The sequence below is a fragment of the Perca flavescens genome, chromosome 15 (genome assembly GCF_004354835.1).
Source record: "Perca flavescens isolate YP-PL-M2 chromosome 15, PFLA_1.0, whole genome shotgun sequence".
Classification (NCBI taxonomy): Eukaryota; Metazoa; Chordata; class Actinopteri; order Perciformes; family Percidae; genus Perca; species Perca flavescens.
The window spans coordinates 32,015,519-32,159,697 of record NC_041345.1 but is presented as its reverse complement, the minus strand read 5'-3'; the positions used below and the strand labels follow the sequence as shown (position 1 = coordinate 32,159,697).

The 144,179-nt window shown below is 40.8% G+C and overlaps 3 protein-coding genes and 1 long non-coding RNA gene across 6 annotated transcripts in view; 2 read left to right on the top strand and 2 right to left on the bottom strand.

The window, feature by feature from the left end:
- Positions 1-61,985: 61,985 nt before the first annotated feature.
- Positions 61,986-73,687, bottom strand: LOC114569048 (keratin, type I cytoskeletal 13). Its single transcript, XM_028598834.1, has 8 exons — positions 73,469-73,687; positions 72,494-72,847; positions 69,823-69,905; positions 68,141-68,297; positions 66,677-66,838; positions 65,048-65,173; positions 62,884-63,125; positions 61,986-62,781 (listed from the first exon to the last, which is right to left on the bottom strand). Exons 1-8 carry the CDS (start codon positions 73,640-73,642, stop codon positions 62,706-62,708), a joined length of 1,374 nt encoding a protein of 457 aa, XP_028454635.1. The 5' UTR covers positions 73,643-73,687; the 3' UTR covers positions 61,986-62,705.
- A 13,422-nt stretch (positions 73,688-87,109) lies between these two features.
- LOC114570091 (uncharacterized) lies at positions 87,110-93,401 on the top strand. Of its 2 annotated transcripts, none has more exons than XR_003694466.1 (5): positions 87,110-87,362; positions 89,528-89,696; positions 91,936-92,032; positions 92,165-92,277; positions 92,353-93,401. It is a non-coding gene; the product is annotated as an uncharacterized LOC114570091 (long non-coding RNA). The 2 variants fall into 2 exon arrangements; XR_003694467.1 differs by having other exon boundaries at positions 89,525-89,696.
- Positions 93,402-98,559: 5,158 nt separating this feature from the next.
- Positions 98,560-135,515, bottom strand: LOC114569307 (keratin, type I cytoskeletal 13). Of its 2 annotated transcripts, none has more exons than XM_028599132.1 (9): positions 135,312-135,515; positions 104,586-105,173; positions 104,131-104,213; positions 102,517-102,673; positions 101,852-102,013; positions 100,225-100,350; positions 100,066-100,140; positions 99,831-99,976; positions 98,560-98,780 (listed from the first exon to the last, which is right to left on the bottom strand). In XM_028599132.1, exons 2-9 carry the CDS (start codon positions 105,018-105,020, stop codon positions 98,657-98,659), a joined length of 1,308 nt encoding a protein of 435 aa, XP_028454933.1. In that variant the 5' UTR covers positions 105,021-105,173; positions 135,312-135,515; the 3' UTR covers positions 98,560-98,656. The 2 variants fall into 2 exon arrangements, with proteins under 2 accessions (XP_028454933.1, XP_028454934.1); XM_028599133.1 differs by having other exon boundaries at positions 104,586-104,988.
- Positions 135,516-143,829: 8,314 nt separating this feature from the next.
- LOC114570348 (uncharacterized) overlaps positions 143,830-144,179 on the top strand; it is a 1,616-nt gene continuing 1,266 nt past the window's right edge. The window contains exon 1 of the mRNA XM_028600636.1: positions 143,830-144,179. This exon is cut by the window's right edge and continues 191 nt beyond it. Coding sequence (XP_028456437.1) covers positions 143,901-144,179 — 279 coding nt within the window. The 5' untranslated portion in view covers positions 143,830-143,900.

The following is a 144,179-nucleotide window of genomic DNA, read 5'->3' as shown; positions in this document are numbered from 1 at the left end:
TGTTTTTTTTCTTTTTGTGACTTCAAATTCAGATCACGTGTGAATATTTTTTCAGTGCAAATTTTAATTTTACAAGTGCAAATTTTAACATACAAGTTCAGATTTTTTGTTCTGCAAGTTCTCACATTGTATTCTTCAAGCTCTCACGTTTTGCACCATATTTACCTTCATAGTTTTTATGGAGTTAGTATTATTCTGATTGCAATAGTAGATCACCTACTGCTGTTTTTATTTTATCCTTTTATTTATGTAATTCCATATAACCTTTGGTTTATATTTAGATTTCTTGGCTTATTCCTCTTCATATTTTCTCTTTAAATTTCACGTTCTCGTCCTCACAACGTTTCTTTCCAATAAACCTGCTTTATTTCTGTATTTATGGTTTTTTACTTCGTAAAGCTTTCCTTCCAAGATTATTTTTTTCTTAGATTTTTGTTTTTTGTTGTGCTGTCTAATGGAAAGGAGTATTTTTTATTATGGGACCTCATTTTACCAATAGGTACAAATTTCTCCTCTATTTCCTTCAACCTTATTAATACCCATTTTTTATTAACATCATAATTAGACAGATGTGATATCCAATTGAAATTCTCTAATTCCCTATGTGCTTCATCAAAATTGGCCTTATTGTAGTTTCTTCATATGGGTACTTTTTAACATTTGTGTATAACAAATTACCTTAAACAACAAGACACAATGATCACTTTTGCCTAAAGGGCTTAGATATTGAATGTCATCTATCATATGGTCCTCATTTGTTACAATAAGATCCAATACATGAGGTGTGTCACCACCTTGCCACCTTGTTGGCTCTAAAACAGGTTGGAACAACCATATATTTTGAATACAATCCAAAAACCTGTTATCTAATGATATGGGGTTATTTCCCCTCAGTTCTAATAATCTCCAATCTATATTTGGCAAATTAAAATCCCCCATAATTAATTTGTGTGAATGTTTTATAGAGACTTCTTCTAGTTCCACTTTCTGACCTGTAAATTAATCCAATAATCAAAGTCTTGTTGTTGCTACATTTAATCTCAACAAAAATACTTTCTTGGAATTCTGAAACAGTTACCATTTCTTTAGCTTTTAATGTTTTGTGGACATAAAGCAGTAAGTCTCTACCTATGTCATCCTCTATATTCCTAGAAAACATATTATAACCCTCTATATCATCCAAATTGAATTCCGTTGGGTTCTGAGTACTCTCAAACAAACAGCAAATTCAGGCACTTTGGTATGAAGTTGATCTGCATTGGTGTATAAACATGAGATGTTGGGCTCACCCTCCTATGGATGCATGTGCATATATATATATATGTATATATATATATATATATATATGAATGAATGATAAATGCTGAGATGAAGTAGAGAGTCAATGTACAGTTAGTGCAAGTGTGGACTAGATAGTGATGTTGATCAATCGTAGCACAACATACATGAATAGACAGAGCTATCTAAATGCGAAATGTAGTAAAGAGTCAATATACCGTTAGTGCAGGTTGTGGTCTAAATAGTCAAGTAGGTGTAGATATGAGTAGTAGATGTACACAAATTGTATGACAAGGTATTGCAACAATGGTGGGGGAAAGTACAATTTTGCATGCCAGGGCAGATGCAAAGTGCAAAAGTGCGTAAACAGATATGTGCAAATGTGCAATGGGGCATGATAGAGACAAAGGGCTAGGATGTATAAAAACAGTGCATGGGTGACTGAGAACAATCAGCACGTACAGTGATCAGACAGGAGCTCAGTCAGACATGCTTTAAAATAGTTAGTGGGATAAGGGTTTTGAGTTTCAGGGCTTTTTGTAGTTCATTCCAGTCATTTGCAGCTGAGAACTGGAAGGAGTCGCGGCCAAAGGAAGTGTGCTTTTGGGACACTCTGTAAAGTGTCCTGACATAACTAATGATTTAACATTATAAATCAAATTGAATGGACTTCAGACTTCAGCTCTGAATCTTGATTTAAACCAAAGTGTAAGAACAACACAATATATATTCTGAGTTAAACTCCACACACACACACACACACACACACAGACAGACAGACAGACAGACAGACATAGATACAAACATACACCACATAGACACACACAGAAGTGTTAAAGTCACAGATACACTGCTGAACATCAGCCTGGCAGACAGGAAACAGGAAACAGGGCAGAACCGGTTGCTATTTAGAGAAACACAAACTGTTAACCCTCCACTCAGAGTCGTTGTAGTGCTCTTCAGTAAACTGTAAGTACTCAGTTACTTTTCACAAGTACAATATAATATATGTATATATGGAAAGTACACTACATTATGTATTTATGTGTGTGCAGTACTTCTGGTTCAACTTAGAGTAAAAACATAACCTTGATAAAGGTGACCTATTATGTAGCATGTTCAGGTTCATACATAGTGTATTTTGTGATTAGACTAGAATATGTTTACATGCTTCCTGTTTCTCCTCCTGCCCACGGCTGCTGCTCCTGTATTCTCTCTGCTGGAGCGCCTGTCTCTTTAAGAAGAAGAAAAGCAACAAATAACTCAATTAAATGCAAAAAAAATAAATCAAAAATGTGACAAGAAGCATTAAAACATAAAAAGAAAAAGCTACAAAACCGCCGTCTGAAACTGTGCTCTGATTTGAACAGGACAACTGATGAGCTGCTGAAAATCCTGTGGGACATGGATGAAGAGGAATTCTACCTGTGGAACCTGCTGCTGAGCATCCTGGAGGACTTAATCGAGGAGGAATTCAACTCTTTCAAGTGGAACCTGACAAAAATGAAAAAAATTGCACGCTACAAGCTGGAGCGAGCAAAGAGGTGTAACACCGTGGACCTGATGATGTTGTATGACAGGCAGGAGGCCGTGAAGATGACCAGAGAATGTCTGATGGAGATCGCCAGGAACGACCTGGTGGAGCGTTTGCCTGCTACACAAGGTAGAAACACTCAGCACTTTATTTAACCCTTCAGACAGTTTCACAAACGCTTGAGTCACTTCTAATCACACTTCACAGCAAAGTACAGCTTTAAGATACTTGTTCTTTACTTGAGTGCAGCGCTGGAATGTAACTAAGTACATGTACTCCAGTACTGTACTTCAATCCAAATGTTGAGGTACTTGTACTTTACTTGAGTCTTTTCTTTTCATGCCACTTCTACTCTGCTACATTTCAGAGAGAAATATTGGACTTTTTACTCCACTACATTAATCTGTTCCAGCTTTAGTTACTAGTTACTTTAGTTACTCCACTACATTCATCTGTTCCAGCTTTAGTTACTAGTTACTTTAGTTACTCCACTACATTAATCTGTTCCAGCTTTAGTTACTAGTTACTTTAGTTACTCCACTACATTCATCTGTTACAGCTTTAGTTACTAGTTACTTTAGTTACTCCACTACATTCATCTGTTACAGCTTTAGTTACTAGTTACTTTAGTTACTCCACTACATTCATCTGTTCCAGCTTTAGTTACTAGTTACTTTAGTTACTCCACTACAGTCATCTGTTCCAGCTTTAGTTACTAGTTACTTTAGTTACTCCGCTACATTTATCTGTTACAGCTTTAGTTACTAGTTGCTTTAGTTACTTTGCTACATTCATCTGTTACAGCTTTAGTTACTAGTTACTTTAGTTACTCCGCTACATTCATCTGTTCCAGCTTTAGTTACTAGTTACTTTAGTTACTCCGCTACATTCATCTGTTACAGCTTTAGTTACTAGTTACTTTAGTACTCCACTACATTCATCTGTTACAGCTTTAGTTACTAGTTACTTTAGTTACTCCGCTACATTCATCTGTTACAGCTTTAGTTACTAGTTACTTTAGTTACTCCGCTACATTTATGTTACAGCTTTAGTTACTAGTTACTTTAGTTACTCCACTACATTCATCTGTTCCAGCTTTAGTTACTAGTTACTTTAGTTATTCCACTACATTCATCTGTTCCAGCTTTGGTTACTAGTTACTTTAGTTACTCCGCTACATTCATCTGTTCCAGCTTTAGTTACTATTTACTGTAGTTACTCGACTACATTCATCTGTTCCAGCTGTAGTTACTAGTTACTTTAGTTACTCCGCTACATTCATCTGTTCCAGCTTTAGTTAGTTACTTTAGTTACTCCGCTACATTCATCTGTTACAGCTTTAGTTACTAGTTACTTTACACATTCAGATTCCTGCACACAGAACCCATGTAGTTTATAAAATCTGATGTTTGATTTTAAAGTAAACTAGCCAACAATATAACGGCTACAAGTCACGCTGAGATGATGAGACCATTAAACACGCAATTGTCTGTGTGCGTGTGTCTGTAGAAGAAGAAAAGCCCAGGAAGAAACAGGAAGAAGAAAACAAGCTCAGGAAGAAACAGGAAGAAGAAAATCTCAGGAAGAAACAGGAAGAAGAAAAGCTCAGGAAGAAACAGGAAGAAGAAGAAGAAGAAAAGATCAGGAGGATATTAAAGAAACTGGTAGAAGAAGAAAAGCTCAGGAAGAAACAGGAAGAAGAAGAAGAAGAAAAGATCAGGAGGATATTAAAGAAACTGGTAGAAGAAGAAAAGCTCAGGAAGAAACAGGAAGAAGAAGAAAAGCTCAGAAGGATATTAAAGAAGCTGGTAGAAGAAGAAAAGCTCAAGAAGAAACAGGAAGAAGAAGAAGAAAAAGAAAAGCTCAGGAAGAAACAGGAAGAAGAAGAAAAGCTCAGGAGGAAACAGGAAGAAGTACAAGAAGAGCTCAGGAGGAAACAGGAAGAAGAAAAAGAAGAAGAAGAAGAGTTCAGGAGGAAAATGGAAGAAGAAGAAGAAGAGCTCAGGAGGAAACAGGAAGAAGTAGAAGAAGAGCTCAGGATGAAACAGGAAGAAGTAGAAGAAAAGCTCAGGAGGAAACAGGAAGAAGTAGAAGAAGAGCTCAGGAGGAGAAAGGAAGAAGTAGAAGAAGAGCTCAGGAAGAAACAGGAAGTAGAAGAAAAGCTCAGAAGGAAACAGGAAGAAGTAGAAGAAAAGCTCAGGAAGAAACAGGAAGAAGTAGAAGAAGAGCTCAGGAGGAAAAAGGAAGAAGTAGAAGAAGAGCTCAGGAAGAAACAGGAAGTAGAAGAAAAGCTCAGGAGGAAACAGGAAGAAGTAGAAGAAAAGCTCAGGAGGAAACAGGAAGAAGTAGACGAAAAGCTCAGGAAGAAACAGGAAGAAGTAGAAGAAAAGCTCAGGAGGAAAAAGGAAGAAGTAGAAGAAGAGCTCAGGAAGAAACAGGAAGTAGAAGAAAAGCTCAGGAGGAAACAGGAAGAAGTAGAAGAAAAGCTCAGGAGGAAACAGGAAGAAGTAGACGAAAAGCTCAGGAAGAAACAGGAAGAAGAAGAAAAGCTCAGGAGAAAACAGGAAGAAGGAGACGAAAAGCTCAGGAGGAAACCGGAAGAAGGAGACGAAAAGCTCAGGAGGAAACCGGAAGAAGTAGAAGAAGAGTTCAGGAGGAAACAGGAAGAATTAGAAGAAAAGCTCAGGAGGAAACAGGAACAAGTAGAAGAAGAGCTCAGGAAGAAACAGGAAGAAGTAGAAGAAGAGCCCAGGAAGAAACATGAAGAAGAAGAAGAAGAAGAGCCCAGGAAGAAACAGGAAGAAGAAGAAGAAGAGCCCAGGAAGAAACAGGAAGAAGAAGAAGAAAAGCTCAGGAGGAAACAGTAAGTACTCAGTTACTTTCCACATGTACAATATTTCCCTGAGAGATGTAATGGAGTACAAGTAGAAAGCAACAGAACATGAAACTACTCAAGGAAAGTACACTACATATGTATTAATGAGCAGTACTTCTGGTTCAACTTAAAAACATAACTGTGTTAAAGGTGACCTATTATGTTACATGTTCAGGTTCATACGTGTATTTTGTGATTGAACATGTTTGCATGCTTCATGTTTCTCATCCAACAAATAACTCAGTTAAATGCAAAAAAACAGCCGCAGTTCTGAGACGGAGGTAGTGCAGTTGCTTTTCAACAACTGCAAGAGCCTGGCGGAAGCAGGCGGACCCAGGGCATGCTGGGAAACGCCGGCCTCTCACCTCTCATCGAACAGCTGATTGGGTCAGAATCGACTCAACATGATGATGTTTTATATAAACTTTTTTATTTTTGCAACACACGGTTCCCATGCCCCCTCGGGCTTGGACCCCTAAAAACGTGACAAAAAGCATTAAAACTTCAAAAAAAAATAGCTGCAAAACTGCCATCTAAAGCTGTGCTCTGATTTGAACAGGAAAACAGCTAAAATGCTGCTGAGCATCCTGGACGACTTAATCGATGAGCAATTCCTCTCTTTCAAGTGGAACCTGACAAACATGACAAAAATTGCACGCTACAAGCTGGAGCGCGCAAAGAGGTGTAACACCGTGGACCTGATGATGTCGTATGACAGGCAGGAGGCCGTGAAGATGACCAGAGAATGTCTGATGGAGATCGGCAGGAACGACCTGGTGGAGCGTTTGCCTGCTACACAAGGTAGAAACACACAGCGCTTTATTTAACCCATCAGACAGTTTCACAAACACTTGAGTCACTTCTAATCACACTTCACAGCAAAGTACAGCTTTAAGATACTTGTTCTTTACTCGAGGGCAGCGCTGGATTGTAACTAAGTACATTAATAATGTTTATTTTTATATTTATATTTAATATGTATTTGCTCCTTTTCATAAACACTCAGTGTTTTACGTTATCAGAAGATGAAAGAGGAATGTATTAGATTCTGTCTGAACATCCCAGAATAATATCTAACACCTTCTCTCTCTGTGTGTGTTTCAGGGTCTGATACGCCCTGCAGTGCCCCACAACATCTTTCCATACATCATATTCCTCCTCAGGGAGGAGAGGGAGAAGAGGGGAGAGGAGAGGGAGAGGGAGGAGGGAGAGGAGAGGGGGGATGGAGAGGAGAGGGAGAAGAGGGGAGAGGAGAGGGAGAGGGAGGAGGGAGAGGAGAGGGGGGGATGGAGAGGAGAGGGAGAAGAGGGGAGAGGAGAGGGAGAGGGGGGATGGAGAAGAGAGGGAGGAGAGGGAGAAGAGGGGAGAGGAGAGGGAGGAGGGAGAGGAGAGGAAGGAGAGGGAGGAGAGGGTAGAGGAGAGGGAGGAGGAAGAGGAGAGGGAGGAGGGAGACAAGAGGGGAGAGGAGAGGAGAGGGGATAGGGAGGAGAGGGAGAAGAGGGGAGAGGAGAGGGAGGAGGTAGAGGAGAGGGAGGAGAGGGACTAGGGAGAGGGGAGGGAGGTGGGAGAGGAGAGGGGAGAGGAGAGAGGAGGGGAGAGGGAGGCCGAAGAGGCGAGGGAAGAGAGGGGAGAGGATACATTCTACTATATTTTAAATAGCAGTTGCCTGTGATTGTTTTGTGTATTGTGTTGTAATAATTGCTGGTTGAAACAGGTAGTGCTCAAATTCAACATTCCTTTTGTTCCTTTAGAATATAATATATAAATTAATGAAATTAATCCAGATCGGTATTTTTAAAGGGAACACAACAGAAATGAGACTGTTTCACTGTTTGATTATTGGTCCCTGATATTCCATGGTGGTGCCCCGTTTGTCGATTTGATAAAGTTATTAATAACCATATTCATAACTTTATTAATGTTGATAAAACATATTTGATAACTTGCCAATGATTGAATCTGTACCCTACGAATTCCCAACAACGGCACTGTTTTCTGTCATTTAATAATCATAAATGTAGCCTTCATCAGAGAAAGCCAAGACGAAAAATGGCCGTGATGAGAGGCATGTGTGGCGCGTGAGATGGTCAATTGCGTCCCCCTAAATATATGATGGCGACAGTCAATACCAATGGTCTAAAAAGACAGTATTAATTGAACTGCCATGTAGAAATCAACAGTTTCACAGGTAATGATAATGAACAGGTTGCATGTTTATTATGCTCCTGTCCAGATAGAAAGATAACAATAAATTATAATAGGGAATACAACCTTCTAGTTCTTTATTCAACCCCCAGCTGTAGACTACATATCTTTAAAGTTCTCTTTAGACACATTGACAATTGGATAATGGATAACAGCTCAGAACTTAGAAACAACAACAAAGCAATGACTGTGTTGACTCGAGCCCGAAAAAAATCAAATTTTTTTTCTCATACTAATGACACATGGATGTTTGTTTGTGTGGAAAGCTTTTATTAAGCAACTGTAGGAAGGCACTCGGAAATGCCAATAGATGAGCTCATCAGCTCACACGGGGCAACAAGCGCACGTTAACCGTTGGGTCCCAGCGGGCTCGGTTCAGGTATCCATCCTCTAGTTCTTAGTGCTGAATCTGGGAACTTTCTGCTGTGTTGTGGGAACAAGTCTCCTTGCAACAGAGTACTGACTGAGTACCGAAAACCAGTACCAATAGGGCACCGGTTCCGACGTAAACGGTAGTAATGAGATGGAATAAAAGTGAAAATTTTGGTGCCTAGTTTCGGTGCCTAACTCCTTTTTTTTCCAGAAGCATCGCTGCACAGGACGCTACGTTAGTGATAGCTAGTAGCTGGATTAAACTCAATGGTTAAAATGCTGACAGCTAACGTTAAACACTGTAAAGTGTGACTGTATTTCCCTGTAGAGTTCTCCAACTCCGGGACTTAATTGTCTGCAGCTGCCGACATCGGACACAGACGGTGTGTTCACTTGAAACTCACCAGCCTTGTGGTGCATTATTGTTATTACATTATTAATCAATCATTTAATTTTGACCATATGGCCTTAGCAATAAACAAGCCATTCTTTAATGTCGCCAACTGTCGTTTTGTGCTCCGTTTTTATATTTTATATTATATACATCATAAATATATTATATATATTTCGGTTCAGGCAGCGGATCAGGCACCATTTAGGCACCGGCACTGTTTTTAAAGTATGGTTTTAGCACCGGTATCGGAAAAAAACCAAACAATACCCAATCGTACTGATGAGATGCTTGGCATGGCTCATAATGGTATCACATACCTATGAAATGATACATAATGGTAGACAAGTAAACACAGAAAACATTGTTTTCACATTTCTCAGTTCAACGATACAATAAAAACAGTTACAATTTTGTTATGAGCAACTAAGGCTTACTGTAATCATTAAAAGCATAAATGTGAAAAAAATCATTTAATTTTTGCATTCTCCAGTAGATAGATAGATCTAATAATGACAATTCAGAATACAACAAAATGTGCAAACAAACACAAATACATACTGTATAGGCTAATAGAATACAGGAATTGTATTTCTGTTACTGCTTACCTCTACTGCCAGATGCTGTTGCATTTCTTCTCCCATTGCCCTCCGTTTCTTTACGGCATCAATGATCTTTGACAAAATATGCAGATTCCTGTCCACCTCCTCATTGTGCCTTCCTATGGCAATGCTGTGTCCCTCATCTAGCTTTGTGGCTATGCTAATTCACCCTAGCATGGCTAGCTGCACAGAGTTATCCATATGCACTCTTGCCTGCTTATGTTTCTTAAAGGGATACTTCACCGATTAGCATTAAACTTTGTATCAGTAGAAACACAGTAGTATTTTCTAATGACGTGCTTCCCTCCCTCATGTCCCCCTGAGACGAGAGATCTCTGTATTGTGGGTCTGGAAAAAAACGTCGGATGATGCAAAAATCGTCATATTGAATCATCAGAGGCTTTTTTGGCCAGAGGCTAGAGACTACAAAAAAAAAAAAAAAAAGTTAAGAACAATACAAAATAAAAAGCCTCTGATGATAGAAAATAACGATGTTTGCATCATCAGTTTTTTTTCTCTCTATCTCTATGGGTGAGGTGACGCTGCTCTGAACAACCTCTGAAAAACCTCTGAACAACGCCTGAACAACCTGTGAAAAATCTCTGTGAACTTTTGTTATAAATAAATGAAAATGTTGTTGACTGAGTTTCTGCTTCCTGTCATCTGAAATGTTTACACTTTATAAAACATGATAAACATTTAATGAAACTTTAGTCAAGCTTATTTTACTTTTAAACATGTGTATTACTCATTATTAATGCTTTAATAAGAGTTTTTTTCTTGCACACATTACAACATTTTACATATATATAATTTTAAGTATTTGTTAATGTTTTTATTAAAAGATCACCGATTTAATATGATATGAATATGTAAGAAGTCACATTTCACAGCTTTGTGTTGGTGTAAAGAGTTTATTTACATTTTGACACAAATATTCAGGAAGAAACAGGAGTTCATGTGATAGACACATTTAATACAATAACTGGAGAGGAGAGAGAGGGGAGGAGAAGAGTGAGAGTCCCAGCTCAGACTTCAGCTCTACTGGGCTGACAGCCGGTCAGCGGGCCAGCAGCACCCCCCTGCTGTCCCATGCTAACGTTGGCAGTGTTTCTTATGACAGTGATAGTCTCTACACAGCGGGCCCAAAGTCTGCCGTCTGACAGTCTGGCGATGTCGGTGACTCGAGTCTGTTCGGTGTGTTCTGTGCCATCGTGAGTCGGAGGGGCCGTTGGCCTTCATTTTGGCCGACTTTTCATGTATACTTGTCGGGGTGGGCTCTGCCAGCAGTCAGACTCAAATGACCCATCTGACTGGTGGAGTGCTAAACCAGAAACGAGGAGCAGAATGAGCGTGACTAGAGTCTCTCAAAATCTGAGGAAAATCCTTAAACTGACCTTTGTTGATCTGATATGAATACAGACTCAGGAACTGCATGTCTCTGGCTCGTTCTCTCCGACGCCTGAGTTCCCTGCTCCGAGTCCGAGCATGAACTACAACATATATATACATATGTATGTATGTATATATATATATATATATATATATATATATATATATATATATACATATATATATATATACATATATATATATACTAGGGGTGTGACGAGACGCTTACTCCACGAGACGAGACACATCACGAGATTGGGTTCACGAGAACAAGACGAGACGAGATTTTAAATTTTTTTTTTAAAGAAATCCTCAATGAATGGAAAATAGTTTTTTTATTCAACTGAAAAATCACAAAATGCAAAACAATTTAGGTGCCTTTTGAAATCAACTATTAATGATGAATGTTATTTAACTTTTTTTTTTACTATTTTAATGAATCATATGCAGTAAAGGACATGCAAACACTGCAAAATGTTTTGTATAAAATCTACCAACTGGCTTCTGCCCTGTGAAATGTAACTCCTTTCCACAAATCGAACATAAAAAAATAAACAGTATAAATAAAATAAATGTGTAAACAACAGAAAATGTTTAAATGCAAACAGTAAGTGTATCAATAACCAAAGTACTGCTCTCTCAAAACTACAAGTGCAAACAGAAACAATTTTTTTTCTATAAGATAAACTACACAGAACAGCCTAAGATATGGTCATGTTATTTTTCAAGAATATAAGCATGTCGACTATTTCTGGCAGCAGTTGAGACCTTTGGGCAGTAACTATGTCTCCTGCAGTAGAAAAAAAACACACTCACTTGGAACTGAGGTAGCAGGGATGGAAAGGTATGCTTTGGCAAGTGGAGACAGCAAAGGATATTTAGGAGTTGCCGAAATCCGACATTTTCCACCACAGAAAATGGCCTCATATCAGCTGCAATGAAAACGCCTATGTCCTCATTACATATTGTTTTGCCTATGTCCCTTTTAATGTTTTTATTGCTGTGGGCTCTTGCACGCGAGATCCGAGTGGCATACATACATATAGATGCAAAGGCATTTTAGAGTTGTTTGGCCTTTTAATGTTTTACAAAGAATGCAAAAATCTACAATTTTAAATGTACATTCTAACAGTGAAAGACAGAATCCCAAAGGGTGCTGTAAAAGTTGGTGAGGAAAAACAAGTATTTGTGGTGGTGCTGAAGTTGTTTTTGCATAGTGCAATCGAACCAATTATCTACATCAAATACACCTGCCTCACCTCGTTACCTGTATAAAAGACACCTGTCAACACCCAAACAACCAGCATCCAACATCACCACCATGGGCAAGATTTTTTCTCAGGGACAATATTTACAATATTGTCGGAAAGCAACTTGGAGAGAAAAGATCAACTTCGGTCAGTTATCAGGAAATGGAAGAAGCACCACACCACCGCCAACCTCCCTCGGTCTGGGCCTCCACACAAGATCTTGCTTTTATTATTTCCACGGGTGAGGAAAACCAAAATGATTTGCAGCTGGGACCAAATGATTTAACAAAAATGGATTGGCAGGGGATCTTCAATAGCCATTCACCACCTAATTTCAGATGAGACCAAAATAGCTTTTTGGCCCATCAACGCGTGTTTGACATAACAACCCAAAGAACGCCCCCACCGTCAAGCATGGTGGTGGCAACAACTTTTCACCTCGGACAACTCCATCGATTGAGGGGAGATCGGGGCCATGTATCGTTTTACATCTCCTTCCCTCGCTGAAGATCTGGGTGTTTCACGACAAGATCAACAAAAGAGTGGCTGAAGAAGAACACATAAAATAAAACTGTTTAATATATACACATACATATATATATAGGGGGTCAAATACATCAGATGGTTATATTTTAATAAATTCATATATATATTTTCTTTATACTGTTAGAATGCACATATATTAAAATTGTGATTTTTATATATATACAGGGGTCAAATACTTATTTCCCCCATATATATACATACATATATATATATATATATATATATATATATATATATATATATACATATATACTGTATATTTTAGATTCTTCAAAGTAGCCACCCTTTGCTTTTTTTTTTGATAAGTCTGCAAACCCTTGGTGTTCTCTCAATGAGCTTCATGAGGTAGTCACCTGAAATGGTTTTACCTTCACAGGTGTGCTTTGTCAGGGTTCATTAGTGGAATTTTTTCCCTTATTAATAAAAAAACAAAGGGTGGCTACTTTGAAGAATCTAAAATATAAGACATGTTTTCAGTTATTTCACACTTTTTTGTTAAGTACATAATTCCATATGTGTTCATTTATAGATGCCTTCATTGAGAATCTACAATGCAAATAGTCACGAAAATAAAAGGAAACGCATTGAATGAGAAAGCGTGTCCAAACTTTTGGCCTGTACCACACACACACACACACACACGCACGCACGCACGCACGCACGCACGCACGCACGCACGCACGCACGCACGCACGCACGCACGCACGCACGCACTAGGCTTAGCTCCTCCCCAAAACTGTTATGCTATGGTTCTGACCCAGCAAACGGAGAAACAAACACGGACTAGGAGTATGATTAACAAAAATTAAATTTAATGAATATTCAGTTCTTTGGGTGTCCAAGGAAAGCAAACGCAGGGTAGGTCGGCTCTGGGCTGGATAGAGGCTGAGGCAGGCAGGCAGAGGAATGTCCACAACTGTCATGCAGTGATCCAAACGAGATGGTTGGAGTGAAGGAGGGGATTGAGCTGGCAGCAAGGCACACCACGGCAGCAGGAACAAAAAAAAGGATGTTAGCAAAAAACACAAAGTAACAACTCAAAGACAAAAACTAGCTGATTGATTTTTTTTTTTTGGGAGCCTAGTTACCACACTGGTAGGTGCAACAATCTGGCGCCGAGGAGAGCCAAGCCCAGGAATATATACTGCGGAGCAGGACAGCCTGTGTGTTATCTCTCCATACAGTCCGCTTCAATCTTCGACGTTCCATGCCTTTGGTAGCATTCTCGGTAACAGATGCTGACATACTGTTCTGATATCTTTGTTAATTATTGTCAGAAAGTTTGATGTGCAATATGTATATTTTTGATGATGATTGATAGCTCATATTAGACTATCAGTACGCTTCATTAAGCTAGTTTGCCACCGTTATCTTGGGTTGTGCCCAAGTAAGTGTATTTTAGTTTATTTAGATAAACAATATAGGTTATTCTATGTACACTGTATAACAATAGAAGTTCCTTGATTTAATTCCTTTATTTCAGCTTACATGTTAGCTACTGTATATACTGCTTAGTTACAGTGTTGTGTAGTTATGTTGTTTTTACAATTATGATTGTTTAATGTTTGACTCATCAATACGTAAGCAATATCCCAGAGGATTTATGTCTCACTTCTTTTTTTTAAAGTAAGACAACACACAACGGAGTATTTTATCTTATTGCTTTTAACGTATAACTTTAAATGTTATCCTTACTGTTTATTTTCACCAATTAGAATTTGTGTTAAAATGTTGCAATTTTTAGCACGTTTTTTTTTTCAGAGGAGATATTGCTCCAGCACTTTGCACCATTTTAACTATGCAGATTTTCGGTTAAACAGGTCTCTTGCTCACCTTATGTTTCTCTTGGGCCCTTTTGTGCAAGTACTGGAGTATACCGCCATCTGTTCACATGTCGCAATCCTTTCTCTCAATCACATCGGGGGTAGTGTTGAGGAACTGACCGAAGAGCCGGTTAATTAACCCGACTCGTGTCACTGAGCCGGGAGAATCGAGTGCCATATGTCAATGAACCGACTCACTCCTGTTTTTTTCTTTTACTTCATTCGTGCCGTTGGCATTATATATATATATATGTCAATGGTTGGCCGTTGTGTAGCTGGTATTCTTCTGCTACTGTGTGTGTTGTAATCTAGCTCATTAGCGCCTCCACTGGACTGGAGTGGTGGTGGTAGAATCAATCAGGAAATGAGCTACCTAGACCCTATGCCGAATTAGACCGAATGTACCGTGCAACCGGCCGGCCGCTCAAGTCTAATGTAATCAAGCGGTGTCTTGGTTGTCGGCAAGTTTGAGTGATTAACCAAGCTATGTTTCTGGTGCATCTTAGAGGATTGTGTTCACGGCAATTCACACATTATCGATGGGGAAGTACACACTATAAAAAACAACCTATAGAATCTACTCAATAAATGTGAGGTAATAATTTGCACTCTGTTTGTGTAGGTAGATTTCACCACATGTTTAAAGTAAAACGTACCTATGTTTTCCAACTATGATACACTAAAAGAAATTAGGTAAAGTCTACCTAACATTTATCAACACTTTATACAACTCATTACTTACAAAAAGTAGGTAATATTAACTCTAGATTGTAAGCACTTAATACCTAATCATTGTTATTAATAATTGAACAATATGACTTATTAACCATTACTCATTCAGGGAAGGTAAGCTTTACTTAAAAAAATATTGTCAGACACAGGACATAATTGATCATGTCAATTTTTTGTTTTATTCAATCAAATGTTCAAAAAATAGACAGGAGGTACAAAATAGCCCTCTCCACTCTACATATTCAAGTAAAAAAAACAATGTCATGCACACTCTATATGTGCAATCCATATCTTTCCAAATAATAAACAATAATAAACATTGTCTTATGGTCATGCAACAGTTTCAACTAAACTGGAAAACTGAATCATAAAACATTTTAACACTTCAAATATGTGAGTGTTGTGCATTTAAGATTGCTCACTTTAAAAAATAAAATTGCAGTACATTAAGTACAGAAGCATCCTGCTTAAAGGCCTATTTTTAACTAAATGTACTCTAACTACAATGTACTCTAAGAACATGCTTTAACATAGGCAATGAGGTAAATTTCCAAGCCATTAAAGAGAAAAGAAAATCAAACGCAGCTTAGTCACAATCAATTTGGACGTTACATCTGATTCAATGGCCATGTTCCTGACCAGACACTTACGATGGCCACTTTAGTTTATCATGAACACCAACATAAAGAACACTTCCTTATTCTTCAGAGGAAGTCATTATTATCAAACATCATCCATCCCTTTTCTATTTTTTGATATGTTGAGGTTTTAAGCATAGATTAGCAAAGCCTTATGGAAAGGAAACCAATCTGTGCCAAAACGAAAAACAATATTTTCCATACTGTATCACAACAGTGTCCCTTTGGTTAAAGCAACTGAAAGCCCAGTACAGCATTAGGCCTCACTGATTCTTGTGAATTGGGATAAAACTGGGTTTTAATTTTGAAAATAAAAAGGTAGTTAAATTACAAAATCTGAAGGTATATCATTATAGACCAAAGTGTTGGCTGTTCAGCAATGTACTGGTGCAACCTCCTCATTTTGTGTTTTTTTTCATAAAATAGACGGTTTTCCAGTTATTACTTTGTTTTTGTTAACACCGTCAGACACAATAAAAAGCATATTATGTTTTATTTATTTAGTCTAATATGTATTTAGAGTTTTTAAATCATTATCTGACATTTGTACATAGATATGCTGTTAAATGTTGAATATTCACTTTTGTTGATTTTTTTTTATACGGTTTCACGTGTACTCCTTTAAAAGATCTAACATCATACAACGTTTACTTTAAGCCTAAATAGAAAAAAGTAATGTTTTTTATTTAACAAACATATATTTGTATTAAAAGAGACTTTTACTTTAATAACTCAACAGCACTGAAGAAACATATTGTAAGCATATTCATTTAAAACAAATAAAACTCCCTCTGACGGTGGTGACTTTAGAACTGATGGTGGTGACACTAATCTGGTGACAGGGGCCTCATAACAACATACAATTCCAAAATGTATACCACACAAGATGGCTTCTTGCTTAACAACTTCATTTAACTATTGGGTCCAAAAAAAATAACAATCCTGAGCATGCATATCATGTGAAAGAGTAGGTTTTTGTCACCACCGTAAGACGTCACCACCGTCAGGTTTTTTGTGACGTCCAGTCTGACAGTGGTGACAAAAACCTCCAAATAGTTGTTAAGGGAGGCTTGAATATAATTGTTGATCACAATAAATACGGGCTCACGGCTGTGGTTCGGCCGCAGCCTCGAGGTTGAATCACAGCCGTGAGGATATCCACCAAAACCTGACGGTGGTGACGTCTGACGGTGGTGACAAAAACCTACTCTTTCACATGATATGCATGAGTTGTTCACATTAGCCATCTTTTTCCCCTCTATTGCTAGCTACTTCAGACCTCTTCTTAAAAAGTATACATTTATGTCATAATCTAATCTAATATTTTTTATACAAAAGAGACGGTGTTGAAGAATCACTGGCCTACAAGCTGTACAGTACATAGAAGAAACATGACTAAATATGTTAACAAACCCAAATCAGTCATGTCAGTTTCATCATGTCATCGAGCCCTATCCTGAACAAAGAGTAAGGCAATTGTCCAATATTACCTATACTAAAATACAAAAACAAGAAAAAAATTCTTGAACCAGCCAGAAAAGTTCACACCATGCTCAACCTTTTTGCCTGCTCTGAATTACAGTGATCCAAGATAGTGCATTGTTTGAAAGTAGAGAACGTTATTGGAGATGAATCTGGCTGATCACATTTCACAGTGAGCGCTCTTTAGCAGACATGAAGCTTATTTTTGAGGCTCTGGACCTTTTTTGACCAGTTTTGCTCCATCAAGCTCCAAAAAAAGTTTCTGAAATACTTGAAAAGTATGCTTGAGCTTCTTGGGATACTCAAGGTTGAGGGCGTAGATGAAGCCCATCAACAGCACACATGCCTTGGTTTTGTATCCACACCTGTTGAGCACTTTGTTTCCCTCTATCACAATGGACACGTCTGCTGGATCCTCCTCGGCTGCTGGATTATGGATCACAACGACCTTCATGGTTTGGTCCATGTTGCCCTCATGTACGTCCTCCATCTTAAAAAAATTAACACAAATAATACACACTTTTATTTAAGTTAGGGAAAATAAACAGATACTGTCCCAATACAATTTGGTTTTCCTGGTCAAGCCAAGGGTTTGTTTTTATTAATCAGCACTTCAATACAATTCAGTGACAAATTTAACCCAAAAGGTTCAATTACATTTTTTCAATTACATTTTATTTATAGTATCAAATCATAAAAGAGTTATCTCAAGACACTTTACAGATAGAGTAGGTCTAGACCACACTCTATAATTTCCAGAGCCCCAACAATTACAGTAATTCCCTTAGGTTAATATATATATATATATATATATATATATATATATATATATATTTTTATAAATATATAACTTTTTTTTTTAAACTGAACTATCTAAATGATATTAAGGCATAAAGCGGCATACTGTTAATATCTACACAGATAAGGTATTTTGGTTAGGAAACCTGCATTATTAGTAAAACCAAGTATCATTTTGATTTTAATTGTGGATAGATAATTGTCAATACACACTTGCATTAGGAGGCGTGGCATGTCACTCACAAAATGGCTGCATTGCTCCAATAAACAGTGGCGGCCAATGATGCATCTACGCATGTATATCCATGTGTGATAGGTATCCAAAACTATACAATTTCATCAGGGCAAGCCTATGTGTAACCATGTGATACCTTAGTCGATCGATCATTTAATAACATACCTGGCAGTCTTGGAAGAGCTCCTCTTGATGTTCCCCTAAGGTAATCAATTAGGCAACAGCATCCCTCTTTTTCTCAACACATTGGGACTGTAAATAGATGCATTTCAGTGACTAAACTTATTTCTGAAAATTCTTTGCACTTTTTGTGAAACAACAACAACTATACCTCATTTACAGTGTTCAGGAGATGATGCATCCTGGTACCAGCAGCTCCTCTTTTGGCCCGCATCAACTGCAGAAGACGTGGTGTGTCCTCATCAAGCTTCAGCATGAACTTCTGTTCCAGGGAAATTGTTGTTATACGTCGGAACTCCTCTTTGATCTAGGAAAGGAGTAAAGGAAGATTCTCATTTCACAAAACTTTCTCAATGATAGTCACCAATTCTAAAAGACCTAAAACTAAGTTTATGTAGACAAATGACAAGAACTTGGTGAAAAAAAAACAACTAACAAAACATTCTTACTTGAGCCTCACTGAATAATCCAGGCCACCTCTCTGTGAACACACAGACAGCTGGGCTGAGGGTCACCACCTCCATTCTTCGCATTGAAAAGGTTTTGGACATTTTCTCTCCGACTATTTTTGCGCTGTTCTTTTTTTTCGTTTCTTCAACTAACTCAAGTCTCTCTTTCTCCAAAGTGTCCTCATTTTCTCCAACAGGTTGAGGAGGAAGATAATTCACCTCTGCTTTCTTTGGCCTTTTAACATTTTTGGCTGGAGCTGCATCGCTCATTTGCTTCCTCTTTAATGTGTTTACTTCTATTTCAGGATAGGCATATTTTCGTGACTTCAGCTTGGCACGGTAGTTGTGCATCTTGTACTTGAGGCGTTGCTGCCAACCATACATCCCTGCAAAGGACCCAGGCTCCTTAAGGCATGGAAACTTCTCAACAAGGGCTTCAGCCACTGAGCAAATTTGCTGACCTAAAGGGTAGGCGGAGTAAGAGAATATGGCTTTCGCAAGGTCTTGCATTATTGCCGATTGAACATGGAAGTGTGTTCCAGTGGCAAGATATGTCGTGTTTGCCTCTGCGAGGATAAGTTCAACATTGCGGGAAAACTTTGGGACTTGAAACGGCACTGGCCATGGAGCAGAGCGGCATGACGCAGGGAGAAGACTGGTGTCTTGTGAGCTGGATGATGCAGAGTCATCCACAGCGTTGGTGTCTACTTCACTATTATCTGCAGGGTAGCTGTCTGCTGAACTCAGTGTAGAGGACAGACCTGATTCATCTAGTGGACACAGGTCAAGGGTGACCAAAGGCTCTTTTCTTACAATTTTCACAGTGGCCTTGTCGTACAGGTCGGCCGTTGAGGTGACAGTGAAAAACTGGTTCCCAAAATCTTTGTCCTCGTATAATAATCCGATGTCCCCATGTAATTGGAATGTTTCAGCGATTATTGAAACAAGATCTTCCACCGTATTTGGAATTCCGGATGGAAGATTTATTTTTCGTATATCATGTTCTTCAATAATGACACGCAACACGACTGACATGTTTGGAGTATGTGTTGTCATCACCTGTAGCAAGAAAGAAAAAAGAGATTGTAGTATGTTAAAATTTGAAATGTTTACTTATGTTAGACACACACATGATTGTTATGGCATGATAACAGAATAACTCAATGAAATGTAAAACCTACTCTGTGCAAATTAAGTGTTTCAGGGACACCATTTGACCATCTGCTGTATTATTTGCAGCCAAGGGGTATGCATCTGTCATTTCTGCATGCTGAATGACTTCAATCTTGGCTGTGGGCTCTACTTTGAAGCTTCTCAAGTGCTCATGGTACCACCCACTCAGCAACTTAAGAACGAAGACAGGGCTTTCACGTGCAATGATTATTTGGAGTATTTCTCCAAAGTCAGACAATCCCTTGTTGATCCAAAAGGCAACAACATTCCAACACAATAGTCGGTGCTGAATATGGTAACCTTGTTTGTCATGTTAACAACCAATGCCCTGGGAAAATACCTTGCAATTGATTCTTTAATGCTGTCTGTTAGAACTTCCACGGACACCTGGGTCATTCTAGAAATCAATAATGTTGGCATTTGAACGTTGGCATCATGAGTGTGGTATGCAATCATTAATTGGTGTTTTCTTGCCATTGTCATTAGAATGTTTCTGAAAGACCCGGTCTGCCTCACAATCCTTTTAAAGAATCTAGGTTTGGCTTCAAAACGCATGGTCCAGAGAGCCACAAGCGGTCCAAAAGCAGTTGCAAGCCATGGATAATGTTCAAGGAAGTGATGTTTTGGTTTTAATTTCTCCTCTGGGAACACATCCAAATACCTGTAACGGTGTTCACTGATCTTGCTTTCCAGGTATCCTAGTGTCTCAACTGTGTGGTAAGGAGCCATGACAAGCTCAACAACATCTTTCAGGGTCATCAAAACTTGCCATGCTCTGTCATCTTCTGGTACTTTGTCACCAATCATAAAAGGTAGCATCCGCAACAAGCACCAGTTTTCATGTGCATTTCCTCCTACACTCTTGCGTGATGCAAAACTCAGGGGAATAGCTTGAGGACAGTTTGTTTTGTCATACCACTTGTATGGAAATTGATGGATGGAACTGTTAAGCTCCTCAAGAGAAAAGTATTTCTTCTTTATAAACACATTGAGACACAGTGCCAATTCCAAAGGCACAATTCCCTCAAGCAAATCATGCAAAGCGTCAGGGGGATAACCTGATGTGACATGAAAGTAACTCAATTTGTCAGAGATGGGACACTGTCTTTTTACTCCAAAATGATGATCCTTAGACGTGTCAGACAATGCTGCTTTGACATGCTCGGTATGGTTGGACTTAGTCCGTAGAGGAAACATTCCTTCTCTAACCTCATTCTCCTGGATGTGTGAACTATCTCCAATGCAAAAGCGACAAAAGTGTGAGGAAGAAAAGCTTTCAACAAATCCACCTATAGAATGTGCTCCCAGATTATCTGCAACTACGGAGAACACAGTACCCTTGACCACTTTGCCCAGACTTGGTACAAAAATACCATCATCTTCCAAGCATTTTAAATCTCTCAACAGTGGCTCCAACACTTTGGTGTATCCATATTTGTTGACATCATCTGCCTTACAAAGAATGGCTAGGTAAATGGATGTTAGAGTAGATCGCAAGGTAGCAGGGATGTTTGCAAACACCCAGTATACAGCTGTGACTTTATGCTTCTTACGGGACGTCATAAGAGGGTTACATACTTCAAAGTCATCTATGTAAAGATTGAGTGGGAGTTTAAGCTCATCTCCAGATAAAAAGCTGTTTTCTCTTAGGCAAGATCCATCATGCAATGATTTGTATCCAGAAGAAGCATCAGATTGCTTGCTATTCTGTAATATTGAGCCTTGAATGTGTCTGTTGTTTAGAAGTTGAGACAATAATTGGTACATACCAGAGGTGTCAAAAGTATTTACATTCATTACTCAAGTAGAAGTATAGATACTAGGGTTTGAAAAGACTTTTGTAGAAGTTGAAGTATCAACTCAAGCTTTTTACTTAAGTAAAAGTGTAAAAGTACTGCTTTCAAAACTACTTAAAGTATAAAAGTAAAAGTAATGTAAGGCAGAGATCTTCAACCAGCGGTCCTCAAAGTCATTGCAGGGGCCCTCCAAATTATTGTAAATTTTTGAGTCTTTTTATTATCTTTGAGTCTTTTAAAATTAAAATGCCTCAACATAATTCCAACATATTATTAGCAAACATAAATTCCCACTGATGATAGGCTTACTGGCCTATAGGTAAGGTAGTCCCTAAGATATCAGCCCACAGATACAATTAATCCTAGATTTACTGTGCCACATACAGTATGTCACATACAGTATGTAACATTAAAATATGATTTATAAAATCATGCCAACAATTAATATTTTAATAGCTTATGAAAAAAGGGTATGTAAGAACGCTTTAGGTTGCCCTAACTGTTATTGTAGGCCCAGTTTAATATGCAACTTAATTTCATACAATATGTAGTAGGGGGTCCCTGCTACATCTCACTTTAAGTTAAGGGGTCCTTGGCTTAAAAAATGTTGAAGACCCCTGATGTAAGGGGGAAACAATGCCATTAAGGACAACAGCTTAACCCCAAAACGTTAGGACAAAATAATATGACTATAATAATGTTATATTAAAATCATACCTGCAAACTCAGAAGGGCTGAAAAAAGTGACACATCTCTTCTTCTTTTTTTCAGACAACGGTAGCTACAGTCTGGTGTTACAATCCTCTCCAGTGAAATACAGACACACTTTTACACCGTTGCTGTCAGAATTTTAACTGTGTTTACTCCCGCTGCTAGCTAACCGTAGGCTAACGTTAGCTGCTGCCAACTGTAGTGTTAACTAGCGTCCCGTGCGGCGATGTTTCAGTTCCCTCTAACGTCCGTTTTCGGAGCATCAGAGAGAAGCGCAGGCATCTAAGTGGCTCCTAAATAAGGCACCGAAATCAGCGTTGCTATTCGGTCCGGTAGATAACGGTGGTTAAAGCACCGGTGGCGTATTAGCACCGGGTCTGTGCAGGTTTGATGGATCGCGTACAAACCAATAGGGTGTCGGGATGACTAGGTTTATACTTCTCAGCCAACCACAATCACATTCACTCTCTCCGGATGGAGCGATTTATCTGGATAGGGTTTTTTGTGTGTGTTTTTTTTTACGATGACGAGCCGGAATGAAAACAAGCCGAACTGAAATATGAGTAACAAGGCTATTTCTAAAATGTAAGGAGTAGAAAGTACAGATAATTCCGTGAAAATGTAAGGAGTAGAAGTAAAAAGTATGCTGTAAAATAATTACTCCAGTAAAGTATAGATACCCAAAATTTCTACTTAAGTAAGGTAACGAAGTATTTGTACTTCGTTACTTGACACCTCTGGTACATACTGAAAGTTTTTTTTTTCTCACCTACATCAAGTATGTACTCAACTGGCTCAGTCAGTGAGATATGTTCCTTTATAAATTGATCTCTCCTATAGTGTGAGCTTAAGGGCCCATCCACCCCTAAAGCAGCAGTGAAAGGGTTTAGCTCGCAAAGATCTTTTACCAGTTCTGAAATCACTGAATCTTCAAAAGTACAGCCATGCTTGCTCAAAGTGCTCAGTATAATTTCTTTAATAACTGGGCCAGATGCAGATGATGTAAGGAAGTTAAGTTCCTCTACTAGTTCATCTATGCATGTATTAGACACATTGAAAATGCATTCCAATTTAAGGAGGAGCAAACTCAGTCTCTTGATAATAGTTTTGTTCAAGTCTTTATCCTCCACAAGGATAGAGTCACAGTAGTTTTCACTTTCAACAAATTCACTTTCTTCATGTGTTTGACTTTGATTATGGAAAACAGAGGTCTTAAAGTCTTCCAGTGAATGGGGACTGTTTCCTGCTCTTATGACTGTGGAATGTATATATATTCGTCTTGTAATCACAACCTTTAAAAACGCAAGACACAGTTTCTAACTTTTTAAGGTGGACACCAAGGTTCTCAAAATAGTGTCTCTCTGTGTGGAAACTAAACATTTGAAGGAAAGGAGCTGGCCTGGCTCAGTTGTGTGTGAGTGATACCTGGACAAATGTGTCCGCACTGCACCCCATGTCCTGAAGTTGCAAGGGCAATCAGAATGGGCCATGCCCATGTTGTAATCTATAGTGTTTCAATAGGTCCAACCGTTTGGATGTTGTGAAGTGACATATTTTGCACAGCCAGTTCATTTGCAATGAGGCAGCACACCCATAATATTCCTCAGTTTAGGGTCTTTGGTCAGTGTTCAGTTATGTTCAAGTACCTAAAGTTCACGTATCGTTTGTGAAAATTGGCATACCTGAATGCCTCTTAAATGTTCTTCAATGGTTTCCGTTAGATCCACCTGTGGAAGAAAAAAAAAAATCAGAAACACAAGACATTGTTAATTGTTATTGTAATGCTAAAGCATCAGCTAAAGATTTAGGCAGGGCATGAAATCACAGCATTTTGGATTGACACATTTAAACTACACAGAGCTATTTATACATGATACATAATCACAGCAACAGCAGTTTACAAGTGGAGAGCAGTAGTTAAAGCTATGTACAGGACATGACAATAAGTTGGGTTACAGTTAACAGTAATAGTACAAAGATATTCTGCTTATTTCTCCTCTGCTCCAAGACAGGGCTCCTGTGTGCATTCACGTTCACTCTCTCTCTCCCTCGACCACACACACTCATAGCTACGCTACTTTTATAACAGTGGATCACAATTAATTGTTTATTTTGTTTGATTATTTTAATTGGAAAGTTAATATGAGAAAAGGTGATATGAGAAAAAGGCTAACGGCAGGTTAATTTCACCCTCTTAGGTCACGTTTTTGTGTCCCCTGGAAACCAATGTGCCACTTATAACTGGCTCAAAAAAGTATGCATGACGATGAACAGAGAGGGTCGATCAATCTATGGATGGTCGTGCCGCCACTAGTGTACACCGTCGATGCAAAAATATTAAATTAATAGAAAGGGCGTACTATTTTCAGTCTCTTGCTCCAGTAGTGTCTGGCAAATCTTTCCCTAGTGTCCATAATCCACTGAAATACAGCTCCGTGGAAAGTCAGTAGGGGTCTCTTTTGTTATTGCTGATGGCTGTTCAGCTCCGCAAACGTTATAGGTGGGTATCCCGTGACGTCACACATCAAAGACGGTGCCATCTTTAGGACCACCCAGGGACCGGAAGTAAACAGTAAATATGCCTTCTATCTGCTGTGCCGTGGGCTGTGATAACAGCAAGTCAAAAAAATTGGGACATACGTTTTATAATATTCCTAAAAATACTGAAAGGAGACATAAATGGTTAGCTGCCATTAAAAGGGATCAGTGGACTCCCACAGAACACTCCAGACTGTGCAATGAACACTTTATTTCGGGTAAGTTAACTCCTTAACCGACGTTAGCTAGCTAGCTATGTTAGCAACCCTACCATAAGATAAGTTGACATGTCACACAACAATGTTGATGATGACAGTGATTCACAAAGTAAGCTCAGTCACAATTATTGCATCTCTGCTCATCAATGTTGCATTATTTGATTTTCGGTCAAGTAACGTTACTTATTTCTAGAGCTAAAGTTACAGGGAGGCTACACCAGGCACGTAACTGAAGTAACTGAAGTGTTCGTTCACGTTGCGTCTGCTGTAACCTTCTGCTATGATCAGTGAACTGGCTACACCAGATGTGATGGCCGCGCTTACGTTAAAAAATAAATAAAATAAACTAGTTTTCTAAAACTATTATTTGCGCGTCGCGAACGGAGCGTTTCACTTACTGGTGTAGCCTTCCTGTTAGTGTCACACACTGTTCATTAATGTGTCACTATATCTCATTCTACCCCTGTAGGTCAGAAGAGCGAGAATCCATTAAACCCCGACTATGTGCCAAGTTTGTTTGCTTATCTCACACCTGAGCAACGCAAAAGAAAAATAAATGGTTACAGCAAATTTGAGCAAATGCAAGCTGTCAAAAGAAAGAGAAGGGCGCATGATGTTGGACCGGTGGCCCCCTGTGATACCACCAGCCATATGCGGATGGATGACTGTGGAGACACCTCAGCTCAGGAGGGTAGAGGTCAGACAGCTGATCACAGCTACTGTAATTCTGCAGTCTATGCTGAGAGCAGTGTACCATGCTCCAATGAAGCCTGCAAAGAAACTGTGAGGAGACTGACAGAAGAGTGTACTGCACTGAGGTCAGAGGTTTATCAACTCAGGGAAAAGGTTAGCAAGTTATCCTTCAGTCAGGAAACCTTCAAGGACAATGATGACATGGTGCAGGACTTAACTGGCCTTCCATCCTTTGCCAAGCTGATGGTTGTCTTCACTTTTGTGTCAGCATTCCTCAAGGTGGGACCTGGATTGAATCCCTTTCAAAGCTTTTTAATGACTCTAATAAGAATGAGACTGAATTTACCACTGCACTTCTTTTCATGTATATTTCATGTGTCAAAGCCTACTGCGGGCCGGATTTTTAACAGTACATTAAATGTCTTGCATGATAGGTTGTTTAGATTTATACTGTGGCCCAGTAAGGAACAAATTAAAATTAGTTTACCCATGTGTTTCAAAAATGGTAGTTACAGAAATTGTACATCCATAATAGACTGCTTTGAAATTTTCATTGAGAGACCTAAAAACTTGAGAGCCCGAGCACAAACATACTCACAATATAAGCACCACAATACTGCCAAGTACTTGATATCAATAACTCCACAGAGAGTCATATCGTTTGTGTCTCGTGGCTGGGGAGGGCGAGCAAGTGACAGGCACATTACAGAGAACTGTGGCTACCTGGGAAATCTGTTACCTGGTGATTTGGTCCTAGCAGATCGAGGGTTCACAGTAGGAGATGCTGTGGGATTGTACAGTGCTCATCTCAAAATACCTGCCTTTACTAGAGGGAAAAAGCAACTGCATCCAAGTGAACTTGAGTATTCAAGGGGGCTAGCAGCTGTTCGAATTCATGTTGAACGAGTGATTGGTCTTGTGAGGAATAAGTACACCATTTTACAAAGCACAATACCCATTTCTCTCTGCCTGACTGCAACTCCAGGAGAGCTTACATCTCTTGACAAAATTGTCAGAGTGTGCTGTGCTCTGTGCAACGTTTGCCAATCTGTTGTGCCCTCGCAATAGCATGGCATGGGGGTCAGTAACATTGTTTTCCTTAGTGTCACAATGTTAAACAATTGTGTACAAATGTAATATATTTTTGAATCACCATTGACGGGGCTCGATCAGAGGGGCGGGATAAATGGTTGTCTTTCAAATTCCCTTTCAAAATTTGGTTTTTCCAGCTCTCAAGTCAATGGAGAGTGCCTAGATCCCCCTGGCTGCAAAATAAATTAAAATAGGGTGGTCTAGATTTCTAGACTACTGTTATGAGTTTCATGTAAAATTGTTTTGTGTTTGTCTTGTTTCTAAAACAAGTAGACTATCACAAATGTGTGTGTATATTGATATTGGCTGAAATTACTTGGGAAATAAATTGTTATTCATTCAATTACAACACTGTGATGTTTATTTTATATGGTCACATTGCAGTAACAATTCATGTGCCATTTATGACATTTTTCATTAGGCAGTGTTGTAATGTAACAAAATACAAATACTTCACTACTGTACTTAAGTAGAATTTTCACACACTTTTCTTCTCTCTCATATACATATATATATATATATATATATATATATATATATATATATATATATATATATATATACACATATATATATACACATATATATACACATATATATATATATATATACATATATATATATATATATACACATATATATACACATATATACACATATATATATACACATACATATGTATACATATATATATACATATGTATACATATATATATATATATATATATATACATATATATATACATATGTATACATATATATATATATATATATATATATATATATATATATATATACACACATATATATACATATATATATATATATATATATATATATATATATATATATATATATATATATATATATATATACACACACACACACACACACACACACACACACACACACACACATTTAATATCAGAAAATTACTTTTGATACTTAAGTACAGTAAATAACAGACACTTTAAGACTTACTTTAAGTAATATTCTAAAAGGAAACTAACTTCTACCAAGTAATTTTCTGGTAAGATATATATTTTTTTTAATTTAACATTTATTTAACCATGTAGGCTGTTGAGAACAGGTTCTCATTTGCAACGGTGACCTGGCTAAGAAAGCGTGAGGGTGCGAGACAACATTCGGTTTCACATTTAATACAATACAATACAGGAGTACAAAATACAATAGGCTACATAAAAGCTACATAAAGTGCAGAATAAGGAGCCATTACAAGGCTGACACAAACGTGTGGTGAGTAAGCCGAAGGATATGTGAAAGTGATAAGCACATAACGCAGTATACATTTATAGACAGTCTGTATCAGTGCTTAAAAGGTCAAAATACAGATATTGCAAAATGTGGACTAGTTAGTGAATTAGAACTGTTACAATTATAACGCAATAAGCATACATAGACGGTCTGTAAGAAGCTAAAACGTAGTGAAGAGCCAAATACTTGTACTTTACTCAAGTATTGCTTTCAAGTATTTTATACAAGACAGTCAGCTCCCCTGTCACAGACTGATAATACTAAACTTGTTTTCTGCACTCCACACATTTCCATGTCTTAGGCACCCTGGTCAGCTTAAGGCAGGTCTTGTGAAAGTGCTTTCGCCTACAGTTTCCAGATGTGCAAATGATGACATCTGTGCCTGCAGGTTGACCACAGTAGCATCCCCCTTCAGGTGGCTGTTTTGTGGCTGTGTTGTATATGGGAGTAAAGCGTGGTGCTGTATACCATTTCCCCAGAAGCTCAGGTAGCACTCCAGTCTTGATGAAATTCACCACTTTGCCGTAAGCATCGTGGAAGAAGACAGGATCATATGGAATTCGCTGGGTGAAAACTTCCTGTGGTGTCCACACCATGAAATCACAGTAACTCACCTCTGCAATGTGCACTTGTGCCTGCACTTAATACATGTACTTGTGGATATGTCTCAGTGCCATGACCCCATCCTCTCCTATGCCAAGACAGAATGAGGAATCCTTGCAGCTTTCAGTGAGGGAGCAGTTCCTGGTTTTGAAGGGGCATTTTATCTCTAAAACACCATCTCCATGGCAAGTGCAGGCTACCACACCATCAGGTGATGCTCCAATCCAGGGGAGTTCTGGGTTGATGATGAACCCTGATGCCCTCACCTGGAAGTTTTCATGGTGGTCTTGCATCATAGCAACATAGCTTTCCCTTGCTCTGTCCTCATTTTGTTGACCCCATCTGACAAAGATTGAAATGTAAGCATGCAGGTAAATATGGTGCAAAATATGAGAGCTTGTAGAATACGATGTGAGAACTTGCAGAACAATAAATCTGTACTTCTAACTTCAAAATTTGCACTTGTAGAAATGTTTACACACCTGTCACAGAAAATTTTTTTTTAACAAATGAATATTTTTTACAAGTGCAAATTTTAACATACAAGTTCAGATTTTTGTTTTGCAAGTTCTCACATCGTATTCTACAAGCTCTCACATTAAAATGTGAACATGTCTATCATTTACCAGGTGTTGCATTATGACAATTTAAAAAAAAAACATTGATTTACTTATAAATACTTATAAACAGTGGCTTCACAAACTTGTAAGCACTATTGTATACAAGCTGTAAGCCTTAGAACAAACTAGACCAATTAATCTTGCTTTATGCATGGTTGTCTAGCACAGTAGGCCTATGAATAGCTCTCCTATGAAACTGTTCTGTTATCGATGTACCTTGTTGCCTCAGTGGAGAACCGAGAAGCACGGGGATAGCAAATTCTTTTCATCAAGGATGCAGGTGTGCCTGCTCTGGCTGCCTCACTGAAAACTGACACTGTGACTCTTCCTGCCCTCTGATCAAACCATACTCTAGATTTACTTTGCTCCCTGGTCTCCTCCTCAACTATCAAACACTGGGGAAAAAAATTAGTGACACATTACTATTTAGAGATTAACCTACCACTGAAGAGTATAGATTGACTAAAACTGATTACATTCAAGAAAACCATCCATAGGAATACTTTCAAAATGGAAAGGCTAAATTTATTTCACCTGAACTGATACACTGAAATATTAAGAGTTGTACCAAAACAGCTTGATCATATTGCACTCCAATACAATTGAAGTAGGCCTATGGCAAACTAAAAGGAGAATGTTTATAATGTTTACCTGTTGCTTTGTTAGATGTAGATCATCAAAGACCTTGGTACTCTCAACCAGCAACAAGGGAAAGTCCATCTCCAGCCAGGTGCTTGAGTACAATGTGGAAAGAGGAGCTGGCAAGTCCAGTTGCATCACCTTTGGGATGTACCTGTGAGAGAGAAACAGAAACAAGACATTTTAAGTGACAAATATATAGTGTATGGAATATTTAAAGTGACCAAAGAACATATGTGCAGTTAAATATTCTAGTCCTGTAGTAATTACTCATTATAATTAGCCCATGTTTTTGTTTCCCCCCTGTCATAACTGAGATGAGTTGTAAAGTATTATGTGCAAGCCACAAAAGAGCTCTTCAGTCTCTCTGTGGAGCAGAGTATCTTACCTGTGGGAGTGGCCCTCAATGACAGAGAAGATGGCACTCTTCTTTGGTTTGGACTCCTGCAATTCACTATTATGAAGCGCCTCAAAGAATGCTTGGCAGTCTTTATCTGATGGTCTGATATCAGGACAACCAGGACCTTGATCTTCACGGCTTGAACATGGCTCTTGTTTATGAGAGAAACTGATGTTGCAGATCTCTTCATATGGTACCCCTCTGACAGAGTTCATACTTGTCTGAGCCCAAGCACAGGGCTTCTCGGTGCAAGCCTGCCCGTTTTTAATATGAGCAGCAGCCAACACAGAGTACAGAAGAGCTGCTGCATGAGAGCAGACCTCTCCTAGGCCTGCCTTACAGGTGCAATGAGCCATAAGTACTGTCCCATCCTCTTGGACTGTGATCCAGGGATGTGTTGGGGTCACAGAAAGGTTTTGGGAATGCTTAACCTTAAGTTTGAAACACAAATTGAGAATTATAAATTTAGCAATACAGCCATATTAATCCATGATATTTAAATTCAACATATATACCATTATCTACGACTCCTAGGTATTTTCTACATTATGTTTTCGCTAACAAACGTAAGGTCAGTTTTAAAAAACGAAATTCCATTGGCAATTGTTAATTATTATCCTAGCTAGCTTTGCTACCAATCTAGCACCAGGTAGCAAGTTAGTAGCGTAGCTAGTAAAGTTAAGTAAACAAATATCTTACCTTTCCTGTAAATAAGAAAAGTTTCTTCATCTCCAGATGATAAACTCGAGGATCATTCACCCATCCTGATTTAAAATACATGTACGCTTCAGTGCTCTTGTATGCCTTAAGGGACTCCCCGGTGTAAGGAGAAGGATTGTGGACGAGGTAGATGTAAATGTCGCCAAAAGACATGTTTGGCAAGCTAACGACAGATTTCAGCGGGGTCAGTAGTTGATTCGGAAGTAAATACGGATCAAAACCCAAAATATCAATTTTATTGTAATAGCGTTGCTTTTCTTTATCAGAGAGATGAGCGATTTTCGTCTGAGTAACGTTAGCAGAACCCGTTTCTTTGGCGTTAACGTTTGCCATTTTCCCTGGAATCATAGACAGTAATATTAAGCCTGGAATCTATGCCTGGAATCGACAGTTGGTGGCGCTACGGTCCTAAAGATGGCGGCCACAACAAAAAGGTGACGTCATTGATACCCATGTATAGTCTGAGTGATGGCGTGACTTTACAACGTTATAATAACTACTGCTACGTGACGTGCATCTTGCAAGCAGTATTGAAAACTGATGAAGCCACCGTGTCTTAAGAAGTTTGCTGTTTAACTAGACATTTTTCAACTCACCTTATGTCGTCTTGTCTATATCTTTTTCCTCTCGCGTTTCCCTCACACAGCCGCACTCGTATCGGTCGCTCACTCAACGCATTCTGGCTCTAACGCTAACGTTAAACTCATAACTATCTGAAAAAAAGAATGCTTCAAATAGCTGCCTTTAAAAAAAATGAATTAACGTTAGAAGATAAATATAGCACATTGCAGATTGCCCGGTTGTTGCACTGCCCTCACGGTTGAGTTCCGCTTTTTTCACCCACCATTATCTAAATTTGATTGTAAAAATAACGTTATCTTATCTCATTAAATTAAAAACGTAGGTTGGTAAGATAAAAGCTGTATTAATAACCTTTATGAAACGTTGGCCTAAAATATATTTTCCCAAGAGCAGGTCGTTGGAGTGTATCAATACTTCAAACGTTAGCTAACTAGTTAGCTAGCTACTTTATTAATTTAGGCAAAGTGACCATCTGGCTAAAGCCTAATTTAGCTAACATTGACGTTAGGTTGCTAACATTACCTGTGACATTAGCTAGCTAGCAGTTAGCTTGAATTTGGAGCATAACAGGTTGGACAGCCGTGGCAGCAATACATGTGACACAGTTAAATACTACGACAGGTAACGTTAGCTAGTTTAAAGTAACGTAACTAACATATCTTTCATCATCTTCACTTTGCTAACCCACGTTTTAAGGTTAGTAGGATTAGCTAACCTTTCAACTCCAGTATTAGCTTGCATTCCGTTATTAGCTAGCCTAGCTTGCTGACAGACTGCCATTGAGTAGCTAGCTAACTTCTTACAGTTTTTCACGATCGCTATGACAGTTTTTTCAATACTTTTAACAACTGTCCTAAACTCTTATTGCACCAACACACCTACAACACATGATTGGCAAAACAGTTAATTTCATGCTCAAAATCACACATTGTAAACTAAACTCCAACACTGATTTTCAAAATACAATAATTCACTAACACAATACACTATGTTTACCAAAACAATGCAATCATGTCTCAAAATCAAATAATTCTTCCAAAACACTAACACATGTTCTCTCCCAACAGGAACATTTAGTCAATCACTGCACAATGTCATAAAAAACACTAACGTCAGATGGAATTACAGAAACTGCATTATTTTATATTGTATATGTGTCAGTCAGGTCTGCACTTATACAACAGACAATAGTATATTGTATTGGTCATAGACTGTGTTTTGGACTGCAGTTTCTCTTGAAGTCTCTCCACATTTTTGTATTGTTGGGTTTAGTAAATGCATGCATATTTTTTTTACTCCATCCATCCATCTTCGTCCGCTTATCCGGTGTCGGGTCGCGGGGGGAGTAGCTCCAGCAGGGGACCCCAAACTTCCCTTTCCCGAGCAACATTAACCAGCTCCGACTGGGGGATCCCGAGGCGTTCCCAGGCCAGGTTGGAGATATAATCCCTCCACCTAGTCCTGGGTCTTCCCCGAGGCCTCCTCCCAGCTGGACGTGCCTGGAACACCTCCCTAGGGAGGCGCCCAGGGGGCATCCTTACCAGATGCCCGAACCACCTCAACTGGCTCCTTTCGACGCAAAGGAGCAGCGGCTCTCTCAAGCTCCTCACGGATGACTGAGCTTCTCACCCCTATCTCTAAGGGAGACGCCAGCCACCCTCCTGAGGAAACCCATTTCGCCGCTTGTACCCTGGATCTCGTTCTTTCGGTCATGACCCAGCCTTCATGACCATAGGTGAGGGTATGAGCGAAAACTGACCCGGTAGATCGAGAGCTTTGCCTTCTGGCTAAGCTCTCTTTTCGTCACAACGGTGCGATAGATTGAATGCAATACCGCACCCGCTGCGCCGATTCTCCGACCAATCTCCCGCTCCGTTGTCCCCTCACTCGCGAACACAACCCCAAGGTACTTGAACTCCTTCACTTGGGGTAAGGACTCATTCCCTACCGGAGAAGGCATTCCATCGGTTTCCTGCTGAGAACCATGGCCTCAGATTTAGAGGTGCTGATCCTCATCCCAACCGCTTCACACTCGGTTGCGAACCGATCCAGTGAGTGCTGAAGGTCGCAGGCCGATGAGGCCATCAGGACCACATCATCTGCAAAGAGCAGCGATGAGATCCCCAGCCCATCAAACTGCAACCCCTCCCCACCCCGACTTCGCCTCGATATCCTGTCCATAAATATTACAAACAGGATTGGTGACAAAGCGCAGCCCTGGCGGAGGCCAACCCTCACCTGAAACGAGTCCGACTTACTACCGAGAACCCGGACACAGCTCTCACTTTGATCATACAGAGATTGGATGGCTCTGAGTAGAGACCCCCTCACCCCATACTCCCGCAGCACCTCCCACAGTATCTCCCGGGGGACCCGGTCATACGCCTTCTCCAAATCCACAAAACACATGTAGACCGGTTGGGCATACTCCCAGGCTCCCTCCAGGATCCTTGCGAGAGTGAAGAGCTGGTCCGTTGTTCCACGACCAGGACGGAATCCGCATTATTCCTCCTCAACCCGAGGTTCGACTATCGGCCGAACCCTCCTTTCCAGCACCTTGGAGTAGACTTTACCAGGGAGGCTGAGAAGTGTGATACCCCTATAATTGGCACACACCCTCTGGTCCCCCTTTTTAAAAAGGGGAACCACCACCCCAGTCTGCCACTCCTTTGGCACCGTCCCAGACTTCCACGCAATGTTGAAGAGGCGTGTCAACCAGGACAGCCCCTCCACACCCAGAGCCTTGAGCATTTCTGGACGGATCTCATCAATCCCCGGGGCTTTGCCACTGTGTAGTTGTTTGACTACATCAATGACTTCCACCTGGGAAATTGACGACAATCCCCCATCATCCTCCAGCTCTGCCTCTAACATAGAGGGCGTATTAGTCGGATTCAGGAGTTCCTCAAAGTACTCCTTCCACCACCCTATTACCTCCTCAGTTGAGGTCAACAGTGTCCCCTCCTTACTGTACACAGCTTGGATGGTTCCCCGCTTCCCCCTCCTGAGGTGGCGAACAGTTTTCCAGAAGCACTTTGGTGCCGACCGAAAGTCCTTCTCCATGTCTTCTCCAAACTTCTCCCACACCTGCTGCTTTGCCTCTTTCACGGCAGAGGCTGCAGCCCTTCGGCCTTCCGGTACCCTGCAACTGCCTCCCGGAGTCCTCCGGGATAACATATCCCGGAAAGACTCCTTCTTCAGTCGGACGGCTTCCCTGACCACCGGTGTCCACCACGGTGTTCATGGGTTACCGCCCCTTGAGGCACCTAAGACCCTAAGACCACAGCTCCTCGCCGCAGCTTCAGCAATGGAAACTTTGAATATTGTCCACTCGGGTTCAATGCCCCCAGCCTCCACAGGGATGCACGAAAGGCTCCGCCGGAGGTGTGAGTTGAAAGTCTGTTGAACAGGGGCCTCCTCCAGACGTTCCCAATTTACCCGCACTACACGTTTGGGCTTACCAGGTCTGTCCAGAGTCTTCCCCCACCCTCTGACCCAACTCATCACCAGATGGTGATCGGTTGACAGCTCTGCCCCTCTCTTCACCCGAGTGTCCAAAACATACGGCCTCAGATCAGATGAAACGATTATGAAATCGATCATTGACCTTCGGCCTAGGGTGCTCTGGTACCAGGTACACTTATGAGCATCCCTATGTTCGAACATGGTGTTCGTTATAGACAATCCATGACTAGCACAGAAGTCCAACAACAAACAACCACTCTGGTTTAGATCAGGGAGGCCGTTCCTCCCTATCACGCCTCCTCCCAGGTGTCTCCATCATTGCCCACGTGTGCGTTGAAGTCCCCCAGCAGAACAATGGAGTCCCCACTGGAGCCCCATGCAGGACTCCAGTCAAGGTCTCCAAGAAGGCCGAATACTCCGAACTCCTGTTTGATGCATATGCACAAACAACAGTCAGAGTTTTCCCCCACAACCCGCAGGCGAGGGAGGCGACCCTCTCGTCCACGGGGTAAACTCCAACACAGCGGCGCTCAGCCGGGGCTTGTGAGTATCCCCACACCCGCCCGGCGCCTCACACCCTGGGCAACTCCGGAGAAGAAAAGAGTCCAACCCCTATCCAGGAGTATGGTTCCAGAGCCAAGACTGTGCGTAGAGGTAAGCCCCACCAGATCTAACCGGTAGCTCTCCACCTCCCGCACCAGTTCCGGCTCCTTCCCCCACAGAGAGGTGACGTTCCACGTCCCCAGAGCCAGCGTCTGCCGCCCGGGTCTGGTCCGTCGAGGCCCCTGACCTTCACTTCCACCCATGTGGCATCGCACCCGACCCCAACGGTTCCTCCCACAGGTGGTGGGCCCATGGGATGAATATTTTTTTTACTGTAAAGATTTTTTTGGGCTTTTCCACCTTTATTTGACAGGACAGCTAGTTGAGGGGAGAGGAGAGAGCGAGAGAGAGGGGGGGGGAAGACATGCAGGAAACCATCACAAGTCGGATTTGAACCCTGGACCTCTGCGTCGAGGCATAAACCATTAAGTATATGTGTGCCTGCTCTACCCACTGCTCCAACCCCGCCACCATTTTGTTTCTTTTGCTGCAGAGATTCAATACAAAAGATGAATGACCCATCTCAGAGTAGCTTTATAGAATGTACGGTTTATGAAAAAAGGAGACAGAGACAGAATTGTCCTGGTTCTCCTCTTCCTCTCCCTCGTGAAGGCATTTTTCTTATTTTCTGTTCATCTACAGTATATTGTTCAAATAGGTCCTCTTTTACTGTACTACCATATGATCATGTGATTGGAAGAACCTCAACACCTGAGTATGTTTCCTAGAAGGGAATCAACTGTGATTGATCTATTTGCATAACTTCAATCAGCTGTTTCTCAATAAATGCAAGTATAAAATGCAGGGGATATATTTGTGTTTCAATTTACAATATGAACAGCTGTTCAATTTGACTTTAGCCTATAAGTTAGGTTTAGAACATGATGTTATCTGTTCTGACATATAGTGTGAATGTATTTGTAAATTTGGCAGTAAAGATCACAGCCTGTAACAGCCTAGAGAAGGCTACAAACAAATTGATTTAAAATTAAATATGTTCATGATACACGGCAACCTGGTAAAAAGGAATCTTACCTTAAACAGAACAGCTCGAAACTCCAGTAGTATCCCGCCAATGAAAGGATAGACCTTGGCCAGGAGCCAAGAACCAGCGTTGACTCATGCACACTGTACACTACAGATTAATAATCTTTGGGTAGATTTCATTATGGTTTTTTTAGACTGCAATTGTTACTGTTGAAAAATAGGTAGTGTAGGTGGAAGCTACCCATGAGTATATATTTGCTTGCTGACTAATACACTTCCGTCCATCCTATCCATCATAATACACTTCCAGTAAAATTTAAATGATTTGCACAATTGCATAGCAGAAGGCCATTTTGACTGCTTGGTGGTCATCCGCAACTACTGACTTGACACAAAAAAAAATAGTTGAGTTCAGTAGTTCATCTCTTGATCCCATTCTGGAAAGTCCCTACTTTACAGGCTCTGAAATTTCTCATTGGATTTCTTTCTGTGTTTAAAGGAACACGCCGACTTATTGGGACTTTAGCTTATTCACCGTAACCCCCAGAGTTAGACAAGTCCATACATATCCTTCTCATCTCTGTGCGTGCTGTAATGCTGTCTGACGGCTCCAGCAGCAGCAGGCCAGCACAGAACATGCAGGTGAATGGTTCCAGTAATCCTACTGCTCCGAATAAGTGACAAAATAACGCCAACATTTTCCTATTTACATGTTGTGATTTATAGAATCACAGCGTGTACAAAAAAACAACATAACATGAGACACAGCCGTCTTCTAACTGTAAACAAACCGGGAACTATATTCTCAGGCGGAAGAATATAGTACTTGGGCGGAATGATATGCTCGCAGCAAGCCTGTCTGAGAATATAGTTCCCGGTTTGTTTACGGTTAGAAGATGGCTGTGTCTCATGTTATGTTGTTTTTTTGTACATGCTGAGACTATACAAATCACAACATGTTAATAGGAACATGTTGGCGTTATTTTGTCACTTTTGTCACAATTAGGAGCAGTAGGCTAGTTGGAACCAGTTACCTGCAGTATCTGTGCTAGGCTAAGCTAATGCTGGAGCCGTCAGACAACGTTACAGCACGCACGGAGATGAGAAGGGTATGTATCGACTTGTCTTACTCTGGGGGTTACGGTGAATAAGCTAAAGTCCCAATAAGTCGGCGTGTTCCTTTAACTCTTTATCTGCACTATGAATACATTGAAGTCATGTTGAAACATTCCATTACATAGAAAGTGTTATGGTTAGCAGGAGATAGAGGACCCAAATGCAGGGAGAGGCAGGCAGGCAGGAGATGGTTTGAACCTCAGGGTTTAATATAACAAAAAACGGCAGTACAGAGACTGGAAAAACTCACAAAGTCACACAGGCAGAGATCCAAAAAACAACGGGATACAAAATGCTGAAACTGACAGGCAACACACAAGCAGGAACAAACACAAACTCAAAATGATCTGACATGAGACAAAGGGAACACAGAGGTTAAATACATGAGGTATTGAACAAATGAGGGACAGGTGATACAACAGGTGAAACACATCAGGAGAGACAGGGTAATCAACAAAGGTGGAAAAACACAGGAAGTAAAACTAGACATGACAAGACAGAGAAAAGACTATCACAATAAAACAGGAAACAGAAATACACAATACACAGAACACACAAAACAGGGTAAACAGAAACAACGAACCGGATGATAAATAAACAGAAATATACACAACAGGGGTCCGTTCCAGTTAGAAGGTTTACCAAACTCTGAGTGTAACCCAGGCCCGGATTTGGTAATCGGGAGCACCGGAACAATTCCCGGTGGGCCGGTCTGTTTTTTTGGCCGCGAGGGTCGTTGTTGTCATGGCACTGGGTTGAAATATGGATGCTGTCCCTAGGCTGCCTACACTCACAGCAGTCCCACTCTTTTTATTTATTATTTTACCGCAGTCCCACTCTTTTTATTTATTATTTTACCGCAGTCCCACTCTTTTTATTTATTATTTTACCGCAGTCCCACTCTTTTTTATTTAATTTTTTCTCGCAGAGTGCAGCCTGCAGGTTAATGATGACGTGATTATCTTTTGACTCCCTGGCCCTGCTCCCGACACCTTGCAAGCACTTGCAAGTTGCTCAAAATAAAAAAGTCAGATAAAAATGGATAACAGGAAGCGCAAAGGCCAGAATAAAAAGAAGAAAACTTTGGAAACTGACGCGGCCAAATGTTCAATGCTGAACACATTTTTCCTCAAAAAAACAAATGAAGCCGACAAGGCCGGTAAGTAAGCTAACGTTAACCGGCAATTTCCACTGGATGCGGAACGTCTCCGGAACGTGGACGGAGTCATTAGGTTTCCATTAAAGTCAGTGTGTGTATTTCCACTGACTGCAGAACGTCTGCGTCCTGACTCCGTCCCAGTTCCGTCAGTCCGCAGCCCTCCGGAGCAGATAGGCAGAGCTTCTATTTTTGACTGACGATGGAGAGCTCCACGGCAGATAGTGCGGGACAAGAAGTCGAGCACAGAAACAAAATAAATATCCGGTTAATTTTCAAAATAAAATACACCATGCTCACGGCGATCACATTTCCCTGCACTACACCTTGAAAACACAGCACAGAGCTGTTTCCCCTCTACTCCTCTGGATGGAAACTAACTGTTGGTGGTTTTGTGGTTCTATTCTACCTGAATTCGAGAGAACTTGTGGGTCCTCGTGACTACAGCCGTCAGTCACGGCCGCAGCCGTGCTGCAACAAATCCGGACCTGGTGGGTATTGACGGACGGCGGAGCACGCAGCAGACACGCAGCGGAGCCGGTCCGCAGCCGTTACGCATGCTGTGGAAATCCCCGGTAAGGTAGTTAGGAGCAGTGCAAGATGCTAGCAACCGTGCAAAACAACGTAGTCTACAAACCACCGTTCATGTATCAAACTTTTTATTTTAGCTCTTCAGCAGCAGCCGCCTCTGCTGCTAACAGTGAAGAGCAAGGCCCAGTAACGTTACCTAGCTCCAGTCATGAGCCCAGCACACCTGAATGGGCAGGTAGGATTGTCATTCAGAAGAACTAATAGTAATGAAGAGCCCTGCTCAATGAAAAATGCCCTGAGATAATTAATGATACCTGATGAAATGAAACTGACTTGACTTGATTTGAAAGCTTTGTAAAAAGGGGATATTTGTGGTGAGAAATAAATGTAAAAAAAATTTTTTAGTGTCAGAAACAGAGCCAGGAGCTGTTGTGAAGAGACTAATACTCTCACTGTGAAAGACACAGGTAAGCTGCTGTTGTACCATAGTGTGTGAATAAGCAAACATTATCACTGAAATAAATGCTTTTCTTACTTGTTTCCAGTTCAAATATCTAAATATTCTTAATTCAAGATACATTTACTAGACAAGTTAAATGGCATTAGAAATGATGTCTTGTTTTCTGAAGAAAAAAAACAACTAAAAATTAAGTAATTTTGTTTTTTTGTTGTTGCTTAAAACAAGCTAAATCTAAAACAATTATTTTTCTTACCCCATTGGCAGATAATGTAGCTTGTTTTAAGCAAAAAAATCACTTCATTTTGAGGTGTTTTTTCATACTTGTTTAGTAAATGCATCTTGATGTAAGATTTTTTTTTTTATATATAGTTGGACTGGAAATGAGACAAAAATACTAAGTAAGAAAAGCATTTTTTTTGCAGTGATCACATTAGTTACAATATAACAACTTTCTATGCCCAAGTGTTACTAGTGACCCATTATGTTTTTAATCAAACGATAATGAATATAATATAATATCATTAATAATATATTAATCATTGTATTTTTGAAAAATAACATCATTTCCAAGTTGGCGGAAATACTTATGCGCACAAACGGCGAGTTTGAACCTCCTGTCTATGGTTTGGACCTCGTGTCTATGGTTTGGACCTCGTGTCTATGGTTTGGACCTTGTGTCTATGGTTTGGACCTCGTGTCTATGGTTTGGACCTCCTGTCTATGGTTTGGACCTCCTGTCTATGGTTTGGACCTCCTGTCTATGGTTTGGACCTCCTGTCTATGGTTTGGACCTCCTGTCTATGGTTTGGACCTCCTGTCTATGGTTTGAACATGCATTTCATTATAAAAAATAAAGACAGCGGCTGCTGCTTCAACAGGGAGAGAATTGGTGTGGGAGAAAATTGCTGCTTGAGTCAATGCGTACGCATTAACAGTGTATTAATTTCATATTTAATCACAGTTAACTTATAATATTACTTGTGAAAACTGGAATTGTATTACACCTATAATTTCATTTAGGTGTAATCCTGCGGGCGAAAAAGTAAGCTATACTAATCCCATTCTGAGGCTGCAGCACCATGATCATTAACAGAACTATAATGTATAATCCTTTATTTCTTTTTAATGGCTCTCAATGGTTTGTGTCCAGGGAACACTACAAAAACGTTTAAAAAACGTTTCAGAGCGAGTCACACTTTTCTGACGGCTCTGCATACAGTGGCTTTACTATTACAGTGTGATCCACTACTGTTAGAAAGAAAACTGCCGTTTGCAAAAAATGTAATGCGACACAAAAAATCTGCTTGGATGTTAAAGCCTGTCCACGATGGTTGATGTTAGTGATATGAGGACGGATAAGGTATCTACATATCTAATGGACTGTGATGTCCACGATGGCTGATGTTAGTGATATGAGGACGGATAAGGTATCAACATATCTAATGGACCTGTCCACAATGGTTGATGTTAGGGATATGAGGAAAGATAAGGTATCTACTGTACATATCTAATGGACTGTGATCAAAAATACCTCTCAAATCGGTTATGTGGAAATGAAAATACATCTATAGTCAGGACTCAATACCGACGTAAACTCTCTGTGAATTAATACAGCTTTTTCATCAACGGGATCGTCGACAAAAGGACATGACATGTTTGAGAAAAAAACGTTTTATAGTCTGCTTAACATAAACCAATATGTTTTTTTATTCATGCAGATAAGAAACAGCTTTAAAATGCGCCTGATACAGACTGAATGAATGAATGAGGACATGAGTTTCTCGAAAAAACTCGAGTTTTGTCTCTGAGAGAAACTCAAGGTTAGGTGCTCCTGACCAGGTTAGGTTCACAGGCTCAGTTACCATAGTAACTGACTCTGAGGTGAAGTTACCTCTCTTTCTGAAACGGAAAACCCAGAGTTACCCTCATCTCAGGGTTAACAAACTCAGAGTTTTCACTAAACCTGCTTTCTGGAATGGACCCCAGAAATATAAAAAACAGGATAAATACAGAAATCTACAAACAAGACAACAGAAATAGAACAAAATACAAGGCAACACACCGAAACCATAACAGAAAGAAAGTTATTAAAATTCATCATATAATCCAGGAAGTCATTTTTACTAATTGTTTATGATATAGAAAGTCATTATAGTATGATATAGAAAGTCATTATAAATGATTGCATTTACTCAGGGCCTTGGTGACTCGTTTGTTGGACTTAGGCCCATGTTAACTTTCATTATTTCTTCACAGTTCCTAGAGTCTCTAAAAGTAAATGGGAGCCAGAGCCTTCAGCTATCAGGCTCCTCTCCTGTGGAAACAGCTTCTGGTCTGTGTTCGGGAGGGAGACACCGTCACCACATTTAAGAGTACACTTTAAACTCTCCTCTTTGATAAAGCTTATAGTTAGGGAGTGAGCTGTAGGTAGCACCATGCTGTAGGTAGCACCATGATACCTACAGCGCTGAGAGCACTGCTACTGACAGTGCTGTAGGTAGCTGTCCTCTCAGCGCTACCTATAATGGAAGTCAAAGAAGGTTGTTTGATGGAACCAACCTTGTTGAACTTTGAGCACAGAAACTTAAATATTTTATAGTTTTATAGTTTATGAAATAATTAAACCAGAATTGCTTTACATAATGTTTACACTTTAAAAAAAAAGGTTTGGTGTAAAAATTCATTCTTGACCTTAGAGGAGCTGCAGCATTTATTTGTGCTCAAACTGCAGACTCTAGCTGCTGTACAATCACTTGATATCTTCACCTGTAATCGTGAACTCTCCTCTGCTCCGATTGCTCTCTCTCGTCGGCTCACACTGCATCTCCCGTCACTTTCTCTCTTTCTTCAGCAGCGTCTCCAGAAAGATCTCAAACTGTCCCACCAACACGGTAGATGAGCTGGTGTCCAATATCACAAACCTTTATTAAAAACTTTCGCAAATTCACATTGCTTCCGGTGTGAATAGTGTAGATGCTATTCGCAGGCGATTATTTCACAATTATTTCACTCAACAAATGAGTTTAATCTGGTTGTCACAACAGCTCACACTAAATTCAGAGTCACTAACATTGATAATAGCTGGTCGAGCTTAAAGGTTAGCCACCTAACATTAGTGAGCCTGGAGCGCTTCAGTTTGTCGCTAACATTGGGGCTAATCCCATCACTTTAATCAGCAGGTAGAACTAAGCTTGGGTCTTTTGGAGTTGTTGCATTTATTCATTCGACACACTGCATTGCTACTTCATACTTACTGTCATACATGCTCTCTGTCTTGTTCTCTCTCTCTACCGCTGACTGGCTTACATTATATAAACAGCAATAAAGAAAAACATCCTTTTAAGAGACAGACATCTCGGGCAGGACCTGGCTGTAGGTGGGCGGCTATCTGACGTGACCAGTTGGGGGAGAGATAGAAAGAGAGAGGGATAGAGATAGAAATATGACTTTATTTATGTGAACTCATTTTATGGCAGCTAAACAGTAAGAAGACTGTTCAGAGAGATTGTATTGTGTCAATTAAACTCCAAAGGTTGTAAAAATGTCTGTGCAAAGGTGGCCTCTTGATAACAGTTCAGTTATAGCAATAAAAAAGTATGCAGAAGAAGTCACATGATTTACAGAAACCAAGCTGCTACAGATTATAAATTCCAGTGTAGATGAAACTCTGCTGCAGTCAGACAGAGCAATGAACACGGAGATGGTCATCTTTCTTTCTTTTCAAACTTTATTTAAAAACAACACAAAGTGTGTCCAAGCTGTTCTCCACTGAGACTTTCCGAAACAGGTGCTGTATATTTAAATTACTTTATATTTAATGCACTTGAGGAGTTGATGGTCTTTGGTTTAAAAGATCTTTAGTCTGTTTAAACAACCACAGAGAAAGTTTAACATGATATCGACTTCCCAGGTCTTCTCTTTATAAAACTGTAAATAATCTGCTCGACATGTGCCAAGAAAAATATTCTCTTTTTTAGTTATATTTTTAAATGTCCCTTTATCAGAAACATGAAGTACGAGATTATGTAAAGCGGTGGTCATCAGTGTGTACACACAGGACACACTGATAGTTATATTAAATGTGTTTTAATAATGTGATGTAATTTATAGTCAACATCGCTGCCTTGCAGTGACGACATACAGCAGTGGCCGTGTATGTTCGTATTTGTCCTTTGTATCTCGTTTGTCATGTTTGTCATGTAAGAGTTAAGAGTAACCCAATATCTTAGAATTAATAAGGATCTGTTCAACACGGTGCTTATGAGCATGCTTACGCTTGGGATTGTTGTGAACCACCGTCAAACCAATTCGCCTCACAGACTGCAGTACATTCAAGACTTTCTCATCCAATGCAACAGTTCCGCCCCGTGGACCCTTCGCGATGAAATTCCACCAGAAATTCGCAGGTGCTGGTCTGCTTGTCTCGATCAACAAATAATGCTGGGGGTGACGATCCGTGGCCGAGGCAGTGGAGCATGTGGAAGATGGCGTGGGCCTGCCGTCGGATTGCGGGAGAACGCCGCGGGTCGGGTGAGGAAGCGTGGCCGGAGGGGAAGAGTGAGACGGAGGCTACGCAGAGCTGGATTGCGCCGCCTGCCACTTCCATCTGTCATCCTTGGAAACGTGCAATCATTAAGGAATAAAGTGGATGAACTGCAACGTTAAATTCATACCGGAGTATAAGAATGCTTTGACTCAGCCTATTCGGCTAGACAGAGACACACAGCTGACTGGAAAAACACAAGGAGGGGGCGAGTGTCTACGTCAACTCACGCTAGTGCAAGACTATTGTAGTGAGGGAATCTATCTGCAGCCCACATGTCGAACTTTTATCTGTCTCACTGCGTCCATTTTATTTGTCATGAGAAATTCCCCAACTTTTCATCATTGGTATATATATCCACCCAAGAGCCAACTCGTTTACCGTTTACAAAGCATTTCCCCCGATGCTCCACATTTTATACTTGATGATTTTAATACGTGTAGTCTTAAGAAACACCTCGGGCACTTTTATCAATATGTAAGCTGTCCTACCAGACATGGCAAGATTTTAGATCTGTGCTACGGTACTATTAAAGATGCCTACAAATCTTACGCAATGTCACCCCTCGGGTTAAAAACTGTGCTCTGTTCTTGAGCAGTATTTTTACATTTATTTTCCAACTTTCCCTATCACAAAGGAAAGTCCCAGGGTTATGGAAAGAATCAGTTGTGGTTACAGTGGCAAAAGTCCCATCTCCAAAGGTGCTGAATGACTATCGCCCCGTGGCTCTGACCTCTCTGGTGATGAAGGGTTTTGAGCGTATTGTAAAGAGGAGTTTACTTTTCATGACATGATTGATCCACTCCAATTTGCATATCTGCCAAGCAAGGGGATTGAGGATGCCACTTTGTTACTGGACATTTAGAGGGCAAGAAGACACATGCACGTTTGTGTTTTGTTGACTTTTCATCAGCGTTCAACTGTATGCAGCCCCATATTCTTGCTCATAGATTATTGCAATTTCCTGATATTGACTTTGGTACCATATGCTGGCTGGTTGATTTCCTAACTATGAGGTCACAGAGAACCTGGGTAAATAATAATTTATCTAAGGCCTTTATGTGCTTAACAGGGTCACCTCAGGGGTGTGTTCTGTCACGACTTCTGTTTGTGCTCTACACCAATGACTGTCAGAGTATATTGGAATCAAGGCATATTTAGAATGCTGATGATTCTTTGATAATTAGTCTTCTGCAAGATCACGAGGTGGGACATGGTACAGTTTTGGACGATTTTATCTTACGGTGTAAGGACTCATATCTACAACTCAGTGTCTCTAAAACCAAAGAGATGTGTGTTGACTTTCGTCGCAATCCTCCCACCACTGCTTCAACTTTGATTAATGGCACAACGTTAGACGTGGTAAACCAATACAAGTACTTGGGCACCATTTTAGATGATAAATTGAACTTTGAGACCAATACAGACTATATATGTAAAAGCGCCAATCAGAAGAAGAACGCTGAAGGGGTTTAATGTTAACAGATCAATTCTGACAACTTTTTACTCCTCTTTTGTTGAGTCAATCTTAACCTTTGCCATGATCTGCTGGTTTGGCAATTTTGAGTGTAACCAACAAGAACAGACTGGGAAAAATTGTAAACATATCTTGGAAAATAATTGGCACTGACCTCAACAGCATTAGGTCTGTGTATGAGGCCAGAGGCACAAAGAGGGCAATGGCCATTTTGGCTAACACCACTCACCCACTACACTCTGAGTTTTGCCTCCTACCATCAGGAAGGAGATATACCTTCCGAAAACATGGCTGGTCTAACAGATACCTGAGATCATTTGTACCATCAGCCGTTGGGTTTCTCAATAAACTATAGGACATCTGTCATCCCTGCCCATTTCACAGCATATTTGTCATCTTTTTAAGTGTTGTGTACATGTATTTATGTTTTTATCTATTTACTATTTTAGGTTTTATGTGCTTTTTTTCTGCCAATATTTGTGTTGGCTACATGTTGTGAACCAAATTGCCCCTTGGGGACATTAAAGACATTTCAACTTTCAACATACTGTCTTACACATTTTGTGGGCCCTCTTTTAATGATCTGAGCGCACAGCGTGAAGCGCATGGCACAGGAGCTTTTAGAGCATTAATTCATAAGTGTGTTTTGGGCGTAACATGCAATAAACCAATCAGTGACATCTCCCATTCCCTTTAAAAGCCAGGCGCGTTTGGACCTTAGAACATTGCTATTATGATGGAGGATTTGCACCGTAATATTTTTATTTTTAATCTTCTGCATGTGTGTGAGCTGCTGTAAGTCTCTGTGTGTGTAACAAGCATAGTGTGCACACGCTGTGCACACGACAACAATGTAATGTTGGAATTTACGGTTAAACTGTAGGATATCAGGTGTAATCAATTCATAGGCATACATACATTGTTCACACTATCTGAAGATAGATTACAGGGAGAAATACCCTGATGTCTGTGACAATCATATATATATATATATATATATATATATATATATATATATATTCGGTAGGATATTACAGACATTTCAAAAGCATCGCACATATCCCAAAAACCGAACGGATGAGAGACACTTATACATCAATAGTTTATGGTGATATTGTGCACTACATCGTTGCTAATGAAAGAAACATTTCTTTGGCCGGTACACTTCTGTGTAATTTGGCCGCGCTACCTACAGCTCTAAGAGCACCACTACCTACAGCTCTAAGAGCACCACTACCTACAGCTCTAAGAGCACCACTACCTACAGCTCTGAGAGCACCACTACCTACAGCTCTGAGAGCACCGTGTTACCTACAGCTCTGAGAGCACCACTACCTACAGGTCTGAGAGCACCACTACCTACAGGTCTGAGAGCACCACTACCTACAGCTCTGAGAGCACCGTGTTACCTACAGCTCTGACAGCACCACTACCTACAGCTCTGAGAGCACTGCGCTACCTACACCTCTGAGAGCACCACTACCTACAGCTCTGAGAGCACCACTACCTACAGCTCTGAGAGCACTGCGCTACCTACAGCTCTGAGAGCACCGCGCTACCTACACCTCTGAGAGCACCGTACTACCTACAGCTCTGAGAGCACCACTACCTACACCTCTGAGAGCATCACTACCTACAGCTCTGAGAGCACCACTACCTACAGCTCTGAGAGCATCACTACCTACAGCTCTGAGAGCACCGCGCTACCTACAGCTCTGAGAGCACCACTACCTACAGCTCTGAGAGCACCACTACCTACAGCTCTGAGAGCACCGTGCTACCTACAGTTCTGAGAGCACCACTACCTACAGCTCTGAGAGCACCGTGCTACCTACAGCTCTGAGAGCACCACTACCTACAGCTCTGAGAGCACCGTGCTACCTACAGATCTGAGAGCACCACTACCTACAGCTCTGAGAGCACCACTACCTACAGCTCTGAGAGCACCGTGCTACCTACAGTTCTGAGAGCACCACTACCTACAGCTCTGAGAGCACTGTGCTACCTACAGCTCTGAGAGCACCACTACCTACAGCTCTGGCAGGAGCTGCAAGTGTGCTCAGGGCCAGTGTGGCCACTGTGTCCACTGCTGGAGCAGCTGCTCCACTTTTAACTGCTGAACTTTTAACTTCTTATCCAGCCACACCCTGAAAGAGGAGCAGAACATAGAACAGAAGAGCAACGAAATTTCAGAAAGAATCCAGAAACTGTTCCAGCAACTGAAAGAGAAGAACGAGTATAACATCTCTGGCCCATATAAACTGGACAGAGTTTAATCCAGGTGCAGATCGATTTCCACAATGCAACTGCATATCACCATAGTCCAGCACAGATAAAAAAGTGGATGCCACTAACCGTCTTTTAACATTAAAAGAAAAGCACAGCTTATTTCGAAAGTAAAAACCCAATTTTAGGCTCAACTTTCTCACTAGACAGTGAACATGAGGCTTAAATGATAGGCAATCATCAATTACAATAAGTTGTCTGCGGCGGGTACACCTTAAAAAATGCTGGGTTATTTCATCTACCCAACCACTGGGTTATGAAATGTTTTACCCATTATGGGTTATTTATATAGAAGTTGGGTTATTTTGTGCAACTCATGCGTTGAGTCAAAATCCATCAACCCAACATACATCGGTTGACCCAGCACTTGGGTTGTTTGTGCTTCGAACGTCATCAGATCATCACCAGAGTCCACACACCGAGCGCCTGTCACAGCAGAGAACCAGTCTGGTCATCCAACGAGGCAAATAAATAATAAAAGGTTTGTGTATACTAGCTACATGTCTAATTCACATTGTCTGTGTTCAATATCTCCAGCTTGTCATGAACTACTACAGATTCTTTCATAATAAAAGAAGGAACATTAGTACTATCTTTGTTTAGAGAAAGTAATTTTATAGCCTTCCAAAATTTTCTGGGATCATTTAAGGTGTTAGTAGTGGCTGACAAATAAAAGTCAGATTTTGCTTTCTTAATAAAAGAAGAACATTTATTTCTTAACTGCTTAAAAACAAGCCAATCAGACAAAGAGCCCGTTTTTCTTGCTTTGGCCCAAGATAAATTGCGGTCACGAAGAATATCTCCAAGCTCAGAGGAAAACCACGGATTGTCCCGCCCCTTAACTCTGAATCTCTTTAGTGGGGCGTGTCTATTTATAATTTGCAAAAAGCTATCCCGGAAAAAGATCCAGGCTGACAAATCATGGCAAAAGCCCTGTTCATTAAATGTTTTGAGATTCCTCTTACATATTACGCAAGGTTTATATTTAGGCATCTTAGTATTCCTTACAGCAGCAACAACACAATGGTCACTTAGGTCATTGCAAAAAACACCAACAGCAGAAAATTTGTGCGGGACATTAGTCAAAATCAAGTCAATTAAGGTGGATTTCTCATGACACTTAAGATTTAAACGAGTGGGAGAATTGATTAACTGTGTAAAATTAACAGAATCACAAAATGACTTAAATTCATCTGAACAAGGTTTCAGCCAGTCCCAGTTTAGATCACCTGCTAAAATAATTTCAGAGTAGTCCAATCTGGATAAGAGTTGAATAAGAGTTTGCAATGCAGTACTCAGGGCAGAAGGAGGCCTATAACACCCAACAACAGTAACATAAAGGCCCTTGGCCAACTCCACTTTCACTGCCAAAAATTCTAGCTGCTTACCGATTGATTCTGAATATACTAACTTCACATTAAATTTAGATTTAACATAAATAGCAAACCCACCACCCTTCCTTGGTCTATCAGCACGAAACACGTTATAACCACCCATTCCAATATCCATATCAGTGATTGATTTTGTCAGCCAGGTTTCAGATAGCACAACAATATCTGCATCTGTTAAATTCACCCAAATTCTAAGCAGATCCATTTTGGGCAACAAACTGCAAACATTAAGGTGAACTACACTCAAACCAGACATAGATTTCACAACAGATGGCAATGGAACACACTGCAACTCAGGGCCTGGATTTGGCTGCACATTGCCAGATAAAAGCAGCAATAAAAATATTAACCATCTCTGTTTACCATCAGCACACAAAGAATCTGTAGAGTTTTTAAAATAAGAGTCCCAGTGATGTCCGCCATCAAATGCAAAATAGTCATTTAGAATTAAAATACTTCGAAGCTGAAGAATATCTCTGGGTAGCAACCAGGCTAGATTTAAGTCCTCTGCCAACTCTTTTGGCATTTGAGGGGAATGCACAAAGGCTGAACAGTTAAATCCATGTCCAATGTCTGCTATGTCCAAAGAGCCACAAATGTTGTAAGATGTACTCACCCAGTATAAATCCCTTGATATTGGATTCTGCACAAACAATGAACAAAGCAGCATTAAGAGAAGAGCCATGTTAGCAGAAGATGTTAGCAAAACCAGGAGGAGCTGACAGGGCCTCAGGATCCACGTAGCTGAGCTGCTAGGGCCTGGAGCCTAGAGATGGTAGCTGTGCTACTAAGGCCTGGAGAGGCTAACAAAGCCTCTGGATCCAAATAAAGCCTGAAGATGGAAACTGTGCTACTAGGGCCTGGAGTCTAGAGATGATAGCTGGTCTGGAGCTGGGTTAGAGAAGGAAGATGGTAACTAGGCTGCTAAGGCCTGGAGCCTAGAGATGGCCGCTGGGCTGCTAAGGCCTGGAGAGGCTAGCAGGGCCTCAATATCCAAGTAGAGCCTGGAGATGGAAGCTGAGCTGCTAGGGTCTGGAGAGGCTAGGAAGGCCTCAGTACTCAAACAGAACTTGGAGACGGTAGCTGGGCTGCTAGGGCCTGGAGCCTGGAGATGGCAGCTGGACCGCTAGGGCCTGGAGCCTAGAGATGGAAGCTGGGCTGCCAGGGCCTGGAGCCTAGAGACGGTAGCTGGGCTGCTAGGGCCTGGAGCCTGGAGATGGCAGCTGGACCGCTAGGGCCTGGAGCCTAGAGATGGAAGCTGGGCTGCCAGGGCCTGGAGCCTAGAGATGGTAGCTGAGCTGCTAGGGCCTGGAGCCTAGAGATGGTAGCTGAGCTGCTAGGGCCTATAGGCTAACAGGGCCTCAGGATCCAAGTAAAGCCTGGAAATGGAAGATTTTCTGCAGCAAAATAGTCCATAATCCAAAAAAATCATTTCATCTAAAAACCAAAGAGCTCAATCATAGAATCTGCTAAAATGTTTACTCCATATATGAGCATAAAGGCAATCAAAAGATAAGTATAGATAAGAGGACAAACACACATCAGACCATACATGCCGCCATCTTGGATCCCTACATACATACATTTGTCTTATTTCATCTCTTTGATTATCAACATTTTAACGGTTTAGAATCACTTCATGATTTCTGTCATCAGCTGACTGAGCTGAGTAAATGTAACATTTGACCAATTCCAACGTATTTGACGTATCTGTGACACAGACCAAGAGTTTGTAAGACTGATAGAGGTTATGAAACAACAACCATCCAGGATGCTTACAAAAAGGCTCAGGTTATCGCAAGAACTAAGCTCTTTAAAATATACTTATAAATGTGTCCTTTGCAACCATTGTGGAGTAAGGGAGTGCAAGCAGTTCAGTGACGTTAAAACTCATAAGGCATGTATGACATTAAAACATTTATTACTATAACATTGTTTGTTGTGTACCGTTTATCTTTTACACGTGGTTACTTTTACATAGGCTGGACAAACACGCGCCTGAAAGACAGAGTCTCAACTCAAGTATGCCATTATAAAAGCTCATTTGGATTACCAATGGCTAAACACTTTTTAAAGTACAGTTGAAGGCCTTGAAGTCATAAATAATTATATATATAATATTCGGGGTGATTGACAAACTAGCCTACTATTGCAGAGAGAAACCTTCTATATATGCTATATACAATATGCCATCCACACTTGATCCAGGACTCAATGAAAGGATTGATTACAATCCTTTTTTGTAGTTTTTCAATTATATGCTATAATGCTTTAGCAAAAAATCCTGTAAATGTATAATTAGTCCTATATAGTTTTTTTGTTTGCACACCCATGTTTTTTCCTTTTTTCTTCATTTTATTTTTCTCCTATATATTTTGTACAGCCATCTGGTGGGAATACTTTGTGTTGAGGCTAAACCCAAGCTTTAAGCCCCTGAGGTGCTCGTCTACGGGTAGAGTAATTGACGCACTTTTTACCTTTTTGATCAATGAAAGTCCAAGTCATATTTGCAGTTAACGCCATTGGTTCAATTTATTTCCATGAGAAATTCGTTGGTTTTCCAGACAAATTACTGCTTGTGTGGCGTTGGTGGGTGTGTGTATGCTTGTGCGTGGTCAAAAACTGTATGTGCTTCCCGGTTACACCTGAGGAACCAAAGATTGGTTCCTATTTATACCAAGAGCACTAATTGGCTCTTACACACCGGCCCCTAATTGTAAATGGCAGACAGACATTACAATTCAAACATATAATAGAAGAGCCACATGTGAAAAACATCAAAACCCATACATGTAAATCACCATTAATCAATCTACCCTTCTTTGATTAAGCACAGTTTAGTTATAGGTCTCTCAATAATGTTGTTTTTTGTCTGTAGCTTGACAGAACGTACCAGACCTCTTTTGTCAGGATGAACTTCAAGCACTTTGCCAAGAAGCCAAGATCCACGTGGAGCTGTGGAGTCCATGATGACTACGACATCTCCAAAAACTAGGCTCCTCTTCCTTTGGTTCCACTTCTGTCGTTCCTGGAGTAACGGCAAATACTCCCTGATCCATCTCCTCCAAAACAAATCCGTGAAATATTGAACCTGTTTCCATCGCCGCTTCATGTACATGTCGGAAGGTTCAAAAAGACCAGGTGCCAATGCTGGTTTTCCCTTTAGTAACAGAAGATGATAGTGTGGAGTCCATCATCATCCAAGGTCTGCTGGTGCAAGATTGATCTCAGAATACGGCGTACCATTTGTATCATGCGCTCCCAAACACCACCATGATGAGATCCCGCCGGTGGATTGAAACTCCTTTCAACTCCAGCTGGAATGAGAGCTCTTTGAATTTGCTCCTGATTTAATGCAGCCAGAGCCTCTCTCAACTCTCTCTCCGCTCCAACAAAGTTGGTTCCATTGTCACACTTGATATGGACAACTTGACCTCTCCTGTTGATGAACCGTCGTAATGCATTTATGCAGGCATCAGTCTCAAGTGTGTTTGCCACCTCTAGATGAACTGCTCTACAAGCCATGCATGTAAATATTACTCCATATCGTTTGCAAGTTGTTCTTCCTTTCTTTATTTCAACAGGACCAAAATAGTCCACTCCCAAATTGGTAAATGGAGGTAGATCTGGGACTATTCTCTCCTTTGGAAGGTCTGCCATCTTTTGCTCCATAGCTCTCCCATTGTAGCGTCTGCAAACTGTGCATTCAGAAATGACTTTCCTCACTGCAGAATTTGCTTTAGTTATCCAATATTTCCTTCTCGATGCAGACAGTGAATGATTTCGACCACTGTGACCCAATAGATGGTGAATGTCCTTAAGAATAACCATGGAAATATGCTGCTGCTTGGCAAGAATTAGTGGATGTTTTATTCCCAACGGCATTGCGCCCTTGCTTAATCTCCCTCCAACCCGTAGGAGTCCATCCTCCAAGATCGGATCCAGTTTATAGATGGAACTTTGTCTGCTTACTGTTCCATATCCGGACAACAGTGAGGTGATTTCGTCCTGAAACCTTTGCTGTTGACAATAGCGAATGATAGCTAACTCCGCTTCCTCCAGAACCTTTGGTGTCAGGATGTCAAGACTCCTTGAAATGTTTATGGGCTTTACCTTTTCCATTTGAGTAGCCTGTACACTTCCAGCAGCCTCCAAAGCTTTTCTCTTTTGACTAAGCTTCAACAGAACTGCTTTCAGCTTGAGAAACCAAGCCACTGCAACTTTGAGCCTCCTCCAGTCCGAAAAATAGCTCATGAGATGATCTGTAGCTTTAAGGGAATCATCCACCACAAAGTTCACCAATGTCTCTCTTTTGACATCCGGATCATCAGAGTCCACTCTGATATCACCATCATACATTTCTGGCCAATCTGTCTCCAACTTCCAAAGAAACCTTGGACCCTCCAGCCAACTGCTGTTCTTTAGGAAGTCAGCCACCTTCATTCCTCTGGATGCAGCATCAGCAGGGTTTTCTTTAGAGCTAATGTGCCTCCATTGGGAAGGATTTGAAATCTCTCTTATGGCAGAAATCCTGTTTGCCACAAAGGTTTGGAATCGCTTGTCCTCGTTATTAATATACTTTAGTACTGAAGTACTGTCCGTCCAAAACACAGAGTCCTCCAACTGAAGTTGCAGCTCCATTTTTAGCATCACATCCACTCTAGCAGCCAAGACAGCAGCTGTCAATTCCAATCGTGGAATAGTTATGGACTTTATCGGCGTTACTCTGGCCTTACCCAACAGGAAAGCAACATGAACCTTGTTTCTAGAGTTCTGCAGCCTGACGTAAGATACAGTTCCGTAGCCACCATTACTGGCATCAGCAAAGTGATGTAACTGCCTTTGTATGAGTACTCCAAAGTCCTTCGGCTTTATACATCTGTCCACTTTAAATGCAGTCAACGACTCAATATCCACCAACCACTGTTTCCACTCAACCAAGATATCTGTTGGTACAGTATCATCCCATCCACACTTTCTCCTGCAAAGCTCCTGTTGCATCATCTTTGCAGACAAAGTGACTAGTGCCAAGATACCCAAAGGATCATACACAGAGCTTGTGATGGATAGCATGCCCCGTCTGGTTAGCGATTGCGGTTTTACTTCCAACTTGAATTTAAAGGAGTCCGATTCGACACACCAAAGCAGACCTAAAGCTCTTTCTATTGGAAGATCATCTCGGTCCAGATTCAGCTCCTTTAGCTCCTTGGCCCGCTGGTCTTCTGGAATAGTCTGTAAAACTGTCCGGCTATTACTGATCAATTTTCCAGTATGAATCCACCTCTTTTACAGAGTATTGAGCTCTTTAACCATCTGAATGGCCTCAATTTCTGAGCTCAAGCTCATTAAACAGTCATCCACATAAAAGTTTTGGTGTACAGCTTTTACAGTCTCATCAGAAAAGTCGGTTCTGTTGTCATTAGCAGTTTTCCTAAGTGCATAGCTCGCACAACTAGGTGACGAAACTGCTGTAGTCCTGGAGTTCCTTACTCAAGTCCCCTTCTGGCCACCAGAGAAAACGAAGAAGATTTCTATCTTGCTCCACCACCTTCACTTGATGAAACATAGCCTGTATGTCTCCCATAACTGCTACAGGCTCCTGCCTGAATCGAGTGAGAACTCCTAAGAGTGAGCTGGTGAGATTCGGTCCTTGCAATAACTGGCTGTTTAATGATGTTCCTTTATAGGTAGCTCCACAATCAAACACAACTCGCAAGAGCCCTTTCTGGGATGGTAGACACTGTGGTGTGGGATGTACCACAATTTACCACCTCCACATTGCAACTGCTCCGAAGGTACTTGCTCTGCATAACCTTTGTCAACTTTATTGAGATAGCTGGAATATTCTTTGTGCAAAGTTGGACTCTTCACAAACTTTCTCCGTAACCCAAGTATTCGTTGTTTGGCTACCGCAAAGTTATTTGGTAGAAAGATCTCTGTTTTCTTATGAGGTAACTTCAACCAGTACCTCTCTTCCTGTAATGTTGCAGAAGAGTCCATGATTTCCATGAATCTGCAGTCTTCCCTAGACATCTCTTTGTTTTCTGAAGTCTTTTCGTTAAAATCATGATTGTACTGATTGTTCAGCATGAGCTCCAAGTTAGATACCGAAATCCTATTTACCAGTACAGAAGGAAGCTCCATGTCGACACTGTTGCCATTTCCATTTAAAGGACCATTGATGACCCATCCCAACACCGTTCTTATAGCGTATGGGCCACCTCCACAGCTGTTGACAGTTTCCCATGGTTCCATGGAGCGTTGGTTCCTATCAACATGTCAACATTGGCCTTTAAGCTGGGAATATAAACCTTTGACAAATGAGGCCACCTTTTAACATCTGCAGCAGTTGCAGTGTTGTCTGTAGTGACTGGCATTTTCTTCTGTGTAAGGACTTCTTTTGTCTCTTTGCTTCTTACCTTTAAATTGTTGGCATTTATCTAAAGGATGAGCACGTGTACAGTAATGACAAGACAAGCCCCCTTTCTTAAGGCAATTTGCTTGATTTTTGCTCTCAATTGGAGTAACTGTAGTAGCAAAACTGCTTCCTTTCATTCTGCTCATTGACTGTGGTTTAAACTTGTTGGAAGTGTTTAAGCTAACAGGCTTCTGTGGTAGGCTTACACCCTCAATATCTCCAAAAATTGGATCTGACAAGATTCTTACATGTCTCTCAAGGAATGCAACCATGTTCGTGAAATGAGCTCTGTCATTTGAAGCTTCCCAAATATCATGAGCTTTGCTTCTCCAACGTTCCCTAAGCTTGAATGGCAACTTGAAAATAACAACCTTCATGTTAGTTGGTATATCTAACTCTTGCATAAACTGAAGTTCTTCCATCACATTACAACATCCCTGCAGGAATAATGCATAAGCTTGGAGGGCTTTGACATCCTCCGACTTAATTGTTGGCCAAAGTAAAGCTTTTTCTATGTATGCAGTAGCAATCTTGTACTCGTTTCCAAAATGCTCTTTAAGAAGACCCTTTGCCACAATGTAGCCACGTTCAGGAGCCATGTGTTGACAGCTACGAACCAATTCCTTTGGCTGTCCTCTTGTGAATTGTTCCAAGTAGTACAAGCAGTCAGCTCCACTAGCTTTATCCTCCACTCCTTGCTCAAATGCCCTTATGAAAGCCTTATATTGAAATGGATCTCCTTCAAATATGGGAATGTCTCTTGTTGGCAAAGACAGCAAGCACTGCTGGTGAACAAGTGCCGCTGTTATCTCATTCTGCTTCTGCATAATAGCAACAACATCTCCTGATGCTATTTGTCCATTGTATTGATGCATTAGATGCATTTGCCCATTTTCCTGCTTTTCCAAAGTAATTCTTGCATCAGTTTGCAAAACTTGCGCTTTTTCCTTATCCTGATGATCCTTTGCCGCCAATTTTGATAAAACCTGCACTTCCCTTTGCATTGTTTTACAATCATTTTCAAGCGGTTTGTTTTGTGACAACAGCCACTCCTTTTGCTGTGTTTTTTTATACTTATATTCCTTTGCCATAGGGTTAAGTGTGTTTAATTGTTCCAGTTTCCCTTTTTCCTTTTCAAAATAAGAGTTCATTCCATTTGATGATGCATGAGAGGAACGTTGACCGTCCGTTGCCTGCAAAACGGCCAGCTTAGCAGTAGATGCGGCTAACTCGGTTTCCAGCTCCAATTGCATTTTTCTCCTCTTTATTTGAAACTCCTTTTCTTCCAACACCTGTAGCTGATTCAAAGCTGCCATACGAGCCATTACTGCAGCCCTTTCAGCTGCAGCTTTAATTTGTGCAGAGGAGGTGGTACTTGATTTTCTACTGATGTTACTTTTGGATTTACCCACATTGGAAACACTGTCATTTGGGTTTATATCCTGATCACCATCATCAATATTAGCATTTTCACTACCAGCATTTTTACAAACATGTTTTTCAACCCACCTTTGCATGTTGGCAATAAACTCATCATTGAACATCATTTTGGCTTTAAACCATGTTTCATGTTTCTCTTTCTCCTCCTGTGGTAATAAACCCAAAATAGAGTCATGCATATATCTTATTTCCTCACACAGTTCAATATAACCATCACAAGCATTTTGCACACCTGAATGTTTACAAATTGCCATTAAACCTTGTATCGTCTTTCTTAACCCATGAGCTTTATTTAGCTTTGATTTTCTGCCAGCTTGTAACCTGTCCAACCTATCAGCGAGTGCTTTAACAGATAGTTTGACTGCACGCGTGCTTCTTTGTCTTTCACTGCTGCTGACCATTATGTCCGCTTTGTCAGCTAGCACGCTCGCAGCTGGGGTTTTGTCCGTGTCCGCATTGCACTCCGACATATTTAATAGTCTGACAGTCAACAGGTTGCAACAAACCGACCAACGCAAAGTTTATTGTTTATCCACTTCAGCAACCAATGCATTGGAATTACGCGGCATAACTTACGTGTGCACAAACTTTAGATGGCCATCTAATCCGGTGGTAGCGCTACCTTACCTCATCTCTGATGAACAGCTGATGTGATTCAATCTAGTACAGCCCCCACGTCCCTCGTAGCGTTGATCATCTCTGGCGCCCAGTGCAGCTAATGAGCGGTGTCTGTAGCCCAGCGGTCCCCTTTCCTCCGTATTGATCAGCCAATTAACAGATGAGCCACAGCAGTGGCGAAGCACTCCACACCTTACACCGCCGTCTGCTCCACGCCGTGTGCTCCTGTCTTTACCAAACGTGCGGAAACACGTTTCCAAACCACGTCCTCCAACACGTCTCCAAACTCCACTAAGCAAAAAGTTTTTGACTTGAATGTTGAGGCTAAACCCAAGCTTTAAGCCCCTGAGGTGCTCGTCTACGGGTAGAGTAATTGACGCACTTTTTACCTTTTTGATCAATGAAAGTCCAAGTCATATTTGCAGTTAACGCCATTGGTTCAATTTATTTCCATGAGAAATTCGTTGGTTTTCAAGACAAATTACTGCTTGTGTGGCGTTGGTGGGTGTGTGTATGCGTGTGCGTGGTCAAAAACTGTATGTGCTTCCCGGTTACACCTGAGGAACCAAAGATTGGTTCCTATTTATACCAAGAGCACTAATTGGCTCTTACACTTTGCATTCGTCACCTTTGAGATCCCTGGTTGTGTGCTGAGGTGTTTACAATTATCAGATGTTTGTAATCACGATGTCAACAAAGTGACCATTTTGTGCTGCTACCCAGTTCTATTTTTAATGTAAGATTTCAATATGAAATAGCCATTACAATAAAGGCTTTTTATTTTTTTCACGAGAAAAGTGCATTGGACCTAGCCTGGAAATCCAGACCCAAATCCGAAAGATTAAGGGTCTGGCAATAAGTAATGATAATGGCCCAACTCAAGTATGCATTCGAAAATCTCAGTGCACACAATTGGATAACACTACGACCAATCACAACAATACACGGGATGACGTATACGCTTAGCTACCAGCGGAGCTAACTGGTAGATTAAACTCTTGCCGTATCTGGTCGGCAAAACAGCAAAAACTTCCTTCTTGCAAAGGAATGATTTGAGCGTCTTCTGTTCCTCTTTCAGATAAAAAGCCAAGTCTAAATTGTTCATTGTAGCGGCCAAAGCCGTTTCAAACAACTGGTGTCCATCCGTAGCCATCTTGCAGTGTTAATAATGACTTTGACATTGCAGCGCTGTCGTTATCTGTTTAGCTCGCCTCTGGCCCGCCTATATCAGATACACTGATGTGATTGGTGCAGCAACAACGCCATAGTTAATGAGCATCATTACTCAATGCCAGAATGACTCGCTGAGCAAATTACACAAGAACTCTGGATTTTCAAGGTACCTTGGACCTTTTCTCTCTTTCAAATGTAACTTTAAGTTTTTCGTAAATCTGAGTCGAGCTGTACCAAGAGCTTCTCTGAGAACTGATTTGTGTTATAATAAACTTATATATTCAAGTTGTCCTTACTTGAATGAGGCCCGTCTAGTTATTCTTTTATTGATCTAAGTAAAGATTGACCTAAAGTATTTCTTAAAGTTTTCTTAACATTTTTTTACTAATGAGTAAAAAAATTCTTAAAGTCATTTCTCAATACAAATTACCCTAAAAATGAATGTCAGGTCGTGACCGGCTGAAAATGCTTCCTGTTTCCATATATAGCAGTGATGCTGTCTTTATGTGTCTTTGTCAGCAGGCATAAATGTCTCAGTTTGTTCCTCAGACTTTAAACTGGATAGTCCGTGTGTTCACATCAGCAGATCTTCAGGGTGAGTAGATATGAACACATAAATCCTGTAACAGGGTTAGGGTTGTGTAATTCACTCACAGGCATTTCAACATTATTTTATCAGTAAATATTATTATTTTGGCCTCACTAAATTTAGCATGTCAATGTTTCCATAACTCAACTGCCCAGATGCACAAATTGATTTGAGTGCCTTGAAAGCATAGAGAGCCAGACAAGAACAGCCCTGCAGCAATTGCAGAGACTCTTGTTATGGACCATTATCTAAGAGCTTTAGCTTTATGAGGCCAAATAGATCAGTCACCAGAAGTTAACAATGCCCTGTGTAGATGTAGAAGCCTTGCTCTCAATCTTGGTCCATGAATCTGTGTTGGGGGCAACGTCCCGGGTTCAAGGTGATCCAGTACCCATTATTGGTGTACATGGAGACACCTATGAGTACCCAACAACCGTGGTAAAGCTAACAACCACTAAGGGCTTTTTTAATGTTGAGAGTAATCAAGACCCATTCGATCCAGTCCCGATTGGTCGGGAGTTACCAGCCTTCCCAAAACTGTGGAAAAAAAGGCTCAGTCAGGAACCTAACCAGCCATAAAACTATAAAATTGACAAATCCTGGGTTAATCGTGCCAAACTCTTCCTTTTCTCACCAGTGTTAGCCTTTAACAAAGACTGTGGCATGAAATAAGCCCTGGGAGACCCAAAGCAACACCCTGGGAACAGTGAAGATTATGCTGTCGGCTCTGGAAAAATACCTGCACTTTAAGGGCAGTATGCAACAGACCCTGTTTCCGCTTTTAGCTGCATCAATCTTTAAAATAATTCAAACAAATAAATATAAATGTGCCCCTGCAATATCAGAATTCTTCTTATCTTTCCCTGGGACAGACGGGTGTTTTCAGGACACTTGGAAGGACAAAATGCCGCATTAAAAAGCCTTACACTTGTCCCATATCCTTAGGGAAGGCTAAAAATTAAAAATGACAAAATTCTTCCCAAATGTCCTTCCCCAACTAGGAATACCAGCGTGGTGGTTGGGATGTATGTATGGGCCTCAGATTGCTCGTTTCCAGGGTAAGTCAATGTGCACATCTCCCCTGGAAACCAGGGACAATTGGGTCAACACGATATTTGCCATGGTAAGACTTTTGCCATTTGAGTCAGCCTGTATACCAAATGTCAGTAAAAATTTGCGTTTAGGAGCTTTTAAAATGGACCTAGAGACTTTTTTTTCTTGGTTAAAAGATGGTATTCTGTTAATGTTGAATATATGACCCAATTCTGTTGGTCCTGGGTGCCTGCGTTCTACTAAAATCCAAGATGAATGTCACTCAATGTAATTTAGAAAAAATAATGTCCAAAATTTCCCTCGGACATATTGTTGAGTGTTGATGCCGCCAATAAATAAACCTCATCGTGAATATACATCTGCCTATTTAGACGATTTTGTGATTTAGAGAAACTGAAAACAAAATGCGATATCCCTCGAACGTCTGGAAGGAATTTCTTCAAACTTGGCGTAATTGTCCACTTGGACTCAAGGATGAACTGATTAGATTGTTTATCCAAAAAGTCAAATGTCAAGAATTCCTAAGTTAACTATGAAACCATTTTACAAATATGTCTAATAGGATGAAAACAAAAATTCTAATTTGTGTTAGGTGTCTATTTTTGTCTTAATTTTTTCAAAGGGTGGTTCTTTACCTCATTATCAAACTTTTCTGTTATGTTACCCTGAATATTCACCCAGTGGCATCTTTATAAGGTACATCTGTACAGGTTAATTTTATAGGTCCGTCTTCCAAACACATCCTGACATGAGAAGCTATGGAAACATGGAAGTTGTTACTTCACTTGATATTTCTTTTGTCAAACTGCTGTTTCAGAAACATTCAGACACGTCTGGTTGAGTTTAGTTGAGTTTTATTCCTTGAGGAAGACAGAAGCTTTGTTGGGATTAAAGTTGTCCCTGACCCAAAGTATCACACAATGATTGATATCATTGATATGTATTACATGCACACTAATTACACAAATTTGATACAGGTCATGTAAACAGCATATTCCATGTGATATGCCGGCATCATTCAGGTTTTACAAGCATTCTTTTGGACATGTACACAGCACATTCAGAATTTGCATCCCAATTAGGGTTTTTACCGCAGTTTGTGACAGTTTACGGCCTCTCGCTAGTTTACAGCCTCTCGCTAGTTTACGCCGTATGGTCAGCTCAGTGCGTTGCTATGGTTGTTGAACACAAACCAACCAGCCGACCAATTGCAGGGCTTTGGTAGAGATGCATGGCCAAAAGTAAGGAGAAACACAGCTACTTGACCATTATGGTAGCTGTTAGTTTATTATCCTGTTTTGTACGGCGGCATGTATGCATTAGTGGAATATTGACTTGCTATAGCCGTGGAAACAGCTAGGTAGGGACATTGTCTTTTTCAGAATGAGGACAAAAAACAGAATATTATATGTGCATGTAAATGATCAACTGATGTAAATGCATCAATGTTTAGATTAAGAATAGACCCCAAATCAGATACCAAATGTGTGTTTAAGTGACGTAAGATGTATGATTGGTCTCAGATGGTGGCTAAGATTAATTTTTCTCCTCTATGACTTATTTGACGACTGTGGTGGTGCTGCTGCTGATGACGGTGGAGGAGGAGGAGGAGGAAGAGGACAAACCTGTCGATCTAAGAGAGAGAGAGAGAGAGACAGGAAGTTAGACATATCTAGTGTTTGGTATCTTGGATGAATGAAACCCGAGTTGGATTGAATCTCTGATCTCTTCTCACCCGCCGCTGCCGCCGCCGCTGCCACCAGCCTCTCCGTCCAGCAGCCTCCTGTACTCGGCGATCTCCATCTCCAGTCTGGTCTTGATGTCCAGCAGCATCTGGTACTCCTGTCCCTGTCGCTCCAGGTCGGCCCTCAGCTGCACCAGCTGCTCTTCCATACCGCTCACCATCATCTGGTATCCGTTCAGCTGCATGGCGTAGCGGCCCTGGATGTCGGCCAGTGTGGCTTCAAGAGACGCTTTCTACAGGGAGACAGACAGTGAAGCCCTTAACTGTAAAGACGCTATAACTTAGCCACTCTTTTCATCTCCTAATTTCAAACGATATCATACGAATTGGAAGGAGCACTTTGAGGAACTCCTGAATCCGACTAATACGCCCTCTATGTTAGAGGCAGAGCTGGAGGATAATGGGGGATTGTCGTCGATTTCCCAGGCGGAAGTCACTGATGTAGTCAAAAAACTACACAGTGGCAAAGCCCCGGGGATTGATGAGATCCGTCCAGAAATGCTCAAGGCTCTGGGTGTGGAGGGGCTGTCCTGGTTGACACGCCTTTTCAACATTGCGTGGAAGTCTGGGACGGTGCCAAAGGAGTGGCAGACTGGGGTGGTGGTTCCCCTTTTTAAAAAGGGGGACCAGAGGGTGTGTGCCAATTATAGGGGTATCACACTTCTCAGCCTCCCTGGTAAAGTCTACTCCAAGGTGCTGGAAAGGAGGGTTCGCCAATAGTCGAACCTCGGGTTGAGGGATGAACAATGCGGATTCCGTCCTGGTCGTGGAACAACGGACCAGCTCTTCACTCGCAAGGATCCTGGAGGGAGCCTGGGAGTATGCCCAACCGGTCTACATGTGTTTTGTGGATTTGGAGAAGGCGTATGACCGGGTCCCCGGGAGATACTGTGGGAGGTGCTGCGGGAGTATGGGGTGAGGGGTCTCTTCTCAGGGCCATCCAATCTCTGTACAACCAAAGCGAGAGCTGTGTCCGGGTTCTCGGTAGTAAGTCGGACTCGTTTCAGGTGAGGGTTGGCCTCCGCCAGGGCTGCGCTTTGTCACCAATCCTGTTTGTAGTATTTATGGACAGGATATCGAGGCGTAGTCGGGGTGGGGAGGGGTTGCAGTTTGGTGGGCTGGGGATCTCATCGCTGCTCTTTGCAGATGATGTGGTCCTGATGGCATCATCGGCCTGCGACCTTCAGCACTCACTGGATCGGTTCGCAACCGAGTGTGAAGCGGTTGGGATGAGGATCAGCACCTCTAAATCTGAGGCCATGGTTCTCAGCAGGAAACCGATGGAATGCCTTCTCCAGGTAGGGAATGAGTCCTTACCCCAAGTGAAGGAGTTCAAGTACCTTGGGGTTGTGTTCGCGAGTGAGGGGACAATGGAGCAGGAGATTGGTCGGAGAATCGGGCGAGCGGGTGCGGTATTGCATTCAATCTATCGCACCGTCGTGGATTTAAAAGAGAGCTTAGCCAGAAGGCAAAGCTCTCGATCTACCGGTCAGTTTTCGTTCCTACCCTCACCTATGGTCATGAAGGCTGGGTCATGACCGAAAGAACGAGATCCAGGGTACAAGCGGTTGAAATGGGTTTCCTCAGGAGGGTGGCTGGCGTCTCCCTTAGAGATAGGGTGAGAAGCTCAGTCATCCGTGAGGAGCTCGGAGTAGAGCCGCTGCTCCTTTGCGTCGAAAGGAGCCAGTTGAGGTGGTTCGGGCATCTGGTAAGGATGCCCCCTGGGCGCCTCCCTAGGGAGGTGTTCCAGGCACGTCCAGCTGGGAGGAGGCCTCGGGGAAGACCCAGGACTAGGTGGAGGGATTATATCTCCAACCTGGCCTGGGAACGCCTCGGGATCCCCCAGTCGGAGCTGGTTAATGTTGCTCGGGAAAGGGAACTTTGGGGTCCCCTGCTGGAGCTGCTCCCCCCGCGACCCGACACCGGATAAGCGGACGAAGACGGATGGATGGATGGATGGATGGATGGATGGATGGATCATACGAATTGTTGCGCATACGTTTTCATACAACATCATACAAAACCTGTTAAAAAAAATGCGTTGACCTGAAACCATAAATAATAATGAAAATATACTACTTATTAAAAAGCGGGCTTGATCGAGAGTCAGTGCATGCTAACTAAGCATTAGTAACAGTTAGCGCTGTGCTCTCACCATGCTGTGCTGTGATTGGAGTTCGATCTCCAGAGCCTGAAGTTGACTCTTCACCTCCTTCACCTCCGAGACCGTCGATTTGATCGTCATCTCTGTGGTCGCCACCTCCTTACTGAGCATCTCCGACTGGGAGGAGGAGGAGGAGAGAGAGGAAGTCATCAAAAGACAGAAAACAAAAACATCTTCGTTGACTTACATCTTCACGATATGATACAATTTTATTATCATTTGACACTGAAATTCATTTTGCATTCCCGAGCAGCTTGTGAGTACACACAAAGTTAGACAACAATTACACACATAGTTAAAAAGATGAAAACAAATCAACAGTCATGACAGAGAAATACGTTTCATGAAATCCTCAGATACAGATCTTAATTGGCAGCACACTTTGATTTTGGTTTAGCATAAGGATAGACTGATGTGCTGTATAAAAGACTTCTTTAGCCTGTTGAGTCTAAATGAAGGGACTCTAAATCGCCTGTCAGAAGAGATGCGGTTAGCAAGCCTGAGCATGCTCTTCAATACTCAGAGTCAGGGAGGATTCTGGGATCACAGCTTTAGGGGTGCCTGGCACCCTTTTTAAAATATTTCTTTTTTAAATACTGCTAACTGTGCATTTTAACATTATTTTGGACCGTCATGGTATAGGAACTAGAAAGACACATTACTTGAAAATGTTAATGCTGAGCCATTAAAAGGCGAGGTAGTATTACAACGTGTGTGTGTGTGTGTGTGTATATCAATAATTTTAGAAAATTAGAGATTTGTGGGATTTTGACAAATGTTCGGCTGGATGTGTGGATGTGCATTTTGAGCTGAAACTGCAATGTCCTAGGTGGCTCAACAACTGATCTCGTGAGAGCTTGTCAAACACAGACTTTCTTTTTTTAACAATTATTTTTTAGGGGTGCCGGGATCAAATTTAGGTATCCTAAAGCACCCCTAAAAAAGGGCTAAAATCGCCCCTGCTCAGACTCTTAGCAGAATCTTATGGCGCTGACACACCAACCCGATAATCGGCCGTCGGATAATCTGGCGAGGTCAGTGACTCAAGTCTGTTTGGTTTGTTCCGTGCCGTTGTCCGTCGGAGGAGCTGGCGGCTTTAATTTTGGCCAACCTGACTTGCTTGGTTGGAGGGCGGGCAGTCGGACTCAATGACCAATCTGATTGGTGGAGTGCTAACCTGGAAATGACAAGCGGGATGAGCGCGTAAGCCTCTCAAAATCTGACGAAAATCTTTTAAATTGACCTTTGTCAATCTGAAATGAAGACAGATTCAGCAGCTGTATGGCCTATTTCTCTCTTAAAATGTTTTCAGAAACAGATTTCTGCCATTAAGCCCGGTTGAAAAATCCGAGAGCAGCCAGACCCACGTGACACATTCGTCCAATCAGCTGCCGGTTTTCATGTTTTGGGCGACAATACAGATTAGCGCCGCCTGCTGTTATAGAGATGTATTACGTCTCGTGCACACGCAGAACGTGCGCTCAAGTCGCCGTCGCTTCGGTGTATTCCGGGGTAGGCTACTTTTTGGACAAACTTGGGGAGCCGACTGATCAGTCCGACTGCCTTTTCTGCCAACGGTCGGCTGTCGGGTTGGTGTGCCAGGGGCTTTAGCCTTCCCACCTTGGACTGGAACCAGGACTCCAGCTCTTTGTTGGTCTTGGCGGCGAGCATCTCGTAGTGTTCTCTCATCTCTTCCATGACCTTGGTGAGGTCGGTTTGCGGACCGGCGTCCACCTCCACGTTCACCTGACCGCTCATTTGAGTGCGCATGGACATCAGGTCCTGCAGGAGGAGGGAGGATGTAATGTTACAATTAAGGAGACACACTACAGGCAAAAACACTTCATGTGTTCTTTCAGATTGGTGGGGAGACTGTCACCATATTGGGTTTCTGTTGTAGTTTTTCCTGTTTTATTCTCTTATTCTCTAAGTCTCTCTCTCTCTCGCTCTCTCTCTCTCTCTCTCTGCCCCCTGTAATGTCTTGTTTTACTTCCTGCCTTGTGTTTTCCCACCTTTTTGATTGTCTGCCCCGCCCTTATGTGTTTCACCTGTCCCTGAGCCCTCGTGTCACCTGTCCCTTGTTTCACCCTCATTACCCTGTGTATTTCGTCTCTGTGCTGTCTTTGTCTTGTGTCGGTTCATTGTCGCTCCTTCCTGGTTGTTTTTCCCCTGTCATGTCTTCTGGTTTATCTTCGTTTGTGCCTACCTTCCTCAGGACACCTTACTTTGTAAGTCTTTTCTTTAATAAATTACCTCAACTCTGCATTTTTGTGTCCAAGACTCACATTTCCTGACAGAGACAACCTTTATTTGACTACACTTTGTCTATTTGTGTCTGTAGATTTCTCCTAAATTCACCAAAAGTTAACTTAAGGTAATGGTAATGCCTCATTTGCACATTTAAACAAAACTAAATACAAAATACAAAAAAGAATTGCTTTAATGTCAGTGATTATCTGGGAAAGTTTCATGTTGATATATTGTATGTTATTTACGTTTTTAGTCTGGATGAACAGAAGTACATTTTGCAGGATAAAGCTGTGTATTCCCGTTCTCAAAACTACACGCTGAAAATATTGAGTTCTGAAGAAGAACAAGGCTTGGTTCTTTTGGGGAATGGTTGTAAAGCTTTACAGAGAATATGTTTAGGGCATTTCCTCTCTAACTGGGATGTTCTGAGACTGATTGGTGGGATTGCTGTGGACGAAGTACACACGGAGATACACTGGTAAGAGCCAATGAGGTTTAACCATGTATCAAGTAATTTAAAAAGCTCACGTTACTGTATTGTGTCAACAGTTAACTTCATTTAATATTGGATGTGGAGTTTTCTTTTGTGGGGTGCAAATGTTCCACCAGAACAAGTTCTTTCCTGAAATTATTTAGCTGCGTCCCATGCTTAGCGCCGCCCACGATGACTGGGATTGGTTTAAAGAAATGCAAACAAGCCGGAGCGTTTTTTTTCCCTCCTATCCCAGAATGCATCTGTTGTGTAGCCAGACCTTAGTGTAGCTGTAGAGACGGGGCTGGCAATGCGCGACTAGATTAGTTGTGATCAAAAACTTAAATGTGAAATGCTGGTACCTCTTCGTGGTTCTTCTTCATGGTCACCAGCTCGTCCTTCAGGCTTTCGATCTGCATGCTCAGGTCGGTCTTGGCGACGCCCAGCTCTCCCAGCACCATCTTCAGCCCGGCGATGTCCGCCTCCACCGACTGACGCATCGACAGCTCGTTCTCAAACCTGCACGGTTTATTATTGGATCAAATTACAGTCAAACAGACAGAGATATCCAGATTAAAACGCCGTTGGAAATGAACCTGTGAAAAAAACTTGTTTGTGAATGTAGAAAACATTTTGGTAACATTTTACTTGAAGGTATCTACATAAGAGTGACATGACACAGTCATGACACATGAACTCTAACCCTAACTCTAACCCTACCCCTAACCATAACTTGTCATGACAAAAAACGAATATCACTTACTAAAATAAGCATTATGTCATAAACGTTTATGACACATTCATGACAGTGTCATGTCACTCTTATGTAAATACCTTCAAATAAAGTGTAACCAACATTTTTAGTCTGAATTAAAATTGGACAGAAATTATATCAACGCTAAAGTTCTGTTGACAAATAAACAGGAAACCTTAAAAACAGCTCAGATAATTTAATCACATGAAGAATTTTCAAAGAATAACTCGACGAGTAAAACGAACAGGAGCATTCAAAAACTGTTGAACTTTAAAGAAAAGGTTTTCCGATTTAGTTTTTTTTTCAAAAGGTTGTATTAAAGCTGAGACACCACAAGTTACAAGTATGAAGTTCAGCCTGGTATGATTTCAATTTAGACATTCTCAAAACGTTTCATAAACTATGAAATCTTTGCAACTTATTCAGAAACTTTAAACCTTTTCACAAAAAAAAAAAAGGCTTTGAAATTGTTTTTCAAACTCAGAATCTTATCAATTTTATTTAACTTTGACTGATTGTTTTTACATGTTTGCATTGGATATTGTCAGTTGAATTGTCTGTATTTTGGCAGGAAATGGCATTCTACAAAAGAGCCAGCAGAGGGAGCGATGCTGCTGATAATAATAACCCTTGTGTTGTCCTCCCAAGTCAAAATGAACACTGCTTTTTTTTATGACGTTTTGCTTGCTTCTTTCAACGTTTTTTGGTGGTTTTGTTTTTCAACTTTTTTTGGCACTTTTTTCAATGTTTGACACTTTTTTTCCCCCATTACCACCAGTATATTTACCACTACAACACATTTATTAACACTAGTTTTAAACCTATTTTTTAATTTATGGTCAATAAATCTCATTTATATGAAATTATCTAATGTTTGTGTTAGAAAAAAGGCAGAAACTATGAATGATTTGCACTAATAGTTAAGATCAGATGAATGAATGGGCAGTCACAGATATGTCAAAGTTTAGTCAGGATAATGCTATAAAACACCCAGAATTCAATGGGAGTAGAGATCTCATCCTTAATTTCACTTGTGAAGAGCGTGGAACCATCCATGTTATTTTGGGAGAAATTGGTTGAAAGAAACCCAAACGTCTCATCTAGAAACTTTGATAAATTTGAATTGAAGTGAAAATTGGTTAAATGCAGAAAGTCCTGCTGCTATCTGCTCTTTCATTTAGCTTGGAAACATTGTGTGTCAGAATGATTCATTCACTCGTTCCTTTGCATTGATTGTGTGATGGCTGGCTGTGTTTTTGTGTGAGGAGAAAAAGACAAAGAGTTTCTGACTTGAGTCTGAAGTCGTCCTGAGCCAGTTGGGCGTTGTCGATGCTCAGCGAGACCGTCCCTCTGAGCAGGATGGCATCCTTAATCTGAAAACAGCGTGAAGACGTTTTCATCATCAGACAGGAAAACATTGGAAAACATCAAGCCTGCATCGGGTAAAGTGACAAGTGTCGAAAAAAAAACATTTACATTTTCATTTTAAATTTGAACCAAGAAAAAAGTTACGCGGTCGACGGAAAGACAACACAAGGGTTCACACGTTCTTTACAACTTCCAATATGTATATTTACACACCACAAAGAAAACACATTTTACCTTCCCGTATATAGTGACCATAAAAAATAAGTAATGTAAGTAAACATAAATAAATCTGTAATAGTCAAACCCTAGTCAAACTCTTCTTGTATTTCATGAAAACCCTATTTTTGTACTGTTTTTTTAAACTAGGTCTTACCGGGACATATCTTTAACGATAATAAATACCAGAAGTCTTTAACGTAGTACGAACACAAAGATGTTTTAAAAATAACTCTTCCCTTAAATTATATCCCCCATATATAATAAAAAATGATGTTTGAATATTTCCAGGGAGTATGTTGGCTTTATCCTATAAAGGCAATTTTTGTGGGGGCGGGGGGGGTGTGTGCTGTAAAAATGTTTCAGGTCTCTGTGTGTGCAGCAGCTTGAGTGTTTGAGGCGTGGCAGCTTCACCTGGATCCCTTCCAAACAGGTGTGGTCGTGCTATTTTTATCCAGCAACATCCATCCGATCACCGGGGGCTCTGAGTCACTTCTCACTGCCTTAAATTACACAGCTGGCTCCCTGATCGTTCCTTTATTTGGTGTGCTAATTCATGAGTGAATGATTGATGTTTTTGCTAAAATATTTCAAGATAAAGTCATTTATTGCATGGATTCATTGGCTGCTTTTTGACTTCCACTGTTATGTCTTTTCCTGATGTATTGCATTAATTTAGATGTCTGTAATACATTTTAGTTGTTCACTTTCTTTGCTTTTAATTCTTGTCATTATTTATGGAAGGTGAGAGCTGCCATGGTTAAGTTCAGTTGGCTAATTTTCTTGTTATCTTGAGAAAATCCTTACATTTACTTTACATTCTTCCAAAATACTTTGCCTTCAAGACAAAACCACTTTGTTATACTTGAGTTATTTCTTTTCATCTGTATTGCTTTAATGTGATGGTTAGGACTTTGTCTTCAGATGTATTTAACATATATTTAGTTATGTCTTTCTTTTTATTCCTTCTTTTTTAAACCAAGTTAACAACAAAATTAAAAAAATGTTGAAGTAATTTCCTGTCCCCCAATCAGTTCACGACTCCAGGCAATGCAAGACCATCATTTTAGAAATCTTTTTGATTTACAATAAACTGAAAATGCAAGAGCATCATTTTAGGAATGTTTTGATTGAGAGTTTCCTTTGGCCCTTACACCGCATGACCCCGTGTTTTGTTGACAAACTCACCAAAATTATGACTTTTCTTGATTAGCTCTATTTCTTTTTTGATTTATAGAAGTTGATAGCTGCCATGGTTAGGATCAGTTTGTTCATTTTCTTTACATTTTTCCAAGGACAAAACCTCTGTTAACTGACGGAGAGTCCCTGGACTGGAGCTCCAACTGCAGACACAACCCTGACAACCCATTCTCACTCCCATGGCATCAGAAAGTGATCTTTGATCTTTGGCGTCATATTTAGACACGCTTGGTCGGGACTCTTGGCAAACTTTTTGACGCTCTGTTCTCTCTACTGCTGTCTCTCTACATACTACTCTCTACTGCTGTCTCTCTACATACTACTCTCTACTGCTGTCTCTCTACATACTACTCTCTACTGCTGTCTCTCTACATACTACTCTCTACTGCTGTCTCTCTACATACTACTCTCTAATGTTGTCTCTCTACATACTACTCTCAACTGTAGTCTCTCTACATACTACTCTCAACTGTTGTCTCTCTACATACTACTCTCTACTGTTGTCTCTCTACATACTACTCTCTACTGTTGTCTCTCTACATACTACTCTCTACTGCTGTCTCTCTACATACTACTCTCTACTGTAGTCTCTCTACATACTACTCTCTACTGCTGTCTCTCTACATACTACTCTCTACTATTGTCTCTCTACATACTACTCTCTACTGCTGTCTCTCTACATACTACTCTCTACTGTTGTCTCTCTACATACTACTCTCTACTGCTGTCTCTCTACATACTACTCTCTACTATTGTCTCTCTACATACTACTCTCTACTGTTGTCTCTCTACATACTACTCTCTACTGCTGTCTCTCTACATACTACTCTCTACTGTAGTCTCTCTACATACTACTCTCTACTGTTGTCTCTCTACATACTACTCTCTACTGTTGTCTCTCTACATACTACTCTCTACTGCTGTCTCTCTAAATACTACTCTCTACTGTTGTCCCTCTACATACTACTCTCTACCGTTGTCTCTCTTAATACTACCTCATCTTACAGTGCTGCTGAGCTGCTGCTCTGCCCGGTGTGTTCCATACAGACGCTAAAGGAGGATTTTTGTGTCCGTATCTGACGCTGAGAGACACTGATCAAGCGTCAGTATTTTACGAGTTGGGAGTGAGAACGGGTTGATCCTGAACACCATTTCCCATGTTGCCCCTGTTCCTCACCTTCCCCTGCAGCTCTGCGATGGTGACGTGGAAGGCGCTGTAGTCTCTGGTTGATGGGCCGACCTTGCTCTCCACAAACTGTCTGATCTTCAGCTCCAGCTCGCCGTTGGCCTTCTCCAGCGCTGCCACCTTGGCCAGGTACGTGGCCAGGCGGTCGTTCAGGTTCTGCATGGTGAACTTCTCGTTGCCGATGAGGCTGTCGTCTGCACCCCCGCCGAAGCCTGCACCCCCGCCGAAGCCTGCACCACCGCCAAAGCCTGCACCCCCGCCGAAACCACTACCTGCTCCGCCACCGAAGCCGTAGCCGCCGCCGCCACCGGCAGAGAAACTCCTGCTGGCCTGGGAAACCCTAACCTGTGGAAGCAAGGCAGAGACAGAAATATGACAAATCCAAGGCATTCTTTTTTAGAAAAAAGGCAAAATGTGTTCATTACATCTGGCACATTCGGAGAAGGATCAGATTAAAAACATCACTTCAGCGCCTTTCAGCATCCAGTTTTCTTCAGGAAGTTACAGTAAAAGTTGTAGGTGCACTAAAGCAAATAAACAGGTGACAGTTACTGGAGTAATCAAGGTCAACCAATCTGAAACAGTGTTCAAGTAAGGTCCCTACACACTGAGCCTCAACTTTTCATCTGAAATTTTGATAAGTAAATACGTTGAGGTGCCTGTAATTCACTTAGAGTTTAGTTTTCTGCATTTTTCTCGCATCCGTAACAAACACTTTTTTGACACTTCAAACTGATTAATAGATTATCAAAGTAGTTGCCGATTGATTTAAAGTTGACACTGAATCGATCCATTTCTTTAGCTCTACATTTTTGCATCTGAAATTTGTGACCATTGAAGAAAATATATTCAAATTCAGCTTTTGAACTTGCATTCAAGGAGGTAAATTTAGAACAAATAAAACAAAAACAAAAAAAAGCAACAAAAGCTTAAAAAAGGGACAAAACATTAAAAGAAAGCACTGACCCCACTTCCTCCGGCTCCTCCTGCCATGCTGAACGCGCTCATGCCTCCGCCGAAGGATGCTCGGCTGCTGCCGCCACGGCCGAAGCCGCCACCCCCGAAGCTGCTGCCGCCGCCGAAGCCACCGCCGCCGAAGCCGCCGCCCATGGAGCTTCGGGAGGAGTACACCATGGTCATGATGATGGCGAGATTAAAGAGCTGTGTCTGTTCTCCGGTGCAGGGGGAAGAAGAGAAGAGGAGTGAGGAGAGACGGAGCAGTTTGTCTCTTTTAAAGACGCTCAGGTGGGCTGATCTGCAGGTGAGGGGCGGGGACGACACACCCCCCAGTTCCTTCTATTTTAGTCAAGTTATTGGAAATGTTAATCCCCTGGAGTCTGGGCGGGTCAGCTGCTCCAGTACTGTCCTTCAGTCCAGATGTTGAGGTACTTGTACTTTACTTGACTCTTTTCTTTTCATGCCACTTTCTACTTCTACTGTGCTACATTTCAGAGAGAAATATTGTACTTTTTACTCCACTACATTCATCTGTTACAGCTTTAGTTACTAGTTACTTTAGTTACTCCGCTACATTCATCTGTTACAGCTTTAGTTACTAGTTACTTTAGTTACTCTGCTACATTCATCTGTTACAGTTTTAGAAACTAGTTACTTTAGTTACTCCGCTACATTCATCTGTTACAGCTTTAGTTACTAGTTACTTTAGTTACTCCGCTACATTCATCTGTTCCAGCTTTAGTTACTAGTTACTTTAGTTACTCCGCTACATTCATCTGTTCCAGCTTTAGTTACTAGTTACTTTAGTTACTCCGCTACATTCATCTGTTCCAGCTTTAGTTACTAGTTACTTTAGTTACTCCGCTACATTCATCTGTTCCAGCTTTAGTTACTAGTTACTTTAGTTACTCCGCTACATTCATCTGTTCCAGCTTTAGTTACTAGTTACTTTATACATTCAGATTTCTGCACACAGAACACATGTAGTTTATAAAATCTGATGTTTGATTCTAAAGTAAACTAGCCAACAATATAACGGCTACAATTCCAGCTGAAATTATTAGACCAGTCCCTCCAGAAAAATCACATAATTCAATGCATAATCAGCCAAAATCCGCATATTTATGCGGGGGACGCATTTTTTCAAATACGCCGCACTGTCGGCACATAAATTGCCAATTTCCGTGCAAAATATGCAGGGCTTGCATGATTTCATAATCCCCGCATTTTCGTTGCAAAAAAGTCACATATATCTAAGCAGAAAGTTGAAAAATGTTGCGTTTACTTCACACAAGAGCAGCCATTTTCCCCTGTTGCCATGGGAACATAATGAAGTGACGTAATTACGCGCCGTGAACATCATCGAAAAGCAGGGTGTTGGGGGGAATCACATTTTTTTCTCTTTTTCATCAAACTGCAGTTTTTGCAAGTTCCCACAATTTTTGCAAGTTCCTGCATATTTCATTGCATAAAATTGCATAAATATCCCTCATATTTAATCGCATTTTTTAAGAAAACGTGCCGCATAATCAAGGATTTTTGTCCGCAACAATCACAAAAAAACTGGCTGAATCCATCGTAAACTCCAAACAGTCCGCTCACAAAGCTCCCAGTTCACCTGCAATCTTTATGTGATGAACAATAAATAAAATATACACTATTCTGAAATAAGCCAATCTGCTGAATGAGCACTGTAACTTTTGCTACTTTAATCATATGTTGATGCACTTTTGCACTTTTAAGTAAAATTAATGCCGGACTTTTACTTGTAACACTGTGGTATTACTACTTTTACTCAACAGAATGATCGGAGTACTTCTTCCACCTCTGAGTAACAAAAGGTTTGGCATCCAAAATGCATCAAAAAGCATTGAAAGCCTTTCGAAAGTAGCATTTGCCAACGCATTCTCATCAAATGGTTCGTATGATACAAAAACTTATGCACAACACGTGACAGTTACGTTAAGCGTCTTTACAGTTAAATTTGGCCGAGAAAAGGTGAGTGTGAGCCGGGTACAGAGCCCCGTGAAGTGACATTACCTTCAGAGGCCGATGCAGATGAGTTTATCCGACAAAAAGTGAGCATCATGCTTTTCTCCTTAACTTTTACTACTTCTTCTCAGGGACATGAGGATCTTCACACTCTTGTCCAGCTGCTGACAGTACTGTCAGCAGCTGACAGTAATGAATAGTGAAATACATACCAATTAATATGTATGGATGCTTCATAAGTACAGGCTGATGTAACATCATAATTTATGAGCTGATGATATTGAATACTATCCTGTAAAGTAACTGATGCTGTCAGATGGATGTGCAGTGAAAAGTACTTTGTAGAACAGAAATACTGGAGTACAGGTAACTTTAAACTACATTCAGTTAGATTACTCAATGCACTTTGTTTCCTTCCACCTTTGTTGTTACTTTAACTTCAGAATAAGGTAAAAGCACTTCTTCCTCTCGGTGAACACACTGAAACAGTGGATCCAGTTTCTGCAGCCTTGCTGTTTTCCTCTGTCAGCACATGGAGCTGAAACGCCTCCTGGCAGCGTCCTGCTCCAGGTGCAGGCTGTGGGAAAACGCCGTCGGCTGCCCACAGAGAGAGAGAGAGAGAGCGTCGGTTTGTTGTGTTGTCCTGGTAACCAGCAGCGTATATCATGCGTTATACCCAGAAAGATAAGGCTCAGCTGTGGTATGTGTTTGTGTTCTCGGTGGGAACCGTTTGAACCCGAGGCTCTTTGTCTCGGCTTTTAAAAGTCACTACTCATGAATACCGTCATTTGATTTGAATGTGCTATTGTTTCCTCTGTCAAAGCACTTTGCAAACTTTTTTTTTTTAAAGTGCTATACAAAGAAGCTTTAAGTCTTTGAGGTTCTTTTTATTCTAGAAACATACGCTCTTGACATAAAGGTCCAGAGAGACTGAAACATCAGATCAACAAAAGGAAAAGTTGGCAGTTTAGAAATATTACTAAAATCTACTTCCTCCCAGTTAAACACTACTGCATTTTTTCTTGCAGGCTGAATCCATCTTAAACTCTGCTAATAAACACCCAACAGTCCGCTCACAAGGCTCCCAGTTCAGCTGCAACTGTAATGTGATGAACACATGAATGCATGAGTAATTACACATTATTCCCATGAAGAAGAGCTGTGGAGGTTTGCCGAGACGGCTTAGGGTCGTCTGGCGGATGCACTGCCGAGACACAGAGCTGGATTAAAATCTGCAATTCATCACTTTAAGCAAAAATACAAAATCAAAAGATTTGGAGCTCAGTGTGCAAGGACCTTAACTTTGAGCGTTATTTAGTTTCAAATGATGCCAATACAATACAACTAGTTTATCTAAAAGATTCAGGGCTTTTGAGAAAACATTCGGGGCTGGAGCTGCAGGTTGGTAAAATACAATAAACTTTATTGAATTGAATCTTTAATTGATGACCTCTCTCAGATGTCATTAGTCTCTTTTTGACTCTGCAAAGAAAACAAACGTTGCATTGTTTTCACGTTTGAGTGATGAGAGGGAGTGTGATTTGAGAGGCGTGTGTTTGGAGTTAATCTGCTCATCTGGCAGCCGAGTGACATCTGATCCCAGGAATGAAAAGGTAGTGGGTCTGATTGATGTACAGCAATCTGCTGTCACACGTATATGAGCTTCAGGCCTGCAGCCAGTCAATCCAAACACTCATTTCTGAGTGATGCCATCATTTGTGGGCGCCTGTGTCTCTGCATGCATCAATAGTTCATGTATTAACTTTAATACCTGCAGGTAGAAACAAACTGCACACCTGATCTCTCTCTCTCTCGCTCTCGCTCTCTCTCTCTCTCACTCTCTCTCTTCAAACCCATGTTATGCATCTTGTCAAATCAGCAGGAAGGACTGATGTAATTGACTGAAAAAAGACACCCAGGAACTCTTACTATATTGCACATTTTCAATATCTTTAGTTTTCTATACTGTTGGGTTTTGCCTTTAATTTGCACTATTTTGAATGTATAACTATTCTATATATATATTACTTATCTTTTTTTGTATCTATATTTGTATATATTTCTTATCTTTTACATTATGCTTCTTGTATGTGTCATTTTTGCACCGTGGCTCACAAAGAAACGTATTTTTGATTGCTCTCTATGTCTGTCCCATGCTGCAGAACTGACAATAAAGATGACTTGACATAACTGAAGTCATCCTGAATCATCAGGACCCACGTGGTGACTGACAAGTTTCTCTGTGTATATTTATGTTCTTTGGTGTCACAAAGAGTTCCTTTATAATTAGGGTAGTCAGGGTAACCCTAGTCTATATCCACGATGCTCCACTTCAGGGACTGCTCCGGTGCCATCGGAAATTCTGCCAGATGTCGTTCTTTTTGGCCTCCTCTTTCTTTGTCTTGCCGTTCTAACCTCCGGTGGATTTGTGAGGACTATGGTTAACTGCTCCTCAGATCTCTGCAGGGTAAATCCAGACAGCTAGCTAGACTATCTGTCCAATCTGAGCTCACTGTTGCACGACTAAAACTACCTTTGCTGCTATTTTGCAGAGGCACCGTGGTTCTGTCCGCCGCTTAGCTCCGCCCAAGACGATTGGTTTAAAGAAATGCAAATAAACCAGAGCACGTTTTTCTCCTATCCAGGAATGCTGTGTGGACTCGCCAGACCTTCCTCCACAGCGCTGTGAAGGAAGGTCTGGACATGCGAGACTAGGTTAACGCTAACCTAGTCTGGAATTAATGAAATTATGTTTCCAGGATAAATTCTTCCTCTCTCTCTTGGTGTGTCTCAAATCGCGCACTTCTGTACTTATACTAACTATTTGAGTACACTCAAAATGTCACTCGTCGAAGTGTGGTAAATGCAGTGCACTACAAGTACCCGGATGGTGCACTCATAACGGTGAAAAAGTTGAGTGTGGATCGATGGACACTTTCCACACTCAACTGTCGCCATCTTGGCTACGTAGCGGACGGGGCGTAGCTAACAAAAGGTGAAAAACTTTCGATAATGGCGGCCGAATACGCGACAGCGAGACCCAAATGTAAGTTCAACATTAGTCTTTTTGCTATACTTGTTTAACATATTTACATCTTTATGTATGTGTGGTTAATTTTGCAGTCAGTGATGATTTTTTTACCGCGAATTATAACGTTTATTTGCATCGTAATTTGACGTGCTATTAAGCTAGCTTTAGCTAACCTTAGCTAGCTAACAGCGGCAAGTTACCGGTACTTCTAGCTATGCTCTTTGGTTTAACCACTGGCAAATCAGTTATAACCTAGCTAACGTTACATGTGTTGTTGCAGACGATTTTAGCGTTAGATGTGTGTGATCTGGTAAATACACATTAAGCTGCCAACGTTAGTAGTAATGTTACAGTACGTTAATGTATGCTATGTTATATCATATTAACAGTGCAGTTTCCATTTTTGGTTATTTATTTTTTTTACAATGAATTAAGAGCAAAAGCATGAATATCATCATACCTGGATGTTTACGGTTGCATAAAACAGAGGGCAACAATAAAAACAATCACATTCATTTTGATGAACAAGGCAGAAATGTATGGTGACAACAGGTGGTGAGAATGCTCTGCCCTGGGTATAATTCACAATTTCACAGAAGAAGAAGGAGGAGGACTGAGATGTTTTGATCGTCACTTCCGGTAAGTACATAAGGCAGTGCGCGATTTGAGACAATACTCCCCCTGTTACATTTTACGCACTATGCAAGTAAGTACATAGTGTACAAAGTGCACTTCCCTTAGCGCACTACGGGAAGTGCGCGATTTGAGACACACTATCTGTGTGTTGCTGTTCCCAAACTCCGTTCTCTTCATGAAACAACAACAAACTACGAGCTAGCGAGCTACACACTGAAAATGTCAAGTTTTCAAGAAAATTTAGATGTGTGGTGCAATAAGGCAGGCCTGCTTGGCTCTTTCGGGAAACGACTCTTTATGTTTATTAACTCCTCTGGACGTCAATCCCTGTTTTCCCTGCACAGATTAGAAATGAATACCCACTCCATGTTTTCAGAACAGTTAATGCAGAGATGCATGATGGTTAGTTTTCTCAGGTGACACAAAGAAACATAATTTTTTTGTTAAAAGTGTTGCCAAGCAGATGAAGCAGGCAGACAGATCTGTTCAGGGATTTATTAAAAAAAATAAAGGCTTACTGGCAGGGGCATGTAGGAAGGCAGGTCCACGTCCAGGGGGTCAGAGGTCACAAAATGTTGCTGAGAAGGACCACAAGGAGACACAAAGATATAAAGAGATGCAGAGCGAGTAAAAAGGACAAAACGACCACGAAGAGATGCTAAATGACCTTATGGCCGGGTATGGATGTTCTGGTCTTACAAGGAGGTGTGTTCAGGTGCATTCTGGGAGTATTGCTATCTTGAGGCAGCGGGAAGTGATCGCGCCATTGACCAACAAAAACCTGGTCTAAAGTCAATAACGCAGCATTTCATTGTTATTTTAATAGCAAATTAGTAAAATGCGCCTAGGCTCGTGCACAGCGCACGTTACACACACAGGGACGCGCAGCAGCACACACACATATTACGATGCAAATCCTCCATCATAACAGCAATGCTCCAAGGTCCAAACACGCCTGGCTTTTAAAGGGAATGGTAGATGATCTCTGATTGGTTGATTGCATGTTACGCCCAAAACACACCTCTGATTAATGAAGACACTAAGAACAACCCTTTAGAACCAGGCGCCCGGCGCACAGACCCTTTTTTGCCAGGTGCTTCACAGCATGCGCTTAGCTCGTTAAAATAGGGCCCTGTGTCTACAGTATATCAATGATGGTTTGTTTGCTGGACAGTTCCTGCTCCTACGGAAGTTCTGACGGATGTCCCTCACTTTCTGCTTACTTTAAGTTATCTTTAAACTCCGGTCGGATCGAGCAACTTTAACCTGAACCTCTAAACAATGCTACAAGCTGAAAATGTCAAGTTTTGAAGAAGATGTGGACGGTGCAACAAGTCAGGCCTGTTTGGTTCTTTTGGGGAATGATTGTAGAGATTTACAAAGCTATTTACAGTGATAGGAAAAGTTTCTGAAACACCTCAAGAGTGTAGCGCAGTGTTGAGGGGTATGCAAGGATGAGGGCATTCATGTTTAGGGCATTTCCTCTCTAACTGGGAGGTTTTGGAAGTGATTGGTAGGATTGCTGTGGACGAAGTACGCATGGAGATACACTGGTAAGAGCTCCCGTTACTGTATTGTGTCAACAGTTAACTTCATTTAATATTGTATTAGGTGTTTTCTTTTGAGGGATGCAAATGCTCCACCAAAACAAGTTCTTTCCTGAGACCGGAGCTTAACAACGCCAAAGATGATTGGTTTAAAGCAAGGCCACCCAATTTGGGGCCCGTGCACCAAGTTATGCCCGTGCTCCCTTTGTTTTGGCCCGCCATGGCATTTGACATGCTCATGCTTATCCTCTCATTTTGAAAGATTTGTAAACTCCTAACCATAATGACTACGAAACGTACATTGTTGTGCAGCTAAAAAGTACTTAATCTGAGTTTTATGGCAATGTAAAGCACAGTGTTGGTAAATTTTCCAATTAAATTACGGCTACCTAAGTTTTATCTATGAAAAACATTTATTTTCAGCCCATGGCCATTTTGGGACATCATATGACAGAATTTGGGCACCTTTGGTTTAAAAAAATTTAAACAACCCAGAGGTTTTTTTTTCTCCTATCCCAGAATGCATCTGTGGTGTAGCCAGACCCTACTGGAGCCGGCAGTGCAAGACTATCCTAACCCTTTTCCACATTTGAAAATATCTAAACCAATCAGTCATTAAGCATTGTTTTTAAGAAAAGTTGACTGAACATGCAGCTTCACATTCAATCAGTTCCAGTTCCAGTCTCTGGCTCATGTCCCCTTGGGGCATTCTGAGTTCACTGTCTTTGTAAAGGCCACTTTGAAACAGTAGATTGTGGTTGGATTACTTATTTGGCTTTGCGGCTTGGTTCCCACCCGCTGGCTTCAGCCTCCAAAATGTGGCCACACCTCAGCTCTGAATGAAGCTTAAGCTCTGTAAACCATCTGCCAATCAACCCCAACAATGAGGTTTAACTTGTCACTTTCTTTCCAAGTCACAGCGGGCGGCCAATCATCAACCTGAACAACACTCATGGGTTGACGGGTGACCTAGTTCTTCTTCGTCTTTCCCAGTTAAATTCCAGTAAAACTTCCCTTCGCTGTGGGATTGATCTGAACAGAGTCACCTTTGACCCCCTACAGGACCATTTTACAGTATGTATTAACACTTATTAACATACGTAGGCCTATACATAATAATATAAATATATCCAAGACACGTACAATGAACATGTTATGTAACTGCTGAATTAGGGCGCTGGCCATGAGTCCTCCAAACCCTCCGAGGATATGGGTGGTTTGTCTCCCCCCCACCTCTAATACGACCCACAGGAGCGTTTCATAAGTTAGCGCCCCCTAGTGGTGGCAGGAAATACGTCCTCATATCTAAAGCAGAGAAGGTCATGGCTTAACAACCCAGTCTCACGTCAGTTCGTGTTGGCATTACGAAATTTAATCTATTAGAACGTGATACCATTACGTTATTGTGAAGATTTACGTGTTGGGGTCACGTTTTTTATACTAATGTATTTCAATGAGAAGCATCTTACGTAATCCCAGCACGAAACTTTCTGCCACTCGGCTGCAGCAGAGAAGCTGGATACAGCTTTGATATTATTGGTATTTTTAGCCCAATAATCGCTGTTTTAATCAACATTTATTCACCAGATCTTATCACAGTTTATATGTATTTCTTTTAATGTTATTATTTCGGTCTATTTCGGCCAGGGAAGGTGGATTGCTTTGTTGTTTATTGATATTTTTAAAATTAGATATACATCTTTCAACATGTATTTAGCTGTTATCATGGTATGCATTTCTTTATTTTAATAATATTATTTCGGTCTTATTACCGGTGAAATATTACAGTAAATAAGACAGAACAGTAAGCTACGATATGAGCCGAGCTGGGCGCATTCAAAGCCGATGTCCCACGATGCAATGCGGGCATTCATTCACAGAATCAGACACCGATCAGCGGGGCTATAACGGCAGTATCGCTTCAATGTACGTAAGGGATCATGTAGAGCGTTGTTATAGCGACTACAACAACGACGGGGTGATCAGGACCCCGACGCCAATCTTCTTCTAGCGGATTTATTGATAGCTCTCCTCCAGAGGGAACAGAACTGCGTCCATGGCAACGCTCTGTTATGCATGGCAACGGTGTGTTATACTTAGCAACGGTCTGTTATCAAGAAAATAACAAATAACAGACCGCATTGTACATTAGAATATAAGCAAGCCATGTAATAAATATATATAATCAGTAGTTTTGTCAAAAGCAACAACACGTTGCTCAGTTTTGTTCCAGTAAGTTATGCATCGTAATAACGTTTAAAAAAAAACAGCTGAAGAATCCGGAAGTGACGTTACCGCTCAGCGGATATAAAAGATACAAATACATAATATTCGTAATATTGGTGTTTTTGTCTAACTTTGTATTTGAGGAGTTAAACAATAAAGATAGCATCAATAATAAAATACAGTTTCATGTATTTGTCTCATGTATTGTGTTCTCGGCCGGCCGGCGGGCGGCATCAATCTGAAACGGAATGAAGCCGAACACGTCCTCCCACCCACCCCGGAAGAACTACAAGTGCTCAAGCTTTGTAAGATTCTGGGCCGCGTCTATAGTGGGAGTTGTAGTTTTTAAATATATTGGTATATTTCTCATAAGTAGAAGTTGGTAGTGTAGAATTTTGGATACACCCTGAGGTTTTTTGGGATGGGGAACACACTGGTGTCATCAGATTTTAAAAATAGAATCGTTAAATAGGTGAAAATAGCTTATTACCATATTTGACAGTGCTTACAGTGGAAAAACTTTGGAGACCATATCTACATGATAGCTGAGGTCCAGGTTTTATGTGTGTAGCACCTTCTGTTGCTAAATGACAAGCCTTCATACATGTACTGGGTTCAAGGTTCAGAGGTCAATATTTCAAAGCAGGAGTAATGTATCCTCTTCAGACTGACATATGTTCCTCTCCAGGTTGAGACCTTTCCAACAATGTGTTTGCTATAGTCCTATGACAAGGTTTTAATTTTCACATAGGGACCATTTTGCAATACTTTATTGTCCCCAGAGGGATATTTGCCTTGAGTTCAAATGCTTCACAAATAACACTTGACATATTGTTTTATCATACAGATGACATACAATTAAAAAAAGTGATATGTAGTCAGATTGAAGCACACCATACAGCCACAATCTATTGCTCATCTTTCACAAACAGTGAGCAACACACAACCCTAATGCATCATATCATGAAGCTATTCCCTGCAGCCTCAAGCAACATTATTTAAAGTTTTAATTGAGGTAGGTCCCAATTAGGGCTATAGTTTAGAATTATTTAGTTTACATTAGGATACCCATTTCTTCTGCCAGAGGATAAGAGCTACTTGGCATGGAGAATAAAGATTGATCAGAGCATATTATCTGTTCTCCCCAGAATAGTAAGCTTTAAATGAGATGTTTTTAGATATTGCTGACATATTAAAATGCTCTGTAATGTATAACATAAACCCTCTGATTCACTGTGAGTGTCTGCTCTAAATGATAAGACACACTTTGAACACGGGCCTTCCAGCCAAAGGTGTTGTATATACACACCAAGCTGCCTATAGGAGCAGAGCCGATTGATTGGTTCATCATTTAGGATGTCTGATACCCTCTGACCCATGTCACCACCAACTCCACGAGCAACTATAATCTGTCCCAGCCACGCTCGCGTCTAAAGTCAAGAGGAGACCGTGCCTTCGCTGTTGTTGGTCCTAGGCTGTGGAATAGCCTCCCCGTCTCCTTGAGATCGCTGTCCTCTTTATATGAGTTTAAACTCAAACTAAAGTTTTATTTCTTGGAGCATGCATTTCTCTAAATTCTTATTTTTATTATGTTTTCTGCTGTCTGAAGGATGTTTTATTCTATTATCTTTCCTGACTCTTGTTATGTGAAGCACAGTGGTCAACTTCTGTTGTGTTTACTTGTGCTATACAAATAAATGAAATGAATGAATGAATGAATGAAACTCCTCATTTTGTGAAATGGTTGAATGAGATTGTTGGTATGGCACCACATTCTGGTCTCTATTTTAGCAGAATATGCAAAAGTACTTGTGTCTGTGTGCAGTAGGCTGAGGTAAGTGTGCCAAAAATGCCAAAACACATGTTGTGTACACATACCCATACAAAGCTATACATCTCTGTGAACAAAAACCTCAGCAAAAATCTGCTTAAAATCCTTCCTAAAACTAGCCCCTTCTTAATTTTGAAAAGGTAGTCTCAGTAAAGGCTACAAAGGTTATAGCTACAAGCTGTAACCATGCTGATTGATATGAGGATCATCTTCTGAATAATAATTAATATGAATAGGCCTACCATAAATTATTTTTAAAAAGTCAGTTATTTAAAACAACTAATAATGCAGTGTGATGTTAAATCAAATTAAGTCCCACACATAAATATCCTCATGGTTTTTTTTCCCCTTTAGTCTTTGCTATTAACATTCATCAACTGCAAAATTAGAAAATTGGGTTTTTAAATAACTATGCATGGAAAATAAAATGAAAAATGCTTCTCTTTGTTTATTTTAGTTTTTCACAACAGTAGCCTACAAGTCAAAACAAGCCATAGGCTGTAGTTCTAAACACTCAACTGTAGTTTGTTTATAGGCTATAGGCCTAGTAGTTTTCTGCAAAAAGGCAGATCAAAGTGCTTAGCATAAAACACAATTTTTTCATTATTGGTATTTTTATTGTATAAATTCTCACATACAACGTGCAGCAATTTGTTTTATTTTTTTACATGCAGCAATCTTTTCTATCCGCTGAGTGGTAATTACTACGTCACTTCCGGAGTCTTTAGCTGATGTCATTTAGCAACAGAAGGTGCTACACACATAAAACCAGCTGTTATAGAAAGCTCTGGACCTCAGCTGTCATGTAGATATGGTCTCCAAAGCTTTTCCAATGGTATCACGTTCTAATAGATTTAATTTCGTAATGCCGTCACAAACTGACGTGAGACTGGGTTGGGCTTAAACACCTCGTTAACATTGTGAAATGGTCCCAGTTTGGTTAGGTTTCTCTCTCTCTTCCTCTCCTCCTCTGCTCGCTCTTTTTCTCCTCTCTCGCAGTGCAACATGTTACTGGCCGATCCTGGGATGACGCACAGCTGCAGACAATCTCTAATCAACCACCTGTTTCTTGTGGCTCATCAGCGCAGCTTCTTAAGCTGTGGTTGCTCTCTGTTCGGCGCTGGATAGTTAGTCTGGTCACGTAGGTGAACGTCCAGCCAGTATCTGTCTCTGATCTTTTTGCATCCTGTTGTTTTTTCGCCTGCCAACCCTAATCCTGCTTCTCTCGTGTTCTGATGGAAAACCCCTCTGTCTGCTGCCACTGAACCTGCCTGCTGACGCCACTCTCCGCCTGCTATCACCAGCCCTGCATGCCTCCTCTTCCCTGCCTGTGTTCACTACCTGCTCACCTGAGAGGACTCCCCACCAGTCCATTCTGTTACATTCTCCGATTCAGAAATAAACTGTGTTAAAACTGTGTTTCTGTCTGCTTCTGGGTTCTAGCCACAAATCCTGACAGTTAATGATTAACAGACTATCTAGACCTACATTTGTTCATGCCTTAAATAAAATGTTATGATTTAGAAATAGGCCTAAATTAATAGCTGGGGTGTTAATACATCTACATACTTACCAGTAATGTAATCCATGACTAATTCAGGAGTTACTGCTGGTTAGTTAAGTATACTGTGTGAGCCCATCTAAAGTGGGCACTTTCTATGCTTTGCAAATCATTTATAAATGAGTTCCAAAGGCTAACAGAACCTGGACACACACATGTATTGTTCTATTTGGACATTCCTTGAGAAATATGCCTATGGATAGTGTCTTAATGCATCTTTAACAAGCACTTACCAACACATCAATTCATGATTAACTCATGAGCTACTACTGATTAGTTGACTACATGGTGTGAGCCCATCTAAAGTGAGGACTTTCTATGCTTTACAAAGCATTTATAAATGAGTTGCAAAGGCTAGCAGATACAACAGAAACACAAGTAAAAAAAAGTATTTGTAACCTTTATTACGATGTAGTAAGAATGTACATTTATGAATCAATTATGAATCCTAGTGGTGTTATGTAGTTGATATCAGTCTGAATTTGGGTTAACTGAAATATCACCTCATTCTATTTTCATCATAGAAATTGATTTTATTACTGAATTGTAATTGAAAGAAATGATTTCTGAAGGCATGTCCAAATAGAACAATACATGTGTGTGTCCATGTTCTGTTAGCCTTTGGAACTCATTTATAAATGCTTTGTAAAACAAAGAACGTGCTCACTTTAGATGGGCTCACACAATATACTTAAAGATGCAGTAGGTAAGTCTTACAAAACTAACTTTCTGTCACATTTGCTGAAACTGACCCTATGTTCCAGTAGAACTACATGAATTATGTAATATAAAAAAATTCCAGCTCCTCTGACACCACCTACAGCTTGTACTGCGATTGGCAAAATTCCACCGCTCCCGGTTGATTTTCTCCAATCAGGGCCACAGGGGTGGTCTATCTGCCTGTCAATCACTGCTCAGGCACGTACACACATATATAGTGTTCTTCCCTCCCAGCGCACGAGCTGCAGAAAAGTTTCCCAAAACTCCGGTGGTGAAGTGGCTTTTCAGAGGTGGTTTGAGCTCCGGGATTTTAAAGATCTGAAGAACGATGCAGACGTAGCCATGTTTCCTCTCAACAGGTAACATAATTACCATGAATGATTTATCTTTCACTTGGTTATTAGTAGTCAAAAGTCCACAAAGCTACGGTGGTGAGGATGATAGTAACGTTAGCACAGTGGTCGGTCTGATGTGATGCTGAAATGGCTAACGGTAGCCTGCTAGTTAGCATCGTTTTACTGTTAACATTGTGTTAGTGTTTAGTTATTGAAAATGTTGTCTGTCTGACATGCCGGCAGTTCTGTCAAACTCCCTTGTGTGGGAGGGGCTTAGGAGACGGTTTGGGCTGCAGCAGAAAGGGGGGAGGGACTGAGAAGTTGTCGATGTTCAAATTTGTTGGCAAAGTCCTGGATCTTCACAATCTTACCTACAGCAGCTTTAACTAACCAGCAGTAACTCCTGAATTAGTCATGAATTACATTATTGGTAAGTATTTGTAACAGCTGTATTAACACCCCAGCTTTTAGTTTAGGCCTATTTGTAAATAATAACATGTTATTTACGGTATGAACAAATGTAGGTCTAAATAGTCTGTTAATCATTAACTTCCTTGTTTTAACCGACCTTATACATTCCTAAGTAATTAGTTAATAATGGTAAAATGACTTAATTTACAAATGATTAATGCATCATTTATGAATTATTAAAAAATCAACTTATTTTTGTATTTAATTCATTTATTAGGGACCATGTACAATTTTAAACATAAATATTACCATTTATTTATTTATTTATCATATAGTTACCATTATAAACGTTTTACATGAGCTTACTTACTATGAACAAACCATTTATGAGTGTGTATACAAATGTTTTCTTTATGAGAATTAATATAGGAGCAAATGATGAACAAAGCATTTGGTAATAGTTTTCAACTGGTTTATAATGGGGAAATGATTTCATTTATATACAAATGCTTTACTGATGATGAATTATGTATGAACAATAAATTACTAATGATAAACAAACCATTATCGAATAGGTAACAAATGCTTAATAAATGATGAATTGTGTGTAGTTATTATAAAGTGTTACCAAAACCTAAATATAGGTCCGAATCATGCTGGAACAAACCACTTATGGGGGATTTTTTCGGGGAGGATAGTCTCATTTGGGACCAATTCAGGCTGAAAGAAACTTTACATTATATACTGTGCACGCTGAACACTATGATCAGAATTATATTTCTGATTTCCATCTCGTGACCGCAGTTTGCTCCTCCACTCGCTGCAGAAAGAAATTGAGCCCCCGGCACACTGTCAGATCATAAAACTCTCAGATTTAAGATCCGTTTGTGGGTTATATAACATATAACACGCAGCCTGAAGATTAATGGAGCTGTAACTGTCAGGCTGTGTTCAGGAACAGGTTTTAGTCTCCTAGAGACTGACACAACCAATCAGAGCGCAGTATCAGATCAAATAAACTAACATGATTGTCATTTGGACTCCTGCTGAACTACAGAAGATAAGTGGTGAGAAATGTAAACTCATCACACGACTTGCTTCACGATATTTGCATTGGAACTGATGTGTCAGTTTGCTCGTAAAACAATCGAGAAAACCGTTTTTTAATGCTATAAAAATTCCTCGTTGGACTTAAGCTACCAGCCGGTGTTTTAATGAGGGAACATGAACTACTTTGACACGTTTGCCTGGAGCTAACTAAAGCTGCTGCTACTGTGCACGATCAGAAACCGCTGCAGAAACACACTGTTTGTGATTGTGTGTGTGTGTGTGAGTGTGTGAGAGATTATATCTTTGAGTTTAGAAGGTGGAGGTATTTTTGTAAAGGGAATAAAATTCTGGAAAATGGGAAACTTTTTTTAAAAGTGAAGATGTTTTCTAAAAATGTTTGACATTTCTGTAAAGGGAGTGTATTTCTGCAACTGGAAAACTGTAGAAGTTTTTAGACAGTGAGTGCATTTAGTCCATCCTCACGTCTTAAGGGGTTTGAGGTTTGATTTTAGGGTTCAGGTCAGACATTAGAGCGGTTATTATGTTAAAGGCATACTATGCAACTTTTCCAGCTTCAGTCCCCCTACAGGTTGTTTCATTGGAACTACAACAAAAGTCAGAAATGTGGAGAAACATTTCAAAATCATTGGATTTTGCACACACAGTATAACCTTCTCTTATTTTTTTCCTCTGTTGCCCTTCACATTCATTCTCTGTCTGTCCAGCAGAGGGCCTCAGACTGTCCAAGCTGTCCCCCATCACCTTCCTGCCCCCCATTCACCAGCCCTTCACCTGTTCCCCTCATCAGCCTGCAGTCCCCTGACTCACCTGCATCTCATTCTCTCATCAGACTCTCATTCTCTGCCAGACCAGAGTTGCTGTGTTGCTTTCTTGCAGGTAGTTTTGTTAGTTTTCGTTGCTTTTGAGCTTCTGTTTAGCTGGAGCCTGGACTTTTTGCCATTCAGAATCAGAATCAGTTTTATTGGCCAAGTATACGTGCATACACAAGGAATTTGACTTTGGTTAACCCTCTATACATTCAACAAATAGTAGAAGTAAACATTCAGTAGACAACTAGTTATATAGCCACCCCTTGTCCTGCCAGTTTAAGTTACTTCCCTCAGGCCGTAGGTTCTCCATGCCCAGATGCAGGTCAAATAGACTCAGAAACTCTTTTATCCCGACTTCTATTTCCATTTTAAACAATTTGCCAGAACTGTTTTAAATGTATGTATTTGATTTACTATTGTGTTTTAGATACTGTGGGTATTTTATGTTTTGCTGTATTGTTGTTTGTCTTGTCTTTATATGTGTCTGCTGTACAGATAATTGCCCCTTGGGGACAGTAACATTACCCTGACCTTGATACTGTGCAATAGAGACAACAATATACATATAGGCACATATCGACATAATATACAAAAATACAAATAATACATAATATATGTGATATGACAAGTACACATGGAGTTGGATGTAAAGTGCAAGAAGTAATAGAGCAAAGTAGTGTGCAAGTACTGAAATGATAAGTGTGTAGAGAAGAGGATGAATGGCCAAAGTGGGGATGACCCCACTTGTCTGCGGTTCAGTAGAGTGATAGCAGTGGGGAAGAAGCTATTCTTACTGTATGTCTGGTGGTTTTTGTGCGCAGGGATCTGTATTTTACTTTTTTTTTTATAGTTACTTTCCATCGGTTTTTAAGCTTTGTTTACACGTGGCCGGCTATTTTCATAAACGGACATTTTAACCTTTCCGTTTTCAAAAATAGCATTGTGCACAGCTGTCAGTTTTCAGAAAAGTGTTCATTTACACCAACCTGTGTATATATGCCATCAATGCTGTCAAAAGGCATGCCAAACCTGTAGGTGGCAGTGTAACGACGTTGATTGGCCCACGTTAGCCAATCAGAATCCCGAAAATAGCAACAACAGCAACGAATCACTTCCTCTCTCTTCTCTTCCTCACTTCCTCGGCTGCCTAAACCTCCGTTTGTCTCAGTTTACATGCAAACGTGCAAACAAAGTTTTCCAAAATCTGCACTCTGGCCGGAGTTTTTAGAAAGAATCGTTTTCAGAGGAGAATTCTCCGTAGGGAAATGTCTCCGTTTTTCAAGATAACCATGCATGTGTTAACAGGGCCTTAGTCGATTTCTGTCTCTGTAACTTTGTGTCTCTGTGATCATTTTGTGTCTGTTTTTAGCAGCTTTACCTTCCTTTGTGTTTGTGTTACATCTGTTGCTCTGCGTCTCTGAAGTAACTTTGTTTTTGGTAGTTTTCTTTTTCTATGTGGCTGTAGTTTTGTGTACATTTGTGGTCATTTAGCACATTTTTGTCTATAGTTTTGTCTCTTTGTGGTTGTTTTGCCTCCATTTCTTTTTCTTTCACTTTCTGCCAGACCATCACATAACTGCTGCGTTGCTTTCTTGCAGGATGGGTTTTTAATTTTGATTTACTTTTGAGCTTCTTTTGCCCTGGACGTTTTGTGCATCTTTTGTAGTCGTTATACTGTACATCGAACTTTGTGTCTCTTTGTGTCATTTAACATCTCATGTTTAGTCTTTTTTGTGGTTGTATTATTAGTAACTGGGTAGAATGATCTGTGATTCACATTGGGTGGTCATGGTTAGGCTGTTGAAAGGAGTTGGCAAACATGTTATGCATGTGTCTGGGTAGTGTGTGCCTATGTGTGTGAGTAAAGTGGTAACTGCAGGGGCAAACAAACAAAAAAAGGAAACAAAAAAGGGGAAAATAAATAAAAAAATATAAATAATATAAAAGAAAAAGGGATGACGGGGTATAATAGAATGGAGGAGGGAGGTATACTGTATGTCTGGTAATGTACACGGCTTGTAGTTATGTTTTTGTTTAGTTAGAAATGGGGACCAGAGGTCTGTACTACGAAGCAAGATTTGGCGTTACCGAGGTAACTTCAGGTTCAACCCAGGGTTTTCTGTATTACGATGGTGGATCACTTGTTACCGGGTTAAATCGCCGTGGTAATTTACGCTGAACACCTAACCTGCTCAGGAGCAGGTTATGTAGGAGATTATCAACCGGTGTAAAAGCACCGCCCACTGACTCATTCATTCTTGACCATAATGGCATTGGTTGCATATGAAATTCATCATACTCCTTAGGCTTCCCGAGGGTGATCGGTGCCGTAGATTGCACCCATATCCCCCTTTGCTGCATCGATGGGGGAGACTGAAGTCCTTCCACAGCATCAACGTTCAGGTAAAGCATAAAGGACAGGCTACACATGTTTGGTCATACTGGTAAAGGAGGAGTCCTTCTAATGCACATTGATGTTTCCCTCACGTTAATGCTGTTATGTGGATGGATTTTTAACACAAGATGCTTTTCCAGATGACTTGTGACCAATCAATGGTTGGTTACCAGCATTGAGGCAAAGTGGCCTGGGTCAGTCCATGACTCCCGGATCTTTAGGGAGTCTGCACTGTGCCACAGATTCGAGCAAGGTATGGCAATTGTAAGTAACATTTTGTATTGCATTTTGTAATACTGATTATGCTAATATTAATTTTCATCTTCAGGGCTGTTCAGTGGATTGCCTGTAGGGGACCGAGGGTACGCCAGCCAGCCCTTTTTGATGACCCCCTATCCTGACCCAAACACAGGGCCACAGAATGCCTTTAATGTGGCCCTTAGCAGAACAAGGGTCAGAATATAGATGACTTTTGGCATCATTAAAACCCGCTGTACCTGCCTGCGTGGCCTCCGAGTGGCCCCAGACCTTTTGTCTTTGGCTTTTCAAATACTGACAGCCTCCACAATGTGGCCTCGATTAGGAAGGAGACCTGATTAATGGAGTGATAAAAAAGAAATATCCAAAGTGCCCTCTGTAAAATCTTTGGACTCTAATATGTTGACAAATGAAACAAGGATTTCCATTCAGTCTTATGCCAATGTTCTGATTTCCATCCTGGAAATGTAAATTAAATCATATTTTACTGCTTGCTTATTTAAACAGAAATTTACAAGAAACTAGTAATAAAAACAATATTTGACTTAATATTAGTTATCAACTGGGGAGGTTTCATGTTGATATGTTATCCCTATTCACTGGGGTGTCTCCCCTTAAGCCCTTTCTGTTGTTCTTGGGACCTGACCCATTGTCTAATAATTTCCAAATCAGAACTTTGGGTTTCAAATTTCAATTTTGATGTTGTTTTTTTTCACTTCTATAGCATTTTTAAAAAACAACAAATAGGAAATTGAAAAACAATTGTTGAAAAGATTCAAAGGCACAACAAAAAATCTTTGGGACAAGCCACAAAAATGTAGAAAAAGACCAAAACGTAGAAAAAAAGTTGACAAAATGTGTCCTCATGTGTTCTCCCTCTCCTAGGAACACAGAAAAAGAATGTCAGTGTAACTGTAAGTTTAGTATCATTCATTCATGTACTACCTACTTCTCATATTCCAGTTTTTCAATCTCCAGCCTTGTTTTTTTTTTATTAAAAGCGTCTTGTACTGTATATCGAGCTCCAGGGTTCTTTTGTATAGGGCCCTCACATTGTCTGCTCCAACCTGAAACAAATAAAGAACATTGTCCCTTTGAAAGGCACACTTGGAGAAAGTTGAAGGTGTCCATTTGACTACTGTGTTTCAAGGTTCACTGCTTACCTCGTGTTCAGGGGGAGGAATAAGTTCCTCTTCCTGCAGAGTTTAACACCGTAGCAATTTAATCATCAGTCATATTTGAAATGAGCACTTTAAGGACTTGTGTCTCATGTTCAGACCACCACCATTAGCAAGTCATTACAGACACTTCAATCACAGCCACACGTTCACACACTCTCATCATCTATGTAACAAGTGGTAAAAAAAACTCAAAAGTGTACCCCCAAAACGCTCTCTGAGCAGGCAGACGCAGTGTCCTGATCATCTAGGACCTCCACCTCAGAAAGTAAATGGCCTATTTAATTCATGTTCAGCAACCACATATGGCATACATACTGGTGTATTACTATTAGTTACCTCTGTATGGCACAGTGGGTGGTGGTTGCAACACCACTGTATCTCCTGTATCTCCTGTCACTGCAGGGAACAGTAATACATTTCACTCCTACAATATTCATAAATAATTGCTGAATGAACATGGTCACATAGATTACTTGAAACATACCCTGCCTGGGTTTCCGAGCTGCTGCCACCAGGGTCTGAAGAAATGCCCCCTTCCACTCCTTCCATCAGGGGGCGACGCTGATTGCTGGAGAGGAGTCCTGTGGAGGAGTCCAGTCTTCTTTGCCTCATTTTCTTCCTGTTGGCTGCTTTTGTTAGTGGTTGTTTTACATCGCTTTGTGTTTCTGTAACTTTATCTCTTGTGGTTGTTTTACGTCTTTAGTTTTACTTTCATTACATTACATTACATCACGTCATTTAGTTGACCCTTTCATCCAAAGTGACCTCCAATTAAATGCTTTCAACCCTGAAGGTGCAAACTCCAGACAACAAGTAGTAAGTGCAAGTACATTAGCTTTAAATAAGCAAAACTACAAAGAGCCATATGGAAGTGCAGCTGCACAATTAAAAAATTTTTTAACCAAGTTGCAGATGAAAGAGATGTGTTTTTAGCCTGTGGCAGAAGATGTGTAGGCTTTCGGCCGTTCTGATGTCAAGGGGGAGCTCATTCCACCATTTAGGAGCCAGGACAGCAAACATCTGGGACTTCGTTGAGTGATTAGTTGTCCCTCACTGTGAGGGGTCAGCAAGCAGGTTGGCTGATGCAGAGTGGAGAGGGTGGGCTGGGGTATAGGGTTTCACCATGTAAGCTGGGGCCGATCCGTTCGTACTGTATGCAAGTACTACGCTGCATCTCATGTTGCTTAAATTGCCTCCTCGCGTCCTCCACTTGTCTCCCTTCCTCGCGTCTTAGTCCCTCCCACTGAGGAGGCACGGGAGAGACGAGGAAATCATGGGAGGAGAGAGGAACTGAGAAAATGTGTTGTAGAGAGATGAGACGTCGTTTCCTCTGAAGTGTCACATGAACGTCAGCTGTTTGGGGGGAGTTAACAACTCCTTCAGCTGCACGGCATCCTGGAAGACTGCTCTCTGTATCCTCGATGCTCGCTCCTCGATGCTCCCTCCTCGATGAGCCCTCCTCGCTCCTCGATGCTCCCTCCTCGATGAGCCCTCCTCGCTCCTCGATGCTCCCTCCTCGATGCTCCCTCCTCGATGAGCCCTCCTCGCTCCTCGATGCTCCCTCCTCGATGCTCCCTCCTCGATGAGCCCTCCTCGCTCCTCGATGATCCCTCCTCGATGATCCCTCCTCGATGATCCCTCCTCGATGATCCCTCCTCGATGATCCCTCCTCGATGATCCCTCCTCGATGATCCCTCCTCGATGAGCCCTCCCCTCCTCGATGCTCCCTCCTCGCTCCTCGATGATCCCTCCTCGCTCCTCGATGATCCCTACTCGATGCTCCCTCCTTGATGATCCCTCCTCGATGCTCGATGATCCCTCCTTGATGATCCCTCCTGGATGCTCTGATGCTTTGAGACGGCCTTCACTGAAGAGCGACAGAGCAACTTCCGGTTCAGCCGAGGACCGAGGAGTCAAGGAGCTATCAGATAAGGGTTATGAGATGCACCACTATAGTGTCTTGAAGCGGATGCGGGCAGCAGCTGGTAACCAGTGAAGAGAGCGGAGGTTCGGTGTAGTGTGAGAGAACTTGGGGAGGGTGAAGACAAGTGGAGCTGCTGTGTTATGAATGAGCGGCAGGGGTTTCTTTCTTTCCTACAGTATGTATTCACTTAGTGTCATTTTTGTCTGTCTTTTTCAGCAACATCTTGTGACCCCTGACCCCCTGGATGAGCCATGTGCATGCGAGTAAGACTTTATTAGGGCACTTTTAGAAAGGATGTTTTGGAGTTGGAAACCAACAACATTATGCCCATCATGGATCTTGGCATAAACAGTCCTGACATCTGAGGAGTTGATATTAATTTCTAATCTGTGCAGACGAGACGAGGAGTGAAGCCCAGAGGGGTTAATAAACAGAATATCTCTCCCGTGTTGACGGAAGTAATGAAATCTCTCCGGATCTGAGACATGAAGCGACCTGCAGCGCTGCCAAAACACTGACACGGTTTAACACAAACAACTTTAGTTTACAAGTTCAAAAATAGAAATCATTTTGTCTTTCTTCACACTTTACTTTCTTTCGTGTGATTGTTCCTTTCCTCTGTCCCTTTTTCATTTCATAGACTTAAGACTTTCCTTTGCATGCTGTTGTTTTTTAACCAGTGCTAAATAAATCAAATAGAAAAAGAAGGAAATAAATAATGTTGGAGGAGCAGCAGGGGGCGGCATTGTTAAACTTATCTGGGGTTGTGTTAAAGGAGCCACCTCTCTCTTTTGTATCCCATCAAACCTGCAGAACTTTAAAATTCTTTTAGACATCACAGATTGGAGGAGAGATAACCTTCTTTCATTTCGTACCCTCAAATTAGTCCAAAGTTCCAGTTCTGGCCTCCTATAAAACAATACTGTACTCTTAAGGGAACATGTTAAAAAGTGTGCCTGTAAGTACAGAAATGTTCTAAATCTTTTAGTGTGTATGAGAGATTTTATCATCCTGAAGGAAATTTGACTTGGACAAACAAACAATAGCTGCTGTTTAACCCTCCTGTTGTTCTCGGGTCAAATTTGACCGTTCTCAAAACTTCTATATCAGAAATGTGTGTTTCTTTTTAACCAAATTACTCAAAGAATTAAGTACAATTGCAAGTACTCAATTATTACTTTCATTGAATAGTGGGTATTCAATTTTATAGCATTTGAAAAAATTGAATAGTTTCAAAACCTGACTAAACATTGACATCCACATGTCTGTGATTCTCCACCAACATACAGTACGTTCCTCTATTATTAATCAAAATCATTCATCATTTCAACATTAGGTATAATCTCCTTGAAATGAGATTTATTGACCCATGAAGTGAATGACTGAATGGAGAAGCTGCTACCCATTGTGGATAGAGTGTGGGATGCTGTCTGACTCCCGTGATTTTTCACATACAGTAGATGATGTGTAACTTTGTCTGTAACTGTGTAACAGGGTTTATATATTATGCCATTCCACTTGCAATTATTGTTATTTAATATCAATGTAGAATTATTGGCTCAAGGGCGAGTGAGTTGCCGAGTGCAGCACAGAGTACAAATATTGTGCATTTATGTCTTTATATTCATTGTATGAGCATAAACCAGCCAGTCATAGAAGTGCAACTGAGCGTGGTTACAACAAAGCAACACAATATTGCAGGGTGACACTGAAAGTTGCCCTCAACTTCTAATGGTTCACCTTTCAACGCAGGACTGCTAGAAAGAACGACTAGACCTGACATTTACTTAGACCGTTTTTATCCTATAGACCTTCAACAACTAATGGTAAAGGTATCTTCAGCAAAGCCATCTACCTGTCTCTTAGACCCCATCCCAACGAGATTACTCAAAGAAGCATTACCCGTGGTTAACACCTCTCTACTAGATATGATCAATATGTCTTTAGTAACAGGTTATGTACCACAGTCATTTAAAGTAGCTGTGATAAAACCTCTTCTGAAAAAACCCACCCTCGATCCTGAGGTCTTAGCAAACTATAGACCTATATCTAACCTTCCCTTAGATCCTTGAGAAAGTAGTTGCTAATCAGTTATGTGATTTTCTCCATAGCAACAGCTTATTTGAAGACTTTCAATCAGGATTTAGAAAGCATCATAGCACAGAGACGGCACTGGTCAAAATTACTAACGACGTTCTAACTGCTGCAGATAAAGGACTTGTCTCCATTCTTGTTTTATTAATGATAAATCCTCTAAGTACGCGAGGGTTATGAATGGCGTTCCACAAGACTCAGTGCTTGGACCAGTTTTATTCTCCTTGTATATGCTTCCTCTTGGTAATATCATTAGGAAACACTCAATTAACTATCACTGCTATGCGGACAACACCCAATTATACTTGTCAATCAAACCAGACGAAACAAGTCAGTTAGCTACACTTCAAGCATGCATTAAAGATATAAAATCCTGGATGACCTATAATTTTCTGATGTTAAACTGTAACAAAACTGAAGTTATTGTGCTGGGTCCTAAACACCTCTGAACTTCATTATCTACAGACATAGCTACTCTGGATTGTGTTGTCCTGGCCTCCAGCACTACTGTCAGAAATCTAGGAGTTGTTTTTGATCAGGATATATCCTTTAACGCCATCTAAAACAATCATCGAGAACAGCCTTTTTTCATCTTCGTAACATTGCCAAAATTAGGAATATCCTGTCTCAAAACGACACTGAAAAACTAGTCCATGCATTCGTTACTTCCAGGCTGGACTAATGTAACTCCCTACCCGTTTCATCCAGCAACGTCCTGCTGTGACATGAACTACAACGACTACCTTCAAAATCACTGTTCCACTATCTTTAATGCGACTATTATCGCCTTCACACCCCCAACCGGCCCCGTCAGACACCGCCTACCAAGAGTCTGGGTCTGCCGAGGTTTCTTCCCAAGAGGGAGTTTTTCCTCGCCACTGTCACAATAGCCATTTATAATGCTTGCTCTTGAGGGAATTACTGTAATTGTTGGGGCTTTATAAATTGTAAATTATAGAGTGTGGTCTAGACCTACTCTATCTGTAAAGTATCTCGAGATAACTCTGTTATGATTTGATACTATCAATAAAATTGAATTGAATTGAAAGGTCAAAGTAATAAGTACAGACAAAAAAGGTCATTTTGACTCTCGTTTTTTATTGTTTTCAACATCAGATTCTCCACACCAGTGACTGAGGATGATGATGATGATAATGATGATGATGATGATTGGCTCAGTAGGCCTTGACAGAGGTGGATGCGGAGCTTGAAGAGGTCACCACTTTGCCGTCGACCACCTCCTCCACCACCGTCACCACACGCTTGGTCGTGGTGCTCGTGGACGACTTGGTGCTGACGCTGTTGACCAATCAGAACACAGATCTCAATGCCTCTAGTAGGTGTTATCAAAGACACTCTATGGCTAGGTATTAGCATGCAGTACGACATTATACAAAGTGTTTCAGGTTTCTCAACGTGAAGTATTTCAAAGCGTCTCCACCCTGCAGGGAACCCATTATGTATTTATGACTTACACAACCAGTCCTCTAGACCAGTGGTCAATAATGTTCCCCCTTTTGACTGATGTTTTTAAGCTAAGTACCCCATGAGCAGCGCCAATCATTTTTGGTAGGAAATAAAGTCTCTATAAAGAGGAACAATACAGCGATGTCAGCGATAGATTTACTAAACAACAGCCTTGTAACTGAAAAACATTTAAATGCTGATGAAGAAAGGCGACAAAAATAGTTCAAATAGTGACAACCTTGGAAAAAAAAAGCAACAAAAACTTCACACAAAAAGACAGTAGAAAGAAGGAAGGAAGTCAGGCACACTAGATCAACAAAAGTGACAAAAAATGTCCAAAAAGTGACACACTTTGAAAAAAAGTGGAAAAAATACTATGAAAAAGCAACAAACTTGGAAAAAAAAAGACGGTTGAAAAAAGGAAGGAAGTAGGGCAAGAATAGGTCGAAAATAGTGACAAAAACATCAAAGCAACAAAAACTTTAAAGAAAAGTGACAAACGTTTGACAAAAATTTTACAAACTTCACTTCCTGAAGGTTACCACGTGACGCAGAATGTGAATGTTCTTTTCAAACAGGACATGAACCCCGGTCTCCTGGGTGAAATTCCTGTGTTTGTCTGACCCATCCCCCCCCCCCTCAACCTGCCTCCTTACCAGGACATTTGGCCCTTTTATACTTCCTCAAATTATTTCCTGCTTTGCTCCCATCAGAACTACTACGGCCACTAGAGGGCACCGCCACAAGAAACCTAGACATAGGTCAGACTCGTGCTGCTTTCACAAACGACTTATGTTGGCGTTTTTCAGGTCTCGACCTACTAATTACTTCTAACTACACAAAACTTCACTTATTTACTTGTTACTGGCTAGTTTAAAGTACCTGCTGCTCTCTCCGTCCAGCAGCCTCCTGTACTCTGCGATCTCCATCTCCAGTCTGGTCTTGATGTCCAGCAGCATCTTGTACTCCTGTCCCTGTCTCTCCAGGTCAGCCCTGAGGTGGGCCAGCTGCTCCTCCAGACTGCTCACCTGGAGCGCAACAACGACAGGATTTACAGCTGAAAGTCTTCACCAAACTGTAGAAATATGAAGTGAAACCGTTGAAACAGTTAGCGTACCTGCATCTGGTATCCAGAGAGCTGCATGGCGTAGCGGTTCTGTGTCTCGGCCAGAGTTCCCTCCAGCGACGCTTTCTGCAGAGACACACAGACTCAAGTTACTGTCAGATATGTCAAAACTTGACTTTCCTGCTAAAGTTCCTCCGCGGTGCCACTCACCATGCCCAGCGTGGACTGCAGCTCGATCTGCAGGGACTGCAGCGTCCGCTTGATCTCCGTGACCTCGGACCGGGTCGTGTTCAGCGTGGTCGTCGTCGTGGTCACCTCTTTGGTCAGTGTCTCCGACTGCAAAAACACAGAACAATCTGTTCATGAACACAACACACAGGCCCCCTCTGCGTCCACAGGAAACATGCATGAATGGTGACAGCTCCGACTGCTGGCTTTACTGTCACAATGCAGCGCAGAGCTAAGAGTGCTGAATTATGGGTAATCCACACTAGAACCTCTGATAAATGGTAAGTTGCTTCAGTATTTGTAGAACTCCAGTAAGGCTGGCAAAGCTGTTTTATTCAGTTTAAACTGCGAAAAAAAGTGATTCTTTTTCCCCCTCTCTAATAGAGATGATGCTGAGTCATAAATAAAGTAGTCATGACAAAAACATGGCTTGTGTTGTATCTTGTTGGATAGTTAGCTAGCTTATTTAATAGCTTGGTGGACAGTTAGTTAGCTAGCTAGCTTGTTAGATAGATAGTTAGCTGGCTTGTTTTAATAGCTTGGTGGACAGTTAGTTAGCTAGCTAGCTTGTTGGATAGATAGTTAGCTAGCTTGTTTAATAGCTTGGTGGATAGTTTGTTTGCTAGCTTGTTTAATATCTTGGTGGACAGTTAGTTAGAAAGCTACCTTGTTGGATATAGAGTTTGCTAGCTTGGCGGATAGTTTGTTTGCTAGCTTGTTTAATATATTGGTGGACAGTTAGTTAGCTAGCTAGCTTGTTGGATATATAGTTACCTAGCTCATTTAATAGCTTGCTGCACAGTTAATTAGCTAGCTAGCTTGTTGGATAGGTAGTTAGCTAGCTTGGTTTAATAGCTTGGTGGAAAGTTAGTTAGCCAGCTAGCTTGTTGGATAGATAGTTAGCTAGCTTGTTAAATAGCTTTGTGGACAGTTAGTTAGCTAGCAAGCTTGTTGGATAGATAGTTATCTAGCTTGTTTAAAAGTTTGGTGGATAGTTTGTTTGCTAGCTTGTTTAATATCTTGGTGGACAGTTAGTTAGCAAGCTAGCTTGTTGGATATAGAGTTAGCTAGCTTGTTGAATAGCTTGGTGGATAGTTTGTTTACTAGCTTGTTTAATATCTTGGTGGACAGTTAGTTAGCAAGCCAGCTTGTTGGATAGAGAGTTAGCTAGCTTGTTTAATAGCTTGGTGGATAGTTTGTTTGCTAGCTAGCTTTCAATTTCCACCAACATGCTTTCACTTGTTACAGAAAATGAGCCGAACAAAGTCATCTGGCGAAAGCACTGTGCTTTCCTACGCTGTGACAAGAGTGTGTGAATGAAACGTTACGTTTGTTTGCTTGCTAGGAGGCTCAGTTCTCAGTTTAGCATCTGTATTAGAGAAAAGATAAATAACTTTATCCAATGTTTAAAGTGAATTACTGCACTTACTGTAGTTCCACAACTACATAACATTTCCTGTTACAAGTACAATGTTGACTGTATAGTTTGTGTCCCCTTAAAAAATTGCTCTTGAGAAATGTTATGTTTATTGTCCCCCCCAACTTTTAGATAAAATGTACGCCCATGCATCCCTCTCTGCGTCTACAAGAAGTGACGTTACAGCGTTACCTTGGTCTTGAACCAGGCCTCCAGCTCCTTGTTGTTCTTGGCAGTGATGCCCTCGTAGTACTCTCTGATCTCGGCCATCATCTTGTTGAGGTCCTGTCCTGGAGCAGCGTCCACCTCCACGTGGACCTGACCACTCATCTGTGCTCGCATTGCCAACAGCTCCTGCAGACAATCGGCGGGAAGCAGAGACAGACAACAAACAACGGGAAGCAGAGACAGACAACAAACAACGGGAAGCAGAGACAGACAACAAACAACGGGAAGCAGAGACAGACAACAAACAACGGGAAGCGGAGACGGACAACAACCGTCGGGAAGCAGAGGCGGACAAACAGCGGGAGGAGGAAAAACGGCGAGAAGCAAAGGCAAACGTCAGTCATGTCTTCATTAGTCTTCACAAACAGCTGATTCAGACTCGTGGCTTTAATGTTTCTGTTTTAGTTCAGTCCGACATTGGGATTACTTCTTGTCTGGGATAGCAAAGCGAACCTAAACAGATCATCAAAGTTAATGCTGAAACACTTAATACAAATAATACACAAAAATAATTTATTTAAAATATGATAAGAATACAAAATATAAGAAATTTAAAATAAAATGTACTCAACACATTCTCATTAACGACTTTGTATGATATCCTTCGACTTTGTTCATTGTGCTCTCACCTCCTGGTGGTTCTTCTTGAGGAAGATGAGTTCCTCCTTCAGACCCTCGATCTGCATGGTCAGGTCGTTCTTAGCCAGTCTCAGCTCGTCCAGGACTCTCTTCAGCCCAGCGATGTCGGCCTCCACCGACTGACGCATGGCCAGCTCGTTCTCATACCTGCAGGGGAATGACGGGGTCAGACAAACTTTATAGACTCTGTCTCAAAAGAAATAGCTAGCTAGATCAACAGATTCTCACTTTTACACCATCGTGTAAAATACGGACGCTTGGTCAGGTGGCTTTGGCGTTGTTATTGATGCAAAAAGTCTCCTTTAGCGTGATATCTAAACGTGCTTTATCTAAACGCGCTTGGTCGGGACTATTGGCGTCACTTTTGACGCAGTAAGGTTAAGGAAAAGGTCATGGATGGGCTAACGTTTCCATGACACGCGGGAAGAACGGGACGGTTGGGTTTAGGTAAACAATAACGGGACGGTTGGGTTTAGGAAACGTGACACGCGGGACATGATCCCGGTCTCCAGGGTGAAAGTCCTGTGTTGTCTGACCCATCCACTACCCCAACCAACCTCCCTACGTGGATTTTCGGGCGTTCATACTACTCGCTACCGTAGTCACTCTTAGTGCTACGTCATCTTCAAAGCCCGTGTAGCTGCTGTTCTCCACGGTACGTTCTACGCTGTAGTGCACTTTTGGCGTTGCTTCAGACTTCAGATTTTACGAGTTCGGATTGGCTAGAGAACGAAAAAACTAAGTTTAAATAATAAAATAAATAAATACAAATGTGACAGTGTTATTTTTAACATTTAAATATGACATAAAAAAAATAAAATAAGAGTTTGAAAGCAGCATTAATATTGTTATTGCACATATTGAATGGCAGCATTAAAAAAAAAATTACACGTTTTATAAATACAAATACTGTTAATGCAGTGTCATAGTCCACATGAGACCCATATTATAAAGGGGGTTATTTTGAGTTCAGGAGTGCGATGGCTTGTTAAGATGTTAATTTAAACGCAGATAATGTCGGCTTTAATTAAAGGCCGATATTTTGTGCATAGATGATTCTGTCAGACTACAAACATCCGGACAGATCCGCTCTTTAATTTCCTGTTGCGTGTCAGACTGTTGAAGCCTCTATATTATTATTATTATTATTATTATTATTATTATAAAAAGAAACAGATTTATGAGTTTAGTTGCCGGCCTGTTGCATGATGGGACAGGAATATCTCACCTGTCAATCAACTCACACCTTCAGCTGGTTATCAACCTCGATCTGTGTTGTTTGCTGTTGTGGTTTCGCAGACACATGTGTGTGTGTGTGTGTGTGTGTGTGTGTGTGTGTGTGTGTGTGTGAACCCCTGATTCAATCAAACTCACTCATCATGCAGTAACTTAGCGTGCGTGAATGTTTGCGTTTGTGCGTTTGTTCATGTGTGCGTTCATGCGTGCGTGCATGTGTGCGTTCACGCGTGCATGAGTGTGCTTTGTGTGTGCATGTGTGTGTGCCTGTGTGTTCATGCGTGCGTGCATGTGTGCTTCGTGTGTGTGTGCCTCTGTGCATGTGTGCTTTTGCGTGCATGTGTGCGTGTGCGGGTGCGCAGACTCACTTGCCCCTGAAGTCGTCTGCAGCCAGCCTGGCGTTGTCGATGCTGAGATGGATGGCTCCGTTCGCCTTGACGGCCGCCTGGATCTGAAGAAAGACGGAGCACTCATTACATCACTGTTACATCACTGACCGTGTTCATGTTCTCTTCAAGGATGACAAAACATTAAAAATAATACATAATATTTGTCAATAGGGCTGCACGATATGAAGATAATATGTAATAATGTTGAATATTGCATTTTCTTTTATTGAACACATTGAACATAGAATTGAATATAAAAGGCAGCACTAAAAAAGAATGAGCGTTACATTTGAAAGTGCAGTTAAAGCTCAGTAATCCCTCCTCACTACATACTGAACTCTCTCTCGTTCAGGTGAACCTTTCTTTCTTCCTCCGCTCTGCATCACATCAGTTTGCACCCGTTTCCCTGTGAGGAAGAGGAGGCTGACTGTTACCTTGGCGGTGATGTCCGAGATGGTGGCGAAGTGGGCGCTGTAGTCTCTGGCGGACGGGCCGACCTTGCTCTCCAGGAACTGCCTGATCTTGAGCTCCAGCTCGGCGTTGGCCTTCTCCAGGGAGCGCACCTTGGCCAGGTAGGTGGCCAGGCGGTCGTTGAGGTTCTGCATGGTGAACTTCTCGTTGCCGATGACGCTGTCGTTGGCGCCGGACACGCAGTAGCTAAAGGAGGACGAGCTGCCGCCGCCACCGCCCATGCTCGCCCTGAGGCCGCTGCCGGCCGTGGAGATGCGGACGCCGTCGCCGCCGGCGCCTGCGTACACGCTGCCGGCCCTCATGGACGATGACATCCGCCCGCCGCCGACGCCGCCGATAAGGGAGCCGCTGGAGCTCCTCATGGAGCTGGAGGAAGAGCGAGACATGTAAGAGGTCATGATGGATGGATGGATCTTTCTGCTGTGAGGCGACACAGAGAGAGTGAAGAGCTGCAGGGCTCGGCCTGCTCTTATAAACCTCCTCCAGCCAAACAGCCATCAATCACTCAGCGTGGCAGCGGGCGAGGCACCTCGCCAGGTATGAGGTGTGGCCTGGGTAGGGTCAGAGAAAAATGTAACCTTTAAAATGCAGCAGTGGAAGAAGTACTGACACCACACTGTGAAAAAAGTCCTGCAGTGAAAATGTAACTTAAGTAAAAGTATCATCAGGAAAATATAGTTAAAGTATTCTGCCATTGTAGTGTGTGTAAAGGATCCAACAAGTTGTGTGTTTAGTGGTCTCATCATCTCAGCTGGACTTGTAGGCTGTTATATTGTCGGCTAATTTACTTTAGAATCAAACATCAGATTTTATAAACTACATGTGTTCTGTGTGCAGGAATCTTAATGTGTAAAGTAACTAGTAACTAAAGCTGTAACAGATGAATGTAGTGGAGTAACTAAAGTAACTAGTAACTAAAGCTGGAACAGATGAATGTAGTGGAGTAAAAAGTACAATATTTCTCTCTGAAATGTAGCAGAGTAGAAGTAGAAAGTGTCAGGAAAAGAAAAGACTCAAGTTAAGTACAAGTACCTCAACATTTGGACTTAAGGACAGTACTGGAGTAAATGTATTTAGTTACATTCCACCAGGGGGAAAAATGTAACCTTTTAAAAGTGCTCACTTTGCGTGACAGTGCCAGGTTTTGATATGGAAGGTGTGCAGAAGCTCCGGGCTTTGTGCGCGACCTTTGGATTTGTAATTACCGAGGAGGGAGTTGTGTGTCGAAACACGTAGGAAAAGTCAAAGTGTAGTCAATCATGCGCTCATTAGCAGCAAGAATAGTGTAGTTAAGCTCCAGCGAAAGCTTTTCTAAATGTCAGTTCCTGTGTAGAACGGGTATGGGCGAGTTGATTACACATTTACAGGAAGGGTTACAGGCACAGGGGTTAAAGTTAACCATAGCTTGTGAAATGACATCCTCTAATTACCATGGAAGAAGTCAGGTTTATTACTTCTGTCACACACAAAGAAGTGTGTTAAATCACTTGACACTAACTGGGGAGGCCTGCAAGAGCAGAAAGAGCTGCAGGAAGATGTTGGGGTGGGGGAAAGTCCATTGATGCAGTACATTTTATTCTAAACTCCAAACAAAACAGTAGAGGATTTTGTATGCAGATGATGATCAAATATATGCATACAAATGTTTGGTCCAGATGAGTTGCAGGTTTTTTTGTTTTTTGTAGTGAAATACAGGTAAAAGACAAAAGGGAGAAGTAGAATAAAAACACAAATGAAAAAAGAAAAGGTAGGGGGCATGTTTGGCTTAGATTATGTATAACAGGAAGAAAGAAATAAAACGGTCCGTGAAGGCGAGGCAATATTAGTCAAGGGAAGAAAGAAAAAGGGAGAGGTAAGATGGCTGGGCCCAGAGGCCAGAAACCATGAGTGGACATTTCTAAAATTAACAAAAATTTAGGATTTTGGTTGGTTGGAGCTTTTTTGAAGTCTTGAGTTCAGTTGTTCTTACAATTTGCACAGAGAGACGTTTAGGTTTTTCACATCATATTGAATGATGTGAAAATGTGACATGTTTCATGTTAAACTAAAAGGATCTTACTCTTTAACTAAAAGCTCTATCTCTGTAGGGATCCATCCCATAATGACACAGACACATGGAGACATAGAGTCCAGGTTAAAAAAAACAAACAGAAAACGTTATCCTTTGCACTCTGAATGACTCCATTTCTTTGGCCCCTTCCTGAATGCTGCACCCAGAACACAATCAGTTGTTTCATGACTGCATTTGATCTATTCCCCTCCCTTATTTGTTACTATTTACTGAGATAAGCCCTGGCCGTGTTGAACCGGTTTATGAGCACCTCTCCCCATTCCAACCTTTTGTCAAACCACACACACCCTCAGCTCGTCTTTCATCACTCGGCAGCGTCGATCACACCCCGATCAACACCGCACACAATCGCTGCTTCACACACTGTGGACGAAAAATAAAAGGAGTGAAAAGCTCCGTTTGCAGAATACAATCCTCCCATTTTAGAAAGTGTAAAGGAGCCAACCAGTTGTGTGTTTAGTGGTCATAATCATCTCAGCTGGACTTGTAGGCTGTAGAAGTAGAAAATGGCATGAAAAGAAAAGACTAGAGTAAAGTACAAGTACCTCAACATTTGGACTGAAGTACAGTACTGGAGTAAATGTACTTGGTAAAATGGTGAAAATGTGGATCAGTGTTTCCCATAGCCCAAGATGACGTCCTTGATGTCTTATAATAGTCAGACGGGTACTCGGCTGAAAGAATATCTCAAAGGGAGTATGTTTTAAAAAATTAATTTGAAAAAAAAAGTCATTTTTTTGTCAATTTTATGAAGTTTTTGTAGATTTTTCTCGACTTCATTGTTGCTTTTGTTTACCTTTTTTATAGCCTTTTTTCCGATATTTTTGTCGATTTTTTTCAAAGTTTTGTCGTTTTTGAAAAAAGCAATTAAAAAAAGAAGGAAAAAAACCTGACAATGTTCTTGACGCTTTTTCAACATTTTTGTTAAATCATCTTCTTTAACGTACTTGTTGCTTTTTTGACATTTTTGTCATAGAGTGACTGTAGAGGTTACTTGGCAATGAACTTGGCAGTTTCAATCTTAAATGATGAAACTGACCTCCTGCAGGCGTGACACTGTGATGGCCGTGTTCATATCATTTTATTTCATTTATTGTACAGGAAAAGATTAAAAGTAACATTAAGTTACAGTTTAAACGGGCCTGACTCAGTTTAAAAACTGGTTTCCAGCAGGTTCCTGTTCTGCAGAAACATAGACACAAACAGTTACAGCACATGAAGACAGAAACATTTATACAGGACATTAGCATGGACTAGACTGATACAGACAACTGAAAAAAAAACAACAATACAGACAGTGCAAACAAGACTTGGACAATACATGAACAATCAATGAGTGTAAGTGTAACTGTTGAGAAGGAACAGTTTGTATGCCTTTTTGAAATATGTGATGGATGGTAGTATTCTGATGTGATGGGGTATGTCCTTCCAAATTTTGGTGTATGTATGAAAAAAGGATTTCTGACCATAGGTGTTTTTGTATGGGGGGACTAGAATGAATACCCGTGAAACTGACCTAGTGAGGCGTACTGGTCTCATGTTGTGTGTCGGAAGAAGTGCAGCAAGTGTTTGTGAAGTGGTATTTTGAATCTGAAAATAAAACCTAATAGCGTGGCTGTTTATGTACTGTAGTTCTGGTAAGTCAGAACGTTTGAACGTTTGAGTGCAATGCAGTGGTGAGACCACTTTGGAAGATTACTGTGGCTCTTGAGAGCTTGATTATATACTAGTCGTGCTATTGGTTCAGTCATTTTCTTAGTGGTAAGAGACCAAATTGGAAGACAGTAGGACATTGTTGAAAACACAATTCCATGTAGGTAGGTTTCCGAAACAGAAAAGTAAATATATGATCTAATCTTGTTATACACCTAAAGTTTCTGATTCAGCTTTTTTGTTAAGTTAGAAATGTGTTCCCAGTATGTAAGGTGTGTATCGAGTAGCACGCGGAGCCGAACTGGTCTTCGAGCAAACTTGAACTCAGATCGCCTGCCGACACAATGGTCTATCCGGTTCATAGAAACTCTCTAAACTTCTAATATGTGAAACAAAGTTGACAGAGAATATTACTTTAATAAACGACAGAAGTTAAACTGCAGGAGAGTTTCGCTATGTGTTGCATAACGAGTACAAGGATAATAACAATAGAGCTGCAGAGCTTCATCAATAAGATTTTTATGACTAAAATAACTCTTTGGCAATACAAAATTATCTTTTGTCATAAAACTTAAGCATTCTCTAACTAAATATGTGATGTAATAAACATTTGTTGCAATTTGTGGGAGGTTCACCCAAGATGAGACTGAAATAATTCTCTTAAGGAATAAAATAGGAAGGCTGGCGCTCAGTGATTACTTTGATTCTAGAGGACTAAAAACCACAGCTGCAAAGATTGGATTAGTTGTCAACTATTTAAGTAATCTCCAACTATTTAGATAATCTATTAATCAGTTTGAGTCATTTTTTATGTAGAAACGGTGAAACTTGTGTGATGTCAGCTTGTTAAATGTGAATATGTTCTAGTTTCTTCGCTCCTCTGTGACAGTAAACTGAATATCTTTGAGTTGTGGACAAAACAAGACATTTGGGGACATCATATTTGGGCTTTGGGAAACACTGATCCACATGTTGCACCATTTTCTGAAATGTTTTTAGACCAATACAACTAATCAGTAGTTGCAGCCCTTTTCATATGCCATTTGAAAACCACATTAAGCAGTTTGATCAAAAAAGCTGTGAAGTACAGTACAGGCCAAAAGTTTGGACACAACTTCTCATTCAATGTGTTTCTTTATTTTCATGACTATTTACATTGTAGATTCTCACTGAAGCCATCAAAACTATGAATGAACACATATGGAATTATGTACTTAACAAAAAAGTGTGAAATAACTGAAAACATGTCTTATATTTTAGATTCTTCAAAGTAGCCACCCTTTGCTTTTTTTGATAACTCTGCAAACCCTTGGTGTTCTCTCAATGAGCTTCATGAGGTAGTCACATGAAATGGTTTTACCTTCACAGGTGTGCCTTGTCAGGGTTAATTAGTGGGATTATTTCCCTTATTAATAAAAAAGCAAAGGGTGGCTACTTTGAAGAATCTAAAATATAAGACATGTTTTCAGTTATTTCACACTTTTTTGTTAAGTACATAATTCCATATGTGTTCATTCCAACCCGGTCTCACGCCACATCGTGTAATGGTCACGTTATTTTGATTAATAAATTTGTGTACAGGTTACGATTTTGACGTTTTTTTCGTGTATATGCAACGACTTATTTCGACGTTTTTTTCGTGTATATGCAACGACTTTTGAACGTGTACAGGTGACGCTTTTTGAACCTGCTCTGGGGGACGGGGAAATGAAGCGCCACACGCCAGCCAAAACAACGGGACGGGCTGCCACTCGCAGGACGCGATCCCCGGGGGCCGGGGTGAAAGTCCTGTGTTTTCTGACCCATCCACCACCCCGACCAACCTCCCTATGCGGACTTTGGCATTATCAATATTACTCGCTACCGTCAGCGTTCTTGGATCACAAAATATGCTTCCCATTAAAATGCATTGCTTTCTATTTCGTAATCGGCACACAAAAAAAAAGGCTTTTACGTAACTTGTCCACAACTTAATAGATTAAAATAACGTAACTATATAACGACCTGCCGTGAGACCTGGCTGATTCATTAATAGTTTTGATGCCTTCAGTGAGAATCTACAATGTAAATAGTTCTGAAAATAAAAAGGAAACGCATTGAATGAGAAGGTGTGTCCAAACCTTTGGCCTGTACTGTATGTCAAAGAAAATGTCCATGTAAGTATATGAAAACATTATTGTGTGTAAGTTAAGTAACTAAGTATGTGACTAATGTGTGTTGAAGAGGTTCTAAGGAGGGGCAGAGTTAGCATGTGTTGGCACATGTTTGGCATTCAGTATGTTGGCATACAGTATGTTGGTATATGTTGGCATACAGTATGTTGCCATATATTGGCATATAGTATGTTGGCATAAGTTGGCATGCAGTATGTTGGCATATGTTGGCATGGGTTGGCATGTGTTGGCCTACAATACACTGGCATATGTTTGCACACGTTATGTTGGCATATGTTGGCACACAGTATGTTGGCATGGGTTGGCATATGTTGGCATACAGTATGTTGGCATATTTTGGTACACAGTATGTTGGCATATGTTGGCATACAGTATGTTGGCATATGTTGGTACACAGTATGTTGGCATATGTTGGCATACAGTATGTTGGCATATGTTGGCATACAGTATGTTGGCATATGTTGGTACACAGTATGTTGGCATATGTTGGCATACAGTATGTTGGCATATGTTGGCATACAGTATGTTGGCTTTTTTTTTTTTTCAACATTTGTGTCGACTTTTTTTCAAAGCTTTTGTTGCTTTTGAAAAAGGCAATAAAAAAACAGACAATGTTCCTTTTTAGACATTTTTTGTTTTTGTTTTTTACCTTCTTTTCATCTTTTTCAACGTACCTGTTGCTTTTTTGACATTTTTGTCATAGACTGACTGTAGAGGTTACTTGGCAATGAGTCTCTCCACCCTGAACCTGACCTCCTGCAGTCGTGACACAATGACGGCCGTGTGGCACGGAGCTGAGCTGTCACTCAGCGCGTCGCCTGTAATCCTCCTCTTCTGGACCAACTAGTCTTCAAGCAAACTTGAAATCAGATCGCCTGCCAACACAATGGTCTATCCGGTTCATAGAAAGTCTCTAAACTTCTAATAAAGGAAGCGTGACACTTTGACAACCAAACTGACAAAGAGTGCTTCATCACTGTAATAATAAACAACAGAAGTTAAACTGCAGGAGAGTTTCGCTACGAGCACAACGATAATAGAGCTGCCGTGCTTCATCGATAAGATTTTTATGACTGAAATAACTCTTTGGCGATAAAAATGAATCTTTTGTCTTAAAACGTTCTCTAACTAAATATGTGATGTAATAAACATGTATTGCAATTTGTGGGAGGTTCACCCAAGATGAGACTGAAATAATTATCTTTGGGAATAAAATAGGAAAGCTGGTGCTGAGTACTTTCTAGATTCTAGAGGACTAAAAACCAGAGCTGCAAAGATTAATGGATTAGTTGTCAACTATTTAAGTAATCTCCAACTATTTAGATAATCTATTAATCAGTTTGAGTCATTCTTTTCATGTAAAAACAGTGAAACTTGTGTGATGTCAGCTTGTTAAATGTGAAAAAGTTAGCACACAGTATGTCGTCTTCTGTGGGCACACAATATATTGTCATGTGTTAGCATATGTTAGCATTCAGTATGTTAGCAATCAATATGTTAGCATGTGTTGGCATTCGGTATGTTGGCATGGGTTGGCATATGTTGGCACACAGTATATTGGCATACAGTATGTTGGCATACAGTATGTTGGCATTCAGTTTGTTGGCATATGTCTGCATACAGTATGTTGGTATGTGATAGCACACAGTATTTTCTCATGTGTTGGCATATGTTGGCATACAGTATGTAGGCATATGTTGGCATACAGTATGTAGGCATATGTTGGCACACAGTATGTAGGCATATGTTGGCATACAGTATGTTGACATCTGTGGGCCCACAGTATGTTGTCATGTGTTAGCATATTTTAGCATTCAGTAAGTTGGCATGTGTTGGTATTCAGTATGTTGGCATATGTTGGCATGGGTTGGCATATGTTGGCACACAGTATGTTGGCATACAGTATGTTGGCATGTGTTGGAATACAGTATTTTGGCATATGATGGCATATAGTATCTAGGCATATGTTGTTATACAGTATGTAGGCATATGTTGGCATACAGTATGTAGGCACATGTTGGCATACAGAATGTTGGAATATGTTGGCATACAGCATGTTGGTATATGTTGTCATGTGTTGTCATATGTTGGCATACAATATGTTGGCATATGTTGGCGTACAGTATGTTGGCATATGTTGGCATTCAGGATGTTTGCATACAGTATGTTGGCATGTGTTGGCATGTGTTTGCATACAGTATGTTGGCATATGTTGGCATATGTTGGTGTATGTTGGCATACAGTATGTTGGCATATGTTGGTGTATGTTGGCATACAGTATGTTGGCATATGTTGGCATGTGTTGGCATATGTTGTAGAGCCCTGCAAGCCCGTCGGGGCCCGACAGGACCAGACAGGACCTGACAGGCTAAGCCCATTCGGGCCGGGCTCAGGGTTTTTTTTTTTTTTTACAGATCGGGCTTGGGTCGGACTCAGGCTTATTTTAGCTTCTTAAGGCCGTTTTACAGTTGTGCGGAGGCTCCATGCAGAGCTCTTGCCGTAGCCTATGTACTGTAAGTGGCCTGATGTTTATACTTGTGCGCTGGTGTGTGCGTCGAGCCGCATGTGTGTGTATGTGGGGAGTGTGTGGTAGAGTGAGAAGTGAGAGAGTGCCAGCGATCGGAGCGAGTAGCGACTCTAGAGTCATAGTGACAGAAACAAAGTGTCTCCTCTGTGTTTTCTGACCACGGTGGGGAATCTGTACCACGGTGGGGAATCTTTAGCAGGAAAAGTTGGCCCTCTCCTTGATTTCATGTTGTTTATGGAGAAGGTGTGACGTGTGTGTGTTTGCGTGTGTAGCAGAGACAGAGCGCATCAGAGAACGCGCGTCAAAGAGAGAGAGAGCGCGTCAAAGAGCGCGCGTCAGAGAGAGCTTAAAGTGATTGATGTTGGTCTAGGGTCGGGCCGGGTTCGGGCTGAAAAAATTGCAGGCGTTGTCGGGCTGGGGTCGGGTAGGTCTTGAACACCACGGGCCAGGGCCGTGTTAGGGCTTTTGGCCCGTGCAGGGCTCAAATATGTTGGCATACAATATGTTGCCATGTGTTTGCCTATGTTGGCCTATGTTAGCATACAGTATGTTGGTATATGTTGGCCTATGTTGGCATACAGTATGTTGGCATATGTTGGCATTTTAGCACGGTAGCATGTGCTGGCATTTTAGCATGGTAGCATGTGTCGGCATTTTAGCATGGTAGCATGTGTTAGCATTTTAGCATGGTAGCATGTGCTAGCATTTTAGCATGGTAGCATGTGTTAGCATGTGTTCATCATTCCCTGAAAGAAACAAGCAGCTGCCTTGGTGCATGATTTTCTTAAAAACTTGACATTTTCAGCGTGTAGCTTGCTATCTCGAAGTTTTTTGTTTCCTGAAGAGAACAGAGTTTGAGAACGGTAACACACAGAGAGAGGAAGGTGATTGTCAAAACTTTGTCCTGGAAATGTACTTCCATTGATCCAGACTATGTAGAGACTTAACCTTTGAGATCATTAAAATTATAAAAATGTGTTTAAAAAGTTAAACTGCATGTGTCTGCCAGCAGAGTGTAACTGGATTACACTCTGAAACTGTAGGGGCGTCTTACATAATGTTCCTTTAACAAGGCTTTTAAAGAGTTTGACAAACTCAAAATCTGTTTTATTGTAACAATAAAAAAAGTTGTGGTGTGACCTTGGTTCATAATAATCTGAACAAATAGGTGTAACATCACTGACGTGATTTACAATCACTGACACAAAGCTTTTCAGACCTCAAACTTTCTGTCAGCGAGTTTCTAACCCTCGGGCTGTTGGATCTTCTCCAGCGGTGTGACAGAAGAGAACAAACTGTATAAACTAATGAAAGGGAGTAAGTAACTAGGTTTGGTATGAAGGCATAAAAATACCCCCACAGAGTTGGAGGTTTTAGATTTTCACAGGGGATAATGTTAACATCCAGAACAGGGGTGTAGCATCTGGTTCTCCAGCCCTGAATGTTTTCTCCAAAGCCCCGAATCTTTGAGGGTTTTTAAAATAACTTCCCCCTCAGTCAATAGAGCCCTACCTAGACAGTATCTACCTATGCTATGGGAATTATAGAAACAGAACCATCAAACAGTTTCTACCTATGTTATGGGAATTATAGAAACAGAACCATCAGACAGTTTCTACCTATGCTATGGGAATTATAGAAACAGAACCATCAGACAGTTTCTACCTATGCTATGGGACTTATAGAAACAGAACCATCAAACAGTTTCTACCTATGTTATGGGACTTATAGAAACAGAACCATCAGACAGTTTCTACCTATGTTATGGGACTTATAGAAACAGAACCATCAGACCGTTTCTACCTATGTTATGGGACTTACAGAAACAGAACCATCAGACAGTTTCTACCTATGTTATGGGAATTATAGAAACAGAACCATCAGACAGTTTCTACCTATGTTATGGGACTTACAGAAACAGAACCATCAGACAGTTTCTACCTATGTTATGGGACTTATAGAAACAGAACCATCAGACAGTTTCTACCTATGTTATGGGAATTATAGAAACAGAACCATCAGACAGTTTCTACCTATGTTATGGGACTTACAGAAACAGAACCATCAGACAGTTTCTACCTATGTTATGGGACTTATAGAAACAGAACCATCAGACAGTTTCTACCTATGCTATGGGACTTATAGAAACAGAACCATCAAACAGTTTCTACCTATGTTATGGGACTTATAGAAACAGAACCATCAGACAGTTTCTACCTATGTTATGGGACTTATAGAAACAGAACCATCAGACCGTTTCTACCTATGTTATGGGACTTACAGAAACAGAACCATCAGACAGTTTCTACCTATGTTATGGGAATTATAGAAACAGAACCATCAGACAGTTTCTACCTATGTTATGGGACTTACAGAAACAGAACCATCAGACAGTTTCTACCTATGTTATGGGACTTATAGAAACAGAACCATCAGACAGTTTCTACCTATGTTATGGGAATTATAGAAACAGAACCATCAGACAGTTTCTACCTATGTTATGGGACTTACAGAAACAGAACCATCAGACAGTTTCTACCTATGTTATGGGAATTATAGAAACAGAACCATCAGACAGTTTCTACCTATGTTATGGGACTTACAGAAACAGAACCATCAGACAGTTTCTACCTATGTTATGGGACTTATAGAAACAGAACCATCAGACAGTTTCTACCTATGTTATGGGAATTATAGAAACAGAACCATCAAACAGTTTCTACCTATGTTATGGGAATTATAGAAACAGAACCATCAGACAGTTTCTACCTATGTTATGGGACTTACAGAAACAGAACCATCAGACAGTTTCTACTTATGGGAATTATAGAACCAGAACCATCAGACAGTTTCTACCTATGTTATGGGACTTATAGAAACAGAACCATCAGACAGTTTCTACCTATGTTATGGGAATTATAGAAACAGAACCATCAGACAGTTTCTACCTATGTTATGGGACTTACAGAAACAGAACCATCTGACAGTTTCTACCTATGTTATGGGACTTATAGAAACAGAACCATCAGACAGTTTCTACCTATGTTATGGGACTTACAGAAACAGAACCATCAGACAGTTTCTACCTATGTTATGGGACTTGTAGAAACAGAAACATCAGACAGTTTCTACCTATGTTATGGGAATTATAGAAACAGAACCATCAGACAGTTTCTACCTATGTTATGACACTTATAGAAACAGAAACATCAGCATTTCTACCTATGTTATGGGACTTATAATAACACAAACAGACAGTTTCTACCTATGTTATGGGTCTTATAGAAACAGAACCATCAGACAGTTTCTACCTATGTTATGGGACTTATAGAAACAGAAATATCAGACAGTTTCTACCTATGTTATGGGACTTATAGAAACAGAAACATCAGAGAGTTTCTGCCTATGTTATGGGACTTATAGAAACAGAAACATCAGAGGGTTTCTGCCTATGTTATGGGACTTATAGAAACAAAAACATCAGACAGTTTCTACCTATGTAATGGGACTTATAGAAACAGAACCATCAGACAGTTTCTACCTATGTTCTGGGACTTATAGAAACAGAAACATCGGACAGTATCTACCTATGTTATGGGAATTATAGAAACAGAACCATCAAACAGTTTCTACCTATGTTATGGGAATTATAGAAACAGAACCATCAGACAGTTTCTACCTATGTTATGGGACTTATAGAAACAAAACCATCAGACAGTTTCTACCTATGTTATGGGAATTATAGAAACAGAACCATCAGACAGTTTCTACCTATGTTATGGGACTTACAGAAACAGAACCATCTGACAGTTTCTACCTATGTTATGGGACTTATAGAAACAGAACCATCAAACAGTTTCTACCTATGTTATGGGACTTATAGAAACAGAAACATCAGACAGTTTCTACCTATGTTATGGGACTTATAGAAACACAAATATCAGCATTTCTACCTATGTTATGGGACTTATAGAACCAGAAACATCAGACAGTGTCTTCCTATGTTATGGGACTTATAGAACCAGAAACATCAGAAAGTTTCTACCTATGTTATGGGTCTTATAGAAACAGAACCATCAGACAGTTTCTACCTATGTTATGGGACTTATAGAAACAGAAACATCAGAGAGTTTCTACCTACACTACCAGTCAAAAGTTTTGGGTCACTTAGAAATTGCCATTCCACTCCATTAAGGACAGAATACCAGCTGAATGGGTGGCTGATCTTTAATGCAATATCTACTTCCGGGCGCTGTAGGAGACGGCTGCCTCTCCAGTAGCTCTCCAGATTTTAGCTCTTTTAACTTAATTTATCCTCTTTCTTTCTACTTTTTTTACTCTTCTTGCGAAGAGATTGTGTGTTTCATATATATCCTATGGATATTTCAAACTTTAAAATGCAACCAAGAGCTAGCTTTCTCACTTACTCAAGAGAGGAATTGCTGGCTCTGCGCACAAATGGACGAGCCGGGATACAGCACCCTATCCCGGCGGAGCTGAGGAAGAGACCCAGGGGCTGCAAGGCTGGGGCTAAGCTGAAGAACAACCTAGCGGAGAATCGGAGGTGCTACAAGCCATTGATTCCATCCGTAATCATGGGGAATGTGAACTCGCTGCCGAACAAGATCGACGAGTTGTCGGCGCTGAACAACCAGCGGCTCTACCGTGAGAGCAGCTTGTTCATCTTTACGGAGACATGGCTAAACCACCTTGTACCGGATGCTAACGTGGACCTGCTGGGATTCACTGCCGTGAGAGCCGACAGAGACACAAAAGCGAGCGGAAAAAGCAAAGGTGGGGGACTCATCATGTATGTAAACAACCGCTGGTGTAACCCAGGACATATCTCCGTAAAGACAGCCTCATGTTGCCAGGACCTCAAGCTGTTAGCTGTTAGCCTGCGGCCATAATATCTGCCGAGGGAGTTCAGTCACGTAATTGCCGTCTGTGTTTACATCCCTCCGAGAGCGGACGCAGCCACTGCCTGTGAGAAGATTCACTCCGTCACAGCAAGGATCCAGACACAGCACCCGGAGGCTTTTATGATCATTTCTGGGGACTTTAATCATGCAACTTTAGATTCTACTTTGGCTGTTTTTCACCAGGTTGTAGACTGTCCTACGAGAAGCAACAGGACAATTGATCTCCTGTATGCTAATGTGAGGGATGCATACAGAGCGACTCCCCTCCCCCCACTGGGGAAGTCTGATCACAACCTGGTTCACCTACAGCCACTGTACACTCCCCTGGTCCAAAAACAGCCGGTGACAACTCACACCATCAGGAGGTGGTCCCCTGATATGGAAAGTGCCATGAGAGACTGTTACAACACCACAGTCTGGGATGTGCTGCTCAACCCGCATGGTGAGGACATAGAGGGGATGACACATTGTCTGACGGACTACCTGAACTTCTGCGCAGACGTGGTCTCCCCCATCAAGACTGTCCGTTGTTACCCTAATAACAAGCCATGGGTAACGCGGGTAGTCAAGGCTGTCCTCAACAAGAAGAAGGCTGCCTTCAGGAGCAGGGACAGGGAGGCCATGAAGGCAGCACAGCAGGAGGTGAAACACTGTGTGAGGAAGCTAAGGACAGCTACAGGAGAAAGGTGGAGCAGAAGCTGAGGGAGAACAACATGAGGGAGGTCTGGGAAGGTGTGAGGACCATCACAGGTCACAACACAAAGACCAGAGCTACAGAGGGGACAATTGAGAACTGGCTGAACCACTACAACAGATCTTCAACCTTAGCCTACAGCTAGGGAGAGTGCCCACCCTCTGGAAGACATCCTGCATCGTTCCGGTTCCCATGAAGAACAGGCCCAGCGAGCTGAACGACTTCCGTCCGGTGGCACTCACTTCACACCTATGAAGCAACACCCAACTCGTAAAATAAGGACGTTCGGTCAGGAGCCTTTTTCGTTCTTATTGACGTTAAAAGTCTCCTTTAGCGTCTCATGTAAACGTGCTTGGTCGCCACTATTGCAAGGGGAAACGGCCGCGGGTGAAACGGAATCGCGGAGGTAAAAACAACGGGGAAAGGAAGCCTCAAAAGCCGGGAATCGGCCGCGGGTGAAACGGAATCGCGGAGGTAAAAACAATGGGGAAGGACGCCTCAAAAGCCGGGAAACACAACGCCACACGCTGGGCGCGAACCCGAGTCTCCTGAGTGAAAGTCTGATGTTTTACCTATCCGCCATCCCAACCATCCTCCTTACGCAGCAATTTTCCCTTACATACGTACCTCTCGCTAAAGCTCATTCAACTGTGGCTCTCCCCAGTACGTTACACAAATACACCGAAGGGTGCCTTTTTCGTCGCATCAGACGCTGAAGGAGACTGCCCAAACGTACTTATTTTACGAGTTCGGAATGAGAACGGGTTGGATGAAGACGCTGGAGCGACTCTTCCTCAGCCTCCTCAGACCCCAGGTACAACACGCCCAGGACCGGCTGCAGTTTGCGTATCAGCCAAATGTTGGTGTGGAGGATGCCATCCTCTACATGCTACACCGAGTCCACTCCCATCTGAATAAGGGAAGCAGCACAGTGAGGATCCTTTTCTTGGACTTCTCCAGTGCCTTCAATACCATCCAGCCCCAGGATGGGAGTGGACCCCTATCTGGTAAACTGGATCTAGGATTACCTCACTGACAGGCCAGAGTACGTCAGGCTGAAGGACACCACGTCTGACACTATGGTCAGCAGCACTGGAGCCCCCCAGGGCACAGTGCTGGCTCCTCTTCTCTTCACCCTGTACACCTCGGACTTCTGTTACAACTCGGAGCTGTGCCACATACAGAAGTACGCAGATGACACAGCCATCGTCGGGTGTATCAGGGGTGACAGAGAGGAGGAGTATCGGAGTCTGGTGGGGGATTTTGCTCTCTGGTGTCACACTAACTGCCTACAGCTCAACACCTCTAAGACGAAGGAGCTGGTCATTGACTTTGGGAGGTCCAGACCAAGACTGCAACCAATCCAGCTAGAGGGAGCTGAGGTGGAGACTGTGCAATCCTACAAATACCTCGGGCTGTGGATGGATAATAAACTGGACTGGACAACACACACCAGCCACCTGTACAGAAAAACACAGAGCAGGTTGTACTTCCTGAGGAGACTGCGGTCTTTCAACATCTGCAGCAAACTGCTGTTGATGTTTTACCAATCTGTGGTTACCAGCATCCTCTTCTACACTGTGGTGTGCTGGGGGGGCAGTATATCGAAGAAAGAAACCTCCAGGCTGGATAAACTGATCAGGCGGGCCGGCTCTGTGGTCGGCATGAAGCTGGACTCACTGGTGACAGTGGCAGAGAGGAGGACACTGGACAAACTGCTGGACATTACTGACAATGCCAGCCACCCCCCCCTGCACACCGTCATCAGCAACCAGAGGAGCCTGTTCAGTGGAAGGCTGCTCCTTCCCAAGTGGAGGACCAACAGACTCAAGAACTCCTTTGTCCCTCATGCCATCATACTCTACAACTCCTCACTCGGAGGGAGGAGGAAATAGGTGTGGTGGCAAATTTTATTTTAACCATTTGTTTAATGATATTAACCATTGGTTTAATGATTGTTTTATAACGCCACAAGATTTAGCTTCTTCATGTGTAGATTCAAAAGGCTCCAAGTGAAATAGTTGGCAACCGTGAACTATAGCCCAGTAGAGTTATTTAGTTTTACTAGTTTGAACCTTCTCACATTGTTGACTTTTTAGCAGACGAAGTGGAGAAGGCCACAAACCGAGTCTCCTTCTGCCTCCTGAGATAAACTGTTGTTTAGGCTAATGAAAAGAACAGGAGCAGAGGGGAAGGTGAGACAATGGTGTGACTGTTAATGATGTCCTCTTTTCAACTATGGCCATACTAAAAGATACATTTAGAGGGGTGGCTTAACGGAGTTTCTTCACTATATGATGTTTGGATGTTTAGACTTTAGGTTAGAAAGACATTTTCAGTTGGGCTGCGTGTACCTTTGAAACTGTGTTTTCTCCATTTGCAAATGTAAATAAATACTCAAAGACCAAACTTTGGTTTAATTCTTTTCGTTATTCGTTTTGATTTCATCATGAATATCACTACCACTAACGCTGCTGCTTCAAGGACAACTTCCACCACATAGGTTAAAGAGGACAGAACAGAACACTGCAATAAATTATTAATAATCTACTCACATACATACCTGGACACTCTAACTGCTCTTAACTGCTAATTTATGCTAAATGTCATTTATTTATTAACTGTATAATAACACAATACCATATAATACCTATATATCTATCTTTATTTATCTGTAGTTTATTGTTGTTTTACTGTTTGTTTATTTTTGTAAAAATATTTAGCTAAAAGTTTTATTGTTATTCTTATACTGTATTTTTTCTATCTTTTTTCTATTTAAAGAGTGTTTTGTAAGATGCTAAAATCTGCTGCTGGAAATCTAATTTCCTTGCGGGCGTCATCCCAAAGGGATCAATAAAGAGAAGTCTAAGTCTAAGTCTAAGTCTAAGTCTACATTGCCCATTATCAGCAACCATTCATCCAATGTTCCAAAGGCCCATTCTGTTTACTAATCTGACATCATTTTAAAGGCTAACTGAGAAAATATTGGAGAACCATTTTGCAATTATGTAAGCACATAATGTAATCGGAAAACTGCTGCCCTGGTTAAAAAATCAATGCAACTGATCTTAGCTGGCATTCTGTCTATAATGGAGTGGAATGGAAATTTCTAAATGACCCCAAACGTTTGACCGGTAGTGTATGTTATGGGACTTACAGAAACAGAACCATCAGAAAGTTTCTGTCTCTCTTTAGATGGCAGGAGTGACAATGAGGTATCCCGACCATTTTTTTGTGTTCTCGTTGACTGTTACAGGATGCAAAAAGGGACAAAAATGTCACAAACATTGTAATATTGCAAATGCAAAGGGCTTTCATCAGTGGGCCATGGGCTAGATAGTGATTTAACAGACTTTTAATATCAAAAGCAAAAGTATGATCCTATTAAACAAAAGTGAGTTTTTAAACATGACACAAAGTAAGTTTCATGTTTTCAATTCATAAAAATGTTTGCGACCAAGCAACAACAATGAAAGAAGCATGTGGTTGGCTCATGGGCACGTTGGCGCTGCCAAGAGTTCCTGACACGCCTCGAGTCCTGGGAGGATCTCTGAACTTACTTGAACACGCTAGGAGCTGACGCGAGTTACACAATTCAGGAACGTTTGCTATCTGAGCTAATGTCATCACACTGACTCATGGGAGAAGCTAATACACTGGAATGCAGGCCACTAAAGAAAGAAGTTAATAAAAATACTGAAAACAAGGTGTTTCTTGCTTGTAATAAGTAGAACAATATGTCAATTAAGCAAGTGAAAATTCACTTGGTACGATGTCTTAAAATAAGATATGATCTTCACTCAAGGTGATCCATCTTTTACAAATACCACAGCAGCTTAAAACCTTTAAGATGTTATAAAAAAAAGCTTGTTTAGTCTGAGATATGACTCAAAATCAAGACGTTTTCAAGACTCTCGCTTAACAAGATATTTAAGATGCATCATCTAAAAACAAGTCGTTTGTGTAAGACATTTTGACTAGAAATTAGACAAATGTACTTGGTAAGATTTAGCTTTTTTTGCAGTGTATTAGCTTGTTGTGTGCTTAACTACCAGGAAGAAACCCGCTGACAGACAGTAAGGTGTTGAGTCACTTCTTTCTTTCGTGGAATTGTCTGACACATGCCCTCTGATAAGAAACCAGGGATCTCATTTATAAACGTAGCGTACGCAGAAAACGGTACTGAAAATGTGTGTACGCCACTTCCCACGCAAAGGTTGTGATTTATAAAAAACAAACTTGACAGGAGAATGTGTGGTCCTCCATGCAAATTCTGACCCTTGCGTACGCACATTTTGATTCATGATTTGGTGTAACAACTGCCAGTGTCATTCATACACTGATCAGCATTCATGAAGTGCTTTGCATTGACTATGTTTAAAAATGGCTGTGTACAGGGCGGAATAAGAGGCTGATCCACGTATACACACTTGTAGGTAATCTCTCATTTATGAAGGGAACATTGCTTACAGGTGTGCATACACACGGTTTTATAAATCTGACTTTTTTTGGGGCGTCCACCATTTTGGGCTTTTGGGCGTATAGTTTTAGTAAGGATCCTACGGACAGTTTTATAAATGAGACCCCAGGAGTTTAGGGGTTCCAGTTTCAATACAGCCCTATTCACACAGAGACTTGCATTACCAGAGGACGTCATGGGATTTAGAAACTACCTCCCATGTCTGGGCATCGTGCGGCGCATCAGGCGGGATAACAGAAGTCTGTATTTTACTCAGATTTACTGACATTTACCCCTGTACATATGTCAAAACATTCATTTATAAACGCAACAAACATTTCACAGTAGAGAGTAGTTAGTTAGTTGTTAGTAGTCTGTTTTTTTGCTTCATACATGATTTGTGCAACTTGAAATTCGACTAGATCAATGAACTTTAAAGCTCTGGAATGTAAAAACACCAACACAGGTTGGTGTGATCATAATATCCTGCTTTATGAACTGTTCTTATGGCTCTTTTTTGTAGTGTGATCAGTGGTTGCAGTGTGCTTTTATAGGTGTTCCCCCGAACCTTATTTACATGTACTCTTTCAATAGCCACACTATTTTAACATACACTTGATTATTTGACTTACAATTTCCAAACAACGTGATTTTGGTTTTGCTCAAATTTAATGATAATTTATTACTGTCAAACCATCTTTTTAATTTGCTCATTTCAGATGTGATTAACTCCAGAAGCTGCAGCAAATCCTCACCAATACAAAAATAGTTCTGTCATATGCAAATAAGACAAATTTAAGTAATTCTGATGTTTTACATAAGTCATTTATGTCAAGAATAAAAAGAATTGGCCCTAACACTGACCCCTGGAGGACACCGCACGTAATATCCAAAGAAGATAACATGTTTTCACCCAACTTCACAAACTGCTGTCTGTTATGTAGATAGCTTCTCAGCCAGTTCAAAACAACCCCCTTGATACCATACCATTCAAGTTTACTGATTAATCTGTCATTATTTATTGTATCGAATGATTTCTTGAGATCAATAAATATCGCAGCTGCATATTTTTTTTGGTCTAAGGCATTTGTAATTTCTTCAATTAGCTCAATAACTGCTAAAGATGTAGATCTGTTTGATCTGAATCCGTATTTACTGTCATTTAGTATGTTGTGTTTATTAATGAATTGGTTTAGCCTGCCAACAAAGAGTTGGGAATTTTTATATTGAATAAAAAATAATAATAAAGACAATCACAAGACAATGTTACAATGAATTAAATCATACCAAAGCATTGTTTGGCTCAAGACTATGGCAATATAATATTCACTGCTAAAAATCACCCAAGCAGAAAGCACAATAGTAATTGTGACACGTGATTGACTGAAGATACAACAATGCCATCACACAACACAGCTGAGTGACCGTGGTAAAGTTGGTTTTATATTGGACGTTGGCTATTTAACACATTCGAAACATCTATTATGCAGCTTGCCCTTTCCACCTATTCATGTCAAACCACTTGTGATGAACTCAGCTAACCCCCTACACATTGCACAAAGCTTCTATTTTCAAAAAAACATCCTTTAATTTTTTAAATATTTTTTAAATGTAAAAAAATGCCATAAATCTATTATGTGAACTGACCTTTTGACCTATTCATTTCAAACCACTTGTGATGAACTCAGCTGACCCCCTTACACATTGCACAAAGCTTATTTTTTCAAAAATCCTATCCTTTAATTTTTTAAATATTTGTTAATGTAAAAAAATGCCATAAATCTATTATGTGGACTGACCTTTTGACCTATTCATTTCAAACCACTTGTGATGAACTTAGCTAACCCCCCTACACATTGCACAAAGCTTAGTTTTTAAAAAAAAACATCCTTTGATTTTATATAATTTTTATTCGACAACATTTGCGCAAATTACGCACAAACAAATTTGTGTAGGTAACTATGAAAACATCTACTTTGATATATCTCAAACAAAATAACAAAATAAATGCTACCAACATAAAACTTTAGATCTTATTTTGCCATGACCCTCTGGGGGTCTCCCACACATTCTACGAAGGTCGTCCATTAGGGGGCCCTGTAGCCATCGTAGACCAGTTTCGGCCCTTCTACTGAATCAATGTTAATGTAATATTTGCACCGTCAACGTAGTTGTCTATAACCATTTGCCAAGGTTTATTACTGAATTGCAAATGATGTTAAAGTGTGACACATCACATCAATTTCAGTTGTATTTTGGATAATTTATTTCTACCCACAATTGAAATGATGCTTTACTGTTAGTCGGACATTTAAGTTATATTATAGCGAGTTTGAACATGCATTTCGTTAAAAAAGCAAGACAGCGGCTGCTGCTGGAAAAGAGAGAGAATTGGTGTGGGAGAAAATTGCTGCTCGAGTCAATGCGTAAGCATTAACAGTGTATTAATTTCATATTTAATCACAGTTAACTTATGATATTACCAGTGAAAACTGGAATTTCATATCGGGGTTCAATCCTGCGGGTGAAAAAGTAAGATACTACTAATCCCATTGTGATGCTGCAGCACCATGGTCATTAACAGAACTAATGTATAATCATTTGTTTCTTTTTAATGGCTCTCACTGGTTTGTGTCATGGGAACACTACAAAAAACATAAAAACCGTTTCAGAGCGAGCCATTTTTCTGACGGCTCACATACACTGGCTTTACTATTACGGTATGATCCGTATACACACCAATAAAGAAAACTGCCGTTCGTAAAAAAACTTAATGCGACACAAAGAATCTGCTGGGATGTTAAAGCATGTCCACGACGGTGGATGATAGTGATATGAGGACGGATAAGGTATCAACATATCGGATGGACTGTGAAAAAAGGTGAAAATTTAAATAGGCTACATTTAGTCGGGACTCAATATCATCTCCCGACGTAAACTCTCTGTGAATTAATACAGCTTTTTCATCAACGGGCTCGTCGACAAAAGGACATGACATGTCTGAGAAAAAAACATTTTATAATCTGCCTAACAATACGTTTTTTTCTAATGTAACCGTGCAACCAGCCGGCCCGTTAGACTCTAATGTAACCGTGCAACCAGCCGGCCCGTTAGACTCTAATGTAACCGTGCAACCAGCCGGCCCGTTAGACTCTAATGTAACCGTGCAACCAGCCGGCCCGTTAGACTCTAATGTAACCGTGCAACCTGCCGGCCCGTTAGACTCTAATGTAACCGTGCAACCAGCCGGCCCGTTAGACTCTAATGTAACCGTGCAACCAGCCGGCCCGTTAGACTCTAATGTAACCGTGCAACCAGCCGGCCCGTTAGACTCTAATGTAATCGTGCAACCTGCCGGCCCGTTACCAGAAGTTATTAAAAAGACAAAAAATGTTGTGATGAGAAGATATCGGGAGACAAATATTTTTAATACATTAAACCAGGCTAAATTAATATGGGTCAATAAAATTAAGCCAAAAGGGCTTCTTTGTGCTCACCTTAACATACGCAGTATGCTCCCTAAACGTGAACAACTAGACCATATCCTCAGGAATTCAAATATTGATATATTAGGCCTATCAGAAACTTGGCTTAAAGAATCATCTCCTGAAGCTGGTGTTGTATTATCTGACTTCAATGTGTTTAGAAGGGACAGAGGTAAAGGAAGAGGTGGGGGTGTATTGCTGTATGTGAATAATAATTTGGAGTGTTCACAACTAAGTGTGCCAAGTGAGATCAAAATTGAAAATGTTTCAGTAAAAATTTCCCTTTCTGCAGAGATGACTTTTACTTTGGTTTGCCTTTACCGTCCTCCATCAGCCAAAGTTGACTTCTATGAACAACTGCAGGTATTACTTAAACATCACACAACACACAACAAGCCCAATGAAATTGTAACTGGAGACTTCAATGTGAACTGGGACTGTAAGAAAGATAGGAAAACACTAAAGCATACAATGGACAACGACAAAATGTGACAACAGCCCTTTCATCACTGGACTGGGATACAATCCTTTCTGGTGACAATCCGGAATTTTGTAGTAGTAAACTTATTAAATCTGTGAAGGACGTTATCTCAATCCATTCAAATAGAGGGAGATATGAACGTAAAAATAGGTGCCATTTGCCATGGCTGAATAAAGAATGTAAAAATTTGATGTCAGCTAGAGACCTGCTATTAAAGCAATTTGTGAAATCAGGTCTAACAACAGACCGTCAGAGGTTTACTCATATGCGAAACAAGGTAACACAGAGTCTGAGATGGGCCAAAGCCAACTTTTTCATTATAGTAATAGAGAACGCAAACGGCAATGGAAAATTAGTATGGCAAAATCTAAATAAACTGCTTGGCCGACAATTAAACAAAAACAATAAGGAAATGGAGCTGCAAATTAATGACTTGATTATTAAAGATCCCCTTTCCAGAGCCACTAATTTTAACAGTTTCTTTATAAATTCTGTGAAAGAGATTACGCAGCATTTAGCTTCATCTCTGTGTTCTGACAATGTTACTGATCCACATCAGTCTGTATTCGAAATCACTGAAATTTCATATTATGAAGTAACAAAAATTATTACCGGTATGAAAACTTCAAAAGCCCTTGATGCATTTGGCCTTAATACACACTTTTTGAAAGAGTACAAGGACCCTCTTGTACGTCCAATTACCCATCTTCTTAATATGTCCTTTAACCATTCTATAGTCCCTGCAGATTGGAACGTGGCTGCAGTGACACCAATATTTAAATCAGGTGCTAAAATTGAAATGTCCAATTATAGACCTATCAGCATACTTCCCGTTATATCAAAAATAGCGGAGAAGTGGGTAGTGAGACTGTTGACGGCCCATCTGGAAAATGTCCAACCTTCATTACATCCATTACAATTTGGTTTTCGGACCCATCACTCCACAGATAGTGCCCTGTGTGTGTTAACAGAAAATATAAAAGGTTTGCTTGACAAGAGTTTCTGTGTCGGGGTTGTCTTCTTAGATTTGAAGAAAGCCTTTGACTCTGTAAACCATCAGATTTTATTATCCAGGTTGACTCAGTTTAACATCTCTGATCAAGCACTTGTATGGTTTAAATCCTATCTGTCTCACAGGAAACAGTACGTGGTAGTAGATGGTGTCAAATCTCTGATTTTAGATTCTGGAGTTGGTGCAGGGATCTATCCTTGGGCCAATTCTGTTCTCACTTTTTATCAATAACCTACCAAATTCATGTCCAAACGTCTTCTCGCAGATGTATGCGGATGACGCAGTGATTTACACTCAAGCGAAAAATATCCAACAAGCAGCTGCTGATCTCACAGATGCCCTATTCTATGTGCAGGACTGGCTCAAGGATTCATGCCTCACGTTGAACACCAGAAAAACTGTGTGCATGTATTTCTCAAAACGCCAGGTCGAAGTAACCAGATCCAATGTCTTTATGAATGGAGTGGAACTTGACGTGGTCTCAGAATTTAAATACCTTGGGGTAGTCCTTGATCCAACACTTTGTTTCAAAAGTCATGTAAAAAAAGTAGCACAGGTAGTCAAATTTAATCTTCAAAATTTCCGACATATTCGAAATTATTTAACAATGGATGTTGCTAAAACATATTTTTATTCAATGATTATTTCTTATTTTGACTATTGCTTGACTACCTGGTCTCTTGCTTGCCCCACAACACTTGCAACCATGGAAAGTCTCTATAAAAAGGCATTAAAAACACTTGATAAAAAAACGCTATCCTACCACTATTGTCATGTTATAAAAAAACATAGACTATTGGATTTTCGAAATATGATCAATTTGAAAATGGCCTGTTTGATATACAAGGTTCTACACTCCCTTGCACCTCCACCATTGAATGATTTTATTAAATCTAAAGAAAATTTGCAGAGGACCACTCGAGCCTTTACTAGAGGAGACCTCATAATACCCCACAGGCGTACCACCTTTGGTCAGATGGTTCTGTCTGTCCGAGGTGGGAACCTGTGGAATAGTCTTCCTCTAACATTGAGAGAATGCCCTACATATAGCTCATTTAAAGCTCAGTTGAAAAATTGGCTATGGGAAAACCAACGCTGTACACATTAGTGGGTATGTTGTATCCTTTTCTGAATTTCTTTACTTTGTAATGTGTAAATGGGTTTTTGAAGTTGAATGAATTTTTAAGTCTTATGTGAATATTGTTTATAGGGCTTTTGTTAATTTATTGATAAACGATGTACTTAGTGTAGTAAATTGTAATGTAAAATGTATTATTTATTATGTAATGTTTTGCACGACGTACTTACTGTAGTAAATTGTAATGTAAATTTTATTATGATATGTTTTGTGACCTGTATGATCTTAGTCCGTGGGACTACGGATGGAAATTAGCTCTTGGCTACAATCCGGCATGTTTACATGCATGTATTCCATGTTTGTTTATTAACATGCACTGTCCCAATCAAATAAATATATAATAAAAAATAATAATAAAAACTAGTTGTGGGTGTGTTTAATGTGTCTTCTCTTCTGATTAAAACGAAACTGTTTAAACCACAGAATAAGGATCAAACAATTAGGAAGCCTTAGAACCACCTTAGTGGTTGCTATGGTAACAACAGGCAGACTCTCCGGGCTGCCTTGAGCAGCTAACGTTAGCTAGCTGGCTGTTTAGACAATGTACCATGGATGTGTTAAGCAATGCACTGTTAAAAGTTACCGCAACAACAATGGCTTCTCTTCAAAGTGGTATGGACAGTTTTCTTGGATGGAATACAGAGTAAATAAAGCTTTTCTGCAGCATGTGCAGACATTTCCCCAGCGGCGCTGACAGCCAATCAGCGAGAGAGGAGGCCCTCACAGAGGTAACATTAAGTCAAACAGGTTTCATGCTTCTATGCTGTTTCATGTAGAGAGACAACAGTAGAGAGTAGTATGTAGAGAGACAACAGTAGAGAGTAGTATGTAGAGAGACAACAGTAGAGAGTAGTATGTAGAGAGACAGCAGTAGGGAGTAGTATGTAGAGAGACAACAGTAGAGAGTCGTATGTAGAGAGACAACAGTTGAGAGTAGTATGTAGAGAGACAACAGTAGAGAGTAGTATGTAGAGAGACAACAGTAGAGAGTAGTATGTAGAGAGACAACAGTTGAGAGTAGTATGTAGAGAGACAACAGTAGAGAGTAGTATGTAGAGAGACAACAGTAGAGAGTAGTATGTAGAGAGACAACAGTAGGGAGTAGTATGTAGAGAGACAGCAGTAGAGAGTAGTATGTAGAGAGACAGCAGTAGAGAGTAGTATGTAGAGAGACATCAGTAGCTGACATTTTGTAACCCCGCCTCGTTCTTGTCCAGCATGACGCTGGAGTCCAAGCGATGTTTGACAGCACTTGTATTAATAAAGCGATATACATTTTTTTTAATTTTAGACATTTACTATTTTATTCATATGTTATGCTACATTTGTAAATTAATTTCAAGCAATTTTAAAAAGAGAATGTCAACTTTTCAGCTTTAGGGCCAAATTGTCTCCATACACATTGGCTGTGTCTCATTCTGCATACTTCAGTGCACTGACCACTTACACTTACGATCCCATGGGTATGGCTTCTCCCGAATTTCAAAACGGACCATAATGGCGGCTTGTTCTGAATACGATTAAGATACAATTTTACGAAAATAGTTCACGAGACGTCATGCTGAAAACATTTTAAGCGAGAATAGGCCATACAGTTGCTGAATCTGTCTGTTTTTTTGATGGACAAAGGTCAGTTAAATAGATTTTCGTCAGATTTTGAGAGGCGCCGAGCCGACCGCTCCTCATTTGCATACAGTAGCCTGGATTCAACTTGCCGACGTCCCTGGTCCCTCCCCTGCCGCTTTGTAGTCAAGATGGCGCCCGTAGGGTCCATCGTTCCACACTGAACTTTTTGACTGTTTTTAGGGGGTCATCCAGGTACTTTCAGTGCACTGACTTTTTGCGTTATAGACACTATATACTTTTAAAGTGTTTGAAGTGTGCAAGTAGGTGGTTTGAGACACAGCCATTGTTTCGGAACAAATTTGGGCCTCTTTTTACAGAAAGCGGAGTGTTTTTTTGAACATTTTGATATGAACCACACGTGAAACACAAATACCCTTAAAAGGAGAATTTAAAAAGATATGTAAAAATGCTCTTAGACTTCAGAGGTTTAAACATACGTCCAAACCCAGAGTGTCAAAAAGTGACGCCAAGAGTCCCAACCAAAGGCATCTAAATATGACGCTAAAGGAGACTTTTTGCATCAATAACAAACGCCAAAGATACCTGACCAAGATGGGAGTGAGAATAGTAGTTTTTGTCTCATTTCATCTAGAGACTAAGAGAGGCATGAAAACGGGTCAGGGGTGAAAAAGGTTTGAAGGATATTACCTGCTCCCCCGGAAGAAAATTTTAAATATTTCATATTTTAAAGCATCAATCTGATGCATTTTGAGATGCATTTTTTGCCAACCAACAGTGTAATATTTCAGTATGCACATTAAAGTTAATTTGACTGGCAAAACAGTTAAAGTCCTTCTGACATTACACAATAATAAAAGTCATAATTTTTAAAAACTAAAATGTTTTGGATACATTTTTACTTTTTCCAAACCATATCTTAAATAAAGAGTCAATGTGGATTTACATATTGCAATCATATCATAATCCTACAATGAATCATTGTGAAAACTAAACTTTACTACTTTGGCCAGGTCATCATCAAAAAAGCGAATTAGTACATTTATGATTTGTCCATGTTGATATTAGCTCAGGTCACCTATTTTGGTTTTCAAAACAGCAAATTTTGCCGAAAGGTGAGTGATTTTCATGTCTGGACTAAACAGCTAAACATAGAGAACTTAACATCTTCAGACCTAAAAAGATACTAATATCCTAATGCCTTCAAACTAATGGCTGATGCAAAAGGAAACGGTCAAATTAAACTGCAGAATCTGCCAAAAGTTTGGTTGTTCAGTGAAATCCAGTTCATAACTCGAATCCCTTTCAAGCGAGGAATCTGCACAAAGTCTGACAGTTAGAAAAGACTTGACAGTAGTAAGATAGTGGTTTACAGAACAGGATGTGGTGAAGACATGGAGCTGCAGTTTCTCACTTGTGCCACAGGAGGGCGGTCAGCACCAACTCACTTTCCATCAGTTTAAAACCCTTTAGTGATCTTTAGTATGTTTGAGAAACTGCTGTGACAAATCAGTCAGCCTATTACATCTAAAAACATCATGATAGACGCTATTATATTCAACAATTCAAAAGTGAATTTGTCACAAACGCAAACAGTATGTGCAGCGGCTTCCTCTTAAAGACCAGAGAAAAAAATGGTAATCGGCACACACACACACACACACACACACACACACACACACACACACACACACACACACACACACACACACACACACACACACACACACACACACACACACACACACACACACAAAACATAATATGAATAAACAATAAATCCAGAAACAGAAACAAATCTATACAAAACAGCTGTTTTTAAGCACTGTGTGCAATGGGTAGATGTATAGTCCAGGATGGAGGTTAGTGCATGGTGTAGTGACTAAAGATAAATATTAGTTGAAATGTCACAATTCTAATGCAATAAAATAGGGCTGTCAAAATAATGCGTTAATTTCGATTAATTAATCTGAGAAAAAATAACGCATTAAAAAAAATAACGCAGATTAATCCATTCCATATTGATGTTTGACCCGGAGCCGTTCTAGCCACCATTCGAGTGTAAAATGAAGGAGGGAGACGAGAACGTGCTGCCTGGATCACTGATTGGAACATTTAGCTACTTGTTACTTCTTCCTGCCAACCCTGGCTACCGAAATCTGGTGCCCCTGATATGTCTGCTCTTCTCTCTGATGCTCTGAGACGGACGATACAGGCAACACAAACACCGCTGCACTGCTGGATTAAACACTGTTAAAATGCTGACAGCTAACGCTAAACGGTGTAAAGTTTGACTGTGTTTTACTGTAGAGGATTCAACACCGGTATGTAACAATCTGCTAGCCTGACCAGCCAGCTGCCACTAGGGTGCGACTTAGGGTGAGCAGACGTCCCGGTTTGACCGGGACAGTCCCGATTTTCAATTGTTTGTCCCGAGTCCCGACAAAAGCCTGTCGGGACGCTAAAATGTCCTGGTTTACACCAGGAGCGGAGTCAGACGATTTTGCCGGGTCTTCATCCCCGAATGTAACTTTATCCAGTTTATTTTTCCGAGGCGAATAGAACGGGCAGCTACGTGCGGGGTCCGACCATGCTGTATTTGTTGCTATCACCTAGCAACCGTCCCTACGTGAGGAAAGCCAAATCAATCCGGGGGAAGTTTTGGGAGGAATCGTAGCCAAATCAGTGTAATACATTGATGCCATCAACACAAAGTTTAGTAGCGCAATACTACTGATTTAGTTTGAGGTTCCTGTGACGTGACTTTTCCAATCTACAGTTTTATAGCTGTGATCATGCTGCGGTAGATATGTTGCGTTTGTACTCCGTGTATTTCTGTAGTTTGCGTTTTCCACCTCCGATGTGTAGCAGCGTTCAGTTACTTCTCCAGCTAAACTCTTTGTCTCATTCAGAGACCAGAGACCCAAACGGGGCTCTGTGTCCGTCAGAAGGTCTGAGATCTGCAGAGAGCAATCACGTAATGCACAGCAGACTATATGGTGCAGGTATAGATTAGTTTCTGAAATATAGTGACTTTATTCTTGTAATAGCCAACTAACCTAACTTTATTTTTCTCAAAATGTCACGACTCATCGTCTCCTCCAAATCACAGAGAGCGCAGATATACTGTATTTTGAATGTGCACAACGTTTTGGACATGAGCAGTAATCTTGCTCAAACACATCTGAAATATTATTATAAATTAATGAATGAATTAATGTATCATTGAGGTGAATAATTGTCATATGCACATTTAAGGAGGTTACTTCCTCAGCAAAAGACGCCAAACAGGAGGGACAGGTAAATGATGTCTAGGCTACAGATATTTGCAGGTTGCAGTATACATTATGTCAGAAAAAGGTAGAAAAAGGTGCATAAAAATTCACCAGAATGCAGGAAATAAAGTGGTTATGCTCAAAATTTTCAATAAATAATTTAAATTCTTTTGGTGTTATTGGAATAAATAACATTTCAAAGAATCTTTTTTAGAAAAAAATCTCAACATAAATCTCACACTAAAACTGAAAAAGACTGTTGCTGCAATTTTGTTAATTTTACAGGAAAAAACACTGTTATTATTAGATGAGGAGCCTAGGATCAAAATAATGAAGTAACTGTCTGTGTCTGTCTGACCTGGGCTGGCACATGTTCACGTTAAAAAACGTGTGCGGTCACGTGCAAAGTGTCCCGGTTTTAGCTCCGGGAAATCTGGTCACCCTAGTGCGTCTAGATTTCTAGGCTAACAATCTGCAGCTGCCGTCGGAAAAACAACACAGACGGTGCGTTTAATGAAACTGGTAAACTACAGCCTCGTGGTGCATTTGAAGTTATTGTAAATGTCCTTTTCCCATCTGGTGGTTGTTTTTGTCGTTCAACAGCAATTTACTAGTGAAATAAGTTATTGTTATTGTTATAGATTATTATCTAATCATTTAATTTTGACCATATGGCCTTAGCAATAAACAAGCCTTTCTTTAATGTCACCGACTGTTGTTTAGTACCCTTCTTTTTTCTTTTCTTTTTTTACTTTCTTAAAAAGTATCCGTTCAGGCACCGTTAATTATGTATGCGATTCATTTCGATTAATTAATCACAGAGTATGTAATTAATTCGATTAAATTTTTTTAATCGATTGACAGCCCTACAATAAAATATTTTGAGTGTGCACAACTGTGGAAAGGATTCACTGCGGACAATGGAAAGAGAAACTCTATGTGCAGGATAAACAGCGGCTGCATGGAGATCAGTGGCCAGCAGGTGGCGCCAAAAACCAGCAAATTATAAGCATGTCCCAGTCTGGACTTTGTTTGAAAGATTGCATTGTGACACATGCAAGGGTGGAAGAAGTATTCCATGCGTTTCATTCCTCACGTTATCGTTGACGTCGGTGTCATTAACTAAGGTAACGTTAAGGTTGGTAGCTGCAGACTCCTCATTAACGCTAGCTGTTCTGCTCACATCAATGTTAACGTTAGCTTGAAGCTCCTACCTGATGTTTCTGGTTGGACTTGTCCCTTTGTTGACGTGTCTGGCTCTAGCACACACCTTCTTTTAGTAGCCTACCTTTCTGAAGCCAGGCGGCTAACATAATGACTTACAAACTCAATACGCTTATTTTTAATTTCTAGCTTTTCAGCAGTGAAAAATCTGTTACGGTCCGGCCGCAGGCATCAGACAGCTTTTTCCGAACTGAGGTAAGTCACGTAGTGTCCTCTGGGTAGTGTAGTTTATGTAACGTTAGGGCCAATCTGTCTGACACTGACGCTTTCTCTGTCAGTGGTAGAGTACCGGCTACATGCGAGAAGTAGCGGTACGCAAGAAAAAGTGCAGGTACGCTTAAGAGTAAAATGTAGAAGTGCCGGTACTGCGTACCGGTGAGTACCGGCCCACTTCGAGCACTGAGTAAAAATACTAACACCACAGAGTTAAAGTCCTGCATTAAATATGTTACTTCAGTAAAAGTTTGTATCAGGAAAAAGTAGTTAAAGTATTAAAAGCAAAGGACTCTCCTCCCATTGTAGAAAGTGTAAAGTAGTCAAAGGGGGGCGTTTTTGTGAAGGCCAAACCAAAGATTCACAATAACAATACATGTTTACATTTTAAACTACTTGCAAACACTGGCCTGCAATATTAAACCCTGCCAGTTCCAACCTCTGACTCTTCTTGTCTTCTGTGCTTCTGTCAGCATTGTCTGGCGCAGTGGAAACGGGACGTCAGAGCATCATCTTCAATGGGCTCCGTACTTCAGCGTGAAGCTGGATTCAGATTTTTTTTTTAAAAGCAAACGCTGCAGGGTGGTGCGACGTCCTGTTGTGTTCTTTAACCCCCCCCAATGTAGCACAAGTAGACTTTATAGTAGTGTTTTTATGCTCCACATATCAGAAACCTGTAGGTCCGCTGCAACTCTCAGTTCTTTTAAATCTAAGCTAAAGACCTATCTTTTTGATGTTGCTTTTCTTTAAATAATCTATTTTATTAACTTTAATTTCTTATACTGCACTGTAACTTTTATTCTTATACTGCACTATCAATTTTATTCTTGTCTTTTAATGTTTTTAATTTGTTTATTATTGTTTTTTAATTGTTTTCTAACTGCTCTTTAATGTTTTATGTAAAGCACTTTGAATTGCCCTGTTGCTGAAATGTGCTATAAAAATAAAGCTGCCTTGCCTTGCCTTGCCTTTATATTTCACATTAACAGTTTTAGCGTCAGATTGTTTGCACCTGAAGGCAGCTTCATTTCACCGAGAAAGAGAGAAAGAAAAGAGACGAGTGCGAGATATCGACTGCGCTTTGTTGTTGGGCAAACATTTAGCTCTTTCACAAACTCCACACACAGTTCAGAGCTTGTGTTTGACGTATTAAAACGTTCTTGTGGAAGCGATAGAGGCAGGGATGTAACTGTTTACTGTACTGGATTCTCACACCTCCACAAAACACAGCGAGATGTGGGGTTGCGTTTCTCCAAACTTTTTTTTTCTTCTGCTATTTACTTGCAAGACAGGCGGAGCACACATATACTCTTCTAAGCATAAAAAAACTTCAAATTATAAAGCCGCGTCCGAATAAATCGCCTGTCACCGGCCTGGTGTGGCTGCAGGTGAGTCTACCCCCACCCGGTGCCTACTTTAGCTGTATAGCTTATTATTATACTGTATGTTTAAACCTTTGTCAACATATGCACACTGCACCTCGTTATAATAGTTAGAGTCTACATATTTAGGTGGTTCAGTTAATTTTGCAGAAACGCAGAGTATAATTTTTTTCAGATTTAACAACCAGCATAGTAAACATGAGACTGATTTGAAGCCTCATTAAGTCTGAATAGTTGTCGATTCCTCAATTATTTATATTCCTTTAGTCCGTAAGGATGAAAAAATTTATCCAAGTTGTGAATGTTATCATGTGAAGTCCTGTCATGTGTTCTTTATTATCTCTTTTCACTGGGTGCGCTTGTTTATGTCACCTTGGTGGAGACAAAATACGTTTCCCTGCATTTCTCGGTTATTCAGTAGTGTAATTCAAATTATGGTTTCAGTCATCAATTTGACAGTCCTTCAAATCATTGCTGAGTAAGACTTCTCTGCAAAAATAATCAAAGCAGGGATCTCGCTAACTTTCAAAGGTTATAAACTTATTTCCATTCAGAAGTAAATCCTGCTTTTACCCCTTGATAAGTGCCAGCTTGTTTTCCGTTGGAAGAATTTGATTATAGATTTAGATTTGAATGAAAAATTTAGTTTGAATGTTGCATTGCTAGCTGTTTCTGATTGGTTACTGTTAATGTTTGTAATACCTAATTAAAGTTTGAATGTTACATATGTAGTCCTTCTGATTGGTTGTTACCCAATTTAAATTGAATGTCAAATGGTTGCATTTTTTTAAACATCTGTAAATATTATTTCTATTCACATGGCTTTTTGATACCTGGGAAACTAATAAATGTTCTTTGTCATTCAATGATAGGATTTTTTGATTTTGACAACAATAATAGGCCTAATATTAGGGCATAATCATTAATATTCAGGGCAATTAGCTTACCCCTTATTTGATGGGGGGTGGTTAGGGACCTGGATAATGCGATAGCACAGAAAAGGTTGAGAACCACTTGATGTAAAGGATCCAACCAGTTGTGTGTTTAGTGGTCTAATCATCTCAGCTGGACTTGTAGCCATTATATTTACTGTTTACTTTATAATCAAACATCAGATTTTATAAACTACATGTGTTCTGTGTGCAGAAATCTTAATGTGTAAAGTAACTAGTAACTAAAGCTGTAACAGATGAATGTAGTGGAGTAAAAAGTCCAATATTTCTCTCTGAAATGTAGCGCAGTAGAAGTAGAAAGTGGCATGAAAAGAAAAGACTCAAGTAAAGTACAAGTACATCAACATTTGGACTGAAGTACAGTTCTGGAGGAAATGTACTTAGTTACAGTCCACTACTGGCCACAGGAGGGAAGCCTTCACCATCAATTTTATTTAGGAACCTGCAGTAACTGAAACTGAAATGTTTGGTTGTAGTTTAGTTACTGAAAAAATCAAGAATCTCATGAACCAGACCTTAGTAGGATTGTTTTTTGGGCAAGAAAGGAAGGTGTATTTTTTTGATTTTCATTCTATACCATTTTTAGGGGTCCAAGCCCAATGGGGATGGGAACCGCGTTTGCAAGGCAATGTTTTGGACAATGAATGTATTTTAATGGGAAATTTGCCAATTGCAATTTCTCTGCCACAGTAAATGCTTTCAAACAGTCCCTCCAGGAGATCAGAACTTGTTTGACATGCCACTCTGACCCACCAACTGTGGAGCGGCTGCGGATCGGCTCCGCTGCATGTTGGCTCCCGTGCGACTTCACGTATGATCGCGCGATATAACAGGATGTAGTTTCTATAAACAGAACCACAAACTTGACTTCAGGCCCGTCTCCGCCCATTATGATGTTTTCAAGGTGTAGCGCAGCGATATATGATCCGCCGTTTTATTTTGTTTCTGTGCTCGACTTCCTGTCCCGAACAATCTGCCCCTGTGTTCTAGTCCTTTTCTGGTTTTAGTAGTTTAATAATATTACCTTTATGCTGCTTTTTTATGTTCTGTACATTTGCAGGCATCCTCCTAAAGATTTAACCCGATTGCAATAAAAATTAAAAATTGTTCAAGCAAAGAAAGTAGAAACACTTAAACAGAAATTATCTTCAGTTATCTTGGAGAGATGATTCTTTATAATAAACCGCTGTAATGGCAAAATTACATTTAAGCACAATTCCTTATATTTTTATGTTTTATTTCTACTTTACTGCTCTCACAAATGCTGAAAGAGTTTATCTCATTTTCCACATGTAGATTTTGATTCTAACTTTGTGAGACATCCAGTCTGGAACATTATGTGAGCCTGAACCGATAAAGGTACAAGGTCACCCTAAAACTATCTCATGTTTTCTCATGCCAGTTAAGATGTAACTGGGGGGGTGAAAGTCATACAGGGAGGAGGAGGTGAGATGACTCCAAGATGTCTCTTGTATTCATCTGATTGTCTTCACGTGTATCAGATTGCCTGTCAAAATTGTAGCGTCATAATAATCTAAGTGCGTGTGTGTTGTCACTCTGAAGATGTATATAAGCCTGGTGTTCTGTTCACTCATTGGAGAAACTGACTCCACACTGGGCTGTGGCCTTTTGTGAAATCATGTTGATCCTATTTGCAAATATATCTTTTTTAATAAAATACAAAAACCCAACTTGGTTTTAGTCTCAGTCTGTCTTGTTTGTTTCAATTTACTAAACTCTGAAATTTCCCCCCCTGCTGCAAAGGAAACTTCCATAACAAATGGCGATGAGATGGGAAATCATGTGCGGGAGTCAGATAAAAGAGACTCCGTGGTTTACTGAGGACTCGCGATCTGAGATCCAACGATCTTCGCCTCTACCTCGCCCAAAAAGCATTCAGAGAGAGAGGATCAGAAACCACGGAGGGCTCTACTGACCCAACAGGGATCTATTAAGACGGAAGCAATTCCACGCAGCAGGGTAAGATCACACTCTAAATTGAATTAAGAGTAATTTGAATTGGCTGTAGTAAACTTCCAGAAACAAATACTGACGTTGGATACTAAAATAGGATAAACATTTTGGGGTTGTTTGTATTAATTTTGGGTAGGCCTAGTCTTTTATGTTTGTGTAAATACATAGGCCTTATTGTGAGAACTCCAGCAGTATTTTTGCACCATAAAACTGATCCACACACGGGTGTGACTTGCTTTATAGATTTTCGGGGGACAAATCTAATTAGGTTTTGAAGTAAATCTAATAAACGGTTTTTCAGAAACTGTTAGGTTTTTTTGTGTTTGGTTTTTCCGAGATAAGATAGAAACCAGGCCTTACAGTGACGATTGTAAGTAGGATAGAAGTACTTCTTCCCAGTAGGATGGGTAACGGGTCGGGGAGATCCGGCTCACACGTCCCTACGGGAACCGTGGTGGATGACATGGTGCCAAAATACGGCTCAAAAAGCCTGGGGTGTCTGCCATATTGGTCTAAAACTTACGGGTTTCCTGAAAATGGGTCTTTTAGCACGTACAAACTCAAACTGTTAAGACAGGAATTAGAGGAAGAGAAAAAAAACTGAGAAAGAGACAAAATTAAGACGAGTGATTTAGAACAAGTGGAGAAAAATAAGGAGTGTTTTTGCTTATGGATAAAAGAATCTAAAGGTATGATTCAGGGAAAGATTGCAAAAACACATACACCAATAACCTCCTCATCAGTTCAGGAAGACAAGTTGGAGAAATGGAGGGACGAAGAGGACACGGACTCAACTATCGGACAGGACCGACAACATCAGTCACACCTGCATCGGGTGGAAAGACCAACGAGTACGTGAGAAAACCATGTTTGAAGCGTTTTGTCTGTATGTTACAACAGGCTGGTGGGCAACATATGGAGCGCGGACCCGAAAAAGGCCGCTCCCACGAAGGACGTGGTCGAGCCGGAAGGTGCCGAGGCGGGTACCGTGGGCAAAATAATGAGCCCTACAACCGAGACCAGTGTTTGTACTGCAAGGACTCTGGACATTGGGTATGTAATTGCCCGAAGAAAAAGCAAAAAACACCTCAGACAAAGAACAACACTTGTCCCTCTGTTTGACTGAGTCCAAAAGCTGATAAGGAAGGTAGTGCTAAAAAACACACACACACTTGCTTCATGCAATGAAGAAATGCTTGGCACTGATACACTGTTTTTTTGTTTTTGCTATTAGGGACAATTGATAGGTTAGAAAGTTCTGAAAAAGAATCTAATCAGTTAAACCATTATAGTATGTTATCTTCTGAAACCTACAAGAAAAGGCCTACTACTGAGGGTAAAGTTAAAAGGGTTCCACTCACATAACTTGATTATTAGAGCTAAAGATTTGACACTGAAGTGCAGTGGTCATTCTATTTGGTCAATTGGGAATACAGGTTAAACAGTAAAAGAACAATTTTCTGTTCCTTTCTCATATACATGGGAAACTTTTTTTGGGGTCTGCTTTATGTCCACTTATTTTGCTTAGGTAGTGATTTAATGTGCACTTTTAACATTGGCTTAACCTCAACACCTGATGGATTGAGAATTTCTTTTAATGATACATCTAACAAAACCACATTTGTTAATCACAGTGTGGCTAAAATGACCTCATTGAGGCGGTGTCTGTAATCAGCCCTGCCTCTGACTGCATGAAACCTGACAACCTGCACTACACAGCTCATGTTACTACAGGGCCTGATTAAGAAATGCTCAAAATGGTTCTTTAGAGATATAATGACAGTTTGACAACCTCACATCTGATTTGTAGCTTGACTGACAACCAATATAGTTTTTTAAAGTGCCCAGCTTGTGTTTTTTTCTACATCTCTCAAGGCTGCATCTGCTTTTTCCTTCCTCGAGAGAGTTTTTTGGTACAGTGCTGTTTTCATGTAAAATGAACAGAATAGCAGCTTTTTCAGTTTAGTGTTAATGATTAGGATTTTTTTACTTGAGCCTGTCACGTAAAAATGTCTGTACACGTTCCTGAGGTCACTGTAAGACTTGTTGCTGCCGAAGCTAATGAAGCGTTTGTGAATATGAAACTGGCTTCCCTGACGCTGGGACTGCCAGATCCCTAAAAACAGTTCATACAGACCGATGATAAGCACAAGAGCTGCGTGGCTCTGTGCTGCTGCAACACCACGATGACAAAACTCTGTCCGGTTGCAAATTTCTCTGCTAAACTTGATTCTGCCACTCGAAGCATTAAATACGCCCTGTTCCACATTCTGTATCACACATTTTGTGGGAACAGAATAAAACTCTCTGTGGCCAGGTACCTTAGATATTACTACTCTGTTAGATTGCAAAATGTCACTCTAACAGATGCACTGTTCTTAACCCTGATTTTCTTCTCCACACACCAGTTGACAGAGAGAAACAATGGTGTTGCAGAGCTAAATGTGGTCTGAATACCATGACCTGACCTCTCTGACACACCTCTCACTAACCCCGATTTCATTTTTTTTTTAGGTTAACAGTTCTTCTTCCAGAGACTCTAGCAGTGTGGGCTTCTCTGTTGTAGGTGTTTCTGATGCTATCTGATTTGGACCTCTGCCATCTCATCTCTCAGTACAAGCAGTAGAGCTCATTCTTCCTAACAGAAAGCTATCCAGCTTTTTCTTTCCTAAATTTTGCAAAGTTGACACATGGGTTAAAACCAGGTGTAAAAAGTATGATTAGTATGATGGAAATACAATTGAGGGAAAAACAGTTTTCACAATGGTGAAGCAGCATTGGTTCACAAATGATTTCTTTTTGGATCAAGACTACTGTCAGCTAGTGTAGGAGCCAAAGCCCTACTTACTGAAATAATTCCAAAATGGAGAATTATGGAGCTAAAAGAGTCTCAATAAAGATAAATGCACACACTACATTCACACATGCACACACAGGATTCATACATGCACACACAGGATACACAAATGCAAATGCACAGAAAAATGCACAGAAAATTCATAAATGCACAGAAAATTCATAAATGCACACACAATTCAGAAATGCAAACAAAATTTACAAATGCACACAAGATTCACAAATGCACAGGACAAGATTCACAAATGTATTTCTGATGCACACACAAATAAATCTTGATTTACAAACTGCTTGCGGTCTGTTAACTTCCCTGCATTTGTGTGTGAATTTTGAGACTCCCCTGACGTGGCTCGACTCACACACAAATGCCTTTTTTTAAACAGATCTGCAACCAATCAGATGGCTCCCTTATTTTAGCCAATCACAAGAACGCACCCCACGTGGGGGATTGTTTACTCATAAGCCAATCACGAACGCGTTCGCACAGCGCTACGTGCCTGTGGTGCGGGCTAGTGCGGTCACGGTGGAGTTCAGTCAGTTGGTTGAGCCCTCAATATGGCTTCTGGCAACGACAGGGAGCGGTAAGTATAACTTAACGTGTTTAGTTAGTTATCTCCTTGTTATGAGATGTTGTTTAATTGTTAATGTTAACCGGTTTAATTGTGCAACTATCATCCTAAGCTAGCGAGCTGAGCTAGCGAGCTACGCTTAGCGGCGTCTGCATGCTAATAGGGTCAGGCTAGTATCTTTCCATAAAGGTGAAATTTTTATGAATTAAGTGACTGTTTGACAGGGTCTGTCGCCCCAAGCCGAGGTAGCAGCTCGGGCTTTTGTGCAATTATTGGCCCGGAGCTGCGTTGTATGTTAAACCGGCATAAGAGGAAGCTGAAGTTGGCCTCAATTCACAGCTTGTGATTCTGTATTTAAGGGAAAGCTAAGAAAACATTTACAGACAGCAAGTAAATAAAATTTAAATATCTATTTCTCTCTATCCTTTAGGAATCACTGAAGCGTGAAATCCTTCAGAGATTGCATGACCGACTGCTACACATCTTGGAGAGGCAGCCCTCTCGACATGGAAGGGTTACATTTTGTTTGCCATCAGAATTTAGTTTTACTAAGTGCTCTGGATGACGCAGTGAATGTAGGAGAAGAATTACTGTCTGCACTTACAAATTTAAGTACTGTTATCCAACAGGAGATGGAGAATGAGCAGACATTTATAACACTGGATTTGCAGAAGGGCTTTCGTGGGCGTCCACGATTGACGACGTCAGTAGAGACCCTCACACATCTTCTAGAACTTGGGCTGCCATCAAAATGCATCGCTAGACTCCTTGGTGTGTCGAGAGCTACACTTTTTAGGCGGATGGCTGAAAATAATCTATCTATATCTGCCTCATACAGTGGCTGCAGTGACGATGAATTGGACTCATTGATCACAGGAATTAAGAGCACAATGCCAGATGCTGGGTGCAGA

Coding starts and splice junctions, on each gene's coding strand:
- LOC114569307 (XM_028599132.1), bottom strand. CDS start 105,020: ATGACCTCTTACATGTCTCGCTCTTCCTCCAGCTCCATGAGGAGCTCC. Junction 102,674..104,130: donor GCAGACGACTTCAGGGGCAA/GTGAGTCTGCGC, acceptor ATTCCCCTGCAG/GTATGAGAACGAGCTGGCCA. Junction 99,977..100,065: donor TCTCTGGATACCAGATGCAG/GTACGCTAACTG, acceptor GTTGCGCTCCAG/GTGAGCAGTCTGGAGGAGCA.
- LOC114569048 (XM_028598834.1), bottom strand. CDS start 73,642: ATGACCATGGTGTACTCCTCCCGAAGCTCCATGGGCGGCGGCTTCGGC. Junction 68,298..69,822: donor CAGGACGACTTCAGACTCAA/GTCAGAAACTCT, acceptor TAAACCGTGCAG/GTTTGAGAACGAGCTGTCGA. Junction 66,839..68,140: donor TGAAGAAGAACCACGAAGAG/GTACCAGCATTT, acceptor CTCCTCCTGCAG/GACCTGATGTCCATGCGCAC.